General features: G+C 36.3%; 12 protein-coding genes and 1 long non-coding RNA gene across 27 annotated transcripts in view; 4 read left to right on the forward strand and 9 right to left on the reverse strand.

Annotated features, from left to right (window-relative positions):
• Positions 1-2,707: 2,707 nt before the first annotated feature.
• Positions 2,708-3,304, forward strand: LOC125498844 (uncharacterized). Its single transcript, XM_048647140.1, has one exon. It carries the CDS (start codon positions 2,708-2,710, stop codon positions 3,302-3,304), a length of 597 nt encoding a protein of 198 aa, XP_048503097.1.
• Positions 3,305-5,050: 1,746 nt separating this feature from the next.
• LOC104896082 (pentatricopeptide repeat-containing protein At2g06000) lies at positions 5,051-8,985 on the reverse strand. Of its 3 annotated transcripts, XM_019250248.3 has the most exons (3): positions 8,631-8,985; positions 6,716-7,733; positions 5,051-5,501 (listed from the first exon to the last, which is right to left on the reverse strand). In XM_019250248.3, exons 1-2 carry the CDS (start codon positions 8,748-8,750, stop codon positions 7,077-7,079), a joined length of 777 nt encoding a protein of 258 aa, XP_019105793.2. In that variant the 5' UTR covers positions 8,751-8,985; the 3' UTR covers positions 5,051-5,501; positions 6,716-7,076. The 3 variants fall into 3 exon arrangements, with proteins under 3 accessions (XP_019105793.2, XP_010681080.2, XP_010681079.2); XM_010682778.4 differs by having other exon boundaries at positions 5,051-5,461; positions 6,716-8,985; XM_010682777.4 differs by having other exon boundaries at positions 6,716-8,985.
• Positions 8,986-11,832: 2,847 nt separating this feature from the next.
• Positions 11,833-16,718, reverse strand: LOC104896083 (F-box/kelch-repeat protein SKIP6). Of its 10 annotated transcripts, none has more exons than XR_007274930.2 (4): positions 15,414-16,718; positions 12,624-12,718; positions 12,527-12,582; positions 11,833-11,993 (listed from the first exon to the last, which is right to left on the reverse strand). XR_007274930.2 is itself a non-coding variant. In XM_048645759.2 (2 exons), the coding sequence occupies exon 1, from the start codon at positions 16,563-16,565 to the stop codon at positions 15,417-15,419; it is 1,149 nt and encodes a 382-aa protein (XP_048501716.1). In that variant the 5' UTR covers positions 16,566-16,718; the 3' UTR covers positions 11,834-11,993; positions 15,414-15,416. The 10 variants fall into 10 exon arrangements, 6 of the variants coding, with proteins under 6 accessions (XP_048501716.1, XP_048501715.1, XP_048501714.1 ...); XR_008969844.1 differs by having other exon boundaries at positions 15,390-16,717; XR_007274929.2 differs by having other exon boundaries at positions 15,386-16,717.
• A 2,046-nt stretch (positions 16,719-18,764) lies between these two features.
• LOC104896084 (hypothetical protein) lies at positions 18,765-32,295 on the forward strand. The gene is made up of 10 exons (XM_010682784.4): positions 18,765-19,082; positions 20,376-20,471; positions 20,553-20,627; positions 20,985-21,053; positions 22,141-22,217; positions 22,378-22,466; positions 22,840-22,969; positions 31,543-31,633; positions 31,728-31,793; positions 31,868-32,295. The coding sequence occupies exons 1-10, from the start codon at positions 18,867-18,869 to the stop codon at positions 31,982-31,984; spliced, it is 1,026 nt and encodes a 341-aa protein (XP_010681086.2). The 5' UTR covers positions 18,765-18,866; the 3' UTR covers positions 31,985-32,295.
• A 59-nt stretch (positions 32,296-32,354) lies between these two features.
• LOC104896086 (4-alpha-glucanotransferase, chloroplastic/amyloplastic) lies at positions 32,355-40,643 on the reverse strand. 2 transcript variants are annotated; one of them, XM_048645756.2, is made up of 16 exons: positions 40,180-40,643; positions 40,020-40,082; positions 38,966-39,054; positions 38,807-38,867; positions 37,237-37,315; positions 36,619-36,755; positions 36,374-36,532; positions 36,205-36,284; positions 35,135-35,274; positions 35,025-35,056; positions 34,865-34,939; positions 34,475-34,547; positions 34,204-34,292; positions 34,019-34,063; positions 33,731-33,883; positions 32,355-32,836 (listed from the first exon to the last, which is right to left on the reverse strand). In XM_048645756.2, the coding sequence occupies exons 1-16, from the start codon at positions 40,531-40,533 to the stop codon at positions 32,732-32,734; spliced, it is 1,734 nt and encodes a 577-aa protein (XP_048501713.1). In that variant the 5' UTR covers positions 40,534-40,643; the 3' UTR covers positions 32,355-32,731. The 2 variants fall into 2 exon arrangements, with proteins under 2 accessions (XP_048501713.1, XP_010681087.2); XM_010682785.4 differs by having other exon boundaries at positions 36,205-36,281; positions 40,180-40,642.
• A 16,903-nt stretch (positions 40,644-57,546) lies between these two features.
• Positions 57,547-61,368, reverse strand: LOC104896087 (stress enhanced protein 2, chloroplastic). Its single transcript, XM_010682786.4, has 2 exons — positions 60,757-61,368; positions 57,547-58,161 (listed from the first exon to the last, which is right to left on the reverse strand). Exons 1-2 carry the CDS (start codon positions 61,078-61,080, stop codon positions 57,886-57,888), a joined length of 600 nt encoding a protein of 199 aa, XP_010681088.2. The 5' UTR covers positions 61,081-61,368; the 3' UTR covers positions 57,547-57,885.
• A 12,778-nt stretch (positions 61,369-74,146) lies between these two features.
• LOC104907874 (uncharacterized) lies at positions 74,147-75,589 on the forward strand. The gene is made up of 2 exons (XM_048645753.2): positions 74,147-74,205; positions 74,936-75,589. Exon 2 carries the CDS (start codon positions 74,936-74,938, stop codon positions 75,587-75,589), a length of 654 nt encoding a protein of 217 aa, XP_048501710.2. The 5' UTR covers positions 74,147-74,205.
• Positions 75,590-77,529: 1,940 nt separating this feature from the next.
• On the reverse strand, positions 77,530-79,732 carry LOC125498843 (uncharacterized). The gene is made up of 3 exons (XM_048647139.2): positions 78,377-79,732; positions 78,227-78,271; positions 77,530-78,146 (listed from the first exon to the last, which is right to left on the reverse strand). Exons 1-3 carry the CDS (start codon positions 78,933-78,935, stop codon positions 77,530-77,532), a joined length of 1,221 nt encoding a protein of 406 aa, XP_048503096.2. The 5' UTR covers positions 78,936-79,732.
• On the reverse strand, positions 79,695-81,890 carry LOC130591780 (uncharacterized). Its single transcript, XM_057395692.1, has 2 exons — positions 81,572-81,890; positions 79,695-80,330 (listed from the first exon to the last, which is right to left on the reverse strand). The coding sequence occupies exons 1-2, from the start codon at positions 81,581-81,583 to the stop codon at positions 79,695-79,697; spliced, it is 648 nt and encodes a 215-aa protein (XP_057251675.1). The 5' UTR covers positions 81,584-81,890.
• Positions 81,891-83,519: 1,629 nt separating this feature from the next.
• Positions 83,520-84,453, reverse strand: LOC104896088 (protein MIZU-KUSSEI 1). The gene has a single exon (XM_010682787.4). It carries the CDS (start codon positions 84,265-84,267, stop codon positions 83,521-83,523), a length of 747 nt encoding a protein of 248 aa, XP_010681089.1. The 5' UTR covers positions 84,268-84,453; the 3' UTR covers position 83,520.
• Positions 84,454-108,656: 24,203 nt separating this feature from the next.
• Positions 108,657-112,228, reverse strand: LOC104896089 (uncharacterized). 2 transcript variants are annotated; one of them, XM_010682790.4, is made up of 2 exons: positions 111,699-112,228; positions 108,657-109,518 (listed from the first exon to the last, which is right to left on the reverse strand). In XM_010682790.4, the coding sequence occupies exons 1-2, from the start codon at positions 111,894-111,896 to the stop codon at positions 109,273-109,275; spliced, it is 444 nt and encodes a 147-aa protein (XP_010681092.2). In that variant the 5' UTR covers positions 111,897-112,228; the 3' UTR covers positions 108,657-109,272. The 2 variants fall into 2 exon arrangements, with proteins under 2 accessions (XP_010681092.2, XP_010681091.2); XM_010682789.4 differs by having other exon boundaries at positions 111,651-112,208.
• A 25,172-nt stretch (positions 112,229-137,400) lies between these two features.
• On the forward strand, positions 137,401-139,415 carry LOC104896090 (uncharacterized). Its single transcript, XR_790394.3, has 2 exons — positions 137,401-137,877; positions 139,139-139,415. It is a non-coding gene; the product is annotated as an uncharacterized LOC104896090 (long non-coding RNA).
• A 3,151-nt stretch (positions 139,416-142,566) lies between these two features.
• The window catches only part of LOC104896091 (uncharacterized), a 7,645-nt gene continuing 6,032 nt past the window's right edge, over positions 142,567-144,179 (reverse strand). Inside the window, exon 5 of one of the 2 annotated variants that reach the window (XM_019250249.3) lies at positions 142,567-142,788. In XM_019250249.3, coding sequence (XP_019105794.2) covers positions 142,769-142,788 — 20 coding nt within the window. In that variant the 3' untranslated portion in view covers positions 142,567-142,768. Of the gene's footprint in view, positions 142,789-143,125 lie in introns of those variants that run through there. The other variant, XM_048645752.2, reaches the window with a different exon arrangement.

The following is a 144,179-nucleotide window of genomic DNA, read 5'->3' on the forward strand; positions in this document are numbered from 1 at the left end:
GTGGAATCATGATGAATTCGGGAACATTGACACGAACATCAAAAAGATTGAAGAAGAAATTCAGAGGTTGGATGGAATCCACAATCATAGAGATCTTGATGATCAAGAATTGGAGAGAAGGAAAAAGGCACAAGCTGAATTGTGGATGTGGATCAAAAGGAAAGAGGTATATTGGGCTCAGAATTCGAGGGTATCATGGCTCAAAGAAGGTGATTGAAACACAAAGTTCTTTCATGCTATCGCCTCTAACAAAAGGCGAAAAAATTCCATAGCAAGCATTCAAGTAGACGGGCAGATTGTTGACGAACCGTCTCGAATAAAATTTGAAGCTACTGCCTTCTTCAAGAGCATCTTCAAGGAAGAGCATCAGACAAGGCTAGTATTTGAAAACTTGAACTTCAAGCATGTGTCGCATGAACAAGCTGCACAACTCACTCTTCCCTTCTCATGTGAGGAAATTGATAATGATGTGGCGTCATGTAGTGCCGACAAGGCCCCGAGGCCGGATGGTTTTAACTTTAAATTCATCAAGAGTGCTTGGGACATAGTTAAACAAGACATATACGAGATAGTTCACAACTTCTGGGCATCATCTCATCTTCCTAAGGGATGTAACACCGCCTACATAGCTCTCATCCCGAAAATTGAGAACCCTATGAGCCTCAAGGATTTCAGACCGATAAGCATGATGGGGAGTATATACAAAATAATAGCAAAGTTGTTGGCGAGAAGGCTCCAAAAGGTGGTAAACTCGCTTATCGGACCCCTTCAATCCTCATATATTGAAGGGCGGCAAATTCTTGATGGAGCACTAGTGGCGAGGGAGGTAATAGATTCATGTAAGAAAAGTGGCAATGAGGCTATTCTCTTCAAAGCTCGATTTCCACAAAGCATATGATAGTGTCTCTTGGGGATTCCTCAAGTGGACTTTGGAGCAAATGAAATTTCCACCTAAATGGTGTGAATGGATAATGACATGTGTAACATCGGCATTGGCTTCCATATTAATCAATGGTTCACCTTGCACTCCATTCAAGCTCAAAAGGGGCTTGAGGCAAGGAGATCCACTATCTCCCTTCCTATTTGTACTCATTGGAGAAGTCTTGAATCAAGTGATAGCAAAAGCAATTCGCATGGGGTTATGGAGTGGTGTAGAAGTTTGTAAAAAGGGGCTCAAAGTGACTCATCTACAATATGCCGATGACACTCTCATATTTAGCGAAGCAAAAATGGAATCTCTAAAGAACATCAAGAAGGCTCTTATTCTTTTCCACCTAGCCTCGGGGCTCCAAGTAAACTTTCATAAAAGCTCAATCATAGGGATGAACACATCTAAGGAGTCGCTTCAAGAAGTCGCGGATTCCTTACTTTGCAAAATAGGCAACATTCCTTTCACTTATTTGGGATTGCCTATCGGTGGAAATCTCTCTAGACTTCAAGCATGGGCGCCAATTATTGATAAAATCACGAAGAAACTTGCAACGTGGAAAGGCAAAATGCTCTCGATTGGCGATAGACTAACCTTGATCAAATCTTCTTTGGCCAATCTACCATTATATTACATGTCGCTCTTTCACATTCCTAAAGGAGTGGTTGGCAGATAAACAAAATAACAAGGCAATTCCTGTGGTCGGGCAGCATGGAAAAAAGATCCCCCCTTGTATCATGGAGCATAGTTCAACTGCCGAAAGCTTTGGGTGGACTAAGCATTGGTAATGTAATACACATAAACATTGCCATGCTATCCAAATGGCTTTGGAGGTTCCTTCAAGACCCATCTCCTTTTTGGTGCAAAGTGATTCGCGAGAAATACAGGTATCCACCCAGTTTGTCGATCCTGGACCTTGATGTACCAAAATCTGGCGGCCCATGGAGGCATATATGTGCAGCCATTTTTCACAATTCAAATGCCAAGTCAATATTGTGCAATGGCATACGCAAGAATATCGGAAATGGATCCCAAACCCGGTTTTGGCACGACCCTTGGCTATCATCATCTCCTTTAAAAAGCGATTTCCCGAAATTATTCGCACTGTCAATTGAGTCCAATGCTGCAGTGGCCTCTTTCGGTTTTTGGGAAGGTCTCAATTGGGTCTGGAGTTTCACATGGAGACGTGCATTTAGGCCACAGGACCGAGCAGAAAAAACGAGGCTCGATCAAATGTTGCAACAAGCCCACCCATCACAAGAAGCCCTAGATCATTTAATATGGGACCATACCAAGTCAGGTACATTCTCCACCAAATCCCTTTCACTAGAACTGGATAAGCTACTCCCCCCAGTGCATCATGATGCAGTTAAAGGAGTCTGGAAGGGACTCGTGCCACATAGAGTAGAAGTATTTGTATGGCTTGTATTAATGGGGAGAATAAATACACGCAGTAAACTAGCAGCCCACGGAATCATTCCAATGGATCAGATCGTATGCCCATTTTGCTCGCTTGAACCGGAGACGAATGAGCACCTTCTCCTCCACTGCTCTTTCTCATCTCAGTTATGGTCATGGTGGTTGGAGTTATGGCACATGTGTTAGGTATTTCCGCTAAATCTGAGAGAAGCTTTTATTCAATGGCAATGGCCAAAAAAATCGTCATTCTTCAAGAAGGTATGGGCAGCCGTCTTCTTCATCATGTTGTGGTCCATTTGGAAAGAGAGGAATAAGCGTATCTTCAGTAACACCTCCTCATCCATCAAAGATATGAAAGATATGGTGTTACTCAGATTGGGTTGGTGGATATTGGGGTGGAAAGACGAGTTCCCATACTCTCCGAATGACATAGTGCGTAATCCATCGAGCCTTCAATGGCGAGGAAATCAGATTCATGAAGCGAGGAAACTCACCTCAAAGAGTGCAGTAATATGGTTCCCCCCAGCAAATCATGTCATCAAGTGGAATGTGGACGCTTCCGTCCAACCTATTCACTCGCGTTCTGCAATTGGAGGAGTTCTAAGGGATCACAATGGAAAATTTATATGTCTGTTTTCTTCTCCCATCCCGTTCATGGAAATAAATAGTGCGGAGATTATTGCAATTCACAGGGCTATCAAGATCTCTCTAACAAGGGATATGTGTAAAGGAGCAAAAATAATTCTTGAATCCGATTCTGCTAATGCAGTCCGATGGAGCAATGGCGAAGAGGGAGGGCCATGTAACCTAAACTTTCAGTTAAACTTCATTAGAAATGCCAAGAGAAATGGTCTTGATATTTCAATTGTGCACATGGGACGTAGCGCAAATTTTGTTGCAGACTCCTTAGCGAAACAAGGAATTCATCGCCAATCTGATTTTATTGCGTGGCTATAGGCCCAAAAGCTGCTGCGTGATTATTCGGGCTAGGTGTGAATCCTCAAGATGGTTCATCAGTACTCACTGGCAGTCAACTTTCAAGATGTAAATTATTTTTTTTCTTTCTTTTTTTCATTGTTCAATCAGCAGTGTTTATTTCATTGCAGATGATAATACTCTCATGTATGTGATAAGGATGTAAGTTTATATGGAAGAGGACTCCTCTCTTTAGGGTGTGCTAATGCACTATTAAAAAGTTGCCCACCTAGTGGGGGAATGCCCTACTTTGAGTTAGAGGCCTCCTCCATTTTTTTTGATTATGATTAATAAAATAAAGAAGAGTAATTATCAAAAAAAACTCTGTATTTTTATAATTATTTACTAAATAACTTTTATCTAACTTTTCTATCAATAATTGTTTAAGTATTGTAGTTAAACATATATTTTTGCAATCTAACTTAACTCCTCTATTTGATAATCAATACCATTTACCACCTCTAGAAAGTCGTTGAGGAGTTTAAAAACAATTTCTATAAATGGTTACTCATATATTATGTCGAATGATAAATAGTTTATTTGCTCTAGAAAGTCTTATTATGGTGACCTTATATTAGACAATACTTCCCTCATTCTTATTTAGATGCAATATTCGTTTTTTTTTTCCGCGTTTTTCACTACACATTTTACTATAAGAACAATCCCTATAAAAGTTAATGAAATAGTACCATGTAGAAAATATTTAAGACCACAAGGTCACCACATGAATTTTAAAAAAAGATTCTTTACAGTTTGAGATTTCCAAAAACAATTACCATGTAAAATTTTTCTAATTAAAAACTAATTCAAGAGAACACACTCTTAGATTGTCATTTTCTTGTTTGAAGTTTAGATTATCAGGTTACTTTAGCTTCTTAATTAGAGGTGGTAAAAATTGAACCCGGCCCAATAATTAGCGAGTTTGGGTTGAAGTTTTCAACCCGTTTAAATAAGTGAGTTGACCATACACGACTCATTTACTAAACGGGTTGGGTTAGAGTTGAATATTTTAACCCGAATCAAACATGACAACCCATTTAACTACTATCCTACCAGAAATATTATTAGTTGAGCTTGAAATAATTTTAATATCTTTTACAGATATATGAGATTTATTCTTTGCATTGGTTATTCGATTTGGTTTATTTAGGTAAGATAATAGTGTATAAAATGTGGATTAAGAAATATATAACGTATATATGTTTAATTTATGTATATATGCACGTTTAATAAACGGATCAGGTAACCCATTTAATAAACGGACACGGTTAGAATTGAATGTTATTGTTCCGTTTAATAAACATGTCGAATAAGGATTAAGAGTGTTCAATCCATTTACCGATGATCCCAACACGAATTTGACACATCACAACCCATTTACTAGCTCTATTCTTAATTAACAATACTTCCAAGATATAAATGGTTTGCCACAAGGCAGAACTCAACTAGATTGACGGGTCACATCTCAAATTTTATTAACCAAAATAATAGTAGTGGCTTTTGGAAAACTTTTAAAATCATATTGATGGTGTAACTACAAGGAAAAAATATCATTCCAAATTAGATACGCAATACAATGGCCAGGATCAAGCACTTGATATCATTGTAAGGAGAGAAGACAAGAAATGGTCTATCTTTGATCATCATTCATCACCGATCCTGTTATTTAGGTCCCATTTGCCCGAATATGGCATTTCAAAGGTGTCAGCTAAAACATGAAACAAGGGGTAAGAAGAAATAAATCTGAGAACACAAAATTCATATGTACAACCTCATTGGCAATGGCCAAACTATACTTGTGTTTACTGCATAAGACGCAGAGAGCAAACGATGAATCAAGACAGTAACATAAGCAATCTGGATTTCTAGCCACTTCTTAACCAAAAATGGAAGAATTGTGAGAACAATGCACCCTCATCAGAATAACTTCCTGTGTCATCTAAGTAAACCCGTCGTTTCTAGCAAATGTTGAAATAGCTGCTGTCTAGTGCAAGTTAGTGAGTTACCCTGCCTCTTATTGCAGTCATGCAACTTCATTGGCATTGTTGGCAAAGACCGGCGAATAAGCTCCACCAACCGAGAGTTGCATGTGTCTCTCACACGATCTCCATTGTTCCATTAGTATGGGCATTAGCTGTTCTGCACAAGGAGCAGCCTTCACTACATAAACTGCTACAGGCTGAGCATAGAACAGTAATGGAAAACAATTGATTCAGTAGGCATTCAAAAAGTCGAACCACGTAATCAGAATGATTTATCTCTCTCCCTTCCACTATTATTAATTACAATCACTGGCTCATTATCATTCTTCCAACAAACTGTTCCACATCGTGCTTCCTTTTATCAAAATTGCAAAATTGCATAAGCTTTCCCATCTTTGCTTGCACAAGTAAAAAGAATAGGAGGCTTGAGCTGGTTCAGAAAGTTATCTTCTTCTACCAATATGATTCAAGATCAAGGTGAAGGTAGGTTATAATCACTTTGATATTCGTTAGCCTTGTTTTATTTATAAGATTAGCTTAACCTAGTTCAATCCTGTTTTCGTCAACCACCAAATTGGTGGTTAATGATTAGACAAACTAAGGTGAACTTGTGACAAAATACTACCTCCATTCCGTATTATCCCAACTTAAACTTCTTTCATTTCATATTAACTTGACATTTTCAAAAATCAATGAACTATAATTTATAATTTCTTTGTTTGAAATACCAAGATTTCTAAGTCTTAAAAACAAATGCCATGACTATTGTGCATTATCTTAATCGACAATTATTCCGGAATGAAGAGAGCATTTACTAATCTAATCTACCTTTGAGAGACTGCTACCTATCTTTCACCTATTGATTATAACTAATCACTTCAAACAGAAGTTCACAGAGGATCTATTCTACGATTTGACCCCTAAACTGTGATATATTCAAGATGCAAGCTAGTTGCTGAGTAGCTAAACTAGCAGAGACCACTTTCCAACAAGAAGCTAAGTACAGGAAAGCTAAAGGAACTACATCTTTAGTTATATAGTTTATATGTCGGTGCGAGACTCCGGAACCCCTGTTACCTAAATTCTTAGTCTGAAGGTTTTCAAGTCCATAAATTGTTGTTTAAGTACAAGAGCTTAACAGTACAGCTATGACTCCTGATACAGAAAAAAGTATGAAGACACTGACCTTTGCCTTAAAAGTTCTTTAGTGCATGCAACGCAACAGTGAGAAAGAAAACTGTTAGAAGACTTGAATAAACTATAAATTTATGTTTCAGATAACACACTTTAAAACCAACCAAAATGACAGCTGCCCCCTACCCGACAAAAGACAAAGAAACAGATGATCAAGACATGAGAACAAACAAAAAAAATTGTGTGAACATGGAGATTGATGAATGTAAGTGCTAACCTCCTCATTCAAGACCACAGGAAGCCGGTTACGACAAAAGACATGCCAAAACTTTGTCAAGATTTCTCCTCAGAAACATAATGTATGCCTTGGGGAATTGGAAGCAGTGGATGTCCAATAATGCAAGCACGAGGCACTCACCAAAGGCACTACAAAGTTAGTGGAGGTCCGAGCGAGGAAGCACTAGAAACTAGAAAGTAGGCACTCAACAAACTCCAAAGGCCCAACTCTTTGTTTGCAACAAGTTCGATTGTAATAGCCAAATCAGCACGCACACGAGTGCTTAGTCTTGTGCATCAGACAATAGTACTGATATGCATCCAACAGCTATAAATCAATGCACTCAAATGATCCTTTCCAGTTATGCCGCCACTTGAATATCCATATTTTTCCTGGCTGGCAAATTTCTTCCGCAAGATGGCAAGCTTAGTTCCACCTTCCCTAATGCAATGTGTTTCTTTATCTGTGAGGCCTCATATGGCATTCCAGCTTTTACCAAGCATGACAGCAAAGATTTTACAGTAATGTCATCTGGGGTACACTTAACTGATAGCATCCTATTAAATATCTCAATTGCTTCCAGCATTCTTCCCTTCATACAGTGGCCGATGATAAGAATGGTAAATGTATACTTATCATGCTTGCAATTCCTCTCCTCCATTTCAGACACAACTAAATTGGCCTCATCAACCTTTCCAGATTTGCAGAGTCCATCGATGACAGGATTGTACATAAAAGGTACGGGGGAAATATCATTCCTCAACTTCAACTGCCTCAAGAGATCACAAGCCTCGTTGAGTCTATTCTCCTTGCATAAAGCTATAATAAGAATAGAGAATGTATATTTATTTGGGAGCAACTTCCATTTAACCATTTCCCACCAAAGCTTCAAAGCCTCATCCACTTGCCGTTTCCGACAATAGCCATCAATGTGAGATGTGAAGGTAACAACATCTGGCTGACAACCGAGAGAAAGCATTTTCTCATACATAGCTGACACAGAGGCCATGTCGCCAACCTTGCCAAAGCCATCAATGATAATGTTAAAAGTTATAAGTGTAGGTCTAACTCCATTACTAGTCATTTCTTGGAAAAGAAAAGATGCCTCATCCATCATTCTCAGCTTGCAATAACCGGATATGATGGATGTATAAGTTACAACATCAGGAGAAACACCATCTCTTGACCTAACTTCCGAAAGCAATTCTCGCGCTTTATCTACCTGGTTAAACCTACACAACCCATCTATCATGGTATTATAGGTAATAACATCCGGGGACAAACAAAAATTTACCATCTCCTCAAAAAATTTGTAAGCCTTATCAACTTGCCCCACCTTGCACAGGCCTCTAATGAGTATATTAAGGGTACATGCATCTAAGCAGGATTTTGGTATCATCTGCTCGTTAAAGAAAAGAACAGCCTCATCCACTCTATTTTGTCTAACCAAGCAACTCAAAAACTTATTATATACAAAAGGATTCCCTTCCATCTCTCCACATTTAGTTTGCACCAGCAATTTGCGGGCAATGTCAAATCTTCCTGAATCCGAAAACAAACCGACCAAAAAACTTGAACCCGAAGAATCTAAGGAATGCCCATCAAGCATCATCCAATCAAGAACCAAACTAGCAGAATCATGAAGACCCATTTGACAAAGTGACCTTAAAATGTAATTAAAAGCCCCAAAAGTATGAATCAATTTAAAATTAACCCTACAAAACTGGAAAAAACTCAAAGCCAAACAAGGGTTTTTATGATTATCATCCAATCTTCTAACAACTTGAAAAGCAATGAATGGGGTTAAACCTTTAGCAAGATAATCTGAGTGCAAACCCAGAAGATGGGACTGAAAACAAAAGAGAGTACAAATGATTTTAGCAAACCAAGGTTCAGAAGGAGAGATTTGAATTACCTCACGACAATGATGAATAGGAGAAGATCGAGGAACAAGAGAGAGAGAGTTAAAATGGGCAAAAGAGGCAAGCTTTGAGGCTAGGACCTTGTGATGAGAGAGAAACAACGGAAATATCATGGGATTTGGGTTATCGTTTCTGCTGTTTTGCCCCAAGATTTTAATGGGTATTTTGAATTCTGTCACATTTGAAGTGTGTTGATGATGCCGGAGATGGTGGTGACCCCGGCGGCGAAGAAAGAGAGAGAATTTGAGTATGTTTGTGCCAACTTTGGAAGGGAAGAACTCATTAACAGGTGAAAGTTTGTGAATGGGTTTGGGTTTGAATGAGTTTTGGCCTTTTGGGTAATAATCTTTCATGGGTTGAGAGTTGAGAATTTGAGATGAGGGAAAGTGTACCACACTTGGATATGGCTCTCTCCATGGCACCAGGCCCGGATGATGGCAAGTGCAACCTTTTCGATGTAAAAAAAAAAAATTCCTATTGATTTGTTATGCTTGTTTAATTCACGTAATTGCACAATATCATGAGCTATGTTTAGCTAATATGAGTTATAATCGAAATATCATATTCATTAGAGGCTTGTTACAATAGGTAGGTTTGATTAATGTTACTCGATTAAGTTAGGTTATGTTTCGTTTTTCTTTAATATCAATTGTAATTGTTGTATGATTTTCACTTAATGAAATTTATATTTTCCCTTCAGAAAACAAAAAAGTGAAATGCTAACTATTCACGCACCTTTTCACTCCTTTACCCGAAAAAGAAAGAAATATTCGTGAAAATACTCGTATGATATAATTTCGTATTTAATATAGAGAACGTATTGTGTCGGACTCGTCCGACCATAATCTTTGGTCGGACGACTTTCAGGTGGTTCCAATTTTTTTTTCAGTTAGTCTTAATTTTTTTTCAGGTAGTCTTCATTTTTTTTCAGGTAGTCTTCATTTTTTTTCAGTTAGTCCATTATTTCTTTCAGTTGGCCCATTATTTCTTTCAGTTAGTCCATTTTTTGTTTCAGTTGGTCCATTATTTGTTTCAGTTGGTATACATATTACGAAACAAAGTCCAACTGAAAGAAAACAAAGTCCAACTGAAACAAAACAAAGTCCAACTGAAACAAAACCAAGTCCAACTGAAACAAAACAAAGTCCAACTGAAACAAAACAAAGTCTAACTGAAAAACAAAACACTAACCTCTGCTTTCCTCTCACTTTCTCCTTCTTCTTCATTCCTCTTAGCTGATTTCTTTCTTCTTTGTTAGATCAATAAAGAATGGATACTGAGATTAAGAATTTCATGAAAAATAGGATTTATGAAAGAACTTAAGAATTTCATGAAAATCTTCCAAGTCTTATCTTCATTAAGAATTTCATGAAAAATCTTCCAATTACAGTCAGATGCACACTGCGCATTATTGAAACAAACTAGACCACCAACTTATACTTTAGAGTTTGGGGAATAACGATATACTAAGGTAAAGTTATGGTTAACGAATACTTTAGAGTTTGCGCATTAATGGTTAAGGTAAACTTATACTTTAGACTTTAGAGTTCAGGACTTTCAGTTGTGGAGAGGAGTAGTTACTGGGTTCTTATGATTACTCTGTTTGTGTTATGATGTGCTTGTATGTGAGCATTGAAGACGGACACATTATGGTGACCTAATACGTTCTCGCAGAGAGATGTATTGGGCTCAACCCGTCTGACAGTAAACAGTACGTCAGACGGTCTGACCCAATACTTTCACTTTAATATATGTGTTAGGAAACTCACCCACCGACAAATTACAAACTTTTTTTCTTTCAAATTTTGAGTTCGAATGATTGAAGTTTGTTTAATTTATTTGTTGGCGAGGAATTCTAAAATCAGGATAAAAGAATCTAATCCGGAGAGTTTTTAATAATCCAGCATGTGAGTTTTAATCTCAAAACCACCGATAGAAACAAAAGGGGAAATTTCCAATGTTAGGCTACTATACTTGAGAATTCCCTATGACAGATTCAACTTCTTCTTTTTTTTCATTGTTTTCCCAATTTAACCAAAAATATCATTTATGAGGCTTAAACGTTAAATTTCATATTTAGTTTTAATAATTCTGTTAAGTTTTGCCTAATCCCTAACCATGATTTATTTAAGTCTGCTAAACTCCTAACAGACTAAAAAAATATATTCATAACTCTATATAGATGGTAGTTAAAAGTCATGGAATTATATATAACTACTATATTAATAGTGTAAATTGAATCGTGATAGCCATAAATCTATAAGGTTCATAGTTGACAAAGAAAGAAGATCTAATTTTTTTCTTTTACATATGCTTTTATAAGTGAGTGAATAGCTCAAGAATAAATATAGTAATCACAACAGTTTCTGTAATTTGATAGTTCTAGAATGATTAAATATAGTTTAAGCGTTGATCCTGGAATATGATTTAAGGGCTTCATATAATCACATCCTTATGCATAATGAAACTTTGAGTCCTAATCTGTGACAAAAAAACGAACTCACATCATTAGAAACTCGTAGAAAGTGCAAAATTGTGGAGGTCATTGGGAGGATTTGAGATCCAATTTGCCGATTGTTAGGAGTCTAAAACTAAATAAACTATGATTAGTAGAGATTAGACAAAACCTAACAGAAATATTAAAACTAAACATGAAATTAACATTTTTTTTTTTGAAAGGAAACATCAATTAATATTTAAGCCTCACTAATGCTACTTTTGGGTAAATTAGGAAAACTTAAGCTCAACAATGGGAAAAAAGGATTTGAATCTACCATTGGAAAATCTCCAAAATAGAAGCCTACTATTGAAAATTTCCCAACAAAAGAAAAACACAAGAATTTAACCGACTCAGATACCTTGGTAAAATATGGAGAAAATGTAATATTAGTTTGGCAGACTTGAATAAAAGTGTGTAAATTAATATTATTGTAAATAATCCTCACACAATAATAATATTTATACTAATATATTAAAAGACGTGCGTAAACGGTGCCACGTGGCGCTCTCCCTAGGGAGTTTTAGTTTATGTAATCCATGTACAATAAAAAAATTACAAATTGCATAGTATAGGTTTTGATCCCATGACCTCAAGTTCATATACTAAAGTTTTAACCACTAGACCAAGTTTTATTTAATGTTATCATATCAAAGTACAATATTAATAAATGAAAATTTTTCTTACCTGGGGCATCGTCCGGACCTAATAACTAGTTTTATATTACATAATGAGAGAAAGTAAGATGAACCAAACAGTAATATTAAGAATTTTATAAACATGTAAATTGACAATCAACTGTTCACAAGTCAACAGGTAGAGATTTCTCCACCTCTCTATCAACTTTTTATCACTTCTCCTGTAACCAAAATAAAATAAAATAAAAAATATAAGAGCTTGTTTGATTAATCTTCAAAATGTATGGGAAATTATAATTCCTAGAAAGTAAATATGTGTTGTTGTTTGGTTGGCAAAAACATGGGAAGTTGAACTTCCTAGAAAGTTCTATTTCCTACAAAATGGAGGAAATAACTTACCTAGACCCCTTTTCCCATGTTCAACCAAACAAAAAAAAATGTACTTCCTAGGAAATAAAATTTCACGGATAATACAAATTCATGGAAAGTTATACTTCCTAATTTCAACCAAACAAGCCATAAGTTTTAAATGGAATTTATGAGTGAAGCTATGATGTTTTATTTATATATATAAGTTAATAGAAATGAAATGACTTATTGCTAAAAAGGTTAGAAAAGAACCCCGGGGCAATAGTTAAAATTTTATAAGTTGATGCTGATCATGCCATCCTATATGTTGCGCATTAACATACATATGAATATTGGTTATATGGGGCTAGCAGTAGCATCCTTCATTATAGCTCAATTTACTTACAATATCAAACATAGAGCTTTCAAGACCGTATAACACCATAGACTTTCCTCGTCCAACTTCAGTGTACAAAAGAGGAAGAGAAGAAATCGCCCTGAACCTGACGGTGAGTTGCTACATGGAAAAGAGGCTATAACACTGAGCGACCCTGGCAAAAGGTGCTATCACTTTGCTTGCTAACACTCGTGAACAAACCTGAAAAGAAGGAACTACTTGCTGATCCAAATTCTAAACATACTTCTTCAGGAATGTTATACAAGATAAAAGCGACGCATGACTATCACCAAAGCATGATAAACCCAAAAGAGCATAATCCCAGTGCAAGGGTTAAGGTAATGCAGAAATTAACTTGGCAGAAGAATATGTGGGAATATCTACAAGTACCCACTAGGGCTATTCAACAAGGCTGTCACTGAACAAAGCATGTTCCATACTTTCATTAATACTTCAATTATTTGACCTCTATGAGATGTGCCTGTTTTCTAGTTCTTAAAAGTTTTAAACTGCTTCCTGAGCCAATTCCTGGTTGTCAATCTAAAGATAAAAAGGTAAGGCTTCATTCTGTTCATTTAAAAAAAACCTGTATCTGAACTTATCATTCTTGTTTGAATTTATCGGGCTCTAACACGACCAATTTCTAGCTATAAAATAACTTGCATAATCCTTGTATGAATTATCGACTCTTATCTAACTTATTTTTCCAAGACCTTTGATCAAGGTGAAAAGAACAAAGCCTAGATAGCTATTCTCAACCAACACGTCATTTCATTGCAATAAGGCAGGAGGCTCCATCCTCCTTGCTACAACCTCACTAATATGGTCTTTGTCAGCATTGAAGTAAAAAAAGGGCACAATTTTAATAAACAACCAGAGAGGAAACGTGCTTTGTATGACTATTATTAGCAGATAAAGGGTAATTGTTGAAATTAAGGCTCCGTTTGGTAGGGCGTAAAACGTTTTCCCGGAAAACTGTTTTCCTCTATTTTCAGTTTTACATTGTTTGGTTGGCAAAAGAGTGTAAAACCATTTTCCCTTGGGGTAAATTACTCTCCAAGGATGGAAAACCATTTTCCTTTCAAAATGAAGGGAAAACTATTTTCCTTCTCTCTCTTGTACACTCCTCTCACTACCTCCTTACTTTCCTTTCATTTTCCTTTATTCATCATTTTTTTTTACATCGAACCAACAACGGAAAACTAATTTTGGAATTGTGTTTTCCATTGTAAATTGTTTTCCATGAAAATCATTTTACACTGAAAATATTTTACGCCCTACCAAACGGAGCCTAAGAAACCCATCTTAAGCACAAGTAATGTGCTGTGAACTGACATAGCTAAGGCATATTAAAGAAGATAATGCTAACTGGACCACCTCATACGAATCAGAAATGAACCTGAATTTTTGAATGATAATATGGAAATTACATAAACTGGAGATAGTTTTTAAGCATTCAAGAGGAGTGAATCCCTCCCAGAAAAGCTAAATAAAACTAAAGGTTCTCTCAACAATATTCAACCTAAAATCTCTCCTCTAATCTTCTCTATTTATAACATTTCTCCTCTAACTAACTCCCCAACTTATTCTTCAAGCTACTAATAACTAGGAGTAACTTATAAAGATACTGCCTAGAGTGCCCCTCCCCCTTATATCAATTATTGCATAATGAAGGTAGTCCTAAATTCATCGACAGCAAATGCCCGATAGACTCAGATATATGATGTGCTGAATGTTGATAATGTGCTTGATTTAGTTCGCCAGAAAAGAAAAAATAAAAGATCTTGGAAAGTGTGGAAGGGCATGGAAACAATGGCTTTCAAAGAAAGGGAACTATTAACAACTAAAAAGTGGGTCTCACAACTAAACTTCCAAGATTAGCTCATCAAAGAAAACATTCATTAACAATTCTAGATTACGCGTCATGGTGAGAAAAAAAAAATCCAGCCATTCAACAAAGCACCTGTTCAATAAAGTCAATTTCAGGTGAAATATTAAGGTTAGTAGTCCCACAAAAAAAAAATTAAGGTTAGTAAGCAGATCATCCAGGAAACAAATGCCAATCATACTAACCCATGCGCTCATAAGAAGGTATTATTTTCTTAATCTACAAGATCTGATATGGCGAATTGGCGATGCCCTTAGCTTATTCAGAAGAGGAACCTTTGATTTGATGGTTTAGCTAAAGTCACTATAGAAAAAAATAAAAGCATGATACTAGCTTACAAAAGCTCTTCATAGCTCAGTGGGCAAGAAGCATCTCACCAGCTACAAACTAATTATAAGCAGTAAAGCCTCTTCAAAACTGATCAGAACAGATATCAATCTCAATAGAAACAGTATATTTTTCAAAAAGTTCAATATTGTGTCACCTTCCTTGAAGGCATTGGGTTATCATTAACCAACAACATTATATTCCTCGGAGCCTCAACTATAAAAGGGTTAAAGTTGAAGAAAAGCTGCTAAGCTGAAACTTTTAGGTTTACTACATGGCTGCCATCACCAACAATGACATTTTGAACATCTTAATTGCCCAGCATCTCATCTTTCATACGCAGAAGAAACTTACAATTTAATTCATTTACTGTAAGAATGACCCCGCAAGCTCATTCACCATTTGATATCACCGTATCAGTAACCATTTTGATAAAATGGTAATGAATTCAGTGTGCGATCTGGTTTGAAATGTTCCACATTGATGTTCAAGGTAATGCAGCTTTACTAGAAAGTGTAGCAACATGACAGAATAAAACATTTACATGACGAAGTATACAACAAGAAATGATTGCCAAAAAGACAAAAAATACAACATGAAATCAACAACAATTAACAGAAGCTGAATTCAAAAGCTCAAGGACGAACGCATACATACTGATATTGCAGCAGAAAAATTCACAAGTCACAAATGAACATCCAAGCAATGCACCACAGATGAACCCTTAGGAATAACAATGATGACATCCGACCACACAATCGACCCCCACAATTCACCAGAAGCATCCTTGATAACCAACATCTCAGCACAAAACACCTCTATTTCCTTCCTATTGGCTTTCCCTTCCCAAACCACAAACAAACTTCCACCCACATTAGCCATAGTAGCACCACACAAGAACTTGGGCAAACTCTTCTCTAACCCTTTCAACTCCTTCCACACATTCTCCCCAAAATCAAAACCTCTTATCTTCCCCAAATAATCATAACAATACAGCACACCATCCACCACCGCAGCCCGCCCCCTCCACCCCATATCAAGCTCCGTTGACACTGGCCCCCACTCCCCCAATCCCGGGTCGAAAACCACCCCACCCCTATCAGCCATTGCATATACCCTCCCTTCCACCACTGCACTGGCATGCATCCACTTATCCCTCACCTCAATTGGGCTCGGGACGGGTGCCCACGACCCACTAACCGGGTCAAATACCTCAGCCCAGTTAATAGACCTAGCCCAATTATCCACAACACAACCCCCCAACACATAAATTTTGCCATCAACCACCCCAGAAGCAGCAAATTCCCTCCCAACCCTCATTTTGGGTCCCATTTCCCACTTATTAGTCAAACAATCAAACACCCAGAAATTAGATGATGGAATATCATTAACAGAGCCACCAATTACATACAAATGACGACCCAATGAGACGAAAGAAGCCCCAATTGGGTGGTACGGAGAGGGGTTGATTGGAATTAGGGTTGTTGATTTGTGGGTAAATTGGGTGTTTTTGGGGAAGATAGTAGAAGGGTCTAGAGAGTACCATTTGAAGGAAAAGGTGGAATCTTTAGGGTTGTAAAGGCGTAGGTTGAGGAAGAGGAATGATTGGGTGGAATTGAGTGCACGGCGGGTGGCGTAGAAGAGAGGAGAATTGAGAGTGGATCTCCATGATTTGCAGACCAGAGAGAGGAATGGATGATGGAAACGAGGGGTTCGAGCTAGGCACTCAAGTGCTACGTCTTTTGGGAGGTTTGGGATCAGCGATTGCTCATGCTCATGCTCATGCTCATGTTTGCTTTCAATGGGATCAGAACATGAAGGTTGATCGGACATGTCCGTATGATCGTTAAGACTTGAGACTGTTGTTGAGGTTGGACTTTAGAGGTGGTTGTGCCTTGTGAGTTGTGCCTGTATACGCCCATTTAAGCTTATCCTTTAACCATGTCAAACTCTGTTCGCTGAGCGCATTTTGCTCATGTAAAAAGATTTCAAACTAGTAATGTACAACAAAATAGTCTTCGAGTGACTTGAAATATTCTCAAGGTGCATTTAGAAATTAGGTGTATGTTAAGATTTACTTTATTATATACCACAACTTATGATCTTACATGACTTGGTTCACTTATAGACTTATAGTTATAGTTATAGTCACTTGCATAGCTTAGTGTATAAATTGCGATATTTAATGTCAAACTTGAGAATTAATAAGTGACTTTGACGAAGAAAGATGTCTGAATGTGTAAGGTGCATATAATTCTTAGTTATGTCATTCTCTCACAAACTTTTGATTTGATTTATGCATTATTGTGTGATTTGGATAAAGCATTATTTACAAATCTATTTTACTTGAGTTTACAAATATACCCTTATTTAGTTGTCCAATTAGGACATCTTGGCCAACTTTTTTAGTATAAGCAATAGTAATTTAGCTGAATTTAATCAAAATTAATTTGGTATATATAATATGTTACCCCAGTGAATAGTACGTTACTTGAATAACATAACCGTAATATAATAATTTTATAACATCTCATTGACATTATATAATTAATATAAAATATTTGCATTATAATAAGAGTATAATATCATAACAGTTATGTGTCTATGTTCATTTCATAATCCATGCATTGCACAAAGTGACTTATATTAGAATAAATCTACAACTTCAATCATACACCCATATATACATGAGTATCATACATTTAAAGCTATTCATTTTTGCTAATTGCTCATTCGAAATTCTCCAAATGAACAATATAAAAATAAAAGGTATAGTTTGTCTTTAGATGAGCAAATGAGCAAACATGTTACATTGGTATATGATGAATGTGCTCGAATGAATCACCTACAACAACTAATGTGTAATCTCCAAAACTCTCCAAAACTTAAGGTGTGTCTTTTTAACTGCATTATCTCAAAATTTTCAATTTAGCTTATTAAAATCTACTAATTGAACAGCAGGTTATACTCTAGTGATGTTGGCATCACGTCTAATCCCAAAGATTTTGGGATTGAGTCTCACCCTATACAAGGAAAAATTCTCAACCTACCCCCTACTTGCAACTTGCAAAGGAGCTCATCTTATCTTGAAAAAAAAAAATTAAGTAAACCTAATAAGCATTAATTCTGTTTCACCCCTAAATTAGTACATACACATGTCTGTAGGATGAACATTATACGCACGATGAACATCATACACACGATGAACATCATATACTAGATTATGAACATTAAGACCAATGCCAATAAACATGTAGTAAAAGAAATGTACATATGTTCATTTGACTTATTAACTAGATATATGTGTTCATTTGACTTATTAGCCATGTACATGTGTTCATTTAACTTATTATTAATGTAATTTGACTTATTAGTCATGTACATATATGTATCATTCTTAACATACAAGGGTGTGTACCATTTAGGTAGGAATGGCAACGGGTCGGACTTGGACCGGATTATGCATAATCCGACTCCGACCCTACAGAAAGTCGGATTTTAAATCCGAGTCCGACTCCGAGATCCGACTTTGAAAATCCGAATCCGACCCGACCTAAAATCCGAACATCCGACTCCGAGATCCGACCCGACTTAAAATCCGGACATCCGACTTAAAATCCGAACATCCGACTCCGAACCTGATCCGACTTATTTTTCTTCCAATTGTTTAATCATTTTTTCTGTGGAAAAAACCTATATAATACAACTGGCTGAAAGTCGAAGTCAGATTATACATAAATAATACATTACATAAATAAGAAAAAAGGATTGATTGACTCAAAGTCGGAGTCGGATTCGGATGTCGGATTATTTTATGAGATCCGACTCCGACCCTCCTCCGACTCGGAGTCGGATTTTTTAAACGGAGTCGGAGTCGGATTACTTTTTTGTCGGAGTCAACTCGGATTTTTTCCTTCGGATCGGAGCGGACTAGGGTCGGATTCGGATTGGATTGCCATCCCTACATTTTGGCGTTGTATTTTACCTCATGTTTACATTAAACTTAATCTCGTTACACCTCATAAAGTTTTCTCGCTGGTACTGGTGGCGCCAAAAGAGAACCTTATCTGAAGACTCTAAAGACTGAAGATTGGAGGGTCAAAACTGAAAATTGTGGACTGACACTGTGAAGCGATGTCAGCTGTTGCAGTGAGCGGCGTTGCATCTTTGAGCAACCCACATCGCATTCGCACCAATTTTCTCCTCTTTGATATCACCAGTCAATTCAATCCCACTATCACTACTACTACTCGTTGCAAGAAACGCCTAACTATCATCACTTCCTCCTCTTCTACTGCTAATGCTTTACCTGCTGTTGATTTTAACCCTCTTCAATCTGCTCTTGAAAAGGTTTACTTTTTCTCTCACTCTCTCTTCTATACCTCAATTCTCAAAGTAAATGTTTAGAATCAATTCCAGAATTGCCTAGTACCGGAAACTGTTGATCATTATGTGGGTGTTCTTTCTAAACTTGATGGGTATCTTTAATTTGGTTCCAATTTTGCCTGCTTTAATACTAGCCACATTGTCTCCTCTATATCTCATTCTAAATGTTGTGTCTTATGTGTAATATGTGATTTTACATCGTATTCCATCAACATCCAATCTTTGAAGTGGTATTCTATGTGGAATTGAGCCTGTTGCTCCTTGTAGTACTGCAATTTGATAATTTAAAAAGTTTGGAAGGTGATCATTGAGGATTGTTGCTGGCAATAATTACTTTTTGGGAAGTTGCTATAGGCTGTAATGCTCAGCTCATAGGTGTTTAAAGTAGGATCTGTGAAGGGAAGTCCTGAATAAATTGAAGGCCAAGATGTTAGTAGGTTATGGAATTCTCAAGTTTCGGATTGTCGTGATAGTTGATGCTCTAAGCATGATCTCTCGAACGTGTTGGAAGTGGTAATGGACTAGATTTTAGCAAGGCCAAAACTTTTTTTTGTGTGTGTGTGTGTGGGGGGGGGGGGGGGGTTGTTACCTAGGGTAAAACATCATACCTTTTGTATAAACTTCAATCCTGATTCCTAGAGTACATTACTATGATTCAAAGTCGCAGTAGGAAGAGTGGTAGCCCTCTCTATCCTATTCTTTGATTGATTGTTAGTTCTAATAAAGGGATCGGATGTCCCAATCACTCGCCACTCGCCAGCTTTACTCAGCAGTTGAACGAGCACTGTAGAAATTCCGATATTTACCAGGAATTCTACCGCGAGTTCCTTTTTATGCTAGTGAATTAATTTGTTAGCAAGAAGCATCCAAGTATGATTAATTGTTGCAAGAATAATATTGATGGATTACAAATATCAATCCCCTTGGGCACAAACATCAATACATCATGGCTGTTTGGCATAAATTAGACTTTCTGATCTTAAGACAGGGTTAGTATCTGTTTGAGCTGAATAAAGGTCCCCTGCTGCATGTATATGTTAATCTTTGTTTAGGAATGGTTTTTTTTTTTGTCTGTAAGTTCGTATCAAGTTTTGTGAACGGAAGATAGGGAGGGTTCATAAGCATATAGACTTCAATCCTAGTCTAAAGATTCATACCATAGTATCAACTAAGTATTTCTCTTGCTTACATGTTGAAGTTGTTATGCTTGTCAAAGGTCATGCTTAATGATTCTTCCTGAACAATCTGAGTCTGCAGAAAGACAGTGATGCGGTCAAGGAGGCTCTTGATCAATTAAGAGAAGCTGGTTGGGCCAAAAGGTGGACCTCCCAGCCATATGTGTCTCGTCGTACAGTAAGTTTCAATTGCTAGCATGTATCTGTCAGACCTTCAGTTTCTTGAAGAAAAGTCATTCTGTGCGCGTTTAACATACAGACATCACTTAGGGAGCTGACAACTCTCGGAATCAAGAATGCTGAGAATCTTGCTATACCAAGTGTCAGAAATGATGTAAGTATATTAGTTCAGTTGTGGTCTGTGGATCATATATAAGCAGAAGTTCATTCACCCATGCCTTTAGGATAGTATTTTTGGGTTCATATCTGAAGTTTGGAATTTGAGCAGAAAGAATTCAGATTTCGGAAATATCTTTGGGGTACTTGAACATCATATTACAAATATTGCTTGTCTTCATTGGCTAGATCCTGATCTTAGCTTAAAGCTTATTGTCATTGTTAGCTACGCACACTATGATGTATGATTGGAGGTCATTCAAAAAAAATTGAATGAACCCTGTGTCTGGGATTTCAAATTATGCTATGGAGACTCCGCCAACATTCATCAACATGATCATTTTCAGTCATGCAGGCGGCTTTTCTATTCACGGTGGTCGGCTCAACAGGATTTTTGGGTCTTCTTGCCGGACAACTTCCAGGGGTAAATTACATCCTCTTATTCTCCATTACTTACGCAGTCGGCTTATTTTTCACTCAAATGTGTTGCAAGATTGTATTGAATGCAAGATTCGGCAAAGTTAAGCAGCTTCTTTTTTGTCAAATAGCTGTACTCCTTTTATCCACAAACAATTTTACAAAATTTCTGTCTCACATTTTTGTGTCACAAATGCCGAAGGTGGATGATTTTGCGGATAAAAGAGTATAAGGTACTTTGTGTCATTAGTAAAAATTTGAAAATTTTGGTCCAAGCTTAGCATGTTGATGCAGGTTCTTCTTTCCATATTGATGTTTGATTGCAAACTTAAGTTAGTTTCAACTTTTGTATTATTGGAGGAAACTACACCTAGGCGGTTAGTCATGAATCACACAACCTTAGTATTGTAAGATTGCTTCAACAGGAGAAGGATTCAAACACAGGTTTTCTGATTTGCAGAAGAGTAACAAGAGGGTGATCAGAGGATACATTATGAATTTTTCAAAAACCACATTAAAGGCTACACTTCCGTTACTAGTGTTGACAACCACCTAAGATAAGCAATATCATATTTGCAACAGTGATTTTCCCCCTTCCTCTTGATCGGACTTTGTGATGTCTGATTGCCTATGGTGTACTGTTGCCTAATAAGATGAGCTCGTGTGCTGATCTCAAGACAGCTCTGTAGAAGGATTTTTCATTCTTGTTTTAGAGTTTATGTTAGGCATTATGCAAGAGAAAGGGTGTACTTCAGGACCTGAGGAACATTTTTGGATTAAGTGGAAGTTCTCTCTAGCATTCATATCTGATGTTTCTCGGGGACTGGAGGCTAAATTCTGATGATTCCATGTAGGGAAATAGAGTTAGGGGTATTTACTATTGTGGTCAGAATATAGCTGAGCAATCTTTGTGCTGTGTGGATTTATTCTTCTTCATTCTGTCCTCAATTCCACTTTGAGTTGCATATGACATATACAGCTAATATAATGTGGAGATAACTTGTAAATTCAGGAATTTCACCCTGAAACAGAATTATTGTGGTTGTTTCCATTGTTTCTAACTTTTGAGACTTTTAACCATATTTTTTATGAAGGACTGGGGATTCTTTGTGCCATACCTGATAGGAAGCATCTCTTTAGTGGTTTTGGCTGTGGGAAGTACTGCACCTGGGTAAGTATTATCTTAGATACATGTCCATGCAGATTTTCCTATCCCCATCTCTTTTTTAAATATAATATTGGAGGGCGAGTTATCTTCTATACATGAGGCAATCCTTGCAAGAATCAATTTCACCCTAAGTTGATGCTCTAAATTGCAACTGTCGTGGCAGACTTCTCCAGGCAGCCATTGGTGGATTCTCAGTGGTTTTTCCTGATTATCAAGAGCGGATTTCCAGCCATGAAGCGGCTCATTTTCTAGGTAATATATATGTCTGCACTAGGGTCACACTTTGGTTTTACATATCAGTAATTATATCGTAAACAATGACATGGGATGCAGTTGCATCTGATGGTATTATCAGTGAAAGCTGCATTTACGAATTTTATACTGGCCCCTTTTGTGTTCCTATTCTTTTGGGGGCTGGGGGAATGAACTTCAGGGGTAGAGTTTTACCTCACATATCATAATAAACGGTCATCAACATGTGCTACGTTGGATCTATAATACTATAGTAGTTTATTGGTAATTTTTCTATCCTAGAAATACACTCTCTATTGTCAAATGTCAATCAGCTTTAATGCTAGAGAGTGCTCTTTCGATTATGATATGACATTGTATCTGTTCTTCACAGTTGCCTATTTGCTTGGCCTGCCAATTCTGGACTACTCCTTGGATATTGGAAAAGAACATGTAAATCTTATCAGTGACAAGTTGGAGAAGCTTATATACAGTGGTCAGCTTGATTCCAAGGAACTTGACAGGTAAAATTAAGTTGATAGCGTTCTTTGATGGTTCAAAATCATAGTTTCTCGAGGTTAGTTGTGTAGTTCCATTTACATACTGATTAGGTTCAAAATACCTCTGAACGTATTTTCAGTCAAGTAACACTTATAGGTGAGCGAAACCTATTTTACTCGGACTCGAGTACTTTTTCCGCACACGGATACATGTCTGACTTGCCTTTTCTTTTTTTGGAAAATTGTCTGTGATTTTCTCCTAAAGTGAGCGTTGAGGATCTTTCACATGTACTCGAGGTAAGATGAAGAATCGAGTAACAAAATCTGAAATGCACTCTCTGTAGGAATTTATAAGTACTATAAAGCGGAATTTCATGAATCAAATTCATAAGCACTTAAATCAGGATCACATGCATATATAATTAAGGATCACATACAAGTTTAGAAATAACCTTTGTAGCGTGATTTCCACAAAGCTTGAAGAACCCGGATTGAGAATCTCAGATGTGATTCCTCTACTTAGTCCACCAACCCAGATCAACACTCCACCAATGCTAGTTGGAAAGGAAGAAAACTTCTTCTTTGGTTTCTTGGAGTATAACGTGACTTTTAAGAGAGAGAATAGGAGAGAGAAAATAATAAGAGAATAAACTGACTATTTCTTTTCTGCCTAACCCAAATATATAAAAGTATTTAGGTCAGATTTCTCTCCCCTTTTCCTATCTCTTGGCCGGCCACCCTAGGGCCCTCTTGGGCTCTAGGTTTCTTTTGTTGATCCAAGTTTAATGTGTGACCTTGTAGGATCCGTTACATTGGGCTTCGGGTTTATTTATTTACTAATCCGAAGTTCTATAGCTTTCTCTAGCAAGACGTATAGACGACCCAATATAACGAACTTATTATCTCTATAATACGATCCATTATATATTAGTAATTGCATTTAAGTCGAGGACATAAATCCTTCAATCTCCCACTTGTCCGAGACGAGTGTGCAATGTTTTTATTCCTCAAGTCTCTTAATGTCTTAATTTGATAGTATGATCATATTTCTATATCATCCATACTAGCTTTCAAATTATTCCTTGAAATCCGAGTTCAAATTGTCAACAAATGATCATCGAATGATCCATTTGAGCACGGCCATGCATTTTCAATTTTTCACTCTTCAAGGGGCCAAGACACCTATCCTATCTCATATAGGAGGACTTTTCCAATCTTGTAGTAACCAATACTCCCACTCAACTTTTAGCACAACCTGAATGCTGCCTTTATAGTCCCCTTTTACGGCATGACGTTTGACAGTATCAAAGCTATACTAATCATTGGGCTAAGTAATGTTCTACTCATTCTCAGGAATCTACTAATATAATTTCGAAGTTATAAAACTTCTAAGTAGGTCAAGTTCGACTATGTATCAACTATACATATCCATATGATTGATTAAACATCTCTATGTTTCCATAGCCCATGAAACGGCGCTATCAATCAATCTTATATGCTAATCCCTTTAATAAGTCATTTATGTCCAGTTTAATGACTTAGATTAGGAACTTTAATATTCTATGAATTCTGTTCACTTATGGTGTTTCATTCATCAAATCACATATTTGACAAAACCATAGAATTCAAGATATATTTTGGACATTTTATTTAATACCAAACCAAAATTAAATAAGACAAAATTTATTATCATAAACATAAATAGCAAAACCATGTCTTTACATTGTAATAAGTTTCTCTAAACCTAGTACAATCTAAAGCCACTCTAACATTTGCTTCAAGCCTATAGCCCTAGCGTGACACTCATGCTTGGGTTGAGGTAGCGGTTTAGTTAGCGGATCAGCCACGTTCTCATCCGTATGAACTTTGCAGATTCTGACATCCTTCCTGTCAACTATCTCTCGAATGAGGTGATACTTCCTCATCACATGCTTGGACTTGTTATGTGACCTTGGCTCTTTTGCTTGCGCAATAGCACCATTGTTGTCACAAAACAACTCAATTCCTTCCAGAACACTAGGTACGATATCCAGCTCTGTCAAGAATTTCTTTATCCAAACTGCTTCCTTAGCTGCTTCAACTGCTGCTAAATATTCTGATTCTGTCGTAGAGTCTGCTACAGTGCTTTGCTTTGAGCTCTTCCAGCTCACTGCTCCTCCATTCAGACGAAAGACATACCCTGACTGAGAGCGGTAGTCATCTCTGTCGGTTTGGAAGCTTGCATCCGTGTAACCTTCAACAACCAACTCACTTTGTCCCCCATATACTAAGAACATGCCTTTAGTCCTCCTTAAGTACTTAAGGATGCTCTTAGCTGCAGTCCAGTGTGCTTCTCCTGGATTTGCTTGGAACCTGCTCACATGCTCAAGGCATATGCAACATCAGGTCGAGTACTTATCATGGCATACATATAGACCCTATAGCCGAAGCATAAGGAATGCTACTCATTCGCTTTAACTCATCAGGCTCAGTCGGGCACTGACTCTTGCTAAGCGATATGCCATGTGACATGGGAACGAAACCTCTCTTCGAGTTTTCCATGTTGAACCTTGTAAGAACCTTATCAATATAAGTTTCTTGACTTAGCCCAATCATCCTTCGAGACCTATCTCTATGGATTTTGATTCCCAGTATGTACTCAGCTTCTCCAAGGTCCTTCATAGAGAAACAACTTTTAACCATTCCTTGACTGACTCAAGCATTGGTATGTCGTTTCCCATGATTAGTATGTCATCTACATACAGAACCAAGAAGACTAAGCTGCTCCCACTAAACTTCTTGTAAACACAAGACTCTTCTTCGCTTTTGATGAAACCAAATTGTTTGATTGCCTCATCAAACCGAAGATTCCAGCTCCGAGATGCCTGCTTCAATCCATAAATGGATCTCTGAAGCTTGCAAACCCTTTTAGGATTTTCTGGATCTTCAAAACCTTCAGGTTGTGTCATGTACACATCCTCATTCAAGAACCCATTCAAGAATGCGGTTTTGACATCCATCTGCCAAATTTCGTAATCAAAAAATGCAGCAATCGCTAAAAGTATCCGAATTGATTTAAGCATTGCTACTGGAGAAAAGGTCTCATCATAGTCTATACCATGAACTTGTCTGAATCCTTTTGCAACCAGTCTTGCTTTGTAGACATAGACATTTCCATCTTTGTCTGTTTTCAATTTGAACACCCACTTGCATCCAATAGGGTTAACCCCAGCAGGCAAGTCAACTAGTGTCCAAACTTTATTCTCAGACATGGAGTCTAACTCGGATTTCATGGCCTCAAGCCATTTCTCAGAGTCTGGGCTCGTCAAAGCTTGTTTGTAGGTAGTAGGTTCTGAATTTTCCAAAATCATAATTTCAGAATTCTTCAGTCATTAGGAAATCAACCAACCTTTTGTTTGGAATCCTTGGTCTACTAGACCTAGCGGGGTCTGAGCATCAAGAGAAACGTTCTCTTCAACAGTTTGAAGATTTTCGCTTGATTCAACTTCGAATGGGACGGTAGGAGGTTCATGCGTTGAATACATTAGCTCCTCAACATGATTTCGTCTTGTTGGGCCGTCTCTGACATGGTGTGAGCCACGTCCAGTTGTTGCTCATCTCGAATTTCTTCGAGTGTTATTTTACTCCCACTTGTCTTTCTAGAAACAAATTCCTTTTCAAGAAAGACACCATCACGAGCAACAAACACTTTGTTCTCTTGACGGTTATAGAAGTAATAACCCCTTGTCTCTTTTGGATACCCCACAAAGAGACATTTATCTGACTTGGGTGCGAGTTTGTCTGATAGTAACCGCTTTACATAGACCTCGCATCCCCAGATTTTAGAAAAGACAAGTTTGGAGGTTTTCCATTCCATAACTCATATGGAGTCTTTTCTACAGCCTTTGACGGGCTCCTATTTAGTGTGTGTGCAGCAGTTTCGAGAGCGTATCCCCAAAAAGAAATCGGTAAGATCAGCAAGACTCATCATAGATCGAACCATATCTAGTAATGTTCGATTCCTCCTTTCAGATACACCATTTAACTGTGGTGTTCCTGGTGGAGTTAATTGTGAAAGAATTCCACAATCCTTTAGATGATCATCAAACTCTTGGCTCAAATATTCACCACCACGATCGGATCGTAGTGCTTTTATTGTCTTACCAAGTTGATTCTGTACTTCATTTTGGAACTCTTTGAATCTATCAAAAGATTCCGACTTATGTTTCATTAAGTAAATATAGCCATATCTACTCAAATCATCAGTGAAGGTGATGAAGTAATTAAACCCTCCCTTGCCTTTGTAAGACCACATACATCTGTATGTATGAGTCCTAAAAGATCGCTGGCCCTTTCACCTTTTCCAGTAAATGGTGATTTTGTCATCTTACCCATTAAGCATGATTCACATACATCAAATGATTCGAAATAAATGATGGAATTATACCGTCCTTTTGTAACTTGTGAATGCGCTTTTGGTTTATATGACCCATTCGGCAATGCCAAATATAGGTTAGGTTAGAATCATTTGATTTCTTTTTCTTGCTATCTATGTTATAGACTTGTAATGATTTATCAAGCACATATAAACCATTTATCAAATTAGCTCTGGCATAGAACATATTATTGTAAGAAATGGAACAACATTTGTTCTTTATTTCAAAGCAAAAACCTTCAGAATCCAAAACTGAAACCGAAATTATGTTCTTAGTTATTGTAGGAACGAAATAACAATTATTTAATTCTAAAATAAGCCCAGATGGCAAGTGTAGACTATAGCTCCCGACGGCAAGTGCAGCAACTCGTGCTCCATTTCCAACGCGTAGCTCTACCTCGCCTTTTGCCAACTTCCTACTTCTTTTTAGTCCCTGCACATCATTAACTATGTGAGAACCACAACCGGTATCAAATACCCATAAAGAAGTAGAAGTCAAATTGATTTCTATAACATATATACCTGAAGTAGAGCCCCAGACTTCTTTATTTCCTCCAAGTATATCGGGCAGTTCCTCTTCCAGTGTCCAATCTTGTGACAGTGGAAGCACTTGCTTTCCGCAGCAACCTTGGCTTGGCGGTTGGCTTAGGTTTTTCAGCGACAGTGGCAACTTGCTTGCCTTTGTCCTTCTTTCCTGCCCATTTCTTTTTGAAACCCTTTCCCTTTTGAACCAACAGAACCTCTTTCTTTGGTTCAACCTTAGGGATGTTCCTTTCAGCATTGACCAACAATCCATGCAGCTCTTGCAAAGTCTTTTCAGACTCATTCATATTGTAGGTCATTCTGAACTGATTAAAACTTTCAGGTAGTGAGTGGAGAATGATGTCAGTAGCCAACTCGAGCCTATAAGGGAACCCAAGTCTTTCCATGTTTTCGAAAAGACCCATCATTTCGAACACATGGGGGCCAACAGCTTGACCCGGCTTCAAGTGACATTCAAGGATCTCCCTGTTAGTCTCATACCGCTCAACTCGGGCCTGAGTTTTAAACATGGCCCGCAGCTCTTGCATGATCGTGTAGGCATCCTTGGTTTCGAACCTCTTTTGGAGGTTCGGCTCCATGGCTGCTACCATCAAACAAGTGATTGGTATAGACTTATCACTAGCCTGTTTTGCACGACGTTTTTCAGCGTCAGTTGATTCATCAGTTATTACAGGAAGCGGGGTATCTAAGACGTCCTCTCGACCCTCAAACCTCAGAACGAGTCTTAAGGTCCTTTCCCAATTAAGGAAATTTTCACCATTCAGTCTGTCCTTTTCCAGAAAAGGACGAATGTTGAAACCGGAGTTGTTGTGTTGTTGTTATTAGACATGATATCTACAGACAGAAAAATAAGGCAAAGTTCAATTTTATGTTTATAAAGCAACCTAAAACATGTAAAGGTTTCTAGGTTGACCACCTATTCAAAATTAAAGTCCCCTATGAATAAGTGTTTTACAAGATCCTATCAACATGTAACACTAAGCAGACGGAGGCCTTATCATAACGTTACATTATCAAGGTAAGTAAACTCTTTTACTAATTATAACACTTTATAACTCTTGTTTAGATGGATAAACATCGCATGTTTAACTATCTCTTGCTTCAAAATTCAAAACGCTTTTGATAATTTTGTTAAGGACAACCAAACTAAGTTGTAAAATTCGCAATTTTACCTTATTATCCCAAAATTAATGATAACACCCTGCGGAGGCATGACCTATTACTATTAATTAAGGGTTTTATAAGTACTTTATGTTTGGAAAAGCAAACCTTAATATTTACGGGGCCTAAGTTTATTATGTTGTTATGAATTAGTGAACTCTAGCGCATCAATAACCAACATACAATAAACTTATAAGCATTTTAAAGAATAATAAAATGCGAAAATAAAATGATCTAGTATGGCCCCTAATCCTAAGAACTAAGCATCAATGGCTCCTTCTTGGACTCTTCATGGATCTCCATCCACCTTTTCCATGGGCCTTCTCTTGATGGACTCTTCTTTGGATTACATAAGTATCAAAAATAATTTAATAATAACTAAATTAAATAAATTACAAAAATACTTAACGATACGCAGATCGTATTTAAAATTACAAGAATACATTACGATACGCAGATCGTATTTTCTATCTTAATTTGGGCCATACTAGTCATACATAGCAAATATATCATATATAAAAGCCACATAATAATATCACATATTATACTTGCCAATCAATTAAAATATCAAATATTCTTAATTAAAGCAAGAAGATAAAATTTTAAGTAATATCTAATCACCTAAAGATTCTATCCCTTAAAACTAGCCTAATTAATTTTAATTAGATTAAAAAATCAGATTATGGATTGAAATTTATGACCAAGTCAATAATTAACATAATTGAAATTCATCTTTCTCAATATTCTGATTTTCAAAATAAAACTTCCAAAATAAAACAAAACAAAAAAAAAAAACTGCTGCCCAGTTTTTAGGCACGTTTCTTAAAAGGATTTTTTTTTTTTTTTTTGTTTTGGAAAACGTGAAGACCAACAGCAAGCTGCCAGCCTTCACGCAACCCAGAAACGGCCACCTTTTCAGGTGATCTCGCCGGCAACTCGCCGGTTTCATTACCCGTGAGCCGACACCGGCAGCAGAGCCACCAGCGCCAGCCCACAACGCCGAACCGCAGCCCCACGATACACGCGTGGTTGCTGTCAAAGTTTCAGTCGCCGACGTCGACTGCGCGCCGACGTCGACTGCTCGCCGGCAGTTTGCGACCCCTCCCCCGGCTTCTTGCCGGCCGACCACCGGAGTAGCCACGATGGCTGCTCCTCTTCCTCCTTCAATTATTTTTTTTTTTTTTTTAATTGAAGAAATTAAATTTACAACCTATTGTAAAATTAATTTAGTGATCTTGTTTAAATTAAACATAACTCTTTATGCTTAATACAGAAAATTAAATTTAAAATCTCTATTTTAATTAATTTTCAGATTATTCATATAATTAATACTAATTCATACAAAACACCTTTTATTGAATTTATCTTCATACATAAACGATTTTAAGCATGAAAATTATTAATAATATGAATTTATTTTCGAAATTTAGAGATCTAAAATCAGAATTTTATAAATTTCGAAAATTAGGGTTTAGGAGGTTAAAAAATCGGCTATTAAATATTGAGAAAGAAAGTAATTAAAACTCTTTTTAACAAATTTCAATTAATTATTCAATCCATAATTTAATTCCTCCCCTTAATCAAATTAAAATTAATCATACATAAACTAAACTTTATGACCAAAATTCTATATGCAAGAGGCTAAAACTGATACCACTGTAGGAATTTATAAGTACTATAAAGCGGAATTTCATGAATCAAATTCATAAGCACTTAAATCAGGATCACATGCATATATAATTAAGGATCACATACAAGTTTAGAAATAACCTTTGTAGCGTGATTTCCACAAAGCTTGAAGAACCCGGATTGAGAATCTCAGATGTGATTCCTCTACTTAGTCCACCAACCCAGATCAACACTCCACCAATGCTAGTTGGAAAGGAAGAAAACTTCTTCTTTGTTTCTTGGAGTATAACGTGACTTTTAAGAGAGAGAATAGGAGAGAGAAAATAATAAGAGAATAAACTGACTTTTCTTTTCTGCCTAACCCAAATATATAAAAGTATTTAGGTCAGATTTCTCTCCCTTTTCCTATCTCTTGGCCGGCCACCCTAGGGCCCTCTTGGGCTCTAGGTTTCTTTTGTTGATCCAAGTTTAATGTGTGACCTTGTAGGATCCGTTACATTGGGCTTCGGGTTTATTTATTTACTAATCCGAAGTTCTATAGCTTTCTCTAGCAAGACGTATAGACGACCCAATATAACGAACTTATTATCTCTATAATACGATCCATTATATATTAGTAATTGCATTTAAGTCGAGGACATAAATCCTTCACTCTCACAATGGATTTTTGGATAGTTTATGATGCCTTGAAAAACTAAGGACTCATTTTGGGAAGGAAGAAGGGATGAAAGTGAACTCTTGAATCCACTCTCAGTCTCTCAGAGAAGGGGTCAATCCTGTCTCCGGTTATAGAAGCATCTCTATTGACTGTGGTATAATGGCCTAGATAATATGCCTCGTTGTTGCTTAGGTTGGCGGTTGTATCAATGGCCGGGCTGGCTGCCGAAGGGCTCAAGTACGACAAGGTTATTGGTCAATCTGCAGATCTTTTCAGCTTACAGGTCTGTTCTTTTGTTTTTCTTTTTATTCTTGGCTCAGTTGAATTTGAGCCAATAGCTTCTTACAGTTTCCTTTGTTTTTTCAACTCTTCTACAGAGGTTTATAAATAGGAGTACACCACAACTCAGCAAGGACCAACAACAGAACCTCACTAGATGGGCGGTAAGTTTAAGCTCCACCATCTTCTTTACCTCTTACACAAAATGCCTGATACATCATGCAATATTTTTGTCCAGGCTTTGTTTGCAGCATCTCTCCTAAAAAACAATAAGACGGTTCATGAAGCTCTAATGGCTGAAATGTCAAAGAAGGCAACTGTACTCGAATGCATCAAAGCTATAGAAATGGCCTGATGAATGAAGTAATGAGTAAAAGAAAAGGTCTTCACACAATAGTTATCTCATATCTTTAGTGTAAAGGTTACAGCTTCCTGCTTAAGTCATTATATGAAGTAAATAGTTAAATTTATAATTGTACTTGTAATTCTCTACATTAAAGGACATCCACGAGCAGATGGATAATTGATTTGCTTCTGTATTGCTAATGAACCCAAAGTTTATATCCGTAGCTGAAATAAGTCAACTTGTAATTGTGCTCTACCAATTTTTCAAATCAATTGGAAGGTCAAATGATCTATACAGAAATTTTACTGATTTCTCGGTCAGCTACACCATTATTGCTCAACTTGTTTGTACCTGAATTGACTCTTATTGGAGGGAAAAGAGTGTTAGTAACATTTTTCTCATCCAAAAGAAAGAATGCCCACATATTCTTCTCAATTTGCTTGCCTTTCTTTTGTCTCATCTATCCTCTCATCTCCAATTTCATTTTTCTTACCAGGAACCAAATGGAAAACTATGTTACAATTGTACCTCTTCTTGGAAAATGTTTAGTATCCAACCAAACCAACCCTAAAAGCTATAAACTGGAGTAGTAGTAAGACCAATTTTTATTTTGCATTTACTATATTTATATTTCCTCTAGAGGAGATACAAGTTCCCTTCTGGCCCAGCGTACAGAATAATAGTCTGCGGAAATTGGTGCAAAACTGCAGAAGAGCTTACAAAACATCATCTGACTCACGCATCAACATCCACAGGCTAAAGCCGACCATACATTGACAGCAAGTCTCGCAATTTTGTTGCCTCGGTGTCTAAGTTCTCAAAATTCAGAGAAGTGGGTATTCTCCAGCTCCAGTTCCCAAACTGTGTCACACCATAAGAATTAGAAGAAAGCAAGAAAGTACAAGGAAAAGAAACAAGAGACAATCCCAATGACGATGCACGGGGTCGGCTCACTCATGGTGAGAACCACATTTCTATCAGATACATGGTACGGACTTTCACTTATTGAGCATGGCTCCAGCCAAACTTATACTGTAACCTGATAGGCAAATATTGTATGTGGTAAACTTGCCATACCTCATTGTGAGCTATGTTACCCGTACTCCGACATGAGTATCTATAGATAGTTAATACTCCCTACACTTCATTTACGGTCAAACTATGATTGTTTTTTTCATTTATTAGTCAAGTTTCATTAATCTCCCTACACTCATTTTCGGTCAAACTATGTACCTATGTCTGCGACACGAGTAGCACAAGTCCAATTGCGAAACACGGCAAATGTTTTTGTTTATTCTAGGGGGTCCCTGTTATGTCTTTGGTTGACCTCACCTAAGATTTTCTAAGACTAAAAAGACTGTAATAGTCCAATTGTGAGACACGGGTGAATTTTGATTCCAGGGGTGCCTTGTTACTTATTTGACCGACCTCACATAAGATTTAGTAAGCTTCATACGATAATAATCTACATCCTTGATACTTCCTCCGTAACAATATAGATGTTACACTTTGAAAATCGCACTATTCACCTACTACATTTGACCACGCATTTTTTAGTTTTAGACAAAATCAACCGTTACTATATGATATGTTGTTGGATTCGTTTTGATGTGTAATTTCATAATATTAACTTCATATGATTTTTACTAATACAAAATTAAAGTTATTACTGGTCAAAGTACTGCATCGACAAGCGTGAAAGTCAAAGTGTAACATCTATTTTGTTACGTAGGAAGTATAACGAATGCCAATCACCTGAGTAGCTGGAATATTCATCCTCGCAGAATTCCCAAGTTGAAGAACATCTTGCATAGGTACAATTGCTGTTTTAGCTACTGAAGACAATGCCCCTTTGATAAGTCCCCATGAGATATCATTTCCTTTGTCGAGGGAAAGGTATCTTAGCACCTGTATCAATAACAGGGTAGAACTGAAACACAAGCTGGAAAAAGAATAGCTACATACCACACAATATAGAATTATCTGAAAAAGCAGCTATTCCACTGCCCTAATTGGTGCCTAGTTATTCTAAAGAAAACTTACATGATGTTTCTCTTCTTCCTTCAAGTTCTCCCACCAGCCTACGACCTACCAAAAATGAGGACATCTATTAGAAAAGGGGATACAGGAAACACGACTGTATATAAAGGGCAGCATGGGTCTTTGGAGCCATATGCGTAAAAAGAACCATGCATCACTACGATAGTATAATCAAGCAGGAAATTTACCGTGTCATTATCATGAGTGCCAGTATATACCACTTGATTCCTTTCATGGTTATGAGGAAGATGGGGGTTTTCTGCATCACTTCCAAAACCTGCACCAAGATGCATTAACCACTTAAATGCATTGGATCATCCAAACCACTCAGCATAAGAGAAACACACAATTTGCTAACCGATATCCACAAGGAATAAAGAGGAAACTAGGGAAGGGAAGGAAGGGAAAAAAGGAGAGTGTAAGGAGGGAGGGGATCAGAAGGCTAAATATGATGAATACCAAATTGCAGGACGGCCATCCCAGGTGCTTCAATGGATTCCCTCAGCTGAACTACGTCCTCTGTGATTACACCCTGTTATAAATAGACTATAGCTTAGCGAAGGCAATATAATTCTTTACGATACTTATGGAGTCTTTAATATACCCTCATTTGCATGTATCGCATATCAACACAGACAATGAATAGGGACACTTGGCAAATCCTTTCGGACCAAAACAAGCAAAAATTTAATATGAACGAGACCTATTCATCAGGACTAGTTGTTGTACTAGCTTTTAGCAGTTGTAGTAGCTGTTAGAGATTAGCTACTAAACTGTCCACCAACTTATATATAAATCAGTTGGTCATGAAGAAAAAGAAAACTGTCCAAAATCTTAAAATATACATACCAGGTCTTCGGCAATAATGTCAATTTTCCCAACAGCTTTAAAGATTGCATCAAACAAGGACTTCCCAGGCCCAGCCTACTGTCGTCAACCAGCATAAGAGATAAGTAAATCATGTACGGAACTCATAGCTTGAGGTCATAAAGTAAACTCGGAATCTGACCTTCCATCGCCCAACTGTTGCAATCTTTGCTTCTGTAAAACAACAGAGCCCATGGTTATGGAATATGACAGCTGGAACCTGCCATAAAGCTAGTTATGTACATCACATACCTGACGGAACAGCCCAAAATCCAGCAAAACCTCGGAAATGGTCAATTCTGAACTCATCATAAAGATCCATTGCTCGTCGAATTCGACGTATCCACCAAGAATATCCATCTCTCTCCATTGCTTCCCAATCATATAGAGGGCTTCAAACAAACCGACAAGCATTAGCTAGTTCACAACTATATATCATGAAATAACTAGAAGATATTACAGCCCATTAAAATGACGTACGCTCTCCTAAAGTAAACCAAGTTAACATCTACTTTCTGTACGAAGGTGAAGGAAAGTGAAGAAGTACAGAGCAAAAGTGGGTGGTTCATGGTTGAGTGTGAGGCTCCAACTACATTAAAAAGTAGGAAGGACAAAAGTACTATAAATGGGATATTAGCTACTTTGTGAGACATCCCAAGATGAAAGATATTAGTACTTTCTTTAAGGACAAAGAATTATATTCATAACAGAAAATAATTATATAAAAGAACAACACTAGCGCATTGCTATTTCCTAGAGACCAAGTAGGCTAGTAATATGCAGAAACGACATACTTCAAAATTTTATCAACAAGGATGGCAACCAGGAAGATCATCCTGGCTATATAGTATTGGGGCTTTACCAAGATAGGGCGAGTTTATTACTCAAGTGGGCGGTAGGTGAAGCAAAATCACCTAAAAAACAATGTCTAATGTATGAATCACCACTTTAAGCTGACCCATAAAACAAAGAAAAAGAGGAAGACCATGAATTAGACATCCTCAACAGCATTCCAATTTCCAAGCATCGGAAGAGGGTGATCAATCCACTAATACTTCCTCCACTTGTATGTATTTGCACCATCCATTTTGGGAAATTGCATATTACTTGCAACGTTCAATTTCGGCAATATATTCTCTCTTTATCTCTCCTGGTACGTGGGGTCCCGTTTTTATCTCTCTCCTCTCCTAATTTCACGTGCCAACATCCAATTGTGCAAGTAAGAAAAAAAAAGGAAGTATAAAGATTTCAAAATGAATAAGAAAGACATGGTAAGGAAATTAAGATGCCGAAGCTCATGTGCAGACTGCAGAGTCACCAACCTGTCCCACAATTGACCAGTTTCACTGAATGCATCAGGCGGAACACCACTGACTAACAGAGGATAACCCTTCCTGTTCTGCTGGAAAAACAGACATCAACACCAAATGCAGAAACACAAATTTCATATCATACTGCAGAAACATCACAGGTTATAAAAGTGGGACGCACCAGCAAAAAATGTTTTTTGTTAGCCCAAACATCAGCACTGTGATAACCTACATAAATTGGCATATCCCCCATGATCTTGATGCCCTTCAGTTGTGCATAATTACGAACTTTCTTCCATTGTCTTTGGAATAGAAACTGCTGGGCGATGAATAAGTCAATCTGTCCAACTGAAAGTATGAGTATTTTATCAATAAATGACTTGTTACAGACATACTATTCAAGAATATAAGCTAGTCAAGTCTTACAAAGTGTTTTTCGCTCTGATGTATTTTCACCAGTGCGGAAAGATGTCGATTTTTTAATGGTTCAGGCCAATCATACCAAGAGAATGTATTACAAATATTGTCAATTGCAGCAAAATATGCTGCATCCTCAAGCCAGCCTGCATAGTATAGGGAAGAGTGAGCATTGTCAACTGATGTATTTCAAAATTTAGCATTCCACTCTCTGTATCCAGCATCTTGGACAGAGAGAACTATATTCACTAATTCCAAAAATTTCCAACTCTCTCAATTGACCTTGCAAATGACTTTGCCGGATCACCACTGCCATAAAAAATATTATTGTTCATGGGTAGCATATACTGCCCTGCCATTGCTTCCTCTTATAGCCCCGATAATTATCTTATTTACATTGTATTAAGATTAATATTTCTTATAGAAGAAAAAAACTAGCTTTCTCCTATTTGGAAGTGAGGCATTCACAATTGCAGCATGATATAGCCATTCCCAACTCCAAAGATCTCATGGAGCTCCAAGTGATTTTTTTAAAGAAATTAAAAAATTGACTGAATCATGATTCATCTTACATATTTAGGATACAACAAGACTCATAAGTTATGCAAATCAGAGAAAGCAACTGACTTGATATCTCAGGATCCCTTTGGAATTCTTGAAGCTGGCTTCTGAGTTCCCCATCACTCATAATAAGGCGCTCTGCAGCCTAGCAAATAATGTGCTGTTAACAAATATCAATCTCAAGTTGAAACACAAAATTTGTAAACCTGGAAACAGGGTAGAGTTAACATATACCACATTTAATTTAAAATAAAGAATAGGACAAGTTCTAACATATACATACTAGCTTCCCTTCATTGCACTAGGGAAATTAGGATGCCTGCTCCCCCATACTTATGCAAGAAATAATTTTATCTTACTTGCGAAGCTTTAGTGCCATTGCCCACGGTATATTAAGCACGGAAGCAAATTTCCACAATAGTTTCTAGATAATGATAAAATTTCCTCTTCCCCTGAATAATGTATCACTATGCTTAATTGCTTATGACTTGGATAAAACCGTATCCATTTAACAAGAATGTACCTTTCCAGGAAGTGCACAGTTGCTCATACAATAAGCATGTACAGATACACTACTTCAGCCAATCAATAATGGAAGGGGAACACTTTTAGATATTCAGAATACGTGTCCCTTATACTAATAGTTATTCCTAAGTCACCCCTTCTCACATCACCAAAATGATACACGCCAAACCCTCAACAGGGAGAACACGAAACCTGTGCTGCTCCCTTTAAGTCTACCCTTTGCATAGCAACTTATATCTTTCAGAATATTGCCATGTTCTCTTAACCTAAAATAAGGTGATCAAGCTTGGATTTGCTAAGGTTCGGTTTGCTCTGGTCTAATCGGGTCAGGTTTGGATATTTCTGGTCTGATTTTCCTAGTGTGACTAAACTTTGACCGCTTTTGTACGTGAACATATAAGAGAAAGAAGATGTAGGATGTTGTTAGATTAGAACTAGATGTGTTTCCAAAATATCAACTTTCCATAATATTGTATACATAATAAAGATATTGATGGAGATCAGTTATCTTGTCTGAATATTTGTGGTCTGAATTTTGATGATTTGGTCTTTTATAGTCTCATTTCAACAAGAATATGTAATAAAATCTGTAATATGGTGAAGGAAACATAGTCTTATTAAGGAGTATATCTTAAACCTAATTCAAAGAATTAAAAATACTAGGAGAAACGGCTAGATCATGTAACATAAACTTCTTGCACGTTCAAGTGATAATGGGAAACTATTATGGTTAGGTATTCGGTAGAAGACAAAATCACTATGAGAAAAAAAAGTTCATCATCTTTGCTGAAAATGGGGAGATACTGGGAATGAGGTCAGCAACAAATTTCAACATGAATATCAGATAACCAACCATCACGCTCTACCACATTTGGCTTACAAGAACTTCCTAACTTGGCCTCTAGCATATATAAAGTGACCATTTGTCCCTGATGTAAATGGTGATGGTGGTTGAAATATAACCACAGTATCAAGCATTATGTCAGATAGTCATAGTAGCATATTAATCAAAGAAGAGTAAAGGATGAGGATGATGAAATCCTCTCTCTCTCAAACAACAAAAGCAACACATAGAAAAGGTAGAAACAGAATTAAAAGATAGGAAGTTTACCTTTGCCACCAAAGGATCCTTCATCTGGGCGACAGTTTCAAAATTCACCCTCTCTGCATCTCTAAGATACGAGATTTCAGTTAAATACATAAAGATATAAGTATATTAAGTGCCGCTAATAGATGACCACAGATTCACGAGTGAAGTCACGATACTTACATAGGTTGAGGGAGTTCCTTGTCGTACAATAAGCCATCCTTTACCAGTTCTTCAAGAGAAATTAAAAGTGTGTTTCCGCAATTGGCATCCTGAATTCACGCACATTCAGTATTAGATATATCACTTCTCCTAAGAAGAAAGTTATACATTATCAGTAATCAGTTGTTACGAAACATGCAATACCCCTGCTTAGCAATGATGGAGTCTTATAGTTGTAACAATCCAACAAAAAGGTATACAAAGTTGAGGGTCTGATAGTGTCTAGTAAAAAGCTTCCCCAACAGAAATGATAAAATTGACGAGAAGAACACTACACAATGCAATGGTGAGCCTGGTATACAAGCGCAGATATTCACACTGATTGCGGATAAGGACTATAAAAACAAGAGGAATGGTTTATACAAACAAATAAGCAGGTTTGCAAATGATCAAACAAGTCACATTCTTCTTCACCCCCTTGAAGAAGGCAAATTTCTTAAAGTAACACAAAGTTAAAAACATTGTAGTCTTTAATATGAAGTAGAACAAGAGTTAAGCTACTCCAACACAATCTTATAACAGTTGGCTGGTGGTATATTTAGAATAACCCATTAAGGCTTCGTTTGATAGGGCGTAATACGTTTTCCCGAAAAACTTTTCCTCCATTTTTAGTTTTACATTATTTGGTTGGCAAAAGAGTGTAAAACCATTTTCCCTTGGGGTAAAATTACTCTCCCAATGATGGAAAACCATTTTCCTTTCAAAATGAAGGGAAAATTGTTTTCCTTATCTCTCTTGTACACTTTTCTCACTACCTCCTTACTTTCCCTTTCATTTTCCTTTCATTTCATCATTTTCTTTACATGAAACCAAACAACGGAAAACTAATTTTGGAATTGTGTTTCCTATTGTAAATTGTTTTCCATAAAAATTATTTTACACCGAAAATGTTTTACACCCTCACCCTACCAAACGGAGCCTAAGCAATCAAATAGTTTATACTTGGAGAATTGCATTGTCACGTGGCGTAACCTCTAAATAGTAAATATAGTGTAGGAAGAAAGAAAAAATAAACCTGGCCGGAATAAGGCGAGCCTTCTTCATTAGCCTTTCTGCCAGGTGGAACCAGAGGAAGAACCTGCCATTCATTTCCATTTCCAACTTGGTATTCAATTAGTATTATTAATAGAAAATAAAACAAGAATTGTGAAATTGAATTGGAGGAGAGAAAGAACCTGCCAAACAGAACAGCCAGCAGAATGAAGCCAATCGATAAAGCTAAAAGATTGGGGGCCAAGATCACCAATGCCGTGAGGTCCAGGCAATGACGTCGGATGCAGTAAAATTCCAGCTCTCCGGCGATCTGAAGGACATTTTTCCGGCAAATACTCGTCGTAATTCACGGGTAAATCTTCACCGACGGCGGTGGAGGTGACGGCGATGGCGGCGACGGAAAAGGCTGTGGAACGAGGTTGGGACGAGGAGGAGAGAGAAAGTGAAGGAGAGTAAAGGAGGTTGAATTTGGTAGGGAGGAGTGAAGTCGTGAGAGATGAGGGGAAGAGAGACGCCATTGACATTGACATTGCCATCTTCAATTTGATTTTCAAGATTGAGGAGACAGGGACGGAAGTTGTATGTGTAATCACTTCACTCTCAGTCTCAGTCCACTCACTACTCACTATACTAATAAAAGTCGGTCCTTGAAAATTGAAATTGATGAGAATTTGATCGATGTGAATCTCCTCGTTTTGGGCTTTTGGCACTTCTACCTAGGGTCTAAGGGAGAATAATTTTTTTTTTTTGTTTGAAAAATTAACAGAAATAGAGGTGCGTTCTCTTCTAATTTATTGGCCTTGAACTTATTAAACCTGAACTAAATTTATTGGACCTTATTAAATCTGATTGGACCTGATTCAACTTATTGGAACTTATTGTACCTGATTGAAACTTATTAACCTTAGCTTATTGAAACTTAGGGTGCGCTCTATTCAACTTATTGACCCTGAACTTATTGGACTTTATCTGAACTGAACTTATTGAACCTGAACTGAACTTATTGGAACTTATTAAACCTAATTAGACCAGATTCAACTTATTGGACCTGATTGAACCTGATTGAAACTTATTGGCCCTGATTGAAACTTAGAGCACCCATAATAGCAAGCTACAACTACTTGTAGCTTTGTATGCCACATCAGCTTTTCAAACTACAACATTCCCAAACTACAACCTCTTCCATTGGAAAACTACAACTACTTGTAGTTTTTGTATGTCCCACATGTATTGAAAAGTAAAATATGAAAGAGAAAAATGAAAGTGGGGCCCACAAAAAATTGACAAAGCAAGTAGCTTTGTGGAGCTACTTGGCTTCACAAAGCAACAAGCTAAATTTCTCTCCAATAATAAAGCTACTAGCTCTAACTTTTGGAAAATTGCAAGCTAGGACCTCCAAGCAACCATTGGAGTTGCTCTTATTAGACTTTATTGGACCTGATTGAAACTTATTAGACCTTATTGGACCTGATTGAAACTTATCTGACTTTATTAGACAAAAACATTGATCATGAATAACATAAATATTACCACTAACATAAATACTACCCCTCAAAATTTTTTATGGAGTAATAATTATTTTAATTCGTCCTTTAAAAAATAATGATTATTAATTATCTCTTATGATAATTAATTTAACAAAAAAATTTACTATTTATATATTTGCCTATACATAACTTTCACCACTAATATATCTAATAGTCTTGTTTTGATTTTATAAAACACTAGTAGAAAATCAAAAATTAATTAACATTTATTGCTAATAAGTTAAAATTGGCACAAAAAAAATTCTCACTTCACTTTCATTAATGTGAAGGTAAGTAGATAGCATTAACTCCTTCCTTCATTTCTTATCCTTTCTTTTCCTTTCATTTATGTGAATGCACTAGAAGATAAAAAGAAAACAAAAAGAAAGAGAAAAAAATGGTCAAAATCACCGTAGCTTTGCATGACATTGCTTCATTCATTCCTTCTCCTTTCTTCTCCTTTCTTCCTTCTGTTTTTTCTTTTTTTTTTTTTGCTTTTCTCCAATACTCCATTAGAGACACAAACACGAAGTCACCAATCATAATCACCCATTAGATCAATTTTGCTGATTTAAATTTGACTGACAAGACGAAAATAAAAAATATGGAGATAACTCGGGCGAAAATTGCAGATGAAATATGGTTGGATGTTGGTGAAGAAAACTTATTGATTGAAGAGGATGACGTAGAAGATGAAGAAAGATAATCCGATGAAGAAAGATACTCCAGTGATGATAATAAAGCAATCAATTGATAACATTTATATCTTTCATTGTTATTAGTAATGAAAACATGTTATCTCTAGTTATTTAAAGACGAATTGCAAAATATTTTAATTATTATTATTATTATTATTATTATTATTATTGTTAACCTTAATTATTTGACCATGATTATAATATTATTTAATAACAATATGTATAATCAAATAATAGACAATAATACAAGTATAATACTATAGATTGTGGTACTTTAATAAAAAATTCTGATAATAACATAATCAACTAATAGTAATATGAATAATAAAATAATAGACATAATACAAATAAATAATAAAATAATAGACATAATACAAATAAATAATAAAACAATAGACATAATACAAATAAATAATAAAATAATAGACATAATACAAATAAATAATAAAATAATAGACATAATACAAATAAATAATAAAATAATAGACACTAATACGAGTATAATACTATATAATCATTGTGGTACTTTAATTAAAATTCTAATAATAAAATAATCAGCTAATTGTGATATGAAATTATGAATAACAAAATAATGGACAATAATACAAATGTTTATTAAACATTGACTATTTGGACCTTATTGGACCTTATTAGACCTGATTGGAACTTATTAGACCTTATTAGACCTGATTGGAACTTATTGTACCTAATTGGAACTTATTGCACTTGATTGGAACTTATTGGACCTTATTAGACCTGATTGGAACTTATTGCACCTGATTGGAACTTATTGCAACTTATCTGAACTTATCTGAACTTATTTGACCTGAAACTTAATTTTTTAAGTTGAACAGAACGCACCCTTATTAGACCTTATTGACCCTGATTGAAACTTATTAGACCTTATTGGACCTGATTGAAACTTATTAGACCTTATTGGACCTGATTGAAACTTATTTGGCCTTATTAGACAAAAAAAATTGACCATTAATAACATAAATATTACCTTTAACATAAATACTACCCCTCAAAATTTATTATGAAGTAATAATTAATAAAATTCGTTCTTTAAAAAAATAATTATTATTAATTATCTTTTATGATAATTAATTTAACAAAAAAAATTTACTATTTATATATTTGCCTATACATAACTTTCACCACTAATATATCTGAATTTTTTCCTTGGATAATGCAAAATTGGGTTTTAATTCCCAAAATATGCCTAAAAAAACTAAAATTCCCTGCGTACCGTCCACGTAGGACGGCACGCGAGAATTTTTTTTTTAGTAAAACCGCTACTTGCAGTAGCGGTTTACAAGTGTCGAGAATTTTTTTTTCTTCAACTTAGGTAAAACCGCTACTCGGAGTAGCGGTTTACAAAAAAAAAAAAAATTTTTTTTTTTTTTTTTTTTGTAAACCGCTACTCCGAGTAGCGGTTTATTATGAAAACTGATATCTGCTTACCATATTTTGCGCAGGTAAAACGCTACTCAGAGTAGCGGTTTATTTTAAAATTAAACCGCTACTTTTAGTAGCGGTTTCCGTGGGTTAAAACAAAAAAAAAAAAATTTTCTCGGCGTGCTGTCCTACGTGGACGGTACGCAGGGAATTTTAATTTTTTTGGGCATATTTTGGGAATTAAAACCCACTTTTGCATTATTTAAGGAAAAAATTCTAATATATCTAATAGTCTTGTTTTGATTTTATAAGGCACTAGTAGAAAATCAAAAGTTGATTAACATTTATTGTTAACAAGTTTAAATTGACACATATGAAAAATTCTCACTCCACTTTCATTTACTTGAAGGTAGTAGAATGCATTAACTCCTTATCTCTCACTCTACTTTCATCTCTCACTTGTTACTAGGGATGACAACGGGTCGGACTTGGATCGGATTATGCATAATCCGACTCCGACCCTACAAGAAGTCGGATTTTAAATCTGAGTCCGACTCCGACATCAAACTCTGAGAATCCGACTCTGACCCGACTCAAAATCCTGACATCCGACTCCGAATCCGAGCCGACTTGAAATCCGTTTTTAAAATCCGACTTAAAATCCGAACATCCGACACCGAATCCGATCCGACTTATTTTTTGCCCCTTTTTTTATAATAGAATAGTCTTCTATAATACAATAATCTAATCATTACAATTTATTCTAATAATCATATGAAAATCTTATATAGTACAAATAATCTAAACATTATTATAATTTTTAACAATCATTTCTTCAATGGGAAAATCATATATAATATAATTAGCTTAAAGTGAAGTCAGTTTATACATAAATAATACATTAACATAAATAAGAAAAAAGGATTTATTGACTCAAAGTCGGAGTCGGAGTCGGATTCGGATGTCGAATTATTTTATGAGATCCGACTCCGACCCTTCTCCGACTCGAAGTTGGACTTTTCAAACGGAGTCGGATTACTTTTTTGTCGGAGTCAACTCGAATTTTTTCCTTTAGATCGAAGCGGGCTAGGGTCGGATCCGGACTGGATTGCCATCCCTACTTGTTACTTGTACCCAATTACATATTATGCATTATTATAAAGGGGGGAGAATATAAAAAGAAAAAAAAGAAAGAGAAAAAAATTCTCGTATTTCACCGTAGCCAAATATGAATAATTGGCACATATGAATAATCAAATAATAGACAATAATACAAGTATAACACTATATATTGTGGTAATTTAATAAAAAAAATTCTAATATAATCAGCTAATAGTAATATGAATAATAAAATACTACCTTCGTTTCCTAAAGATCTTTCTTTCCATTTAAGTGCGTTTCCAAAAGATCTTCCCTCTTGTACTTTATTCCTTATTTGGAATTTCTTTTTCATTTTTTACCCTCTCATGTCCCTATCATATGGTCCACCATTACATTATTAATTCAATTTTACTCCCTTTCTCTCTCCTACTTTAACTATTTTTTATTTGTTTATTTATTTTAACCCCTTTCTCTCTCCTACTTTACCCAACCCACACCCCACATAATAGATCCTCCTTGGTATCTATAGGAACAGTAACAAGGAAGATCTTTAAGAAACGGAGGTAAAGACAATAATACAAATATTTAATAAAATAATACACTAATACAAGTATAATAGTATATAATCATTGTGGTACTTTCATTAAAATTATAATAATGACATAATCAACTAATAGTGATATGAAATTATGAATAATAAAATAATAGACAATAATACAAATGTTTATTGAACATTGACTATTTGGACCTGATTGGAACTTATTAGACCTTATTAGACCTGATTGGAACTTATTGGACCTTATTAGATCTGATGGGAACTTATTATCCTGATTGGACCTTATTACAATTTATCTGAACTTATTGGACCTGAAACTTAATTTTGTAAGTTGAGGAGAACACACCCTAAGTTCATTTTTTGTGCGTCTTCTTAAATTAAGTTATACTTTAGATTAATTAACAATAACTAAATGTCGAACCTACTTGAACTTTTGTTAAGTTGGAAATAAATGTAACCTGCAACAATATGTAGGAGCATGTAAACGCTAACGTGGCAACGACAGTTACTCTTGTTCTTTTTTTTAAAAAAACTTTTTTTTGCCTCTTAAAAAGGAAGGACCATCTTCCATTCTCTAACCTCTTTCCTTTCCATTCTTCGACATTGTTGTTGTGTTTTGAATCTTTTTTTTATTTTTAGTTTTGAAAAATTAATCATGTCTGAAAGAAAAAGAGCTCAAGTTATTCTGCGAATTCATGGAGAATTTCTCATCCTAAAGTGAAGTGTAAGTGTGGGAATTAAGCGGTTGTGAGGACAGTGAAGAATGGGTCAAACGTTGGTTTAAAGTTTTATGTTTATGGCCTGTAAGATCTCTTTGTTGTCTAAATTTTTTAAATTCCTAATTTCATTATTCGATGGATATATTAATGCCCTTGCATTGTGATAATGATTTGTAGGATACAAAGTGTGAAATGTTTAAGTCGATTGATGTGACTAATGCCCTAGAAGACCTTCAGTTTCAACTGTTAGAGAAAGATACCACCATATGTGAGATGGAGGTACTACAAAAGAACAAAGAAGACAAAAGTAAGAAGCTGCAGATGAAAAAGGGGATTTAGAAGTAGATGGGTAGAAATTGAGGAAAGAGCTCTACCAAATACGAATTGAGTATACAAAGTCTACAACAAATGAGAAGAACTTGTTGTTTGCTCTATTTATGTATTGGTTTGTCTTTATAATTGTGTATTGGCTTAAGTAGTTGGGTTAAGCTGTTTGAATGATTTTTTCTTAACTCAATTAGTTTTAGCATATATATGATGTTGTAATTTCTTGTTATTTTGGTGATGGCAGTAATATGAAGAATATGTTGGAGGCTTAATTATTTTGTTCCATAATGTATTGAACGAACTCAAACAACACAACATGCCATTGAAACTGCTCTCATGCTGATAATGTTGATCCAAAATACATGATGCACTAGAAGTTGAGAATTGTTCCTAACATTAAAGAGTTTACATTAACTCATACAAACTTAATTGCAATCAATACTTCAAAAAATTGCTTTCATGTTTAACTTCACAAAAAATTGCTCTCATGTTTAACTTGACAAAAAACTGAACATATGTTTAAGATTCTAGAATTAGGTGTAAAATACACAGGTCCTCTATGTGTAGCTTGTTACTGAATTGGCAGCATAACACTTAAGGCTTGGCTTGATTGTGTGCATGGAGTAAGCATCTTTGCGCCCCTAGATCCACCAGACAACTGTATTTAAACAAGCTACAGAGTGAGACTCAAACTTGTTAAACACTATGAGAAAAAAAATATGCCTTTACAATGTACATACATTTGGTCATGGGAGTTCTATTATTTCCAAAGTATACACCAAGCCCAATAGGCACTTGTGTACACAAAAAATACAGTTGTTCGTATTTATGTAGCTTAAAAAAAGATCTGAACATATAGTTTGAAATTTGGCATACCTGATTACTGCTCCTACCCCTACCCTACCCCTACCCCTACCCCTACCCCTACCCCTACCCCTTCCTCGACCTCTGCTTGTGCTTCCCCTAGCATTCCACCACCTCTGCCAGGTGCTCTTCCACCATCTGAACCACCCCTGCCATTTTACCTTCCAGCTGGTGGCCCATTCCATCTTCTAGTGCTTCTGCCCCTTGCTCCAACCCCACCCAAAATCGTCCTCCCACCCTGACAAGCTGAGTGAGTTGAGCATATGTTGAATGGTGGCTAGTTGATGTAGGAATAGGTGCCTCTAACTGGTTAGGTTGGGAAACATCTTTCCTAGGCCTTCCCCTAGCTTTCTTATGTTGAGGTTCAAGTGGAACAACAATATCCTTTTGTGGACAACACCTTTTGTTGTGTCCCTTCTCCTTGCACAAGGAACATGTCATTTTCATGCAATGTCTTATGAGTGTTCTTGGTTTTTTGGGTCCTCAAATGGATCTTTGATCCTATTTTTCCTACGCCTACCAGGTCCTACTTTAATTGGAGGGGTATAACTTGCATTATACCCTTGGCCAATGCCTTTCTCCCACACAAGGTGGTATGGAACCTACATAGGCCTGTAAATAGGTTTCCCTCCTAAACCATTCATCCACAAAAGTTTCAACCTCTCTATTTTGAAAATAGATATAAATATGCTATAGTATGACAGCAAGGAACACCCAACATCTCCTATTTCCTACAAGTGCATGTCCTATTTCCTAAGTCAACATTGAGTTGATCTAGATTTTTCTTAACATTGAAAATATCATCTGAATAAGGGATGACATCACAGTATACAACCTTAGCCTTCTCCTTTTCTAAGATGGCTTGAATGATAGGGCAAACGTTTGAAGTATGCTTTTCAATCTTTTGTCTTTTTGTAACTAATCTCTGCATTAATGCCACCCTAATATCCTCCATCATAAAAATCAAATGCTTAGTCCTAGTGTAGTAGTACTATACTAGAAGATTTTAATAATTAAGCTTTAATGACGGAAAAGGTTTTTAAACACTTTTAAGAAGGGTTTAAAGTATTTAATTATTACTGGAAATTTATAAAGTATTGATTGTGGATTCTATTGGTTATTTTAGGCAGAGAATTCTCTTTAGGCAACTTTTAAGGTTGTGAAAATGACCTCTGGATTTGTCTACACAAGGTACGTACATACTTATGTGTTGATTGGACTAGTACCATGTTCCAAGGATGAGAATTATGTAGTATCATGTATAGGGAACTATTTTTAGTTCATATTTGAATCTATTAGATTGGATTCGTATGTTTATGCCGTTGTGTGAATCATGTAGGTTATGATGTTGATATTATGTTTGTATGGAAGATTGATGCAAGCATATAGGATTCGGAAAATTTATTTTATTAATACATGACAGATTAATATTTATGTTGGTATTGGATCATGATTTAATCATGGTGTTCCCTTTGGATTATTTAATTACTTTATGAGGACCGATAGCGTTATTCTGTAAGTTGATTGTTATACCTATGAAAGGTTGGTTGGTTGTTGACTTGGTTCAACAAATAAAGGAAGGTTGTGGATTAAATAATGGAATTAATCTTGGGTTGTTAAGTTGATCACCTTATCTAATCCTAACATAAAAATTAAAGTCTATGATTGTTTGATGATTATATTATTTGTCTTACTTGTGAGTCATAACAAGTGAATGAATATTAATCACATAAAGTGAAACGTGGATATCAATAGCTTTAGAGTTGTGCACGTTTCAAGTGTTGGACAAGCATGAGTTGGAGTACATGGTGGTAGCCGATGACATTTATTGGGACTGGATTGATCATCGTGTCCTATTTTTATTTTCAAGATTCCTCGATATCGTAGGTCAGGGTGAATACGAAGTCGCGCACATATTTTGTCTTCTAGATTGAAGTCTGGTTTTGGTTTAGACAACTCGTTCAATTGACTATTCCATCTAAATTAATTAATCTATTAATTGTTGAGTTTAGTTCAGCAAAAGTAGTCTGCGATGTTGTTATATTATTATTTATCCCTGATTGATATTTATTAGTATCATGTTAGGATTGTTTATTTATTTATTATGTAGTACTCAGCATTGCTGATTACATGCTTTGTGTGTATTTGTTGATCATGGTTATGCCTTATTGATCATGTTATGACCCATTTGGTGAGCAGTTTCTAGGGATCAATAGTGTATCGTCCATTATATGTTCGAAGATGATGCATCATGGGTTCGGGAGTTGGAGAGTTGTGTTGACTTTACCCTTTTTCATTGTTGACTTTGACTATTGACGTTGACTTTGACATTTGAGGTTGACTTTTGTTGGTTTGACTTTTAGAGTTGATTTTTGGTTGACTAAGTTTTATTTTCAAAGTTTATTTATTTATTACTTCTGCTACAAAATTCTAAATAAGCTGATACGTTATCACACGGGAGATAATACTTTGATAATTCTCTAAGTTTTATATTGAAAAGAGTATTTTGGTAAATAGGAAATTGTCGGGGTGTTACATTCAGCTGCATTCTTCTTTAGCATGGTTTCCAACAAGAAGATAATACCGGGGGTATACGAATCACTCCATCATCGAAGCTGACGAACTGACCAAGGGTTGCCTATCCCTCGATACTTCCAACACAAGGTATTCATAATGCTTGACGTGGTTGACTCTTACCAACCCCGCCTCAACAGTGGAGTTTAGAATAACTTGTAGAGCTCGGGTTAGTTTGCTTCGTAGCATCAACAAGTTTGTCCACCCTCCATAACATCAATATTCTCGAGTGGTCTCTTCTTTGAAGAATCATCAATATCCATTTTCATATCTTGGGGAGTTTCAAGAGCCTTTGAAGATACCCTCACCACCCTCTTCCAACTTCGATTTTTCCCCTGGACCTCCTTCTTACTTGAAAAAAATACAATCAGGCTGGAGATGAGCCGTCTGGGCCATGGATTTGAGAGCCAGATAGAGTTGTGAAGGTGACTCTAGAAAGAGACTAAGTAGTAGATGGCTGGTAATGATAGTGTGTGTGGGCTAAAATGGTGGGTCTGAAGGTGTCACTATTTGTTGGGCCATATGAGGTTTAGGTGGAACGAGGTGGGTAGGAACATATAGAGTAAGGGCATGAGTTGTAAAAGGAAGTTGGGCCGAGTGAGAAATTGGGTTCAGGCTTTCTAGTTGTGTTTGCAGGTTTTGTGTGATCATGTGGGGGAGGTTCTTTGGTTTCAATGAGTGTGATGGAGGGAATTTGGGTGTGGGGCATAGGCATAATGGCATTTATGGAAGGTGGGGAACTAATCTCATGGGTTTGAGCTGAGTCAACTAGTAAATGTGAGGACGAGTGCTCGATCGATTATGGTAGTAGGTTCAATAGCTTTGGTGATTCATGAGCAAACAAAACTTTCTTACTCATCTTGAATTTCCCCTCTTCCTCCACTTCCTTCCAGGCATGGCTTTCAAATTAATTCCCCCATCCAAGCCTTTCTTGCTTCTCCTTTTCGAGCACAAGATGACAATTATGCCCCGAACTCCCCATAATACCACAAGCAAAGCAAAAAAAAAGGGAAATATTTCATAAGCAAAATCCACTTTTATTTCCCTTCCTTTTTTGTCTTTCAATTTCCGAAATCTACGTAAGAGTTTAATTACATCAAGTAATACTTTAGCTCTATGATATCTTCCATCCTTAAAACATCTTCTTCCAACACCAAAACCTCACCCATATTACCAATCAAAGCCTTAGTTACCTCATTAGAACAATTAAAGGGAATATTATTAATGCGAACCTAAAAGGGAGATTGAATGATAAATACTTGATCAGGTTGTTCATCACTATTAGCTTCTTTGAGAAGTATCAACATGTTACCAAAGCACCAAGGACGTCCTTCCATAACCTTCATCATGTCCCGCCAATGAAAAAATTGAAAGGCATAAAGATTAGAGCTGAGGGTTTTGATGACTAAACCATGCAGGGCCCAAAACACCAGTGATTGTACACTTAAATGCGTCAACATTATACGGTCTTTCCGACAAAAGTCTGCCAATAAAAACCAGCGACAAATTCGAGTTCTCCGTATTAGGGTTTAAAGAATCCATATCTAAAACTGCTTCTTCCTCATCGTCAATAGAAGGTTTCGAAACTATATTTGAGATCTCTTCAGCCATAACCAAAGAGAGGCACCATCGCAGGGGAGAACCGACCTAATAGGGTGGAGATTCTCTATCGGGTAGAGAGCTTATCTTGTCTTTCAAGGGAGGGTTACGTTAAATATTAACGTACATTAGTTACCGGGGAGAATAACTACTTTACTTCTTTCCTTCCATCTAAATTTGCAATCGTATACAATAATATATTTGTTTTTCATGTATATTTTTAAAATATCAACTTTCATTTGTCAATGGTCAAAGTGTAAAGTGTGAATAATTTCAAATATGGGAGTATAACACAACTCCTAATTTTTTGTAATGACAAGATGGATCCATATTCAGGAACCAACACGTGCCTTTTGCATGCATGTCAAAAAACCCAATATAATAATTGTAACCCTTTAAAAGTATATTGAAAAAGATAGAATAACTTCATCGTAAATAGTCTAACATAGTTTAATCTTACAATGGATTGGCATTGCATACGTCATAAACTCTTTACATATAGCCAATAAAAAACCAACTTTTACCACAGCTCCCTAACTATAAAAATTTAGTCACTCCATATCCAAATATAAATGCACGCTATGACATATTGCATTGTATAGTCAAACTAACTCTAGTTTCTATATATACTTACATGTATACTACGACTGTTCATAAAAACCGAAACCGAAAACCGTCCCGAAAAACCGGACTAAACGGGAGGTAACCGAACAAGTAAAATTTGTTCGTAACGGTTCGGTTACCGAACCGGTAAAATTAGCGGTTAAACGGATCGGTTACGGTTACAAATGTTGGATAAACGGTTTACCGAAAAAACCGATAAGTTTTAACATTAATTTATTTTTAATAATAATTTTTATTTTAAAAAAATAATTTTAAGAATGGGATCAGTAAGACACTTATTACTGATTACGGTATACTAAATAACTGAACTGTTGGGCAAATAAGTGAATAAGCACTACTCACATCCACATATGGCCATATGGCCCAACCAAAGCCCAATATACTTATCCCAAATTTTTCACTTCTGAAGAACTCATCCACTCAGGCACTCACCATTCATTCATCACGAAGTAAAGCTCAAGCTAGCCGCAAGCCGCTAGGTCATCTTCTTCTCCAAAGTTTCTCACTTTTTCTTTCATCAAGTTTCAACTTTGAACCAAAACCCAAACAAATTCAGATCTATAGAGTTTCCCTTTCAAACTCTAACATCGAAACTCAAAAGGCAAGGTTATCTCACTCTTTTTATTACACGTCCTTCTCCTCTCTGTCTCACTTTCGCATAATCAGTAATTTGATGTTTAATACTGCAGTGTATGTGTGAATATGTTGAGTATGTCTTCATTCTGTACCTGAAATTCTCTTGGAAGTGTGTTGCAAAAGCAAGGAAAAAGAGCATGAAGTATAGCAATTAGATTGACAACTGAGTTATATATGGGCAGCATGAAGTAGTAGCAATTAGATAGATACCTGAATTATAAATAATAGACAACATGAAGTAGTAGCAGAACTCATGATATAATTGAGTTTTATTCTCAAATAACCTACTTTCCAATTTACATTTTCATATACAGTGAATCAACGAAAATATTTGGCATTTGAGGAAGTAATTTGCTATTGTAAAATAGGTACAGGTAAAATCTTTTTGAAATATTTAGATGGAAAATGGGAGTAGAGTACCTAATTGCGATATGTCCATATAGTCTGAAATGATGAATAGCATTCAATAGTGTCAACTTTGTTTTTATAATCCAATGTTCATTTTTATAATCCAACTTTGTCTTCCCTCTGTAACTAATCATAATCCAATGTTCATTTTTTTATTTATTATCTGCTTTAAAATTTTATAAATCTTGCAATAAGATAGTTACAGAGTATGAGACTATGAGTTATGAAATGGGGTTTGCTTGTAAGTTGTAACTTTGTTTCATATTTCACAGATGGATTCTAGCAGTGGAAATTTTAACTTCGACCCAACACCAGGATATCCTATCGAATCATCGGATGGTGATCTTGATAGCTCTGAAGACGAGGTAGAAGTTCTTCCCAAGGGATTTAATTTTACTACAAGTAACAAGAAGAAGGGGAAAAAGCGTAAGAGCTCTGTTGTAAGTGATGTTACCCCTACTGCTTTTAGGAAGAAAACTTCAATATATTGGGGTCATTATAATAAAACCAATGAACCTAATTCCGTTGAATGCAAATATTGTAAGACTCACATTGCTGCTAGCTCTGCAAATGGCACTAGCGGTATGAAAAATCACACATTAAGGTGCAAGAAGTTCCCTGCTAGGTTAGATAAGAAACAAAGAATGCTTGATTTTGAATCTCAAAGAATTGTGAATGAACATGGAATTGCTGAAACTGTTAGTGTTCCAAAGTTATGGATATGGGATAAAGTAGTCTCAAGGAACTATCTTGCTAGGATGATCGTTGTGGATGAGTTACCTTTTAGTCATGTTGAACATGAAGGTTTTCGTGACTTTTGCAAATCTATGAATCCTGATTTTATTGTCCCTTCACGTTCCACAGTGACGAGAGATTGTTATAAGTTGTATGTTGAGGAGAGAAAGAATTTAAAATTGGTTTTGAATAGCTTGACCTCTAGAGTTTGTCTCACTACTGATACGTGGACGTCGGGTCAAAACCTGAGTTATATGTGCCTTACTTGCCACTTTATTGACAATGATTGGAAGTTACAGAAACGTATTATAAATTTTTGTCCCATTAGTGGTCATAGTGGTGAGCTCATTGGTAAGCATGTTGAGAAGTGTCTTCTTGAGTGGAATTTGAAAAATATCTTGACTTTGACAGTTGATAATGCAAGCTCAAATGATTTGGCAATTCAATACTTGAAAAGGAGAGTTAATCATCGGGGTGGAAGTATATTAGATAGTAAGTATTTACATATGCGTTGTGCTGCCCATATTTTAAATTTGGTTGTTAAGGATGGATTGAGTGAAGTTAATCATTCTGTGTTAAGAATACGTAATGCAGTGAAGTATGTTAGGTCATCTCTCGCTAGGCTTAACCAATTTAAAGCTTGTATAATTGAAGAGGGAATGGAAAGCAAAAGTCTTGTTTGTTTAGATGTTGATACGAGATGGAATTCTACCTTTTTGATGCTTGAAAGTGCATTGAAGTTCAGGTTAGCATTTGAGAATTTGCGATCTAAAGGTGGGCAATACATTAAGGAGTTTAGGAAATTTGGTGGCCCACCTGAAGATAATGATTGGAATAATGTTGTTGGTTTGGTTCCTTTTTTAAGGATTTTTTATAATGCTACTTTAAAAATGTCCGGTAGTCTTTATGTCACTGGAAATTGTTATGTGCCTGAGATATACGGTGTTGGATTCTTAATTTCTGATCATTGCGATAACATTGACGCTAACATTCGGAATATGGCAAAAAAGATGAAAGTAAAGTACGACAAATATTGGGCAAATGTTGACAACATTAATATCTTTTTGTTTGTTGCCTTGATCTTGGATCCAAGGCATAAATGGGATTATGTGGAATGGGTAATTATGAATTTCTATGATCTCGAAAATGCCAAGTTGTTGTGTTCAAAGATTAAAGTTGATCTACGTGATTTATTTGAATCATATAGCTCTACTTTACATCAACCAAAAAAGAAAACACCTAGTCATTCCTCCAATGCATCTACTAGCCATGAGAGGGGAACACTTGACCCTGAACAACTAATGAATATGAGATACAAGAGGGACAAGGGAGATGTGGGAGACATTGAGAAAAAAAATGAACTACAAAAGTATTTAAATGATGAATGTGAACCAAGTGACACTAGTTTGGATATTTTGGGGTGGTGGAGGGATCAAACAAGGAGGTATCCCATTCTATGTAAAATGGCTAGAGAAATGCTTGCTATCCCAGTTTCCACAGTCGCATCGGAGTCTGCGTTTAGCACAGGAGGCCGTGTATTAGATTCTTTTCGCACTTCTTTGACGCCAAGAATGGTGGAAGCATTAGTTTGTGCGCAAGAGTGGTTGAGGACTACTCGTTCTCCACTTTCAACAGAGGAAAGCATACTTGCATTAGAGGATTTGGAAGCCGGTAAGTGCTTTTGTTTGTACCTTATTTATATGCCTTCTTGTTGTCCTTTTCTTATTTTCATTTTTATAACAATTTTATTATTTTATATATATGTAGATATGGTGGATCTAACAATAGACCATCCCTCAATAATTGTCGAGGAGTCACTTCTGATGACTGATGATTGATGGAGGTTTGATTTGAAGCTTTGGAGTTGTATTACATACTGCCAATTGAACCTTTGTATTGCTGTTGCCTTTGTATTTGCTACCATACAGCCATACTGCTTATGTATTGCTGCTGGACTGTTAACCGCATTAGTGTATTGCTGCTGGACTGTTAACCGCATTAGTGTATTGCTGCTATAGTGTATTGCTGCTGGACTGTTAACCACATTAGTGTAATTTGCCTTTTTTTTGTAGTAATGCTAGTGTAATTTGAATTGCTGCTACAGTGTATTGCTGCCTTGTAATTTGTATTATTGCTATAGTGTGCAATTTTGCATTGTGGTTGTTCCAGGACCTTTAAGTATCAATTAAAGTTGTATTTTGACATTCAACAATTAATTGTATTTAGGGATTTATTGCTCTAATTTACTATTTTTGAATACGTTACGGTTACGGTTAACCGCATTACCGTACCGAATTAAGTGGTAACCGCTTCGGCGGTAACCGGTTTAAACAGTACGGTTACGGTTCTTGAAAATGGCGTACCGACACTTTCGGTTACCGTACCGAAATTTCTTAACGGTACGGTAACCGTACCGTGAACACCTCATGTGGTTTTGTATTTGCAGGTTTTGTGTGATCATGTGGGGGAGGTTCTTTGGTTTCAATGAGTGTGATGGAGGGAATTTGGGTGTGGGGCATAGGCATAATGGCATTTATGGAAGGTGGGGAACTAATCTCATGGGTTTGAGCTGAGTCAACTAGTAAATGTGAGGATGAGTGCTCGATCGATTATGGTAGTAGGTTCAATAGCTTTGGTGATTCATGAGCAAACAAAATTTTCTTACTCATCTTGAATTTCCCCTCTTCCTCCACTTCCTTCCAGGCATGGCTTTCAAATTAATTCCCCCATCCAAGCCTTTCTTGCTTCTCCTTTTCGAGCACAAGATGACAATTATGCCCGAACTCCCCATAATACCACAAGCAAAGCAAAAAAAAAGGGAAATATTTCATAAGCAAAATCCACTTTTATTTCCCTTCCTTTTTTGTCTTTCAATTTCCGAAATCTACGTAAGAGTTTAATTACATCAAGTAATACTTTAGCTCTATGATATCTTCCATCCTTAAAACATCTTCTTCCAACACCAAAACCTCACCCATATTACCAATCAAAGCCTTAGTTACCTCATTAGAACAATTAAAGGGAATATTATTAATGCGAACCTAAAAGGGAGATTGAATGATAAATACTTGATCAGGTTGTTCATCACTATTAGCTTCTTTGAGAAGTATCAACATGTTACCAAAGCACCAAGGACGTCCTTCCATAACCTTCATCATGTCCCGCCAATGAAAAAATTGAAAGGCATAAAGATTAGAGCTGAGGGTTTTGATGACTAAACCATGCAGGGCCCAAAACACCAGTGATTGTACACTTAAATGCGTCAACATTATACGGTCTTTCCGACAAAAGTCTGCCAATAAAAACCAGCGACAAATTCGAGTTCTCCGTATTAGGGTTTAAAGAATCCATATCTAAAACTGCTTCTTCCTCATCGTCAATAGAAGGTTTCGAAACTATATTTGAGATCTCTTCAGCCATAACCAAAGAGAGGCACCATCGCAGGGGAGAACCGACCTAATAGGGTGGAGATTCTCTATCGGGTAGAGAGCTTATCTTGTCTTTCAAGGGAGGGTTACGTTAAATATTAACGTACATTAGTTACCGGGGAGAATAACTACTTTACTTCTTTCCTTCCATCTAAATTTGCAATCGTATACAATAATATATTTGTTTTTCATGTATATTTTTAAAATATCAACTTTCATTTGTCAATGGTCAAAGTGTAAAGTGTGAATAATTTCGGGAGTATAACACAACTCCTAATTTTTTGTAATGACAAGATGGATCCATATTCAGGAACCAACATGTGCCTTTTGCATGCATGTCAAAAAACCCAATATAATAATTGTAACCCTTTAAAAGTATATTGAAAAAGATAGAATAACTTCATCGTAAATAGTCTAACATAGTTTAATCTTACAATGGATTGGCATTGCATACGTCATAAACTCTTTACATATAGCCAATAAAAAACCAACTTTTACCACAGCTCCCTAACTATAAAAATTTAGTCACTCCATATCCAAATATAAATGCACGCTATGACATATTGCATTGTATAGTCAAACTAACTCTAGTTTCTATATATACATACATGTATACTACATAGTCCTCTATACACAAGGCTGAATTTCTATTATACGAGAGTAAATCTCAGTATAGTAGATTAAGTTTTGATTCATAGATTGTTGTCGTTGGATTGATCATCTTCTTCATTCTCATAAAACAAGCCATCAACGATGTTATCGATGAGGGTATCAATGAAGGCGTTGCAACTGACGGTGAAGATACGACCTACTTTCTTCCGTGCACTGGAAGAATAAGCAAAAGCCGTCGCCGCAGTGATTGCCGCCAAACACGCCCCTAAGCCTTCACTTATCCCTTGCACGTCCATTTTTTTGAACACGGAATTGCCTGTCGTTAATTCCACACCAATTGTCGCAGCAAACACTATCTACAAAACAGAACATTAAGAATATTCACTGACCATCGTTCTTTACTTACATAAGCCTCTAATTTCGGATATATGATGTCATTTTTTATTTACAATCATTGGCAAAATTATTATCTCTAGCATGCATGAGAATTATATAGTCAACGATCATATACATCCAAGTTTGTCACGTCTTAGTTACATGTGTTAAAAGAGATATAGTTGAGACTTGAGAGTACAAATTATGTGTCTACAATAAACAATAAGTTGATAATAGTATACCCAGGTATGTTCATTTTTATCACTATATATACAAGTTTTAGTTATTAGTTAGTAGTTACTAGCATTTTTTGCACGCGATGCTTGCTTGGATTTTTTTCAAGTCAGAAACTCGGTTTTCTTTGACATCAGTAAAAGTCAAAATCTGAACGTTAGACATACGAAGTATAATTGTTTTTAGTTGCAAAATTTGATTGGTTTAGTCTCTGTCAATTAAGTTTCTCACCAGTCTTTTTTTTTACTTCTTAAAGTTAAATTCTATGAACAAAATAGAAATTTTATTGAATTTATTAAGGATTTCTAATATTATAATTTTTTAGTTGATTTTTGAATTAAGTACACTACTTCATATATAGATAGTGAAGAAAGTGGACACTTAGATTTCAAGTAAAATTTTTGTGGATGTGTTTGTGAGTATGTATTGACGTTGTAATGGATTGGTTGTAGATTGTAAGATAATTTTTTTTTTAGTTTTTGTAAAGTTTCCTAATTTGAGTAATTTGTATAATTTAAATTATGCAAGTTATGAATTTAGTTGACTTGTGAGTGATTGTTAATTATAATTTTATTTTCGGTATTTTTGTTTGAAGGCCCCCCTTTGGTTTGTAAATGAATTTGTAATTTAAAAAGGCAAAAGGAGTAAAATAGTCTTTTCATTCAGGGACACCGTAGCTTCCCCTTCCCTTATATTAATAGAGATTAGTTATTTATTAAAAAACAATAACCAGATATGACATATCACACATATTAATCTCTATTCGAAAGTATTGTCGTCTTCATTATTTGTGAAAATTCTCTTAATCTAAGCGAAATAAATTTTTCTATAGCAAAAATTCATCCATCGAATGTACCAACTATCAAGAATAAATCCTAATTTCCAAGCGTCTCAATTTCGAAAAGTAAAAGATATTTTCTTGAAATCATCCTTATCTACTAGACTACCACCTTTGAATGTCATTTCGTCGTCTTCATTGGACCACGTGCCCACCTACAATAAGCCAATAATATTATACGCAAGTATGTTTTTTTGTTGATTACCTATCAAATTTTTTTCGTGAATTGCTCAACTTTTTCTATGTTTTTAAACGACAACTATCAAGTATCAAATTGGAAGTCACCCTTTTTGTATAAAAAGCACCCAATCCCGGTCCCCTGTATTGTTTCCAAAATTGCCTAATCTTTGGCCTCCTTGACACACACTACAATCTCCTATGAGTCCTATTATCTACTTAATATGCAACACCACCTTATAATTTATAAATACAGTAAATTGGTAAACACCAAAGTAATTTTATAGTTTTCCTAATAACTTATTTTTGTCGAAGATTCCAAAAGTATTTTAAGACGAATATGATGAAAGGACATTTTGTTTTTGGTTATATAAAAAGCCAAAGGAATTTGATATAGATGTCATTTGGTCTCATCCCTCAAATCTTCATACCATCCAAAACTTCACAAAATAAACTAATTAGTAATTAGCATCAACCTAATAAAATAATACTCCTATCTAGTACACTTTGTTTTCCATCTATATATACTTCCTCCGTTTCTTTTGAAGTGACACATTTCTTGTTTTCACGTTTGTCAATGCATTATTTTAACCATTAATATCTTCAATTATTAATAAGTAAAAATTATACAAAGTTGATATTAAAAAAATTCACATTCAGACGAAACTAACAAGATCCCACATGACTATGTTTTTCCTAAATGTAAATCATCAAAGCTAATTAAAGTTTAAACTATGAATAGTAAACACTATGCAAATGTGTCACTTAAAAAGAAACGGAGGAAGTATATACTAATATACTCCCTCCTTATGTCCCCTTTAGAATTTTTATATACTAATATATCCCCTCCCTATGTCCCCTTTAGAATTTTTCATTTACTTTTTGCATAGTGTTAAACAAACATTCTTAATCATGGATATTTGTAGCTACCTAATAATAAAAACTATGAAAGCTGATAGTCTGAACTTCAAATCGACATGAAAAAGTATCTAACAATCGAGATCTCAGGTAGCTCTAATGGTGAGATTTTTTGGTTAGAGTTTGTAAGATTTGTCTTCGAAAAAGAGATCTGAAAGTTCAGAAAAGGGGTTAGACGGAATATTTTTTAAAGCGTAACATTCTCTTATAAGAAAGAGAAGATCAAACAGTACTGCTACATGCTATTTTCCTAATCTATGCAACATATTTTAAATTCAGCCAATATCTCGAAGAATCTTCATTGGATTGTTGTTCATCTCAAAATGATGTAGAAATTGATGTAAAGCATGCAGTAAGATACTAAGATCTAGGTAAAAATTAAAGGGATCGGAGTTGGAGGGAAAAGTACCATAGCAAGGCGACCAGTGATGATCTCAAAGTCCTGGCTCTTCTTACTACTTTCTATATACTCATACAAATTCACCAAAAACGGTGACAACAACTCCTCCTCATCAGTACCATCATCAACACCACTACTACTGTCCTTTGATTTGGTGATGATCATCGTCTTGATTACCCCGTTTCCACGATCCGAAGCGTATGATCTGAGCGTGCACAGCCGTGGCTGTAGGATGATCTTCACCTGACCTGAGCTGCTCGACGAGTCAGCCGCCACCCTCGGCGTCTGCCTAGGTGGTAGCAGCTCGCAGTACACAGCATGTGCCGCCGCCATTGAACCTAAAATTGATTATTACAAGTAGCCCGGAGATGAAGCAAATGAAAAGACTAACAAGAATCTTTCTTAATAGACACTAGTGAAGTTTGGATTTTTTCTTTGTTTGTTTTAGGGTAATATTAAGGAATTTTAGGAGGAATGGAAAGAGTACACGTAAGGGTAAGGAGTTTGAGGGGTTAAGATTGGCTACGTGCTTACTTTTATTGGGGTTATGAGGTTGCTTTCAAGCGTTGTGGAACATATAGTTGTGGTGGGACGTTATACTTTGAAGGGAAGGGAAGGAAGATAAAGGTAGGTTTTGAGTGTGCTCAAAATTTATAGTATTGTCTTGACCTTTTGTGAATTATATTGTAGTACGTAGTACTATAGACTTTAATTTGTGAGGAGGAAGGTGTCTTGGTTAGATTGGTAGAAGCTTCAATGAGTGGTTGCTAGGCAATATTATTTTTATTACCGCTACCTATTTTTATAGGAAAATGTTACACTTAGTTATTGATGGTTTTCTAATTAACGAAAATCCGAGTTAATAGTGATAATAGATACTTCCTCCGTAATTAAAAAATGCAACATTTGCTATATTTGAAGTAGCACAAAAAATGCAATAATTTAAAACTTGCGTCTTTTAGTAAAGTTTTTTCAACAAGATTACAAAATTGTCATTACATAAGAAAATAATAATCTAACTATAACATCCTAATTTTCATTCCATTTTAACACAAACACATTAATATATATTAATGATTCCACACATCACAACCCCCCACTCATCATCACCACCCATCTTGTTTTCACCACCACCACCACCACCTATCTCGTTTTCATCATTTCCACACATCACCACTACCACTACCTATCTCGTTATCATCATTTCCACGCTAGTACAAAACCATCGATTTGCGTCGGACCTGAGACCATCATTTGTGTCGGACAACAGTCCGACGACACATGTCTTGACGCAAATCGGGAGACATAATGTGCGTCAGATGAGGAAACGACGTAGATACAGAGCTATTTGCGTCGAACTTACCCGATGTCCGACACACATGACCCGTGAGCCCCAACCATTTTTTAAGCTATTTGCGTCACATGTAGCACGATGTGAGACACAAAGCATGTTTTTTTATTTTAAAAAAAAAAGAATCTGCGTCACATGTATCATTATGTGCGACGCAAATCATGTATTTTTTGTTAAAAAAAAAAATGAATCTACGTTGCATCTATCACTATGTACGACACAAATCATGCCTTTTTTATTAAAAAAATGTATCTGCATCCTTAGCAAACATCATGATCCCAAACAAATGAAAAACTTAAATTTACAGAATGTATTGCAAAATCTGCGTCGTTTCCAAACACAAATTGTATTGCAAAAAAAATCCAAACATGATATGTTTGCAAAAAAAGACATGATTTACAGAAAATTAAAAAGAGAAAATTACTGAAAATTACTAAAATCGTAAAAGAGAAAATTACAAAATTACAAATATTACTTAAAATCAACTTGTAACTGTGTATAGTTGAATTACAGAAAATCAAAAAGAGAAAATGAAGATAAGTTGAATTTCAACTCAAAACGTTATGTCTTCTTCTTCCTATTTGGCTATCGCATTAGCTAGTCCATTCCTTCCCCTTCCTTTGAACTCCACCCGAGTTTCTGTAGAAGTTGAAGTTTATTACAGAAAATAAAAAAGAACACAAAGAAAAAAAAATAGAAAAAACAACAAGAACCTTGGGATCTGGTTCCGAGAGAGGTTGTGACTTTGCGATCTGGTTCGAAGCACCAAAAAGAAGGTCTCACCGACTCATGTCTCCTTCCTCTCACCGGAAAATTGCTGCTCGTTAATACTCCGTAGAATTGACTCGGTCGCTGCTTGATAAGAGGCGAACCAGTGAGAGAGATGAGAGTTAACTTGATAATGGTGAGAAAGATGAGGCAAATCGGGTTGAGAGAGATGAGGGAGATATAGGTTTAGAGATGGAAACGGCTGAGAGGCAAAGTGAGAGTTAAAGTGGGCTTTTTATGTTGTGAGGCAATCTGCATCGCACATCCAGCCCATTCGATGCAGTTTTATTTTTTTGGTTATTTAATCATTATTTTCCCAATTCATCTACGTCGGATAGGCCCTACGTCCGACGCAAATCGCCTAATACAAGGAAATGCATCGCATAATAAGCGCACAATCGATAATCTGCTTTATTCATGTGCGTCGGATGTCTATGGTCACGCAACACAAATCCTCTTGCCATTCATTTGCTGGGGGTATTTGCGTCGAACATTGAATATAATTCAACACAAATTGTTTGTTCTTGACCATTTGCGTCAGTTCGTCACGCATACGACGCAAATCCGACGCACATCACCACCACCCCACTCTTCACAACCACAACTCGACCGCCAATCACCGTCGAATCATCACATGACCACCAAACCTATAATTTAACTATGAAGAGGAGCAACGAAGAGAGAAGATGGCGAAAAAGAGCGACGAAACATAGAGAAGATTGGGTTTTGGGGGTCGATCCATTGTAATTTGGGTTTGGAGTTTTGGAGGGGTCGAATCTGGGTTTGGGGTTTCAAAATTGGGGTTTTGGGATCAGAATTTGGGTTTGGGGTTTCAAAATTGGGGTTTGGGGGTCGAAATTTGGTTTGGGGTCTCGAATTCAGGATTTTTGGGTTTCAGATTTGGTGTTTTAGTTCGAAATTCTGGATTTTTGGTCAAATAGAGAGAAGGCAGTGATGGGTGGTGGTGGTTGGTGCTGAGTGGGTGGTGGGTAGTGGTTGTTGGTTGTGGTTTTTGTGAAGGCGGTGGTAGGTGGGATGGATGCTGGTGACTGTGGTGGTTGTTGGTGGTGAAGGTGGTGAAGGTGATGCTTAGTGCGGTGGTCAATGATTAAAGTGGAGTTTGATTATTTAATCTTCTCTCGCATCCTTTTCCCCTAATACATCTTATTTCATTATGAAGGAAGTATATGAATTATGAATAAGAGTTTGGAGTATTGAGTTATAACGAAGATACCATTAATGCATGAGGTTTTAGATAAGCATAAATGAGCACACTGATATAATGTACTCTCTCCGATCTTATTAGGTTACCCATTTCTTTTGCATAAAGTTTTAGGAGAAACAATGTTGTGGGATATAGAAGGAAAGAAAAACTATTATTTTATGTTAAAGTTGAATGTATGTGTGATGGAAAGTTAGTGGTCTCATTCCAAAAATAGAAACAAAAGAAATGGGTATCTGCGTCGCACATCCAGATCATTCGATGCAATTTCAGTCTTTTTGGTTATTTAATCATTATTCGCCCAACTCATCTGCGTCGGATGGACCTCTACGTTCGACGCAAATCGCCTGATACAAGGATTTGCATCGCATAATAAGCGCGTTCGACGCAAATCTGCTTTAATCATGTGTGTCAGATGTCTATGGTCACGCAACGCAAATCCTCTTGCCATTCATTTGCTGGGGTATTTGTGTCGGGCATTGAATATAATCCTACACATATTGTTTGCTCATGACCATTTGCGTCAGTTCTTCACGCATACAACGCAAATCCGATGCACATCACCACCACCACACTCTTAATTCACAACCAGAACTAGACCGCCAATCACAGTCGAATCATCACATGACCACCAACCCCATAATTCAACAATGAAGAGAGAAGATGGCAAAAAAGAGCAACAAAACATAGAGAAGATTGGGTTTTGGGGGTCAATCCGTTGCAATTTGGGTTTGGGGTTTGAGTTTTGTGGGTTTGGGGTTTTGGAGGGGGGTCGAAATCTGGGTTTGGGGTTTCAAAATTGGGATTTCGGGGTCAGAATATGGGTTTGGGGTTTCGAATTTGGGATTTTGGGGGTCAAAATTTGGGTTTGGGGTTTCGAATTCGGGATTTTGGGGTCGAAATATGGATTTCGGGTTTCATATTTGGCGTTTTGGTTCGAAATTCTGGATTTTTGGTCAAATAGAGAGAAGGCGATGGTGGGTGGTGGTTAAGCTGATTGGGTGTGGTGGGTAGTGGTTGTTAGTGGTGGTTTTTGTGAAGGCGGTGGTTGGTGGGATGGATGTTGGTGACTGTGGTGGTTGTTGGTGGTGAAGGTGATGCTTAGTGCGGTGGTCAATGATAATGAAAGTGGAGTTTGATTATTTAATCTTCTCTCGCCTCCTTTTCCCCTAATATATACATCTTATTTCATTACGAAGGAAGTATATGAATTATGAATAAGAGTTTGGAGTATTGAGTTATAACAGAGATACCATTAATGCATGATAGATAAGCATAAATGAGCACACTGATATAATGTACTCCCTCCGGTCTTTATTAGTTTACCTAATTCTTTTGCATAAAGTTTTAGGAGAAACAATGTTGTGGGATATAGAAGGAAAGAAAAACTATTATTTTATGTTAAAGTTGAATGTATGTGTGATAGAAAGTTGGTCTCATTCCAAAAATAGAAACAAAAGAAATGGGTAAACTAATAGGGGACATCCCAAAAAGGAATACAGATAAACTAATAAAGACCGGAGATAGTATATTATAAGCATACGTGCAACATATCATACAGTAAATGAAGAGAGAGAAATGCTCTCACCTTGTTAGGAATAGAAACCTTCTTTCTGTCCCGTCCAAAATTCACCTAACGCAGCATCATGATACTCACACCCATAGGCACCATAGCTGTAGCTAGCTCACTAATTTCAAACTCAAACTCCATTGTTATGCCACGTCCAACCTTCTCAACCACTTTTCCCAATTATCTCGACACCTGCATCTCTATTCGGAGACCTATTGCCCCCAAATTCCTTCAAATTTTCAATTTCCCAACTCAAAATGGAGTTCAAAAGGGCGAATTCTATCGGACTCGAGTCGGTTTGACCCAGATGGAGCGAACACAATCCGAAGTTTCAACGCGCGGATCTCAAATAGATGTTCTATCCCAAAAAACGCAACGGGATCCGAAAAATTTCTTTGCTTTTATGAATCAAGTAATGGATATCCATCATCAAACGACAATACAGATACGTTTTCCAATCCTCGCTCCTAATTTACTTTTAATTATGATAAATTGCTTATTACTGTGTAACGTGGCGAATTATGAGCCAGGATTAGTGTCCCTCTTCACTGAGCTTTGTTGTGTTGTCACCTGTAGACTGTCTCTCTTCATGTATAATGCTAAGTTCTGCATATTTGAATTGTGGCTAGGTTTTTCTCTACTTAATGGTGGGTATATAAATTGGGGAATACTGAAGCTAACATATCACATAAGCCTTCTAATCTTTCTTCCTTCTCCACCATTTACTTTTGAACTACCATTGTATATGTCTTCTGCAAATCAATCAGAAAAAAACTCAAACTATGCGGATATTGTCCGATCCTTTCCACGTTCCAATTTACCTATGCACTCCTCATCACCAGATGGTGAGATTGGAAATTCCAATGCATCTCGAAATCATAGCTCAACCCAAGTACCAAGCTCATCCTCTAAACACCATACCGAATCAGGCTCAAATGTGGGACCTGACAATCTCAATACTGCTGCCCATCACTCACCTGAACATACTAATGCCCCTATCCATAATTCTCCTCCAACTGACCCTTCTAAACTTCCCATGAACGATGGGATGGCTGGAAGCCCTCATCCTCCCCCTAACCCTGAACCTGATCCTTCTCTCTTAAATGATCTAGCAGCTTCTTGCCTTCTAGGTAAGCCTTTTGGTGACTCCATCCCAGTCTCTGTTGTAACAGCAAAACTACGTCGTCAATGGAACATGATTAAAGGTCATGTGACGTTTGTGGATATGGGAAATGGATGGATTATGTTCAAGTTTGCTAACAATGAAGATAAATTAGCAATATGGAATAATAGGCCCTGGTATGTCCAAGGATTAATCCTAGCCCTTTTTGCTTGGCAACCTGCTTTCAACCCGTTCACATTCCAAATTCACATACTCGCAATATGGGTACGTCTTAATCTTTTGCCTCTTGAATTCTGGTCTAATCAGTGCCTTTCATACATGCTTAAATCAGTTGGTCCTATTATTAGGATTGATGACTTCACACTATCACGAACTAGAGCTCGATATGCTCGGGTTTGTGTAGATGTTAAGGTATTACAAACTGTCCCTGGTTCTTTGCTAGTGAATCTTCATGGTGTTACTAGAGAAATCTTTCTTACATATGAAGGCATGTTAGAGGTATACCCCTTGTGTGGATCTGAGGAGCATACCTTAGACTCTTGCAAGGAAAAAACAAATCATACTCTTCAGCTTGTGGTGGACAAATTACAGGCTAGCACTATTAACCCATCAACCAAGCCATGCCCTTCAAACCAAGCAGATTCTGACTCATGGGAGTCCAGTGGCAGATGGATTAAGGTGGTTCCTAAGCGGAAAAGTCGTACCCCTGCTACCATAAAGAATTCAAAGGCAAAATCTTCCTTTTTTAAACCACCTCCTACTGAAACCACAAAAGCTACTGCTCCAGATAGTAAGGAGGCTAACCTCCCAGTTGAAACTCAAACCATCCCTCCTGAACGAAAGGCAGATATTGTTCCTAAACCTAATAAGAATCCTAGTCCCACGCAATTGTTAACTGATAAGGAGGTGGACTCTCTCTTAGCAACGGAAACAATAGATGAAGCAGATCCTCATGTTGCTGAGGTCCTACAGATGCTGGAAACTACTATCCTCCCATCAAGTTCCCTCCTATGTTAAATGAATATGGATCTAATATCCACCAGGTTAGCCCTTCGGCATCAGATTTAGCACTTGCTCGTGAACTGTCAGAGGCAGATAAATTATTTATCGAAGCCTTAGGCCCCCACAAATAAATGTCAATCTCCTCTGACTCATCCAAGAGACGCCGAACTGAAGATGAGGCTGACTCAGCATCATCTAAGCAAATTAAGAAAAAATAATGAAGAAACAATGATAAATAGCTTTTGTAAGTCTTTTTTGGATGCCTTCACAGACCCCTTTTTGCCTACTGAAGTTGTCAACTTAGATTTAGGTAATTCTACTATACTAACGAATCATGTAGTAGAACTATATGCTAAAGTATGCAATGACTATCCTGTTATAATAAAAAATGAAGTTGTATGGTACAATATGGAAGGACTTATATATATATGTTCTAAAATGTTTAGCCTTTGGTTAATCCCCTGTATATGTCAATATTCACCTGTGCTAAAAGGCTATGTGTTGGACATACTCTATCCTTACATTGCATTATATTGTGATACAAGGTGGTTCAGCTCAGATTTTCATAGTATTATTCAAGAGCATACTAGCAGCCGAATTACAATGAACACCATACACCTAAGAGGCTGGTCCTCCCCAATTGACACAATTCATGGTTGTCAAATACAAGAAATTATTCTGTTTTGGGTAAGGAAAAAGTATATATATATTCATCCTTGCAAATATTTACTCCCAGTAGGAACAAGGACACTAAATAGGCTGCAAGTGGTAGAACATCTACACTTACAACTTAAGCACTTATCAATTCAATGTAAAATTTCTTGCATCTGTAACTCCGGACAAGTAAGTTGGCCCAAATTCTGTCTTGAAAGAGAATGGTACTTTATAAGACTATCTTTACTTTATTATGTTTATTTAAGGAAAACCAAAAATAGTACATTGCGTTTAAATATTAGATATACATCTCATTGCATATATCTTTGGTGCAGAACTATTGGCTGGATATGGAATGACAAAAATCGGGATTGGCTTACGCCTTGCCCAGCATCCTACGATGCCTGCCATAGACTACTATGTCTTTGCCAAATGTTACTTTCGACAAACTTATGGTTGAAAAGTTATTATGCACAACTTCACCGAACAAATAATGACCATGAAACAATTGGTTCATTCTGGTTTCTGCTAGAATGTGTAATTCTCAAAAAGATTAAATACTGGAATTCGATAATTATGAATCTCCAATTGACTCACCAATATGTATATATGTATATTCTTTCTCTTGAGAATCTGAAAGCTTTAGCAAAAAATGTTCAGTTCAATTATCAACATGTGCGCTCGTCGAGAATTGCAATTGTCCATAAAGGTACATATCACTATTGGAAGAGAAATAATAGAACCACAAGCATCCTAAACAACAGGATGATCACAGAATTAAGTACATGGAAAAGAATAGTTCTCTTCACTGCATATAAAAATACCAGACAAGTTATAAATATAAATGAGGCACTATTAGCAAATAAAATTGACAAACAATGCATAAAATTACAACACTAACCATATCATGAAATTTGTTAGTTGGAATATTCAAGGCGCAAAAAAACGCAATGCCCTAAGTGAACTACTTTTTCTAAAGCGGAAATACAATCCTGATATCTTACTCATTCTAGAAACAATGAGCTCGAGAATAAATAAACATAAAATTATGACCACATTAGGATTTGATAATATCAACATTATAGACCCAATAGAACACAGTGGTGGTATTTGGGTATTATGGAAAAATGATTCTTATATAATTACACCACAACCATCAACATCCCGATTGGCACATTTCTTTATTCAGCAAAAAAAACTTGCAATTTTCATTTTGGCTTACTGGTATATATGGCCCCGCCCAACACATTGACAAAAGACAATTTTGGGCAGAGATGACTGAATTCTTCACAATCTTCCACCTACCATGGTGCCTAATTGGATTTTTTAATGAGCTCCTTAACATAAGTGATAAGAAAGGTGGGGTATGTGCCACCCCCTTACGGTGCCAAATTCTTTCTGACTTCATCACATCTTGTCAGGCGCATGATATTCCCAGTCATCCAAACACGTTCTCTTGGAAAAAGCGAATCAATAATCATTATATATATGAAAAACTTGATCGATGTATAACCTCTCCTATGTGGGCAACATATTATCCAAATGCTTTTGTCCACAATGATGCCTACACTTGTTCAGACCATGCTCCCATGATATTAGATACATTACAAATAAGGCAACAAAAGCAACCCAGATTTAGATTCCAAAATGCTTGGACTAATGACCCAAATACACAAAAAATTATTAACAAGCACTGGCACCGGAAACATTCACATTCGCAATATTATAATATAACCAGAAACCTTCAGTTCATTAAACAAGATCTTAAAATCTGGGCAAAGAAAAACTACAGTCACATTCACCAAAAGCTAGACCAAAATCACTATCGACTGAAAAATGTCCAACAACAACTACTACAGTTCCCTAGCCATCCTCACATTGAACAACACTTAGACCGCCTAGTAAGACAACGAGAACGTCTCCTAGCATTCACCCAAAACTATTGGGGAAAATACTCGAGAAAACAATGGCTATCAAAAGGCGATAGAAACACTTCGTTTTTCCATTCCAAAATAAAAACAAGGATCCAACGACAACAAATTTTACGTATAAGAAACCAATTCAATGAATGGGTTGATTCCCCATATGAAATTAAAAACGCATTCCTAAATGAATTTCAAGAACGATTCAAATCCGCCCATCAAAACCCTCGCTCCATATCCTTGCCTCATCTTTGTACGCAATATCTGACTCTGAAAACACCAATTAATTGCACCTATAACAGACAAAGAAATTAGAGATGCTATATTCAGCATAGACCCAAATAAATCACCGGGATCCGATGGATTTGGAGCTAAATTTTTCCAAAGGTACTGGGACATTCTAGGAACAGAAATTTGTAAAGCGATTCATGATTTTTTCAAACACGGCTTCCTTCTGCGTAGTATTAATCATACGTTAATAACATTGATCCCGAAAGTTGCTACTCCTGAAAAACCAAATCAATTTAGGCCTATTAGCTTATGTACCACTTTATATAAAATTATATCAAAAATTTTAGTTGAACGTCTGCGACCACTTCTGGTTAAAATTATTAGTCCCTACCCAAATGCGTTCACTCCTGGAAGACTCATCCATGATAATGTCCTCATCGTCCAAGAAATTCTAAATATCTTTAATAAATCAAAAAGCAAAAGAGGATGGTTCGCGCTTAAACTAGATATGGAAAAAGCCTACGACCGAATAGAATGGAATTTTTAAAACAGGTCCTCCAAAGTTATGGTTTTCATAACCAATGGATCAAATGGGTTATGCAATGCATTTCCACAGTCTCTTATTCACTAGTCATAAATCAAGAGTCTACTTCTATTTTCAAACCGACTCGAGGCATTCGACAGGGAGACCCATTATCGCCTTATCTTTTTATCCTATGTATGGATGCTCTATGCAGACAACTAGACACTGAATCAAAATCAAGAAAATCAGGAATCGAAATTAAACTTGCTCCACGAGCCCAAATTATCCCCGGACTATTTTTCGCTGATGATGGTCTATTATTTTGTAAAGCAAATATGAATTCTGCCCACCGCCTAAAAAACATAATCGAAACTTTCTGTAATAATTCTGGACAATTGGTGAATTTTCACAAATCATCAATCATGTTTTCAAAACAAATACCCAACGCACGACAAAGAGCAATTGCTGGTATTTTTAATATGACACCAAAGGCTGTATTGGGAAGATATTTGGGTGTTATTTTCTCAAGCTATAAACCAATGACCACTGATTTCCATCACTTAGCTCAAAAAATTGATAACAAAATAAACAATTGGCACAATCATTGTCTCTCGAAAGCAGGAAAATCAGTGCTTATCCAAAGCCACCTAGAATCTACCCCAGCTTATCTTATGGCCACCACTCAAATTCCTAAGAAAATTTGCAAAACAATTGATAATATTAACCGCAAGTTTTTTTGGCGTTCATCGTCCAACACCTTAGGACTACCATTACTGGCATGGTCAAAAATTTGTAGACCTAAAAAGTATGGGGGCCTAAATTTCAGAAAGATGACTCATACTAATGAAGCATACTTAGCCAAGATGGGGTGGAGAATCCTTTACGACCAACAATCCCTCTGGGCCAACATTATGCGTCAAAAATATCTCCGAAATACTTCCTTTTTTGAGTATAAAGCAAAACCAAATGACTCGCAAATTTGGAAGAGTATCCTCCGATCACGAGAATTAATAAGAAAAGGTATACGTTGGAGAGTTGGAACTGGTGAAAATATTTACTTCTGGATAGATAACTGGTGTGCAAATCAGAGTATAATTCAACTTTTAGACCTTAGAATAGATTCGATTGCTAATGTAGAACTCACCGTTAATTATGTCATACTCCCTACAAATCAATGGAATATTCCGCTCCTAAACGAATTAGTCCCCCCACATATTGTACACATGATCCTAGGAATTCCAATCCCCACTTCCCCCACCCCAGATAGACCTTGTTGGGGGTTGACTAGTTCTAGTAAATTTTCTGTAAAAACGGCTACCTGGTTAGCACATGGCATTACACCTGATACTATTCCATGGCAATACAATTGGATATGGAAAATTGATATTGCTCCAAAAATCCAGATCTTCCTATGGCAATGCCTGCAAAACGAGCTTCCAATTAAATCCAACCTAAGACACCGACAAATCACGACTGATATCATCTGCCCAATTTGTCGCACCAACTCTGAAACTATTGAACATTTATTCTTCCAATGCCCTACAATTTATCAATATTGGAATTCTCAGCTAATACAACAGAAAATTCGAAATATAGTGCCCCAAGATCTTTCTCAATGCCTTATAAACCTACGACAATACCCAAAAGCATTACAATTATTTTGTTATAATCTCTGGAGTATTTGGAAAGAACGAAATTTACTAGTATTTGAAAATAGTACTCTTAATCCTAATCGAACTTATTACAGAGCTTGGCACCTATATTTGGAATGGAAAACAAGAACTATGATGGATTTTTCTTTTACTATTTCTTCTCTTCCATCTTACAGGGCCCAAAGAACAGTCACAGTCAGATGGCTTCCACCTCCAGTTGGTTATTATAAGTTAAACTTTGATGGGTCAGTAAATGGCTCTTTGGCTGCTGCTGGAGCGATTATTAGAGATTCTACTGGGAAAATTGTGGCTGCTCAAACTTATCGGTTTGTTCAAACCTCAGCTCTTGTTGCGGAAGCATGGGGATTAAGAAATGGCATTCTACTAGCCATCCACCACCAAATTCAAGACTTATACATTGAAGGAGATAACCAAGTTGTTATCAGAATTTTACAAGGGAAATATGATTGCCCCTGGGGCATACAGACTCTCATTGAAGACATACGACAACTTCTTATCATTTCAGATTCTATACCATTAAACATATATTTTCCGGGAAGCTAATCGGTAGCGGACGATCTTCTATCAAAAAAAGATCACATTAGTTCAGCTATCACAGCTGACATTGATCCGTCCACTGACCCTACCCTTCAAAAATATGTAATCCTTGATTCGTTAGGGTACTCCCTTGAGAGAAGGGTGTCCTAACTCTACTCATGTACCAAAAAAAAAAAAAAAAGTTGGATTTTCAAACTAAATACCTTAATATTAATTTCGGTGTTTCTTTAATTTATGGTTTTATAGGCCTTTCTGATGACTACAAATTACTTATGTTCGTTTTTGCAACTTGTTTTTATTAGAGATCCTTTTATATTATCTATTTCATTGGTCCCTGCTACAAAATTTCCCAAAGAGAAACAAAGAATCTCTACGGTTGACATGGTCGACGACATATATAGTATCTTACGTTACAAAATACTCATTGACAAACAGTATTATTATAGTAGTTACAATAATGTTTGATTTTGCTGGTAGGACGTCAGGACGTGAATCAATCTTGGAGTTTGTTTACTCATTTGCTAAACACCGCCCTGATATTTCCTATTTACGCCCTGTATAAAAAAAAAATGTATGTATTTGAGTATTTTTATACTCCCACTCTCCCACTCTCCCACTCTCATCACCTTCTCACTCTCTTGACCCTCCCTCACTTCTCACTCTCTCTCCACTCTCTTACTCCATCTCTCTCATCAACACCAAGAAGAAAACATCCGGCGAGTTTTTCCGGCGAGAAGAGAAATTTCCGGCGAGGACTATTGCGGGCGGCGAGCAGATTTCCGGCTAGGCGAGCAAATTTCCGGCTAGGCGAGGATTCCGGCGAGGTTGCGGCGGCGACAAGATCCTCCGGCAACAAAACTTCGAATTTCCGGCGACATAAAGGTTAGTTAATTTGAAATTTTAATTTTTTTAAAAAAATCGTATTTGTAGAATTTGATATATCGCATGTGTTTGAAACCCTTTAAAATTGAAAGTATGGTAGTTTAGAGGATTAAAATTTCTTGGTGTTTGATTAAAATCTTCCAGTATTTGATAATTTCTTGGTAGTTTAGAGTATTTAGAGGCTTGAAATCATCGCAAAAGGAATGAAATCTGGTAAAATTGAGGCTGGCGCCTTGAATAGGCGCCTGAACCACTGGAAAGGCGCCTAATTTAGGCGTCTAACCAATGGAGGAAGCGCCTTTGTTGGGCGCCTGATCAGTGGTACAGGCGCCTTATTTAGGCGCCCCACCATTGGTGCAGGCGCCTCAATTAGGCGCCCCACCAATGGTACAGGCGCCTAATTTAGGCGCCCCACCAATGGTACAGGCGCCTTATTTAGGCGCCTCACCAATGGCGCAGGCGCCTAATTTAGGCGCCTGTACCACTGGTTGGGAGTTTAATTTACGGGCCTGAATTGCTGTTAATTTTTATTTTTTTTATAGAAAATAATTACAAAATTATATTAATTATGGTGTATTAAAATTGGAAAATGTATTATTGCGAAAAATGAATTAAATAATAGAAAATATAGTTAATGAAGCGTAGAAATATATTTATATTAGAACAATTTTAATTATTGAATGTAATTGATTATTCATATTTTAATTAAATGTTATACGTTTAATCAAAGATGAGTGGGCGAGACAAAGGCAAAGCAAAGTGTTTGCCTACAGATTCGGGTCATCGTCATCCTCATGATAGAGGGGTGACAATCTCATCGAGGAAGGCTAGAGAGTTGCTTTTCAGGAGCACTCAGTCTTCATCAGGTGCAGAAACGGAGGAAGTACCAGAGATTCTTCCTTTGTCTGTTGCATTGCCTACTAGTATTATGGACATTGAGCCGTGGAGACCTCACTCACCATGGAGAGGCAACCCGATGGCGGGGGACGATCAGGATGCGGGTGCTTATTACGATAGTCAGCCGGAGCATCCATCAACGGACGCAGAGGAAGGTCGTCCGTCTCGGGGATGCAAACCACGTACCTCTCGTGGTCGTTTTGCACGTTCTTCAGATGGAGCATCGTGCAATGCTCCGGGATCCGGGAGTAGTAGGCCGGGCAAGAGGAAGGGGGCGGAGGAGGACACTTCATGGCTAGTACGTGACGCTAGGCCAGGTGGGCCGTTGGACGGTAGTGTCATACCTAGTTTTGGAGGCCACATAGCGGCACGCGTTTGGGCTGGGGAGGATGAGAGGACTATGTTGAAGTGTCATAACCGGGAGAGGACGTGCAGTAAGCTTCAGGCGTGGTACGCTAGCATGACACCCGAGGTTCAGGGATGGTAGATGCTACTGGATTGAGGCACTTGCCTGAGATCATGTTTGAGCATTTGGATCAGCCGTTGATCTGTGCGTTTGTCGAGAGGTGGCAGCCCGATACGAACTCTTTCCACCTCCCTTTTGGAGAGATTAGTATCTTGCTACACGATGTCAGTTCTATCCTCCATATCCCATCAGATGGATGGATTACAGGTGACTTTGGTTCATGGGATGACGTGAAGAGTTCATGTGCAGAGCTATTTGGGATGGAGAGAAGCGCCTTTTTGAAGGCGCATTGGTCCGGTGGTGGTGTATTCATTGATTCTTTGATAGAGAGATGTTTGCTCCGGATCGGAGCCGACCCACCAGTTTCGAGGATATATGCTGACCCTCCTTGGTGCCACTCTATTCGTTGATAAGGTGGTAACCGAGTCCGTCCTTGGCCACTGTCGTTTTTGTCTTGTAGCCCACAGGATGTGAGCCGGTATTCTTGGGGTGCGGCTACACTAGCCTATTTATACAGGCAGCTTGCATAGCTAGTCGTGCTGATTCAGCCCAGATTTGTGTTGCCTCAACGCTATTGCAGGCATGGATTTACGAGTATTTCCCATGTTTCGGCCTAACCGCACTAGGAGGATGAACCTATAGGATCTGCTTCGGCACTGAGTTGGGAGGTTCGGCATGAGAACAGGGGGATTGACCGACTACTGAGTATTCGACAGGCATTGGATCAGACGAACGACATGCAGCCTGATTGGTTACCTTATGGTATATGTCCGGTATCTGCTTATCCTCGTAGCACGTACTACGGGTGGCTGCGATACTTGGATATCGTGAGCCGTATATGCCAGATCGTACTTTAACGCCAGCTTGGATTCATTCAGGAGGTTCCCCATCATTTTGGAGCCGGAGTCTTGCTATAGGCCTTCTGCTGGGGAATAGGTAAGGGTAGACTTCTCATTTACGCACAGCGACAGACATGGGATTTATTTCCACGTGCTCACAGCTTATGTTGGGTGGTCTGCAAAAGGCCCCATTCCTTCGATGGCGACAGATGCTTACATGCAGTGGTATGATGCGTACTCCCATCGTTTCATCATTAACCGCGACTGAGTTGCCAGATGGTGGAGCGGATCAAATTATGTTGAGGGTTTGGTTCCAGATCAGGTATCTTTTAATGTATTACTTATTAAAATTAAGTGTTAATAAAATTATATTTTGAATACTAACTTTGTTATATACTACTATATGCAGGTATTAGCTTCGATCTTCGGTATGATGGACCCGTTTATTGAACGGGACACCAGTGATCTGCCCGATGATATTCGAGCATTATTTGATGGACTGTTTGGATGGTATGAGGCATGGAACCGTACCCGTGGTGTGGATCGACGTCGGAGAACGTAGTCATATTTTGTATTTTTATTTGAACTAATTATCGATTTAATGAGATTTGTATTTTTATTTGTATTTTGATATGTTTTAAGTGATTATTTTTTTATATGTATTTTAACATTGATTAGTAATCTTATTGTATGAGGTTGACGTCTTTTATTCTAAATCTATTTTGACTCTAGTGTATATTTTTTTATATATATTGTTTCTATCCATTTGAATGTAATTTCATGACTTTATGATATTTCATGTAACTACTTAGTGCTTCATTTGCATCTTATATCAATATAATTATCTATTATTTGTACAATTTTTATGATTATATAACTGTGTATAATTTGTTTATGATTAAAATCTATTTACTTCTACGCAAAATAATCTCAAACATGATTTTAATAAACTGTCCTTTCATTTAATAGTAGGTATGTACAATGTTAATTACAATAATATGAACTTACAACTAACTCTAATATATATTACAATAACAATTACATTTGAACTAACTCTAATATTCAATTACAATAATAATATCGACTTTAATGCTATGATGAACATTCCATAAATTAATCCGGCTAGCATAATAAGTCTCCCATCCAACTACCAGTTTCATCTCTCAAATCAAACCATTGTACTGCAATTGGAGGCATCGGGAAATTAGGAGCCATGAATAAGCGGATGTAGTGTTGATTACGTGCTCCAAGGTGTACCATAACAAACTCATAACATGGTCGTGTGACCTCGACTGGTGCAGTCAATGGTAGAATAGTGCAGCAACCCCACAAAGTACCTGATTCCCCCACTGTAAAGTACATCACAACGCAATTGTACAAGGTAGCAACAGCATACAAATCAGCAATAGACTCCATCCAATGTGCCCGACGAGCAGGACCTCTGGTGTGCATGATACGAATTCTCGCTCTATCGACGTACTCTCGTCCTCCATAAACATCCTCGTAAATTTTTTTCATTGAAATTTCGTTGTAAAGGTGTTGACGAGCGTGTGGCCAACGATCTTCTCCACCATTGAAAGCATCAGCAACACACCTGAATCCGCAGTTCCCATCACCTAAGACGTCATTCCACCCAACTATAAAAGGGATGATGATATCGGGTACGTTATCTGCGTAAGGAAATGGATCTGCTCTTCTTTCAAATCTCTCCGGTTCAAATGTTCTTGTCGCATTTGAATCTGTTACATAATAAGAGTTACGAGTATTTTTGTATATCAAATTGATAAATAACATAACAAATCAGTTCATATATGTGTACCTCTATCTCCACTAGTACGAGTCGATGGATTTGCTGCACTTGAATCTGTTATATAATAATACGAGTTAGACAATTAACACAGTAAATATGATTGATTAAAAACGTATTAAATAAGTCATCAAAGAAGTTAATTGCAGTAAATATGTGTACCTCCATCTCTAGTAGATCGGGTCGTCGTAGTTGTACGAGTACGACTACGAGACCTTGATCTATCCCGGAATTCGTGCTGGGCATGTTCGAAACCACTCGGGTCACGTCTAGTAGATGTTGAACCAGGAGGCCTACCTCTCGTAGAAGTAACTACATGAGGCTCTTGAACTCCCTCGTCCTCTGGGTGTAACTGCCGACGAATAAGGGCTGCTATACCCCTCCTAATCGCAGGATCAACCTCAGAAAGTTCATCAAGTAATCCCTGAAGATATTCAACATCCTGATCACATTGACTAGCGTAATCCGATGCATTTACACCATCTCCGATCACCAAACTCTTGAAGAAAAGATGAATATCATCAAGATACAATCCCCCGTTTTCGTTAATAGCAAGTTGTATGGCACATGCACATGGGATACCAAAAGAAGACACAAGCACACAACCACAATAATCAAACACTTCCCTACCCATGGTTAGGCGTTTAGTGTTTTCCATTTTCAGCATATTGAGACAGTAATGGGAGACATGACCAACCAAATGACGAAAAGGATCTATCATATGTTGTCTTCCAATTCTGCCCTAGATTTCTCTAAGCTATCCCTGATCTTGATCATCTGGCTATCTATGAACAAATTAACACGTGCGAAGAGCGTATCCAAGGCACAAGTGGAAGTTTGTAGCCACGCTTTCAGAGCTGCATGTGCACTCTCCACCCTACATGTGGTTGTGTTCCCAAAATGAAGCACGTTGTTGGTCCATGCTTTAGCAAACTTGGTCTTATGTGGATTCAACCACGTTGTCTCAACATAATTAATAACGGAGGGCTTCCATGCCCAAGCAGACTTCAAATTTCCCAATGCAACCTCATAATTATGTTCTGTGTTTGCATTTACTACACTCCACCAATGACCAACACGAAATCGCTCTCCAAATTCCGCCCCCCACATAATCTACTAACTCGTGCCTCCACATCTTTGTTAATATGCCATGTACAAAGAAGATGAGTAGCAGCTGGAAAAACTTCCCTAATAGGTCTAATCAAACCCAATTCTCGATCTGTAAATATGACACTCGGGCTCACATCATCGCCAATTAGAATACGCAGACACTGCAACACCCACTGGTAACTGTATGCACTCTCATCCCTCACTATGGCATAGGCGATAAGGAAGTTCATATTTGTCGGTGCCACCCCTATCATCTCAATGCAAGGCATACCATAGCGATTCGTTTTATATGTTGAATCGATGCCAACTACCCATGGATAGGTACGAAATGCGTTCGTACCACCAGGATGAGACATGAATGCATGAGTGATCACTCCATCATCATCCCGTAATGACCAATACACATAGTTTTTCGAAGAGCAAGGTACAGAAAATTTTCAGCTGAAGTCCGTTCTTCACGCCCTTCCATCTTGTAAAAATACCTCTCGTTGTATATATGCTTTATCGTTTGGTGAAGATGGGGGAATGCCTCATTTACAGCAGCTTGAATGTTTCTGGGTGCGGTCTCGGCATCAGTCATCTGTCTAACCATCCGCCTAGCATCATCATTGAGCCCACTAGTCCGTCTGTGACCCTCCGCATATACTATGAATGCGTGGTTGTGGAAAGCATAATCACTATTCGGAATAGACACATGCCATTTGTCCCCCAAAACCAACCTAATCATAAAATTACATCCACAAAACTTTGTCGATGTATTAGGTCGCACCATAATATTCGGATCTACCTTATTTCCCGAGTATCTCGCCCCCCTAAAACATTTCAAATAGCAACGCAGTGGACCAGTCGGATTCTGCTTATACGAATCAATAACCAATTCGAACCCTATGGAAATTGCAATTTCATTAAGATGGTTAACCGCATCATTAACCGTTGAGAATGCATCAGTTATCTGAAATCTACCGTGATAATTAACCCCGTCCCCATCATTGCTCGAATATGGAACCTAGTAAATACCATAGAAGTAATAGAAACTATTTAATAAATTATATATCTAAATCACATAGTTAAATTACATATCTAAATACAAGTCAGCAGTGGTGATTAGGCGCCTGAATCAGATGAGAGGCGTCCAATAAAGGCGTCTGCACCAAGGTGAGGCGTCTAATCAAGGCGCCTGTACGCAAGGTGAGTCGTCTAATCAAGGCGCCTGCACCATACGTCAGGCGTCTAAACGAGGCGTCTGACCAATGGTGCAGGCGCCTAGATTAGACGTCTCACCATTGGTACAGGCGCCTAGAGAAGACGCTTGACCTATGGTGCAGGCGCCTTGATTAGACGCCTCACCTTTGGTACAGGCGCCTAATTAGGACGCCTGTAAGCAATTCATAGCCAAAAAAAATACTGCTTCATATTTCATGTTTTTTATAATTTAGGATGAACTTTTAACCTAGTATAATATGCAAAATATTATAATTTAAATAATTTATGTCTACTATATTATAACTACTCTAACATGTTAAAAATAAAAATATAACTATTATAATATTATTTAATTCTACATATATCACTTTATGTAAATTCTACATCTAATATGTTAAAAATTATATATAACTCTTATTATAGGTATAAATCTAAATGTAATTGAACATTTATTATGTTAAATCCAAATGAGAAATTTAAATATAACTACTCTAATATATGCTAAAAATCTACATATAAGACATTCATTGCTGAAAATATAAGTATAAGTATTATAATATGCTAAAAATCTACATATATTCATGTAAATTCTACATTTAAGCTCAAAAACATAGTAAATTTTTACAAATATTCTACCATGTAAAGATATTATTGTTTTACATATTCTAAACGGATATTTTAAGCACATGTAAATTCTACATCATGCTTTGACTTAACTCTAAACAAGTTAGGCGCCTAAAATTGTCAACCCATATGGACTGGTGAAGCGCCTAATTTAGGCGTCTAACCATATGGTCAGGCGTCTAAATTTGGCGCCTCACCATATGGTTGGGCGTCTAAATTAGGCGCCTCACCATATGGTTGGGCGTCTAAGTTAGGCGCCTCACCATACCGTTGGACGCCTAACTTAGGCGCCTGACCATATGGTGAGACGCTTAAATTAGGCGCCTGACCATATGGTAAGACGTCTAAATTAGGCGCCTGACCCTATGGTCAGACGCCTAAATTAGGCGCCTGACCAGTTTCGTGGTCTAAAAAACTCACATTGTTTGCCATTACGCCGGAGGAAATTTTTCTTGATTGGTCAACGCTGCTCAATGTTGGTCAACGCCGGTCAATGTTGGTCAACGCCTCCAAATACCTTGGTCAATGCCGGAAATTTCTTGAAAAAGAAAGCCAATAAACAAAGTTTGGAAAGTGAAAGTGAAATGTGTGGAAAACATGGGAAATGTGGGGGTTTAAATAAAGAAAGGGAAAGAGGAAAGGAGAAAGGGAAAGAGGAAAGGATGTCATGTATTAAAAAAAAATACCATGTATTTTTGTACTAAAATACAGGGCGTAAATAGGAAATATCAGGGCGGTGTTTAGCAAAGCCCTTTGTTTATTTAGACTGGCATTCTTGGTATTAACTATTGCGTACGTAAAGAGTCGTATAAAACTATAAGCCCCAACACTAAAGGGCTCAAGAGTGACATCAGTTATCAACCAAATTCTTGCCTAATCCTCGCTGATGAAGTCATCTATATCTATTACCACAAGTACATTCTCTCGTTCGGTCGTTCCACATGCTTTTTGTAATATCTTACCCTGTCTTAGCTAATTAAGAATCAAGAAATTGTGGTTACGGTTGATGAAAGATTAAGAAGCCGAATGATTGGCAATTTTTTTAGTGGGCATAAACTGTAGCCATACTGTTAGCATGTGAACCCCCATCCCAGCTAATAAGGCTAAACCCCCTTTCGTCCTCATCCATCCTTGTTAGCATGTGAACCCCATCCCGTCAAATTGAGGTGTGTAGGTTAATTTGAAATGGAGGTAGTATATTTCTAAAAAAATAAAAATAGATAAACTTTATATTTAAAAAAAATAAATCATCTAAGCAAGTGTTTTGTAGTTTTTACAAAGATCAAACTCAATCCAAACAACAAATTGTGGTTTGCTTGAAATCACAAACCAATCCACAATTTTGAAATTGCAAACCAACCCAAGGCGTTGAAAACGGGTTGGATTACAATTGGATGCGGTCCAGAAACACATTCTGAATAGCCCTAGTAGCAATGTCTCCAATAAGCCTATTTAAGAGAGTGTGCTTATACACATATTATATCCCTTATCTTAGGAGATAAAATTTTGTGAAATCCATTATCTTTTAGTTATATTGCCCAAACCTCCCAATATTAAGATGCTTTATTATGTAAAAATTAAACTTTCAAGGACTGTCTTATAAAGGAAATATATATTCCCTCCGTCCCAATTTATTTGCTACATTTTGCCATTTAGGTGTGTCCCAATTTATTTGTTACATTTACAAATATTTCTAACTCCTTCCTTGTTTTTGTAAATATTTCCATATATAGTACATAGGTCCCACAATTTACCTATTTGTTTTTTTGTTAATTCTTATTATGGCAATGGTCTTCACTCCCTCTTTGGTCTTTGTGATAAAGCAAATGTAGCAAATAAATTGGGACGCAGGGAGTAATTAGTACCAAAAGGCTTCGAAAATTTCAAGACGACACTTATGTTTAAGGAGGCAATCGAACTGAAGTCAAATCATTTATAATTTTACTTCAAGATATCATATTATCCACTTTAACTTTTTAGCTTTTTGGCCAAGTATTCTTTGCACCTAACAAAAAGAAATCTATAAATATTCATATTTTTCGTTTGTGCTGTTAGTTTGGAGAACAAAGAAAGCAACATATTTCATGTTTAAATAAGAATAATTGTCTTTTGATTCCCTCATAGATCACCCAAATGGCATTACAATTGATCATCTAGAGAAAACTTTTATTACGTGAATCTCTAAGTTTCTAAAATCTACCCACCATAACCAGATTTTTACGCATCGAATCACCCACCCTAGTTACTCACGCATCAACAAGGTAATCTGCTAAAATTATCTGACATATATGAGTCCATATATGAATTCACAAGAAGATATTAATTAAGATGATCATCTTAAATTACCAACTAATTTTGCAATTACAAGATTATATTCTTACAAAGAATACACTAAGTTCAGGAACATTACTCCCTTCAGGACACAACATATATAATGTCTCAGAATCCTTGGACCCAACAACATGATCGAAATTTGCACGGGTATAGGCCAACTCGTCGTCGGGATCGTCGGCATCGTTGAATTCAGCGGACGGCAAAACTCCGACTCCCATTGTAATGACCTTAAGAAGCTCCATAATGCTTAAATCCATCTCATCAGCCTCCCTCTTGACCGCATATCCTAACTTTTTGCCGTTACAAAACATGTCCCATACTGACTCTTCTAATAATGCCTTCTTTTCCTTTTCATCCCTTTTTTCACATTCAAGGGCAATTCGTACCATTCCTTGGCTCATTTCTTTTTGTAGAACATGGGTTTGTATTGGTAAATCTAACACCAATGTGGGTAAACTCTTGGACGTTTGTTGTATGGAAAAACTCATTTTCCCCTTCTTGTACCCATATAACGTACCCGTTACCCGGGTACTTGGACTACTGCTCCGAAAGTTTATCTCCGGAAACTTGCAAGGTTTCGGAGCTATAATCGGGAATGACCGGATTATGGATCGGATAACCCGAATTGTTTTCGTTTTTTTATGGAGTTTGTTCTTCCTAGGAGATGGTTCTACTAGGGAAACAGATGTTTGTTTTTCTGGTAAAGGGGGTGATTTTTTTGAATCTTCTTCTTCTATATCTTTAAATGTGTTTATATCTATAGATTGTTTTTGTTTACCCATCAAGAAATGCTTTAAGATGGATTTTTTGTTTTTCTGGTGGCGAAATTAATTTGCAATGAAAAGCTTGTACTTCCATACAAACACAATGCCACAATGGTGAAACTCTGGGGGTACGAGGAAAGTAACTAATTAGTTTGCTAATTATGGATTGGGAGATTTCGCAAGGTTGTTTTTGTAAAGCTATAATACAACTCATGCAATTTTAATTTTGCATTTTCAAGCAAAATATATTAGTAGATCTATTTAGCCTTTAAAACTTTTAGGTAGGTTTAGCTGACACGTACATAATTTAATTGTTTCAAGTTAAACGATATTTTTTGGCTTTTTAGTTGAACTATTTTTTGATGATTTTATCTGTTGTATCTTGTCCTTTCCTGTTTCCAACTGTAATTGAAAGTATGTAGAAACAACATAAATTACATGGTGTTTGATAAACATGTCATAGCTCTATATATTTCCTTTGTTTTAAAATAGTTACATCATTTTCTTTTTCACGTTTATCGAGACACTTTTTTAAACGTTAATATCTCTAATTGTGTTTTAAGTAAAAATTATAAAAAGTTGATATTTGAAATCATCGTATTGGAATGAATTTAACAAGATCCCACTTGGTTATGTTTTTTCTTACATAATACTTGTCAAAATTGGTTGATGAATAGTAACCAAATGTCAAATGGTGCAACTATTTTAAAACGCAGGAAATATCACGTAGGTCGTAGGCAAATGATGATTATCTAAATTAGGGAGATAAGGATGCTGCTAATTAAAGTAGTAATGGGCAATGGCAATATGGCATACACCTAATTGAGGCATGGTTTAGTAATTACAGGATAATGTTTCATAAAGATTAAAGTGTATTATCGGATTATTTTAAAATGAATTTTAATCATTGCCTCCTCAATGTTGAGTTAAGTACATAATCAGGTACTAAACTTTACCAAAAGTATCAATTTGGGTACTCAATTTTAAAATGTTTCAGTTTGGGTACTCAAATCAAACTTTTGTTACTTTTACAATTAATCCCAATTAAATAATAATAAAAAGTACTTTTGCAAATAATTTTTTCATTTCTCATCCTAAAAATAATTATTATGCATTTCTTTTTCCTTCCCTTAAAATCAGATCCACCACTTTACCTTCTCCCCTATCTCCCCCTAGTTTTTCTCTCTCCTATGGCCCTGCTTCTACAGCTCCTCCGCCTTCCTCTCCTCTCCAGCAACCAAAACTACGTCAAGATGCTGCATTTCACAAGCAACACTCAACATTTCTGAGATATATCCCAAAAATTGCAGAGAGAAGTTTCCATTGAAACAAAACAAAATACAGAGAAAAATTAAAGAAAAACAAGAAAAAACTTCAAATTCTTCAATGTCAAAACAATCCATGGTATCAATCTCTACACAACAAGATTTGTGCAACTGGGAATTCGTCAATCGATTTGATATTGAAATTGATGATGAAAGCATTTACGAAATTCAATGCGTCGATCTCGTTGAATCCATTGGTTATCTATCCTCTTCATCAGATGAAGATAACGATGTAAAGGAACTGCCCACAAATTATGTCAATGCGCATGATAATGATCAATCATCACCATGATCATGTTGATGTGAAGTGTGTTAGGGTTCTTGATTTGGGGAAAAATCATGAGTGTTTTGATGGTGATCTGAGCAGTAATGGTGATGATTCTTATACAATTGATGGGGTTATAGGTAGTTTGATGGGTCGAGTTTACATGTACATGGGCATGACAATTATGATGGTGGGTACATCAAACGGTGAAATCACAATCTCATCCTCAGTATCATAACATCGTTTGGTTTTCTGGTTCTTGCACCATGGAAGAGAGGAAGGCGGAGGAGCGGAAGAGAGAGAAAAACTAGGGGGGATACAGTGGACTGGTGGGTGGGCGGAGGTGGAGTGGTGGGTGGGAGGGGGTGGATTTGGTGTTTATGGGAGAGGAAAGAGAAAGAGATATTAAATTTTTTTAGGAAGAGAAATGAATTCTTTTTGCAAAAGTATTTTTTATTATTATCTAATTGGAGTTAACGAAAAAGTAACAGAAGTTTGGTTTGAGTACCCAAACTGAAACTTTTGGCAAAGTTTAGTATCCAATTGTATACTTAACTCCTCAAAGTTAGAATATTTTGATTTAATTTTAATAAGATTATACACCAAATTTATAATGTGTAATCTTGTGACATTTATCGCTATCTAATATTATAAAGGATGAATTCACAAAAATAATCCAAAATATGGGTGGTCTTCACAAGGTTATAATAGGCCCAATTGTGCATTATTCTATAATAAAGTCAACTATTAGAGTTACCTTCCCAAAATCATCTCAAGCGACCAGTAAAATATTTAATTAGTTGTTTTGTTTGTTTATTTTTTTCCGATTTCATCACTCCAATCCTCTCTCATGTTACCTACGTTTGTCAAGCTGACTAGACTTTTTTTTTTTAAAAAAGAAACTTTCATTAATTGAAGACCAAACTGCATATACTATAAGTATTAAAGAAAAATAAGATACAGGCAGACAATATCAAATCAAATACGTCTTCAAAAAACTACAATGACACAAAGTGAGAAATATAGCACAATCGCCTTTGTATTTCCTGAATTAAGCAGTTATTTATGTGGAGGTCTATCATTCTGACATAGTTTGGAGAAAAAACATTCTTGATCTAACCATGTTGAGTGTATTCGTGTTTCCGACACCTTTGTGTTGATAGTCTTGAATTTCCACCTATAAGAACCATTTTCCATACCATTTTTTAAACTTCCACGTGGAAATATAGTAAAATAAAACTCCAAAGGATTTTGTCCTCGATCAAGTGTAACAAACTAAATGTATATGTATAAATTATGGAGGTAAAATATTCAATAATATTGGGTGACTGCGATATTTTGCTCGAAGCTAATTGCGGTTTAATTGGGCGAATATGATTGGGCCAACTACAAATATACATAATCATATTAATGGGTTTGGTGGTTTTTTTAAATGGGTGGGATAAGATGTAACTCATGAGTTTATTAGGCTCACAATGTGTGACATTATGAGGCTAATAACACCTCATGAAACACCTCTATGTAACCTCCTTATATGGAGATATAGGGGTTACAAAGTAGTACAACTTTTACATCATCTTTAGAGAGGAAAAATTCTGATTTTCTCCTTGCTTTTCCTTTCCACATTCAACCACCATACACACCAAAAGCAAGAGAGTTTTTCTCTCTTCCGTACTAGCATATGTGGTGATCCAAGAGTTTTTCGTGGACCAACATTAGAGGAACGACGTTTGAGGTTCTAACGGATCTTCACTAGAAGGCTTGAGGTGTAAGAGGAATTCACGCATCAAGAGGTATAATTCTATGCTCATTTTAGATTCATGTTAATTTATGCAAAGTTCTTGGGGTTAGATGTTTGGGTAATTGATACTATTTTTCCGCATTAAGCATCTAAAGTCCTACAGTTATATCAGTTAGTCTATTGCATAGATTAATATGATCATGTTGATACATGTTTTTCTTAATTATTCAATTCATTTGGGGGAGGTTGTTAGCATGAAGATATTTTTTGCATGATTAAAATAGGATTTTAATCTAGTGCAAGTATAAAAGTTGTTTATACATATCATTTTTTCAATACATGTATATATAGAATTGTTATATTATTTCATGTTTCACTATCTTCAGACCTAACACTAAGGAACCCCTTCACCCCACTCGCAAGAGTCACAACAACCCTTCCTCCCTCTTTCCTACACATCTGCAACCTCCTCCTCCTCTCTCTCTCTCTCTCTCTCTCTCTCTCAATTATGCTCTCCACTTCCACCACACACTTAAACGCCATCAACACCACCAGATTCTTCCAGAACTGCACACTTAAACGCCATCAACCTCTTTCTTCTAGACCACCGGTGTTCATCAATCGAAGGCATGAAGGTCGAAGTTGAAGAGGAAGGGGAAGCAATGGTCAAGGAGTCTGAAGATGAAGATGAAGGGGAAGCATCGATCAAGGAGTATGAAGATGAAGATGAAGGGGAGTTGGGTTTTGCGGTGGGGGAAGGATGTGGAAGGGGTTTTTGAGGTGGTTTCAGTGGTGGTGGATTGCTAGGAGGCGATAGTTTCGGTTGGTGGCTGGAGGATAAGGGGGTGACGGTTACATGGTGGGGGTAGTTGGAGTGGAGGTTACGTTGTGGGGGTGGGGGCTAGTGAGGGTTATGTGGTGGCAGCGGGAGGGGAAGGGGATGGTTGGTCTGTGGTGGGACTAGGGTGGCAGGCAGGGGGTAACTAGCAGTGGAGGGGTGGGGAACTGAGGGTAGGGTGTCATTATTTTTTTTCTTTTTCTGAAGTTAATTAACAATGTTTTTTACATAGAATTAAAAGTTTAATCAATAATTTAAGTTAAAAATATATTTAATTAGTTTTAATTAAGTAATTAGGGCAGTTTACCTGTATTCATAGTTCACCAACACATAAAGGCTCATTTTGGAAAGATGATATCAAAGGTGGGATTATTGCCGGATTATCAAAAGGCGGGAAAAATCTAGAAAGACTGGGCAAAGGTGGGATTATTCCCATCAATTTTTTCTAATTTTATGCTTAATATGATTATGTATAAATTTGTGGCATGAATTCTTGAATTTGAGGCCAAGTATGATTCATTTATGCATAAAAATGTCTTAATGTATAAAGAAAATCATGCGTTTATCGATTAAAATTACCTAAATTGAGATCGAAAAACAGAATCAAAGGGCTTCGCGCGGATCGCGAGCGGGTCTCTGGCCGCAACGACTCGTTATCTTCAATGGATTAAAACGTTGAATGTGTTTATTCCTTAATGCATATTAAGTAGCTTTTATGCTTGGTATCCTATACTAATACTTAAATGAATTAAAATTATGTTGGGTGTTTAATTTTATGATATTAATTTTATATTAGGTTGCTAGTTTTAATAAATTTATTAATTCTTTCATGCTAGCTAGTATATGTGATTAAATATCATGCTATATTTATATTTTAATGTAATTAAAATATATGTGGTGCCTATAGCTAGGTGCTTAAGTATTGTTCTTTAAATTTAATAGTTTTTTAAAATTATTAGATCAATATTTTAAAAGCCCTTGAGAGATAATCCTAATAACCATTTCATTGAATATGAAATTAAATCTATATGGTGTTATTATGTTTTAAAGTTTTTAAAGCATGATAATTAATTTTAATAGTTGATCATGTTATATATATATATGATATTATGAATGCATGCGGTGATTACTATGGCCCAAAAATTGGATAGAAAATATGAGCTACGTATATTTTTTGTATTTTTGTAATTTAAATACGATCTACGTATCATTGGTAATTTTGTAATATTAGTTTAAGTTTAAAAAATTATTCAAGCAGAAGGGTTTCAAGGATGGAGATCCGACCTTTCATTTCAATGGAGCACAAGTATGGAGATCCGAGGTGGTTCGAAGATGGATGCCTTAAAGAGTAGTCTTTAGAGTTAGGGACCATACTAGATCACTTTCTAATTTTGCATTTAAATATTTTCTTTTAAATGCTTTTTAAGTTTATTATGCTTGTGATTTAATCATGTTAAATGTTCACTAGTAATGAAATAAACATAATAATTTACTTAGGTCCCTTAAAATATAATATTTGGTTTTTGCTATTCCAAATAAATACCTAATAAAAATTGATCGTTAATAATAGGTTCTGCCAAAGCAGAGTGTTATTTCCAATCTTGGGATAAGTAGAGTAAATTAACGAAATTTGCATGTTTAGTTTGGTTTGGCCCAATTAAATCATCAAAACGGTTTTGGATTTTGTAGCAAAGGATTGGGTTTTGTGTTGGGGTCACAAACTTTGTCTAGGATTAGGAAGGCTCTCCCCAACGTTGTGGGTAACTTCCTTACGTGGGAGCTATAATCACCTTGGCAATCACCCATCAACTAAGAATTACAATTGTTGTAATTAGTAAAAGAGTTCACTTACCTTATCTTTAATTACATACTAGTAAAAATTGTGAAAGTTTGATTTTCCAAATATATACAATGAGACGAATCAAACAAGACCACACATGACTATGTTTTATTTTAGATATTGGAAATTATTTTAAGGATTTTCGTTACCTATAAATAGTGTCCAATGGCTGATTAGCAAAGATTATACCTCCATCCATATTTTAACTGACTCTTCTGAGGTGGTTCGCGTCCTCCTCACTCAGGGCGTGAGGAATATCTCTCTCAAATAGACAATTCAAAGAATTCTGTCATTAGGAAGTTCTTTGTCTTTGTGTTGTAGTTCTAAAATCCCTCGTCTTCAAGTTCCGCAAGCTCATGTTTTAGCTAATAGTTTTAGTTGTAGTTTGTAGCTTTGTTTGCTTAGTTTAGATGTAGTTATTGTCAAAAAAATTAAAATATGTAGTGTCCAAATTAGAAATGGAAAATCTATTAATAAACGATGAGCGTATATTATTGTGATTAGAAAGTCTCAATATCACTCCCGAACAACTGAAATTGCAATTGCTAAGTGAAGCTTTTTGTTATACCAAGACGACAAAGCCGGATAATATCTTCATCCTTCAAATTATATGCTCTTAAGTTGAGGGCATCCATGTGTCAACTGTCAAGGCATAACCCCATCGTGGTTCTTTATTGGCTCCTTGTTGTTTTTGTTCGCAAGTCATAACGTTGTAGTTCCATGGACTTATGCCGCACATCATTCTTGGGCATCCCTATGATCACCTTCACGTCTATATTGGCATTATTGTTGTAGTTAACCTTACATTGAGGAAGTAGTTCCTCTTCTTTTGTCAAAATTAGAGTGAAGAAATTAGGGTATCTTTCTCTCAAGAATGTGCCCTACTTAATCTTAATCAAATATAATAAGAGATCTCACTATCTCAAAATAGTACATATTTGTTGTGACCTAAAGAGAGATTCGAGAAAGGTGCGTGTATCGACGTCCAAAGGCACAATTTTTAATGAATTCTTTTGCAAGCCCGTATCCTTCTTATGTTGTCCAAAATTTAGAGGAGGGGTATTAAGCATAGTATTAGCATCTTCTATCCCTCTTTGTAACCACTAAAAGGTGAAGAGCCATCCCCCCATTAACCCATCTTAATGCAATTAAATCTTTGCTTAATGATATGATCAATCACATTATTTTGCTGCACCAAAAAAAAACCTCCTCTCACGCCAGCCTTAGAGAGAATGAGAGAGTCTTTCTCCCTTCTCGCATTTTTAGGCCATTTCTGCACACCCATCTTGTTTGCCCCATATCTCCTTCGTCTCTTATCGAAATTCAACGTATGAGTAGTCGAAATTCATTTATTCGGAGAGATATTGCTTTTGGTGTCATCAATTTTTGAAGATACTGGAAGAATTGGTCGCTGTTTTTGTTTCAAACAGACGAGTCATCCGATTTTCTTGGAGTCTTCGGGAGCCATGTTATTCTCTTCTTTCTCCGCCGTTCTAGTATTATTTTTCAACTAAAATTCAGGTAACTAACGGAGAACCTAGCACGATTAGAATTCGTTTAGGAATTATTTAGCTCTTAATATCTATGTTTTGTTAAATTTTATGCTAAGATTTGTGGGTGGGTAAAGTTTCATATTGTTGGTGTTATATTGGACAATTCATGAATGCTTGAAAGGTGGTATTGATATTGCTGGAAGTATGTTCAAGGGGCTGAAATTTTTGTTATGGCTTGAAAAATAATTCAAGTCATTGGTTAGTAAGTCTGATAGTCATGTTTGTATGCACCTGTGGTGGTGGAAGATTGATCTATATCATGTTTTTTTTTTGGAGATTTGTGATCATGTATAGTGTTCAGTAATTTTCAGTTGAGGAAGCTTAATGTTTGTCACTTTCATGATTGAGTTACAGTATATAAGCATGACCGTGCCAATGTTTGCCTCGTTGTGTGAAGTGTTATGGCATGTTTATATGATCATAAGTATTACTGTGAGTTTCATTGTTTTCTTTCTTTCGTGAAGACGTGAACAAGCAAATTATGTTTTGTATCGTTGCTATTATAAGTATATAGATATGTGCAAGTACCTAGTTGGTAGGATAGTTTAGTCTTATTGTTGTATAGTGTAACCATGTATGTAGGTGTGATGATTACTCTAACTATTATATACATGTTTACATAAGCTGAGTTGTTTTTTGATTTTATTTTATTTATTATTATTATTATTATTTGCTTTTATTTTTAACATATATTTATTTTTATTATGAGTGTTTTGATTACATTATGATGGTATTGTTTTTTTTGTATTATATGTATAGATGTGCCCTATGGGTATAAGTAGCAACTAGCAGATGTAAATTTGTAATGATTATGTATTACTATGCTTATATGCCTACGTCAGTTGAATGCTATATTACTCATAATATATTGTCTTACATATATTATGATGGTATTATTGTTGGTAATTATATTGAGAGTATAATAATGTTGTACTTCTATAAATTAATATCTAAGTTGTCGATGTTACAATACTCGAGGGAGAATAATACTGTCTTTAGTACCGTTTCGCCAAGAGTTATGTACCGGGAGTATTATAACTAACGTTGTAATTAACCTTGTACCCAAACTCAGGCAACGAGAGTGTAGTAGTTGGGGTATTTGACTATACTGTGTTTTTGGTGTATAAGTATTGTTTTAATGTTGGATTATTCTTTTTAGTTGAGTGAAATGATTTTTATAAGTATTTTAACTTCTATTACTTTGGGAAGAATAAATATTGTTGAATTGAGACTCTTGGATTACGATCCTAGTTTATGCTGATTTTAGGTGTAAGGCCTGAAGGGCATCCTTATTATTTATATCTGATGAATAAATTGTTATATTTAGTAGTGGAAATATTTTATTGAGATTAAGATATTCGGTGGGATAGATGTAGTCCCCGGTGAAGAACATGCCAACCACCTAGGTTGCGATTTAGGAGTATTACCTTGGTTAATTATTGTCGTCCGAGAAGTTGGGAAGTACTGAGCTGGTACTTTCCTGCATTAGGAGTTTGGCCATTCTTAGACACAGGCAGTAGGGAACGTAAGCCCATAGGCTGTCTGGAGATTTCGATCTAACAAACCTTAGGAAGTGGGTTGCGATCCACTAACGTTCTGCTCTGCTATTTATATTATTTTGTTATATTATTATGGATGTTATTGATCTTGTATGCTTACATTAAATTTACTATTTATGATTTACCTTATTTAAGCATGTTAAATTGTCAGCTGTCTTTTGGTTGTTACTTGGTTCAATTTGATATTTTATGTTGATTAAGACTTATTTATTAATTAATGCTTGATAACTCCTGTGTGGATCCTAATTGAGCTAGGAGAGCTGTTAGTTACTCCCCACTGATTGTGGATGTTTGTTGTATATTCTTTTGCAGGATATGTTGATGATAATCTTATTTGGTTTTGGGCTCGGGTTGAGATGTGAGCTTTAAAATGTTAGATTAATTTAAGAGTTAGTTTTCTCTTTTGGTTATCAATCTAATTAATTTAATCTATTTATATGATTTATTTAAGTTTTTTTATCACTTAGTTATTTAAAAGCATTTCTTGTAGTAGTGACATTCCCAGAAGACGATGTTTCCATCATCGTCCTATAATACTATTATTACTTCTTTCTTTCCCTCTTTGATATTCTGGGTGTTACACGTCCCATAGATGAGTCAAACATCCAAAATAATCGACCAAAGGTTCCGTATTTTGCTGCTTGCAATCACTAATATGAGATTTGAGTTGGCAAATTCTAGTGCCATTAGAAACGCAATAACGTTCCTTCAGATGAGACCACAATTTATGAGCAGTTTCATAGAACGAAACTGAATTGTGAATGGTCGGAGAGATCGTGTTTAAGAGCCACGAAAGAAGCATGGAATGTACCGTGCTCCAGTCTGCCAATTTTTCGGCGTAGTAGGCTTGGTGATAGTATCATCCAAGAAGCCAAGTTCACGTTTTGCATTTAAAGACATGCGAATCGCGCGTGACCATTCATCAAAATTGTCATTTTTCAACTGAATCGGAGTGATTAAGTTGCCCGGATTATCATTAGCTCCTAAAATGTAGGCTGTGTTAGGTTTAGAGATGTTGGTTTCGGAAGTTTCAATCATTATGACTCGCCTAGCACCACGAGAATAGGTGCGGATAGGGGAAGCAATGATGAAGAATCAAAAATTCGAATCTGGGAAGAAACGAATCAAGGGATCAAGTTCGAGGCTAAAAAAAAATCGAGTCTTTTGGTTCGGTTTTTTCATGTTTGGGTGGAGAGAAATTTTTCAATCTTAGGCTCTTGATACATGTTAAGTTAGGTTAATATTCCGTCCTCCTTCTCATTCATCAATAGCATATATTTATACATCTACTTCATCAACGGTTAGAAATAACACACCTATTCCTGATCCTATTAGGAATAACACACCTATTCCTAATATATATCCTAAATAGAGTCCTAACATTATGTCTTTTAAGGAGTCTTCATAATTTACAAAGGTCCCTAGATGGAGAGGATTATGATAATGTTATGAGCTTGTTGATATGTGCTACTTTATTATATGCTATCTTTTGCTTAGTTTTGCAATCTCATCTTTATTAGTCTCTTTTTCATTGAATCGTGATGGAAACCACTGGTTCACTCAATTCTACATGTTAAACAATTGTTTTTGGCTCCATAAGTTTCCAGTTTTCTCCTCCCTTTACACTTAAAATTTTGCGTGGGAATAGTTACATATATACTAGTAATTAGTGATTCCTGAACCTTACCTGTATAGTTGCTAGAGGCTTTCCTAACTAGTGTTTTTCTCTTGTCCTTTCACAACCAACTAGTCCTGCAAAGTTCTGTGAAGAATGCGGGTCTCCTTACTCGAAGGCAACTACCAAATACTGCTCCCAATGTGGTGCAAAGAAGTCTGGGATATGACTTGAGTTGCTCTGAAATCTGAATACACTATTCATCAACATCTATCATAGCGATGTCACTATTGCCAAGATAATCTTTCAAATGGAACTTTTTGCCTCTAATATTGAAGATCAACAAGGACGATTATCGATCCCTGAAAAGCAACTTCTTGCTTCGTTTTTGACACATAAAGAGTATGTGGGGTCTTCAACACAAGGATGATCACAACAAGAATGCCAAGATTCGCGTGAAGGTAATCACAGGAAACTCTAAGTATGATCTAGTCCTAAGTCGATGGAACTACAAAGGTAAGGACAACGGCAAAGACAATAAGGACCCCGGATTCCGATATGCGCTGAAACATGGATGGACTAAACTTGTGGATATTATAACCTGAAGAAAGGTCAGATGATTCGCCTTGTGTCGTTCCGCTCCAACAACCAGCTTCATATTGTTATTCAAAGACGCAGAATCTTGAGGTTGTTCGGGACTGATATCGAAGTTTTTGATTGATCTCTAGATCATATAAAACTAATTAAGTACTTAGCTAGGCATATATATTAAAGTATTAGTATAATATACAATTTGTTTGTTTTATTTGAGATTTATCATCTCCTTATGCTGTTTGGTACCATGATAGTTAAGAGTAGGTTAGGTCGAAACTCAAAAGTTATTAATTAGCTATAAGTTGCATAAGTTGCATAATTTCCTACTTTTCTATATGTTTTAATTGTTGGCAAAGATGAGATTACAATATGAACTATATATGAAGTTGTTGATGGTCAACATAATACCTTCACTCATTACTATTGATCCAATTCTATTGGTGAGAATGTAATAACCTATATGAAGTGGTTGATTAGTAGCTAGGGTCATTGATTTTTGCTAAGAGTTACTCCACCCTATTTCACTGTTAATATGAAATTATACGAAGTACATTCATCGAAGATTTATGGTAAGCTTTGTTTATCTTCAATATTTTTGCCTCATCCAATTAGCTAAGTTGCTTAAGTTGAGGGGTTCTTGCCTGTGAACTCGTGCTTCAATTTTCAATGAAATGCTCATCTTTTTCATTAATATTTAACTTGTTTGTTTAGTTACATGAGTTTAGTTATTTAATTTCCTGCTTTTATATATGTCTTCATTGTTGGCAAAGTTTAGATTACAGTATGAACTATAAATGAAGTTGTTGATGCTCAACATAATATACTTCACTCCTTAATATTGATCCAATTCCATCGGTAAGAAAATAATAATCTATATATATGTTGTTGATTAGTAGCTAGAAACATATATATTTCTTTATTGAGGGCGGTTTTACATTTTCAGATGACTTAGTACAGACCCTCAAAATCCTTTTGTTACTTGATCCTCAGTTATTGAATTGGAGAAAAATGTGTTCCTTTTATATTGTGTATTTGGAAATTTGTTAAAGAAAAAAAAAATTCCTTTCCATAATTTTGGAGTGTTTCTCCATAGGTCTTGTTTTTAAATCACTAAATTGTAAAAATTTGGAGATTGGCCTATGTTGTATCAATGAAGAGGATGTTGGATAGCCCGGATTATCAAAGAAAAGACCTTCCACAAGGAAGTCCATATGAGAATTCTTTGTCCCTAAAGAAAGCCTTCTACTTCTTTTGCTAAAAGATACAATTTGCTACTCAAATTCCATAACACTTAACTTTAAACACCATATATCCTTAAAAAAAGCCATATATTCGAAGCATAAAATATGCTAATTTTCAAACAGAGTAGTAGTTTTATCAAACACATGGTCATTCATAGTCACAATCGTCAAACATAGAAGATAACCTTCGATGATTCAATTCATGGATACAATTTCTTACATAAACCCGAAATAGAAACATGCTATAGTACTTCAACCAATTAGCTGCAACCCCAAAAACCAATCAAATTGATCGATCAAAAGATGAAAATGTGAAGTGAGAACAACACAAAAATTAGGCCTTTCTTTATAGAAAAATTTTATTCTTTCGTCAAAGAAACCAAATTTAGATATGATGTGTATGATTCATGAGCTATTAAAAGAATTCTTTTTGAGGAAAAAGCTAATAAAACAATTTTGTCTTTAATTTCATCAAGTATAAACCTCTGTACAACTCTTCCGTCCCTTGATAAATTGTTCATTTCTCTAATGCATATTTGCTAATACATGTTTTGTATCGTTAATATCTTTAATTACATAGAGTTCAAGTTAGGGTTTGAGAAAATTACTCGTTTCTATTTATTTATTGAAAAACAGTATCATAAGATTGAATGCATCGAATTTCTAAAATCACGTTTTGCAATTTAGGAATGATTGAAATTTAATTAGGTGATCAACTTGTACATGGAACTAAATGTAACATAATTTCACTAAATCACGAATTTTTCATATTAAATATTGATTGAATCAATCCCTAAATTCAATTTTTGCAATTTAAGAATGATTGAGATTTACGTGATCAACTTGTACATGATTTAAGATTGTAATTGATTAACATAAGCATGATTCAAGGAGGGTTAAAAATTTTCGGCCAAAAAATGTGTGAATTGAGTGAAATATGGCGTGTTTCTTACTTGGACAATGTTTTAAAACTGACATGTAGGATTCAATTGATTGAGATTCTCAAAATTGACCGCCAAATGGAGAGAGCAATTTTATAGCTGATGCATAGGATGAAATTATCCAGCTTTATTAGTATATATAGAGAGAAGATAGATAGACAGAAAATATTATCAAATAAAGAAATACAAAAATAAATATAAAACTTTCAAACCAAGAAAACATTACAATTAAAAAAGCACTGAGATTATACATAAGTTAGCCTTTTCTTCTTGTGTGTAATTTTTTTTTTCTTTTTTTGACAACAGGTTAAGAAATTAAAACATTTTAGCTATTCTTCCGAGCCCTATTTGCCAAGGTATGTGATATTTGGACTTCTTGTCTTGAAGCTTTTGTGCATTTGAAATGTTGGAAGGTCCTTGCTATATTCTTTATTTCCTTGATTATTGAGCAGATGTCCTTGTTGCAATGTTTGAAATTCTTGAGGGAGTGGATTAATTCTACGCAATCTGTTTTGATATGAATGTCTGCACATCTCCATTGTAGGTCTTTTGCCACTTGTAGAATTGCCTTTACTCTGCTTGTAGAGGTGATATGGCGAAAAAAATTTCACTATGGTACTCACTTGGATTCTCTGCATGTGTTATCCAAGCTATCGCAGCCTACCATTCATTCTTTTTGTATATGGCTTTCCATGAACCATCAACAAGTATTATCTGTGACGCCTGTTGAGTGATGTTACCACTAGTCCATTCCTCTGCTTCTTATGGTTTGTACTCTGTAGCTGTTGGAATGTCCCATTTTTTTTGTTGTCCTTATGTGTCTATCTTTTCTCTCTTTGAAATTTCCAGAACTCTTGAAGGGTTTGGTTTTTCGTTTCGACGAATCCAAATTCCCCATAATGATTCTATGAAGTCCCTTCTTAGTTCTATGAAATCTTCATCTTTCCTCTTCTTAAACAGATTTAGGAAATTTCTAATCCAGTCCTTGATTGGTATGATAAGAGAACTATCCGGCCGAATTCCCATAGTTGATGTCCAAATTCTTTGAGCGAATTCACAGTTTTTGAAAAGGTAATCTTGGTCTTCCAAGGCTTGATTGCAGAATGTACACTTGGAGTCGACGATAATTTTTCTCTTGGCAAGATTTGACGCGGTTGCTATCGCCTGTACTAGTATTTTTCATAGAAAGTGTTTCCACTTAGGGAAAATGTCAGAATTCTAGATGACTTTCTAGAATTGTTTTTCTATTTGGTTGATTGGTAATATATAAGTTTAAAAACCAATAACCTGATTTCACTGTGTAAGGATCTGTTTTCTAAACTTCCATTCATTTTCATCTTGTACCTACTCCCTAGGAATGTGTGTAGCCAGAATCTTCATAGCATCCCCCCTAGAAAACGAATTCCAGACTATGTTTGTTTTCCAATTTTTGTTTTCGTCAATAAGGTCAGCTACCTTGGATAAGTTGTGATAGTTTGTAGTTGGGATGGTACGGTCGTTTGTGTTACAAGCTTTGGTAAAGATGTTGATGCTTTTACCATTTCCCGACTTTTTTCTTAAGCCTTGTTTGAAGCTTGAAGTAGCATTTAGTAGACTTTTGAAAGCATATGAGCAGTTCTTCGGAAGGGTATTATCTAAAGAAAGACTCATAGGATCTTTCTTGTATTTGGCTACGTAGAGCTTATGGATTAGTGAGTCAGTGCTTTTGTGAATTCTCCAAGCTTGATTGAAAAGGAGAGCTTTATTGATGTGTTGGAAGTTGCATAGTCCCAAGCCTCCATCTAATTTGTGTTTCTCAAGAACTTTTTTTTCGCTAATATATTGGAGTTTTGTCGAAGGAACTAGACCACAAGTATTTAAGGAAGATGGAGGACAATTTTTTTGTGATGTTCTTTGGGAGGAGATAAATGGAAAGAATGTGGGAAGCTAAGGCAGTTAGGATCGTGTTTAGGAAAATAAGTTTGCCTGCTGACGAGATGTTTGAGAACTTCCATGACAGGATTTTGTTTATGGTTTTAGAGATAATGGATTTGAACTGAGAGGTTGTTCTACCATCTACCACCATAGGACAACCTAGATAGGTTCCTATTTGATCTTTATTTGTGACCCCAAGTGGATTATTTCTCATCAATCTAATGAAGGTTGAAGGGGTGTTGGGGCTGAATATCACATGGGATTTGTCAAAGTTTACCATTTCTCCTGATTTTTGGTTAAACTCTTGGATGATGTTTTTTATTATCCAACAATTACTAGGTTTGGCTTTAAATAAGAGTAAAACCATCATCCGCAAAGAATAGGTGAGAAATAGTTGGGGATGATCTAGCAATTTCTAGGCCTTCAAGCTCTTTTTGGCGTTGCAATTTGGAGAGGTTTCTAGAAAGAACTTCCATACACAAAATAAACACATATGATGAAAGTGGATCACCTTGAGGGAGGCCCGCTTTAGGCTTAAAAGTCTCATAAGGTTCGCCATTGATTATGATTGCATATGATACAGTTGTAATGCATTGCATAATCTAATGAACCCACCTTGCTGGAAATTTTCATCTTGTTGAGGATTGCATCCACGAAGTCCCAGCGAATTCTATCATACGCTTTACTCAGATCAATCTTTAGGATACCTGCATAGTTCTTCCCTTTTTTTTCTTTTTCTCACCGAATTGACAATTTCATGTGAGATGAAGCAGTTATCCATCATTTGCCTTCCTAAGACAAACGCGTTTCTGAAGTCATCAACCAAATCCCCTAAGGTAGCTTTGAGTCTATTGACCAGGGTTTTCGATATTATTTTGTAGGAGGTATTGCATAAGTTGATTGGTCTAAAATCTTTGACTTGTTGTGGGCAGTCTGTTTTTGGAATTAGGGTAATGAATGTTTGGTTTTGTTCTCTCAATAGGTGACTGATAGGTTGTCGTACACCCGTCAAAAATAATTCCTGCAAAACCTTCTAACAATGTCGTAGGGTAGGTAGGGTCGAATCCACAGAGAGATGGTCGTTTTAATCTAGTTTATAAGGTATAGAGAAAATAAACAATATCACAAATATCTGAATTAAAGTTCTAAACTAATCAAACTACGAAAATCAAACTAAAAAGATCTAGGGCAATGGTTCACCATGTTTATACTTATAAACTATCAAAATATTATCACAGTTCAATTAATCATATATCTAGGCACAGGTTTACCTTGGTCAGGCACTAACGCTCTCAAATCAACATATGCTAGTACGGTCGCTCAACATAATCAGATTTGCTAATTGTAGGTAAGCCTCTAAAGAGTACTATCTCTCGATCTATGACTCGATATTAGCAATATTTAATCAAACAATTGATCAATTGCAAATTAACAAAAAACACTAATCAATTAGAGAAATCAATAACTAATCAAACCATGAATAAATCAATCAAATCATATATAAACATGGATTCCCAAACCCTAGAAAATAAAAACTACTCTATCATGAAATAAATAATGAAATCTAAATCTACAAAGAAAACATAATCAAAGAAATCAAGGAAAGAAACTAAAAGAAATCATGAATTAATGAAAAGAATAAAAACTAGGGTTTACAACTAAAAACTAGAGAGAAAGAGAGGAGAGAAAACTATACTAAACCTAGGAAATAAGAAAATAACGTGAAAGGGGAGGAGAGAGAAAAAGAATCAAAATTAATCTAAATAATATCTTTTAACCTAATATGACTAGGAAAGTAATTTACAAGATAAGGAAAGTCTTAAATAAATCATTAATAGGCGGATTAGTGATCGCGCGTACGCGTGGCAGATTCCAGCAGAAACAGTGCAATCTTCCGAAAGACATAACTCCTTGACTAGAAGTCTCCTCGGGGCGTGCCACCTCTCGTTGGAAAGCTCTTCAAGTCTAGTTTCCAAATCTGCTGGAATTACTCGATTTTAAGGAGCACGTCAAATGGTATGATCAGAAGAGTAGACGTGATTCTTTTTTCACATTTCTTCTAATGATTTTTTGCTTCGTTTTTGCTTAAACTCGTACTATGACATATCCATACGATCCTTATTCATTGTAACTCCTTTCCAAGTGCTCCTAATCCTCAAGTTTAGCTAATCATACTCCAAATACGTCTTCGATGCCTGAAATTCATCAAAAACAAGAAAACATAACGAATAGAAATAGAAAAACATAACTTAAGAATATAATGCAATAATGAACCTAAATATGAAACTAAATGCTCTAAAATGCAACTTAAATGCACCTAAAAACTATATATTAAAATGACTTATCAGTGACCTTCCGAGAGGAAGGAGTTAACACTTGCAATGACATCACTTTTCACATCCATCCAATTCTTTTGATAGAAAATTGGTGGCATACCATCTGGACCTGGGGATTTAAGAGGATGGGGACCAAAAGTAGCATCGTGAATCTCCTTTTTCGTAAAAGGAAGAGATAAAAACTGGATATGTTCTTGGGTGAGGTCTGGTAAACTGTCCAAGAGATGTTCATCTGGAAAAATATGACTATCTTCAGGGTTTGGGCCTTTGAAAAGATCTTTGAAATTTGTAACAAAAGGTCTTGATCTCTTTTTTATTGGTGGACCAATTACCATCATTATCTTTTATAGCTTTGATGTCATTTCTAGCGTTTCTACCTTTGACACTCTTGTAGAAGAAGCTTGAAGTTTGGTCTCCTAATGCATCCCATCTAGATTTTGCACATTGTTTCCAGTAAGTTGTTTTCTCTTCTAGGCCTTCAATTATACTCTATTTCATCTTGTGGTCCCAACCTTATTGCGAAATTGAAACGATCCCTTTTTTTTAGCTTCAGTAAGGTTGTTGTTAATCAATCCCCAATCTATTTTTTTTCCTTTTGTAGTTTAGACACCAAGACCTTATATTCCTAAGTGTGTTTTGTAGTTTTCTTTGAAGTATATATGAAGGCTTATGAGTCTGCTAAAAAGGTATTCCACTCTTGTTATATGATTTTCTTGATGTCTTCATGATCTAAGCACCATGCTTCTAGTCTGTAGGGCCTTAACTTTTTTTAAGGAGGGGTGTTCATGAATTTGGAGAATAATTGGACTGTGATCTGATAGCAAGATTGGAAGATTCCATATTGAAGCTTCTGGAAATTGATTTTTCCACTCCTCATTGCTGAAAGCTTTGTCTATTCTTTCATATATAGTTTCCTTGTTTATTCCGTTGTTTGTCCAAGTCTAGTTGACACCATGGAAAGGTATATCCAATAGTTTATTATGGAGTTTCCAGTCAAGGAAGATCCCAGCTCCTTTGGTAGAGCTATAGCCTCCCAATTTGTGTTCCTTGTTTTCCACTTGATTAAAATCACCTATTAGTACCCATTTTCCTTGGTACTCTGCTAGTAATGAGTTTAAGTTGTTCCATACTTGTCTATCAGATAGGTTAGGCAAACCGTAGACAAAGGCAACATAGTAGGAATTACTAGCCATATTCGAAGTTTTACAGCATATTACATTCTTTGTAGTAGCTAGAATGGAAACGACTACCCGCCGACTCCAACAGAGGAACAAACCTCCACTGTTATTGTCGGCATCAACCCCCGTACAACTAGGAAACCCGAGCTTATAAAAATTGGTTCAAGCTTGAAACCTCACTCTTAGTTCACCAAGAAAATAAAATCTACATTACTAATACTAGAGAAGAAACTAATAACTTGGGCATCCAAGTTATTTAGTCCCCTACACTTCCAGCTTAGCATAGTCATTCTTATCAAAGAGGTTGTGGGTCAGCGGCACCTGAGGTGGTTAAGGTAGTGGCAGAAACGACCTTGTTTTGGTTAACATCCTGAAAAAGGTCTTTCCTCTTCGTCGCTGAGGCCGAATTTCAGGATTGCTTTCCCATTGATTGGTTTCCTTTTGAATTTTCAGTCGCTTGGCTTTTACAACGAACTCCTCGTTTTCTTCTTCCATAGGGGTGATGTTTAGATCGAATTTCTGCATCTCACACACATTTCGGACTGATTTTAATTTTCCTATAATATTCTGATCTAAGAACCCCGTTGATTTTCAGGTTCTAATCCTTCTTTGCTAGATTTTTGGTGTTTATTTGGGGCTAGGATAAAAGGGGGCGTAAGGATCTAAGTCTTGGTCGTTGGTATTTTTTGGAGAGAGTATTTTGGGTGGTGAAGGAGGGAGATTAAGGTTGAAATCCATATCCAGATTAACAAAGTCACACTCTTCTAGTGGGAATTCTGAAACTGCAGAGTAAGAAGTTTGAGACAAAGGCGAATCGGGGTGGGGGGGGTTGATTATGGTAAATGAGTCTTCAGAGGAAGCTTGTGAGAAGGGAGCAATCACACGGTTCTCTTGTTTTTGAAATGGGCCTGAAGTGGGAGTTTCCTGAAGTGGGCCTTAAGTGTGGAAGATGACAATTTAACCGAGTTCATCCCAATCTTCAAATGAAAGGCTTTTGAAGTGTTGATTCTTTTGTTGGGATTTTTCGAATCTTTTCTTAAGTGGTTGATGGGTAGGACAGGTGTGGCTTTTCTTTTTTCAGATTTTGGGAATGGGTGGAATTTAGGCCTAGATTTGAGTCATACTCTGACTTGTAAGTTTCAATAGGAATTTTTTGTACTCCTTTGGTCGATATTGGTTGGGCTTTGAAAATGCATATTTTCCAACTGTCCTTGGAAAAATTCTAATGGGTCAAACCTGTTTTGACAAGTCACTAGAGAATTACTCGAAGGGGAGTTTGACGGGTTTTTGTAGAAAGGTTCTTCATTAATAGGTGAATGATGTTCTGAAGCTGAAGATATTGTTACGATCAAGGTAGCTTAGAGAGCCAAATGGGATGAAAGGGTCATTCAGGGGGGTCCCTTGGAATGTATATACGATCTTTCTCGTTAAGAGTGACGTTGAGAAAGAGATTTGTTAGGTTGAATTCCTCATAAGGAGGGAAGAAGACAACTTGGTAGTCCATTGATCTTGATTCTTGGAGTATGTCCGGGTTTAAAGGGGTAGGATGAGCGAATGGAGACATGTGGGAAGTTTTACTTTTTTTGGTGGTGGGGGAAGAGTTTTGTGATGTCTTTTTAGAGGAGGTGTAGTATAAATAGGCGTGTAACAGGAGTGGAAATGAAGTGGAGTTTTTGTCAGGTAAATCCTTATTTTGGATGATACTGTAAGAGGATTATTATTAGGAGTAATTTTTGACTGAAAAAGGTAGCTCATGAGAGGAAAGAGGATATAACAAATGACCTTCTTAACCTTTTGTGTGAGAAAGGGGCGTTTTTGTAACTTCTTATAATCCAAAATAAGACTCAGAGGAAAGAAATCATACATGTAGAAGTGTATTAGTCTGGTAGAGTGCTTTGAAGTTTTTCTTCTTCCGAACTAAATGAGGTAGACTTGTGCCAACCTATAACCCAGTGCAATGAATGCTCCTTTAATGTATTGTTTGAGTGAGCTTTGAGGTAGTTAGGAAGGTTGTTGAAATGTGAATTTTTTCGATGATGGAGCTTTTTCTTTTTCCTCTTATAGATTCCATCTTGTGGTCCGGTGAACTTCCTGCCAACTTTTCTTTTAAGACCTCGAATTTTAGAATTAGATGAACCTCTGGAACTAGAGTTGAACGTAAAAATGGGTGGGGCTAAGGGGGTAGAGCTTGCTTCGTCACCAAGTGTGGGCCTTTTAGAGAATTGTTTTTGATTGTGGGCTTTTTCCATGTGTCTTAAAAAGATTTTCTTTTTTATGGGTCGTGTGTTTTTTTTTTTACTAAAATGGGATGGTGGCAAGGAGGAATGATTTGGGACAAGGAAGGTAGTATTAGAAAGCTTTTGGATTTGTTTGAGGAGTTTTGGTTCAGACTTTCTTCATGAGCTCTCTTTGTTCCACGAGGAGTACTTTGACTTCTACTTCTTAAATTGTCGTTTTGTCCTAATCCTTCTTGAATATTATTGGTATCCATGTTGTTATCATCATTTCATGAGCTATGCGAGTCACGTGAGGATGGAGAGTTACCATCATTGTTATTATTGTTGTTGTTGTTTCCAGTATGATCTTCGTTTTGACTAGAAGGGTAAGCTCCGACTGATTGTCTGCTTCCTCATCCCTTTTCCATGAATAGTTCACCAAGTTGATGCAAGTGGATCGATTTCTTTCAACTCTTTTGAAACCCATAAGTTTGTTTGTGAATAGAGGGTGGAACGTTTGGGCTGTGTATGGGGGTTTCTATTATGCGTCCCATATTCTCCATAACTATCTTGAAATTTTTTTGTGCTACTTCAATGGGCATTCTACATTTAGGTTTTCTATGACCAATCCTCCCGCATTTGCTACAATAGACAAAAACCCTTCACATCTAAAGTGTATCCAATCAGGTTCTCTACTATGGTAGTCTAGGTAAACCCCTAGAATTAGGGGATTGTTGACTGAAATGACGACCTTGGCTCTTAGGAAATCTTTGAACCCGGTGGAAATAGAGGGATTATCAAAGTAAAGCACTTTTCCTATTTTTTCTAGGACTCTTCTGGCTACTTGGGGTTTATTATAGATGAGTGGTGGACCTTCTACTCTTATCCAGATTGGGGATTGGATGAAGGTGAAAGATTGGAATGAGGTCCTTGGTCTGCATTTTGTGAAGAGAAATAAAGCACCGTCATAGCTCGCTGCCCCTAGGGTGTCTAGGTTGTCTCTATCTCTAACGTCCAAGCAAAAAAAAAAGAAGAATTTAGCTATCTTTTTGATTGAGATCTCGTTGTGTGTGATTCATTTTAGGTAGACCCAGTCTTGTATGTTCCTTTCTTTGAAATCTCGAATGTCTTTTGCTTTTTCTACTATCGCATTTAACAGTAAACTATCGTCTGGCAGTATGTCACCTTCTAAGGATCTAATTATATGATCCATTCTTCTCATTGTTTTTTTATTTTCATTGGTGAGATTGATGGTGGGGAGAACGAATTTATTTGATTTTTGGTGGGTTTGGTTTAGGAGTAAAGGTTGAAGATTGGACAGAGTGGTGGTATTTAAGAAGATTTCACTCTCTCAAGTTTAAGTGAGAGATACTCTCTGCTGGTGAGAGAAAGAGCTTGATATTCTTGTGCGTGAATTACATTGTTGTATTCCCTTTCCCTTACAAAACAATTCACAGTTGTTTTGCGGCTTTGTGCCTGTATAGCTAACATTGAATTTGGTGCCAACCCACGTGGATAAGCAAAGCATAATTAGAAGTAACTCAATCTTTACGAATATGCTTATACTCATTCATGGTTGGTTGGTTGGTTATTTTTAAATAAATAATTGCGAGGAAATTGACATTCGTCCTTGAAATGACTATTGTCCTTATTATTAATGAGTCTCTTAGAGCATCTCCAATGGAGGTGCTCGAAAAGGTTTGTGCAATCAAAGCACCAAGATCGGTAGTGTAAAAATGACTATTGTCATTATTAAATTACTGGTTATTTTGTAATCTAATTAATATTGATTATTGTCATTTGTGACTTGAAATTTGAAAGTGACATAAGATTGATTTTGAATATACATATTTTTCAATCTATAAATGGTTTTGATATGATTCAAATTGAAGGAGATAGATTGTTCCAAGAGCTTTAGAACGACATTATATGTCCAATTTCGCTGAGAAACGAGAAAGTTATGACTATTTTACGAATAGCGGATGAAACAAGAATTTTGTCCTGCTCCCGACCGAACGGGTCTTGGCAGCAGCGCTCGATCGGACGACGCGTTTTTTACGGGTTAATATATTGTTTTTAACCCTAAATTTTTAAGCCGTCATTAGAGTTATACTAGGAGTCTATTATAGGTTTTATTTGGGTTTCTTTATGTTATAAAGGTATCCGGCCTATTGGTGATCATTGTTGATACCTACTTTAAGCCATTAAGATTTTAGGACTCCTTGTGTATTTTTTTTGTTTTCCTCCATTATAGTTAAAAATCTCTCGAATCTCCCACCTGTGGATGTAGGTCTAATTTGACCGAACCACGTAAATTCTTGTGTTCTTCTTGTTTATTTTTTTTATTGTTTTCTCATTTTTATTATTTTATTGACTTGTCCGCATTAATCAAACGCTACACCACCCATTTCCTAACCATTATAGTTTTCTATATTATTATGGTAATGCACTAGTGCAAGATTTTAGTGAGTACAACAAATGAGTCGAGTCATTCAAGTTTTAGCATGTTCAAGCCAAATTTCATAATAAACTTTATACTTTGGGCCTGTTCTCCCCTACTTATTTTCATTTCAATTCAATTCAGTTTTGAAGAGAACAAGCCCTTTGTCTTTCTTACATTATTTTCACTTATATCAAATTATAGTATTTTACATAAGTTAAGTTTCGTGCAATAACTTTGTTATTTTTAGTCATATTAATTTAAGTGTAAAGTCACAAATTAGTTTATATATGTTAAGGGCCACGAAGACCCTACACAAATTCAATAAATTATAACTTGCTAATTAATACACAACTAGTTAGTTGGTCCGGGTTACGCCCCGGGTAAGGAAAATTTTCATTTATTAGTATTATAATTGAAGATGATAACACTAATTATTATTTGGTCTAGTGGTTAAGACTTTAGTGTATGTTCTTGAGGTTCCGGGATCAAATCTTACACTATGCAATTTCTAATTTTTTTTTATTGTTGTGGATTGCATGGAGTAAAACTCTCTTGGGGAGAGCGCCACGTTACACCGTTTCTGGCTTGGACACACCTTTTAATATATTAGTATAGATAAGGAGAAATCAAACAAGATCCTACTTGCTCATGTATAATCTTTAATTGTATAGAAAAGACATGGTCGAACCGTCGAAGTCAAATAGTCAATATACTCTAACCTTCAAAAAGTACATGTAGCTACTAATTTACGACAGAAAGACTATATTCTACTAAATTATTCAAGGAAAGGAAAAAAAATTGGTCCATCTTTTTCAACACAGTATATATAGCCATATAGGACTATCATCTCAAATAGAAGTGCAGAAAATTACAAGAGTACAACACCTCATGCAGATCTGGGAAGAATCCGAAGAAAAAATTCAGTAACCTCGATCAGAAGGCGGAAATACAAAACGGGTAAGAATCACTGACAGTGTTCACAAGATCAGACATTAGATATTAACAATTATCAACGTTCACACTTCATTTACCACAGAAGAAGATACTAATCTGAATCAATTCTTTGTATAATTACAAAATCATTCATATGAGGCTGGCCAGATGACAAAAATGATAAGACCATTGCCTCGAAATTACACTGGCATTTTCCCACTTAATGCAGTTCTGAATCTCATTCTATCGCAAACCTCCTGTGTCCTTGTCAAGGAATAAGTTCTAAAAAGATGTCAAGACACCAATTTTATACACATGCCTTCAATTTCATATTCCTAGTTGCTTTGTCCCTCCAATCCGTACATGTACAGTTATGTTACTATGCAAAGGGGTGCTTTCTACCAGAACAATTGCAATTGTAAAATATGTTACCCTGATTTTTATCTAAAATATAATGGAGAAAGTGAGACTAGTTGGCGGATTCACATACATCAATCTTCATGTTCATGTTCTTCGTCATTACAGTTGTGCGATCCTGAACCCAGACCTAAACATTTGAGGAAAGCTTGTCTTGCAAGATCAAGGTAACGGCATGGGTGGAAGAATCTTTCTGCAACAGGAGAAGGAGCTATGTCCTTTATGGAGGAGCCATCCCTTTCTGAATTGTTCTCTAAACGCCTCAACCTGTTGCTAGCTGTGGTAGCTATTTCTTCCCTAGCATCATGGTTTACAGTTGCCTGTTAAAATAACCTTAACGTCTTAAAATTTTACACCACTTTGTCTAATGTCTATGTAACAATAGTAATCGCAATAGAATTTACACAGATTTAGAAATCGAAATCAAACAGCAAACTTTTACTCAATAAATTTTCAGTAGCTTAATAGATTTAAATCGTATATCTTTAATTTTCCTTCCTAATTATCCTCCATGGAGGAACTACAGTAATCTAGGTCTCTACCTATCTATATACTTGTGTTAATCAGCCCTCATTTGAACTTTTCCAAATTTATCGGAACTTATATGAACTTAATTTATCTAGATACTAACGTATAGCTCAAATTTCATCACATAACATAGAAAACCCCGAATTTGGTGATAGAGTATAAATCTATTCTTGGGACTCCAAATATCAGCTTAAGTTTTTGGTTGAGTTGAATAGATTTATACTCTATCACTTGCTTCATAATGGTCACTACCAAATAATCAGAACTGTCATATAATCACCCTAACGCCTCTATAAAGGGTACCCAACTAGGGCATAGTAAGGAAGATCTTTTCAATTGCATGCGACCTAATTCATATATTCGCAAAGAGTCTTTAGATTAACCTTATAATTATAAATATGTTTCCTTAGGGCCGTCAATTCCAAAGGCCACTATTTAGTAATTTACACAAATACATGGAAGACGGATTAAAGAGATCAGATGTGGACTGTTGAATCAGAGCTCCTAATTTAAGGGATGCTATCTGCTTTGTTGAAAATGGCTGGAGATAGACTGCAACTTAAAATGGTTTTAAGAATCCAGGCTAAGTGAAAGAGAAATGATTGGCCTGGCATGATCATTTATTCAGTAAACAGCTCACTTTCAAGGGACCACATCACTGATCAACATTCTGGATACTTCCAAGGAACTTTAATAAAAAAATAGTCGTTAATAACATAGCTGTAGCTGGAGAATTTGGCTCCCCAAAGCAACCAGGTCATTAATTTACATCGAAGAGCACCATTGAGCTTCATCACAACTAAGAAACTTCAGCCTATTTGATTGTAAGGGGAAATGTAACATTGAGGATTAGATTTAAGTTATGATAATCATGGATGATTTTAGGACACTTGATGTCAGAAAAAGTATAAAACTATTTTGACCATTATCAAGCTCGCGAAAACTAATTCCATATAAAGGCTTGGTTTTCAGGGTTCCTCGTTCCTTCTCTTGGCTTCCTTGACCCCAGCAATTCTCTCACTTAGCCGCTCTTCCAAGAGTCAGAAACATAAGGGAAACTTTCCTCACTGTCGGAATTGCACATTTCTAGCAGTTTACATCAACACAGTAACTTTTAGTTCTTGCATACAGTATATATATATCTAGTTTCGTTAGGAATTGTGTCAACAGCACTAGACATTAGTATTTTAGTCATCCTAGGAGCTTGATAGACGGCAAAAGGATCATTGCCATGATAAATTTCCCTAGGTTCGTTCTCATAATCTCCAGCATAATTTTGTGATCATTTGCTGATATGATAATTATATATTGTTCTTGATACCCAAGGCCCAAGGGTGGCAATAGAAGGAAAGAAATAACTTCGGATTCTTGGCAAGTCAGGATTATCTGGAAGTCCTAGAATATACTCCACTATTCAATCTATTTTTAGCTGTAACAATGTAAAATTCGAGCAACCTGAAAATTATGTTTTCTATTTGATGCCTTCTATATATACACAATTTATATGCTTATCTATTTCATGTCCTAAAGGATAGATCATAATACAATTAGACCATACCAATCTCCATTCAAGATCAAATCAAGGAATCCCACATTGAATACCTTCATCCCATTTCACAACAAAAGTAACTTTCAGCAAAGACCCAATCTAAATTATTCTAACAAATGGGCCAATCAGAATGATTACTTGAAATTATCCCTGATTTTTTTCACAAAAGAAAAACACCTAATTAATCACAATGAACATATTTGGTGATGAGTCAACCCAGAAAACAATGTAGAAAATCATTAAAAAAAATAAGCATATATATGTATACCCTCAAATTAACTCTAATTGGAGCTAATTAACATTCTCAAAACTAACAAAAAACTCATTCAAGATCAAAAATTGAAGCATTGAAAAGCTAATCGCACTAATCCGAACCTGGGTACTCGGAGAAGAAGAAACAAAGAATGCAGGTGAAATCCGCACCTGGGTACTTGGAGAACAGCTGTGAGAAATCTTCAAATTAGGAGAAATAGTAGTATGAGAATTAGTGGTTAAAGAAGAATCAAGAACAATAAAACCAAAGTAACAGAAAAGAATAATGAGGGTTAAAAGAAACATGATAAAAATTTGAATCCAAATAAGCCAAGGTATTCTAAAGTTGTCTAGTATAATATCAAACATTTTTCTTCAAATCCAAGAAATTATTTGGGACTTGGGAGAAAGATCGGATTTTGAAGGGAAGAAAGAAATTATGGCTGTCTGGTGTTTTGGTGGGTGAGAAATGAGGAGAGAGAAAATGTAATTAGTGGGCTTTAGAGGATTATTTTGTGATTAGTGGGGTTTTTCACCCATAAAAAAGTAATTATAGGGGTTAAGAGGATTGGTTTGTGAAGTCAGAAAACAGAAATTATTATCTGGGTTGCTGATCTGGATGATGAAGTGATGATGATGGTTTATTTATATATGAGCTTGTTCTACAACTCTCAAGTCTCGATGGTAGTCCAACTCATTCAAGTACGATTCACGGCTAAATTTCTCAAGTATGCTCTTTTTAAATTTTAATAGGCATTTAGGCAAACATATATAGTACCCTCTTTTTTTTTTTTCTTTTGGGTGAGCAACGGTAACCGAGTAAGACCAAGTTACAAATTAGAAGATAAGAAAAGTTGAATAATAATCAAATAGGCAAAATTAGTGATCTGCGGCGCGAAACGCTAGCAGATTCCAATAGAAATAGTGCGAGCTTTCGAAAGACATAACTCATTGATTAGAAGTTTCCTCGAGCCATATCACGTATACTTAGACAACTCTAAGTCTATTTTTCCAATCCATTGAAATTATTCGATTACCAGAAACACATCAATGGTATGGTCAAAAAAGTAGACGTGGCTCTTTTTCTACATTTAATCTAATGATTTTCCGTTTTGTTTTCGCTCAAACTCGTACTATAAAATATCCATAACAATCCATACGCAATGTTCCTCTTCCAAATGCTAAAACTTAGCTAGTTATTATACTCCAAATATGTGCTCAAGCTGGATGTGGGCCCCAGTGAATGATTGGGCGTCATGCTGATAGTCTCATGATCCATTTTGACGATTGAGCTCCCGCAATCTTATTTGCAATCATGGTTGAGAGCAACTTTTTTAAAAGTTGGGGCCATGATTTTTTTTAAAGATCGTTGTCAAGGATGCTCTTAGGGAGCTTGTTGATAGCCTTCCATCACAATGAGAGCCGATAAAACTTTAGTATACTGAATTACAACTTTTCTTTGTGAATACACGTTAAGAGGGATTTTGTGTAAATCTTGGGAAGTAAGGCAAGCATCTGATAAGCGAAGCGCTCCTAAGATAGTGTCTAACACAACACAATGATTTTCCTTCTAATATGAATCCACTAACCTGCATCATACCCTTACACAATGTTCTTATTTCCTACATTAGTCTCCATTATGGAGTGTAGATCAATTAGCAAACACTCATTAAGTAATCTCCTTGCTCGCATTTCGTCCCTTCACTCACCATCTTCAGAAGAATTGGAGAAAGCTTGATTTATCATTAACCAATATAGGAGTATTTATACAATCCTAAGCATACAAAATATCTATGTATAACAATAATAGAGAAGATTAAGGGTCTGTTCTTCCCGGCTTATTTTCAGTTCAGTTCAGTTGCAATCAATTAAGTTCAGTTCTGTTCAGTTGCAATCAGTTCAATTCAGTTCAGTTCAGTCATTTAATTCTCTGATAATAAAACAATGATAATTATTACCAATGTTATTAGGATCGAGATCCTACTTTGGATCGTAGGGGTTGGTAGGATCGAATCGGTGAGATCAGATCGTAGGATCGTAAGATCCTACAATTCCGTAAAATAGAGAAAATGATGCTAGAATATAGTGAGAAACTCGTGTTAAAAATTTATAGAAATTAATAATGACTTATTTCATTAACAAATGGTGATAGTTTGTCAATACTATAAGATTGAAGTAACATGCAACCAAAATCTAATTGGAGAAATATAATATGTAAAAATACTTTATGATTTTTTTACTACGATAGCATCAGATAGTAGAGTCATAGGATCGTCGAATTATATTAAGATCCTACCATGTGATTTTTTGTGTTTGGCTAGGATCAAAAGATCCTACGAAATCAAGATCCTACATAGGATCGGGATCGGTGAGATTGTTCCGAATCGTGGAATCGTAGGATCGTAAGATCCGGATCGAGATTTTAACAACAATGATTATTATTATTATTATTATTATTATTATTATTATTATTATTATTATTATTATTATTATTATTACTACTACTACAACTACTACTATTACTATTACTATTATAAATATTAATATCATGATTACAATTATTATTATGATATTATTATATTATTATTATATTATTATTGGTATATTATTGTTGTTATTAATACTCCTATTACTATTGCTTTTAAAAATAATGTGTGTCTATTTATATATATTGGTGAAAGAAAAAAAATAACCTAATACTTATTCGATTAGCATTATTTTTCCGATTCCCAAATCTCAACTAAAATAAAGCGTAAAGGCGCATAATTGTAGAAAAATCAAAATCTATCACAATCAAAACAGTCGATCAACGACAAACAAAAAAAGATCTAAAAAAGAGGAAAGATTTTGAGCTCTTTGCAAAATTACAGTAAAAAAACATGGAAAATAATGTAAACATCCTATTAAATGTGTGACATTCTTTTTAATCATTGGGTGATAAAGTATATTATATATTTCGATATTCTAATTTTGTTCGTCAAGTTATTAGTTTATCTGTTTATTACGAACTAATCCATCTACCTCACAATAATTTATTACAATTTAATAATTTTATTATAATTTAATAATTTATTATTATTTTATTTAATAATTTATTATTATTAATAATTCATTATTATGAATTTATTATTAATTAGATAATATTATATTATATTATTATCACTACTATTAGTTATAATTCAATTCAGTTCAGTATAGTTCAGCTGTTTTATGCCGAAAAGAACAGGCCCTAAGCTGCAATATTACAAAATATAAAAGATGACTCTTCTAGCTACAACGAACTAGGAAAGAGTATAACAAACTTATTACCTATAATAATTTCCTCGAATCCATCATAGGGACGATGAAGAGAAAGCAAGGTTGGTGAGGTCATTGGTGACATGGTGTGAAGCACCAGAGTCAAGGAGCTAGGAGGGTGTGGGGTTTGGGGGGAGAGCGGCGACATTACCTTGAGGAGAAGGCGTGGAGTGGGGAAGAGTAGGTCGGGCTTGGGGAAATTTTCTTGAAAAATAGTGCAACGATAAAGAGAATGGCTATAAGCATGACACCACTGACAGTTCCCTTGATAGCCTTGGGGTTTGGAGGTGGGGGATTTTTTGTTAGAGGATTGAGGAGATTTGGAGTAGGTGTTGCGGTGGGAGGATGAGGAGGTGTGAGGTGGGCGAGACTTGGAGAGGGGTTGGGAAGTGTGGATATGGGAAGCAGCATAGTGATAGTGGCGGGTAGGGATGTAGGGGTGGGAGTAGGCGTGGTGGTGATGTAACCTTTACAAATAAAGAGTTTTTTGTCAAGTTCGTCAAAGGTGATTAGGGGTGTCACAGTCATTAAATGCATCAACAACGCAGGTAAAGTTGGAGTCGTGGAGTCCTTTATGGACTCGCTCAATGAGATCCTCGGGATTAACATGTTCACCAAGGATGGCAAGATGATCCCACAAACAAAAATCACATTCATATACTCGAGGATGGTGAGGGCATCTTTGGTTATTTGGCGGAATTTGGCTTTGAGAAGTTTGGCATGACTGCGAGAGTTGTGGGCAAAGGTATGTGCTAGGATATCCCATGTTTCCTTGGCCGTGGAAGCACGAGAGACAAGAGGAACAATGGAAGCATCAAGGGTACCTGTAACAACCCTGAATTTCCACTTTCTTAGAAAACATATTAGAGTGCAAAACATGGATAATTCAAGAGCTGTTATGCCGCGGTACGGTTATTAAACATTTAATAACAGCAAGGCGAAAGGTACTACTACTAATACATAAATTAATTATTAACTATTACAACTAAAAGAAAATTTAATTAATTAATACACCCCTATAACAAACCATAATTCTAAACTATTGCAGCAGAAGTCTTAACATTAATAAATCTACATCTAGATGAAGTCAACGCTCTCACCCCAATATAAGCTAATCACCATCAAGCCCTGGACATTGAAGCATGTAATATCAGCCAAAAGGCTGAGCAAGATTTCATACCAATAACAACTTTGAAGTATCTAATGTGCAGGTGGAATACATATATAGTATTCCACAAAAATCATTTCACTTGTACAACATTCAACTTGAATATAATAGACAACCTTCAATAATTCAAATCCACTTTACTTTCTTTTTAAACCATTATGTAAAACTTTCAAATATAACTCCTTTGAAATCTGTGAGTAGGAAGTAATAAAAATCCAATGAGCTAGCTAGACTCACTAGATAAGGTAAACATCAAAGTCCCTAGTATGCATACCCCTAACTTGATAACGTATCAAGAAGGAAGACGAATGGCAAGAGTATTGATCAATATACTCCCAACTACTATAATAAACTGTTGAGACACTGTTAACTCAACATAATTCCATACTCGAGGAATACCACTTACCGGCAACCCCACAATTTATACAAACTTAATAATAATGAGTAACTTCCTCCTTTTTAATAATTTCAAACTTGTCTCACGAGGAACTTCCTCCTTTTAATAATATCTTAAATAATCTCATGAATTATTTTGATATAAACATCGTCAAAATAATTAAAAGCTCCATAAATAGCATCATAAAAACGATTCCAAACTCTAGCATAAATCACAAATCAATATGAAATACTTTTTGTAATAATCTGTACAAGCTTAGTATGAAATCTTACTTTATTAGCAAATCTCTGTCAACCAATCTCAATTACAAGTCAAAAGGGTTCTTCTACGAACCGGCGATCTACAATATAATATAATATGATATAAATCACTTGACTATATTTTACATAGTTTACTTATAAACGACATAACCTAGTTAATGAGCCTTAACTACCTTTAAAAATAACTCACTTTAAACTTAATCCAAAAAGAATACACCAAAGTCAACAAAAGTCAAACAGTAAATACTACTAACTACATGAAAATAACATGCATCATATTTAATTTCAGCAGAAACTTAAATAAAGGATAACTTTCCCCTATGAAGTCCAAATGAAACATTTCTTGAGCCTATCTTGGGTGAAATTTCGATACAAACAACTTTTGGGAAGTACTATTTTGGCTAAAACGCCCATAAGCTGACGAAAAATACAAATTACGAATCTGACCTATAATTCCTACGAGTTACAGTTCTTGTTGATAAACTTATTACTAATAAGCAAAATTTCTTTCAATCAAGCTACACCAACACTCATAATAAAAAACCCCCGATTCGATTTAACTCAAGAACCCTAAACTAACAAAACTCCAATTCGAAATGAAGCCAAAACTGAAATCAAAACATGACAAAGAATCTTACTTGATTAGGGGAAGTAATGAGAGCAAAATTACACTATAAGAGAACCCCAAAAATCTCCACTCCGATCCGATTTATGACCCGAAAACCGCAAGTCCATGAACAATTTTATACCCTTTGAAAAACCAAGAAAAACCGAGAACTATTGAAGATGGATGAATCACGGTTGGTGTATGATGATAGTTGATGGAAGTTCTTGTAGCTTTATTGATACTTGTTACTAGGAGTTGAAGATTGAAAAAAAAAAAAACCAAGATGAAGTACAGAGGAAAAAGGTGTCGTGGGTTTGATGCTTGGCAACTAGGATTAGGTAACAGTAGTACTCCTCCCTTTCCTTTACTTTCCTTTCTTTTCTTTTCTTTTCTTTTTTTTTCCTCCCTCTTTATAATATTTAATTAACATAATTAGTAGTTGGGTACTTAAACCTAGGAAATTTAGGAATTAGTTTTTTTGACTCCTTTTAAGGTAAAGTTAACTTGAGGGAAATAAAATATATTTACTAAAAGAGTATTTTAAATTATTTTTTTTATAAACTAAAATAATATAAGTACTGATTAAACAAGGGTGTTACGGTACCAGTAATGGCACCAAACAAAGCTTGTCTTGGCGAATCCATGTGGTATAGGCCAGATTAGAGGTTGAAGTGGTGGAGGTGGATGATGTGGCGGCAAGGGTGGGAGATGGTTGTGGGTGGGTGCTAACGGTGAATTTGAAAAGGCTTAGCAAACAAGAGTGGCTTCAAGTTGTAACTTCTAGGATAAATAATTGGTGGTGGTAAGCTTAATTATGTTGGTAAGGGTGACAACAAGTAACAGAGAGGTAGGTTGAGCATCGTCAGGGATAGTGGGGATTGTTGTGGAGTCGGATGAAGGAGGATGGAGGTTCGAAAAAAATTGAGGGGAAGGAAAGTTACTACACTACTACCATGAAGGACTTGAGAAAGCTCGATTTATCATTAAGTAGTAAAGGAGTATTTATACAATCCTAAGCATACAAAATATCTATGTATAGCAATTGTTGAGTAAGGCATGGTTACTCAAGGAAGAAGAAAGTAAGCAAGAGAGAATTGCGGCGCATTCAGGTTGATTTCATTAAATGTAATATATCCCCCCTAGACAATAGCACACCTATTATTCATATAGTGGTATCATCAGCAATCCCTAGGATGATTCACACTAGAGGACAAAAGATAAAAGGCTTACAAACTAGCGGTTAATAATCAACATCTGGACTGACTAAGATATTTGGGCTAGACCAAATAAACTAGGCTATAATTGGGCCATATTTCATCATTCCCCCTCAAGCTGAGAGTGAGAGGATAGAACTCACAGCTTGGACATTATAGCCTGGTGCTTGTCTACAGGTATGCTCTTGGTGAGTATGTCTGCTAGTTGATGATGTGTCGAGACATAAACAAGTTTGATGCATCCTTGATTCACCTTGTCTCACACATAGTGACAATCCACTTCCACATGCTTTGTTCTCTCATGGTGAACGGGATTCACAACAATAGCTAAGGCAGCTTGATTGTCACATTTACAGTTACAAGTGTAAGAGATGACAGGCCAAGATCCTTGAGGAGATGTGTTAGCCAGGATACTTCACAAATAGTCAGAGTCATGGCTCTGTATTAAGCTTCAACACTGGATCTTGCAACTACCTGTTGTTTTTTAGTTTTCCAGGAGACAAGTGAATCACCAAGTAAAATACAAAAGCCAGTGGTGGATATTCTAGAGATTGGACATCCAGCCCAATCACTGTCAGTATAAGCTGTGAGGTGAGCAGAAGATCTTGCAGCTAGCATAATGCCTTGTCCAGGGCTACCTAGGAGGTATCTTAAGACTCTCTTTGCAACCTGCATATGAACTGAAGTGGGCCTTTGCATGAATTGGCTCAGAGTGTGTACTGCAAAGATTATGTCTGGTCTTGTGATGGTCAAGTAGATTACCTACTTGATGTTGGTAGTCAGTAGGCTGTGAGAGATAGGGCCCCATGTCATGAGTAAGTTTCATGTGAGGGTCTATAAGAAGCTTCAAAGGTTTGCTACCACTCAGGTGATATTCCTTGATCAGATCTAGGACATATTTCCTTTGGGACAAGAAGAATCCATCATGGGACCTATATACTTCAATTCCCAGGATGTAATTGAGAGGACCAAGGTCCTTCATGTGAAATTGAGATGCAAGAAAGCCTTTGGCCTCACTTATGAGTTGTGAGTTGTTTCCTGCAATTAACAGGTCATCTACATAGCACAACACCGTGACAACTTGAGTGTGTTGTCTCTTGATGAAGAAAGAATAATCTGCCTTGGATTGTACAAAGCCAAAATTGATGAGAGCAACAAATAGCTTTGCAAACCACTGCCTAGGTGCCTGCTTGAGTCCATACAGTGACTTTTGCAGTTTGCACACTTTTGTGGGGCGAGTTTCTACAAAGACTTTCTCCCCCTGTCCAATCACAATGGGTATATTAGGATCCGAGTACCCAGGAGGTACCTTCATGAACACATCTTCCAATAAATCTCCATGAAGAAAAGCATTCTTTACATCCATTTGGCGCACACACCAATCTTCTATTGCAGCTACTGCCAATAGGGATCTCACAATGGTCATTTTTGCCATTGGAGCAAAAGACTCGGCATTAGTCTATGCCTTCTCTTTGTCTACATCCCAGCACCACCAATCTAGCTTTGTGCCTTTCTACACTCCCATCTAGCGTCCGATTTTCAGCTTTAGCGTCCGATTTCAGTCGGACGCTAATTAGCTTCCGACGAAAATCGGACGCTAAAGCTAAAGAAATTTCGGACGCTAAACTTTTAGCGTCCGCTAAGCGGACGGTAATTGGACAATTAGAGACCAGGGGTTTTGCATCAGCCTTTTAGCGTCCGATGACGGACGCTAATCTCGTTAGCGTCCGATACCGCATTTTTAGCGTCCGATTTTGACGGACCAAAAAAAGTGACATTCTTGTTGTGTTGAATCAATTCTTATTTCAGCCATGTTGGCAACATGAGTAGTTGACTCAGTTGTTGCATCTCCACTCTTTAGGTTAGTTGTGTAATCATCAAGCCATGTTGGTGGTTTGGTTTGTCTACTAGATCTTCTCAAAGTTGGTTCATGAATTACAGGCTGTGCAGGTGATGGTGGTTGTTGTGGTTCAGGTCATTATCACCAGGTTCAGTAGGTGGTGGGTGTATAGTGTTTGGTTCAAGATTAGACTCAGGTTCAAGGTTTATTTTTGTTTTAGTGTATGTGTTGTTTTTAATGGCTGAGCTATCTGATGGCATAAGGAGATAGGTTATGGTTGTATGTAGTGTGTTTGGGCTTGATTGTGTTTGTTACATGGGAAGATATGCTCATAGAATTTCACATGTCTGGTGATGAAAGTTTGGTTGGTTGTAAGATTCAACAGCTTGTAACCTCTCTGATTACTAGGGTATCCTAGAAATACACAAGGAATTCCCCTTGCTTGCAGTTTGTCTCTAGTTCTAGTTGGGTTCCTGACCATGGCTAAGCACCCAAAAGCCTTAAGATGGTCATATGTAGGCTTTTTGTCAAATAATTTCTCAAAAGGAGTGACATTACCAAGCACTTAATTTGGCAATCTGTTTATAATATGCACTGCAGTCAATACACAATCACCCAGTAGGAGAGAGGTAACCCAGCTTGCATTCTCAAAGCTCTAGCCATTTCAAGCATATTCATGTGCTTTCTCTACTCTTCCATTCTGTTGTGGGGTGTCCTCACAAGAAGTTTGGTGTACACTTCCTTGATCACCAAAAAATTCCTTGCATTCTCCTTCTTTAAATTCTAAGGCATTGTCTGACCTTATAATCTTTATGGACACACCAAATTGATTCTTAACAAATTTATCAAACAACTTTATCACACTCAATGCATCAGACTTCAATGCTAGCAGATACACCGATGTTGCTCTTAAATAACCATCTACTAATGTCAGAAAGTACCTGTATCTTTCTCTAGTACAGACCTTATAAGGCCCCCAGATGTCAATATGAACAAGGCTAAAAGGTGAGAAAGCAATTGATTCACTCAAAGAGTAAGGCAACTTTGTGAATCTAGCCATTGGACAGGTTAGACAAACATCATTAGATTTAACACAAGCATCTGCAATACATTAAATTAACTTTAACTTGTTCATTGGTGCATGTCCTAATCTGTTATGCCACAAGACATAATCATTTCTGTTACTAATTACATGATTTACATTTAAGATCTGCTCTTCTTTTTCTGTAATCATGTTAACTTCTACTTTATTCTCATCTTCTTTCCCTGCCTCTACTAAGGAAGAAGCTAACTTCTTGAGTTCACCATATACCTTCTTCAGTGGAGTATTCACCAGGTAGTACAACCCTCCTAAGCTGAGTCCTGGATGATACAAAATGCATGATAAAATATCACTCTACATCTGTCCTGCTGCACACGCTTGTTCACAGACAACAGTTTGTACTTAAACTCAGGAACACACAACACATTCTGTAATTTCATATTGTTTTCCAGCCTCACAGCACCAGTATGTGTGATGATAGTAGTCTTTCCATTTGGCAGGTTTATTTTTGTTTTCTTCAAACTCAGATTACAAGCTCAGATCACAAGTCATGTGATCTGAAGCTCCAGAATCAATAATCCATGCATTCATGTTACTAGAAGCTGAATAACATGATAGTATAGTATATAGTTCTTCCTCAATTTCTAAACCAGATTTGGTAGTCTTTGAGATTGAAGGGAGCAATTTCAAGAGCTGTTCAAGCTAATGTTGGCTGATTACAGCAGGTCCAGCTTCATTCTGGCTTTGAACATTAGCCACCATCTTGTTGGTTTTAGGCTTGCTCCACCTTCTACTTGCTCTTGAGGATGTTTCTTCTTTGTTGTTGTATTTGTTTTGCTTCTTGTTCTTAGGATGTCCTTTAGGAAATCCAATGACATGTCAGCAAGCTTCATCATTGTGATATTTTCCACCACATACAGAGCATCCTCCTTCATGACTTGCACCTTTGTTGTACATTGCAGATGTTTCAATGTTGAGTTTGGATATGTTCGGGATCTCTCTCTAAGACTATTCTTGCTGCAGAGATGAACAAGTTGTTTCTACAGAAGGCAAGGGGGATTGCATAAGCAGCTAAGACCTTTGAGCTCCAAAATCTTCATCCAACCCATTTAGGAATTGAAACAGATGTTGCTCTTCTTTGTGAGTTTGCAGAGCCTCAACAAAGGCAGTGATTTCAGTTGTTACACTGGTTATAGCTGGCAGTTGATTTAAGGATTCAAGTTCTTCCCACATTCCTTTCATCTTGGTGTAATAGTCATTCACAGATCCACCATTTTGTTTTGTTTCATATAAACCTTTATTAAGTCTATATTTGGTAGACCCATTTGTCTGACAGAACCTTCTCTCCAAGTGTAGCCGTATTTCTCTAGCTGTATCAAGATACAAGATGGATTTTTTAATTTGTTTAGAGACAGAACCATGAATCCAGGTAATGACAATGTGGTTGCAAGTGTCCCATTGTTCTTAGCTTTCTTTTGAGTATCTTCTTTATCTCTTGTAACCAACCTAGTTACAAACCCCCAACTTCCTCTTAGATGCAAGACTGATCTCCATAGACCTTCTCCATGGTCTGTAGTCAGCTGAACCTTGTAATTTTTCTATAGAGACTGAGTTAGGGCCATCAGATGGCTGGATATAGAGTGGATGTAGGATATCTGAAAGGCTAATTTTTTCTTTTCCACCAGCCATTTCAGCCCGGTTCAAATTTTGAGTTTTTTTTTTTGGAAGAAAAGATTGAAGAATAACAACTAAACACGAGAAAGGTTTCCTACAATTTCTCTCTTGTTACTGGACGAACCAGTAACTGATACCATGTTGAGTAAGGCATGGTTACTCAAGGAAGAAGAAAGTAAGCAAGAGAGAATCACGGCGCATTCAGGTTGATTTCATTCAATGTAATATATCCCCCCCCCCTCCCCCGACAACAGCACACCTACTATTTATATAGTGATATCATCAGCAATCCCTAGGATGATTCATACTAGAGGACAAAAGATAAAAGGCTTACAAACTAGCAGTTAATAATCAACATCTAGATTGACTAAGATATTTGGGCTAGACCAAATAAACTAGGCTATAATTGGGCCACATTTCATCAGCAATAATAAAGAAGATTAACTTACAAGATTACAAAATATAAAAGACGACTCTTGTATAACAAACTAGGAAAGAGTATAACAAACTAGAAGAGGATAGGGTTAGACTATGTCAACTCTTATATCCAAAATTTTCCACATATATGGGGTACACATTTATCTGGGAAACCATTTAGGAATGGTAATTCCCGACAGACTTTTTCAAATAGAGCTAGTTATTAGGGGGAGTGCAAGTCAATTAATGTACGAGTAGCAAGTCGGACTATACTATATCAACTTATTATTGCAAGTTCATAGTAGGTATGGCGATGTGAGTTGCGGGGTTATTAGTAGGTTGATAAAGGACTAGCTAATATAAGCAGTAAGAATATAAGGAATAATAATGACAGTAAAAAGCCCACCCAAAAAATTCACATACATAATTTTATTTGTTCCACACACACACACACACACACACACACACACACACACACACACACACACACACACACACACACACACACACACACACACACACACACACACACACACATATAATATATATATATATATATATATATATATATATATATATATATAGATTATAAGCTTAGTTCTGAAGTACATTTCTATAAAAATAATGCTTAGTTTTTAGTATGAGAAACCAAACCAGGTGAGGAGAGAAATATTGGAGTTAAACCCTTCTTCCCTGCTTTATTTATTCCATTATGAGTAAGTTAGCTATTTAATTAATTATTAATTTACTAGATGGGGTAACAAATAGATAAAAGTAAACTGATGGATCCCGACTATTTTTAGTATGGAAAATCTTTCGAAGAAATGTCAAATAGAAAAACTAGGCAAACATGACTACTTGAGAGGGTGAAAATATGTAATTTATTTTTTAAAAAAATGATTCTTAGCACCTTAAAAGAAATTTGTTTTATGCATTATCACTTTTTAATCTTTCTTTTCAAATGTACCACCTTAAAGTGCTTGACTCACTAAAAATCACCATATAAATCGTGCTCAAACCAAGATTCTAGCCATGTGAGGCCCACATAACGGATTAGGAAATATTCTCCCTTTTTTTACTCTCTCCTCACCGATTTATATTTCTTCATTAGGAGATTAGAAAGCGGAGAGGACTTGGTTAGTTTTCTAGGTCGAAAGAGTGAAGTTTTCTAATCTCCAAACTCCCAATCCCTCATACCAAACGCCCCGTCAATGCTTTGCACTTGACCTTCAATGTATCATTTTCATTAAGCAAAAATCCTCTTTTGCCCAGACAAATCATAAACTTCATTCTTGTGTGCATTAGCTTCAGTTTGCATCAATTTCTTGTCGAAGACCAATTGGTTGATCACTTCTCTCTGTCACTTTGTCTTATTATCCTCAATCCACCTAAAGTAACCAAAGCCCCTTCTATTTGTTTCTCATTCCCATAGCTTGCAAGTGATGAATCTTCATCCTGGGTAGTCAGTTCTCCATAATTTTCAATCTTGCAATAGGAGTGCCACAATTGCGTACTTTAGGTGGTGTGGGAAGAAAAATGAGATATTATTGTGCCTATGATAATAAAGAGGAATGAGAATTGAAGTAATTATTATACTAAAGAACACCATAGATGCCGCAATTACCAGAAATTCTATATACAAGAATTCCCAAAATCAAGCCATAAACCTAAGCCCTAACCTAAAAAATGGATGCAGAGATCATACCTTTAGCAACTTAGGAGTCGGCACTTGTCCTCTTATTGAGGTCAAGTATATCAAAATTTATAAGGTCTAACCTGATTTAGTTTTCATGAAAGAATATTAGGTTTTTAGGTGGGTTGAAAGTGATAGTTGGGGATTTTATGAAGAGGCCGGCACTAGTAGAATAAATAATATTTGCTGTGGTGGTATTGCTGTGGTTTTACTCATACGCAGCAATATAGCACGTGAAAAGAAAAGATAAATATAAAGAAAATATATTGCTGCGGTTTTGGCCTAAAACCGCAGCAATATAGTATCTACTTGAAAAAAAATTTAAAAAAAGTTGACTATTTGACCGAAATTTTGCTGCGGTTTTGGTAAAAAACCGCAGCAATATAATAAAATAATATTAAAAAATAACTTTTCATTATATTGCTACGATTTTTTTAAAGAACCGCAACAACATTATTTAAAAATATTAAAAAACAGTATAAAAGACGCGTGGTGAGCCTCATACTTAGGGTTTTTTGTTTTCCTCACCAGTCACCACACGCCTCTCTCTAAACTCTCACCCTCTCTCACTCTGCTATCAACCTCTCATCTCTCTCACTCCTATATTTTCTCATCTCTCCTCTATAATCTCTCTCACTCCTCTCTCTCTCTCTCCTAATCTGTCGTCATTATTCTCCGGCGAGCTTCATCACTCGTTCCTCACTCTCCGATCCAACACCGGTCGTCGCAACATCGGCGCTTCGCTTCGTCAGTCGTGTGCACTCGTGTTCGTTCCTCACTCCGGTTCGTACGCTCGTGTTCGTCACTGTCAACACCGGTCGGAATTTAGATCCGCTTTTTTATTCCTTTTTTTTTCGTTATTTTTGTTTTTTTAGATATGTAGATTTTTGTGTTCACAATTTCGAATTTCTGTTCAATAGGTTTTATAATTTAGATATGTAAATCTTCATTCGTAGTTTGCATCTGAATGTCGTTGGTTTAAATCTCCATTTTTTAATGTCTATTTTTTAATGTCGTTGGTTTTCGTCACTGTCAACACCGGTCGGAATTTAGATCCGCTTTTTTTTTTCCTTTTTTTTCGTTATTTTTGTTTTTTTTAGATATGTAAATTTTTGTGTTCATAATTTCGAATTTATATTCAATAGGTTTTATAATTTAGATCTGTAAATCTTCATTCGTAGTTTGCATCTGTCGTTGGTTTAAATTTCGTTTCTGTTCAATAGGTTTTCTCCTTGGAACTTAGATCTGTAAATAGGTTATCTGCCGGTTGTTTTTTTATTTTAGTTCGTTTTTTTTTTAACAGATCTGTTTATTGTTATGTTTAGATTTTTTTTGTTGCCTTTTCATTTTATTGTTTTTGTAATATTGATGTAATTAGATTTTTCATTATTATATATTAATGAGATTCATGTCATTTCATCTGTAGTTTGTATGCGAATTTAGTGAATAGTGAATGTGTTAGTTGTCTGATTTTAATATTTCAAATTTAATGGGCAAATGCAAAAAAAAAAAAAAAAAAAAAAAAAAAAATTTACCAATATTAGGGTATATTGCTGCGGTTTTGGCTTAAAACCGCAGCCATATACTTGATTTTTTTGATATAAAATAATAATATTGCTGCGGTTTTGCCTAGAAACCGCAGCAATATATTGGATTTTTCTGATATAAATTAATAATATTGTTGCGGTTTATGCTATAAACCGCAGCAATATGTTGAAATATTGCTGCGGTTTTTAACCGCGACAATATATTATTTACCTATTGCTGCCCTCTTCATTGCTGCGCTCCCAAAACCGCAGCAATAGGGTACTTTTTAACCGCAGCAAATAGCATTTATTCTACTAGGAAATGATTGGGGCGTAAAAAGGGAAAACTAAACTTAAAACAGTTATGTGAGCGCCATATGATCGAACTTTTCAACTGATGTGTTGAGTCAAGGTGGTGACTTTTAGCGAGCTAGTATGAACTTTAATGTGGTAAAGTTTGAAAAAAATGAAGTGTGTGTGTGTGTATATATATATATATATATATATATATATATATATATATATAAGGATAATTGATCCTTAAATCAAATAGAAAAAAAAAACATATACAATATGGTACGAAATTTCACATGAAGTATTTTAAAACTGAAGATGACTAATTAATACTTACTAGGAATACTGATTTACTAATTAGTCCTCCCTCTAAACCATTTTAATTGACAAAAGTATATTTTTTAGCAAGTATAAAAATAGTTGTCACGTTTTTGTAATATCCTAAAATCTTAAACGTGTTTAAGATAATAATTAATTATAATAATGTAGTTAAAATATATTTTATTTTATCGTTTTACGAATTAAGCAACGTATAATAAAATGATTACAGAATTTCAACATAAATGTTTACCAACTTAAATTGTGATGATAATTTAGTTAAACAAGAAGGTTAGTTCTTGTTGTTAATTCACTAAAGCAAACATATCAAAGTTTCACCAAAATTTTACTAAGCCACATTCAGAGTGAAAAGTAATGTAATTTTCTGATTTTTAGATTACAAAACAAAAAGGAAAAAGAGAAAAAGGCCATGGTCAACTACTCCATTGATTTTGCCTTTTTCTTCACCCTTCCATGGCCACTTGGCAAGCATGCCATCACACTCCCTCCTTCTTCCTCTGCCAAAAATTCTATCACCAATCCCTATTCTTAGCTTCTTCAAGTCAAAAATTCAGAATAGTTACTTCAATCTTCTTCCTTCCAACCATTGATTTTGTGTTCTTAATTTCACTATAAATAGCCATGAAAATGTCTCACCAAGAACACCATCAACAACAACTCTCATCCTCTCACTTCACCACCACCTACGAACCACCTTGCAAACACCACAATTTTAAGTCAACAACTCACCGGAAAACGCGACCCAAAGAAACCCAAAAAGAAAACCCCAATTTTCTCTCTTTCTACTCTGTTTCGGGCTTCAAACACCACCACCACCGGCTGTCGCCGCCTCGCGCGACACCTGCACCGCGCTCAGTCACACGCCCCCATGCCTCGCCTGTCGCTCGCCGGCGGTTCCGCCGGCCACCTGCACCGCGTGTCCTCTCTCTCTTTTGTCGCACTCTCTCTCTTGCTCCTCTTCCTTGCACTCTTCTCCCTCGTCGTCATCTTCGTCGCGCCCAGCTGTGCGCAGCACCGACGACTTCCGCTCCTCATCGTCTCGCTGTCGCACCGCGCGCCATCGTCGCTGTCGCTGCCGTTCGCCGGAATTCCCCTGCTTGGATTTTCGTTGCCTTTCCTGCTCTTAGTAGCAGAGGTAATGAACATTATTTTCTTTTAAATTCTGATTTTTTAAGTTTAATAATTCAAGCCCGAGTTAAATTCCCTTGTTAGTGTATACTAGTTTGGACCTAGGAGACTATAATAGAACATAAAATTAGGTTTATAAATCTGATTTATTATGTGTTGGATTAAAAGACAATTTGAGCTTATTCCATGGACTTGTTATGCTTATTTATGGACCGATTTAGTTCTTTTATTAAACCACTTAGCTTATTTCCTAAAAACTATGTTTGGGCTATATTTCATGACTACTAAACTAGTTGAGTTGCTAAAACTAATCCAATAAGCTTGTTACTTGTAATATGAATTTAAGTTAGTAATACCTTCACTAATACTTAAGTTTTTTTTTTAGCTCAATAAGTGAGGATCAATTCATTTCAAAAACATCAATTACAGATACCAAAGTCTATCTACATACTTTCATACATCTCTGCCTCACCCATTCTTTGTCTATTCTAGACATTTTCCTAGGCAGACTACAATAAAATTTATCAATAACAGTTCTCTATATAATATGTACAGATTTATCAACATGAACAATCTTATGATCCCACAGCGCCACATTTCTCACCTGCCAAATCTGGTATACTAAAGTTGCCATCACTGCATACTTTATCTTTTTCTGTAATTGAGTGCATCTGTTACTTCTGATCAGTGGAATTAACTCAGGGATAGTCAGACCACTATCTTCCATTTGTATCCATTTTCTGATGATCACCAAAATCTGCTTACTATAGCTACAAGAGAAAAATAGATGATCCTGCTTTTCAGCCTCCAGACCACAAATCACTAATACTTAAGTTTACTTATAATAACACTTGATTAGAGGTCGGGGAGTTAAAGGTTGGTATCAGAGCAACGGTTCTCGGTACCTCAAGTAAAATCTTAAAGGTTTTACTTAAATTAGTAAATAAAATGGTAAAGTAATCTTGTAAAATGAGAGTCGTCACCATAAGTTACAAGATTTATATAATATAATAATATGAATAATAAATAATGTAGTTAATAAGTGCTTAAAAATGAAAATGAGTATGAGTGTTAAGATCGGGGAAGGGAATGTTTTTATATGATTTTTATGATGATAGTGATGCCTCGTTTAACATGTTATGCACATGGAATGTGTGATGTTTTAGAATATGGCAACAAGTGAAAGTGGACCTACCAACGAAGGAAATGGAACTCATGGGTCTGAAGTCACACTTGAAGAAATGAGGGCAAGGCTAGATACTTTGCGAAGTGACCCTGTTTTCGAAGAAACGTCTGAAAAATGCTAATGGAAATTAATCAGGTGGATATAATGAAGCTGATGATGAAATTCTTACAAGGAAACCGACCAAGGGCCAAAACAGAGCAGGAAGAATGATCCAACATGTTCAAAAGGTTTTATTCCCATAAGCCGCCAGCTTATGATGGAAAACCTGACCCCACCGAGTTCGAGGAATGGTTGAATGGCATGGAGAAACTCTTTGATGCCACCTAGTGCCCAGACAAGTGGAAAGTTAACTTCGATGTGTTCTACTTAAAAGGGCAAGCTGATCTGTGGTGGAAGACTGCTAGAGAGATGCAGAATCAACCTGTATTTGGATGGGAAGGCCTAAAGGAGACTATGAGAAACCAGTTTTACCCCCAGTCTCTGCAGCTCCAGATGAAATATGAATTTATCCTTCTGAGGCAAAGGGGTATGTCAGTTCTGGAATATGTTGTAAAATTCATTGAGTTAGCTCGATTTTCTCCTTATCTGGTGTCTACGGATCGTCAAAGGATGAATCGATTTGAAGGAGGTTTGAATCTGGATCTTCAAGAAAGGTTTGCTGCAAACATGAGTAAGTCTTATCAAGAGCTATATGACCGAGCGATCAATGTTGAAAAGAAAGTGAAGCTGCGTAAGGATGTGTATGAGGGGGGAAAAAGAAAAGCTAAATCTCATGATGGCCACTCTAGCAACAACTTCAACAAAAAGTCGAACAATTGCAGAAGACAAGGCCACATGGCAAATGAATGTCATAAGGGAAGTGATTAGTGTTATCGATGTGGTAAACCAGGTCATGTGATTAAGAATTGTCTGACTCCTGATTGGCGAAGTGGAAATGTCGTTGACCGTAGTCAAAGAAACAGTCAAAACTCTGGTTATGATGGGAATGCAAGCAATGGAAACAAGAACCTTCCACGTGGACCTCCGCAGGCTGGAAGAGTCTTTATGATACGGCGTGAAGAAGCGGAAGCAGATGATACTGTCATTACTGGTACTTTTCCTGTCAACTTTGTACCTGCTTATGTTCTTTTCGATTCTGGAGCTTCCCATTCGTTTATATCTACTGCATTTTCTAGAAGCTTGAATGCAAAACCATGCTCTGAATTCTCTGCCATGACTGTCACTATCCCTAATGGTGAATCCATCTTATGTGATGTCATGTATAGAAATTGTCCTATCCTTATTGGAGGATGTGAATTTCAAGTGGACCTCGTTCAATTTGAATTAACCGACTTTGATGTCATATTGGGAATGAATTGGTTATCAAAGTACAAAGCCGACATAAATTGCCTTAATTATGAAATAACCCTCAGAAAACCAGATGGGTGTAAGGTTTCTTATCGAAGAAGAAAAGCCAACCCAAACCAGAAATCATCTCAACCTTGAAAGCCTTCAAGTTACTTTCCAAAGGTTATTATGTTACCTCTATAATGTGATAGACCTGACCAAAACTGAACCCTCGTTATCCGATATTCCCATAGTGTGTGAGTACCCTGATGTATTCCCGGAAGAGATACCTGGCATGCCACCAGAAAGAGAAATAGATTTCAGCATTGACCTTGTTCTTGGATCTGCTCCTATTTCCAAGGCACCTTATCGAATGGAACCTGCCGAGTTACAAGAATTGAAAAAGCAACTAGATGAATTACTCGAGAAGGGATATATTCGACCTAGTGTACCACCATGGGGTGCACCAGTTTTGGTTTTTCAAGAAGAAAGATGAAAGCATGAGGTTATGCATTGATTATCGGGAGTTGAACAAGATCACCATCAAGAATAAATATACATTACCCGGTATTGATGATCTCTTTGATCAACTTCGAGCTGCAACCATCTTCTCCAAGATAGATTTGAGATCTAGATATCATCAACTCCGCATTAAGCTAGAAGATATTTCAAAAACTACTTTCAGGACCCGGTATGGTCATTATGAATTTATAGTAATGCCGTTTGGGTTAACCAATGCCCCTGTTGTCTTCATGGATCTGGTGAACCGAGTATTTAAATCCCACCTTGATAAGTTTGTTGTTATATTTATCGATGACATTTTTGTGTTTTCAAGAAACTCAATTGAGCATGAAGAACATTTGAGAAAGGTGTTGGAAGTGTTGAAAGAAAGGAAGTTGTATGCAAAGTTGAAGAAATGTGAGTTTTGGTTGAAAGAAGTTTCCATTCTAGGGCACATCATTTCAGATACTAGAGTCTTTGTTGATCCACAAAAGATAAAAGCTATCATGGAATGGCCTAGACCCACTAATGTTCCTGAAGTTCAGGGTTTTATGGGTTTAGCTGGATATTGCAGAAGATTTGTCCAAGATTTCTCCAAGATAGCCATGCATATAACTCGATTGGTAAAGAAGACGGTTAAGTTTGTATGGAGTGATGAATGTGAAGCAGCTTTTCAAGAGTTGAAGAAGCGTCTTACAACTGCTCCTGTCCTTACTCTCCGTTCTGGTGCAGATGGATTTGTTGTGTACAGTGATGCCTCTAAGCATGGATTAGGGTGTGTGTTGATGTAGAATGATAAAGTTATAGCATACGCTTCCCGTCAACACAAGCCTCATGAACAAAACTACCCAACTCATGACCTTGAATTAGCCGCAGTTGTGTTTGCTCTCAAAATATAGAGACACTATCTCTATGGTGTTCCATGTAAGATCTTCACCGACCACAAAAGCCTTAAATACATTTTTACCCAAAAAGAATTGAACCTGAGGCAACGTAGATGGCTTGAACTCTTAAAGGATTATGATGTTGATATCCTATATCACCCTGACAAAGCTAATGTTGTAGCTAATGCTCTAAGCCGAAAATCCTACCTAAATACAACCTTAACCTTGCCGAAAGAAATCAATGATGATTTGATGAAGATGAAAGTGGACATTATGCAGCAAAAGATAGAAGCACGGTTGTATGCAATGGAGTTGAGGCCGACTTTGTTGGAAGAAATAAAAGAGGCGCAAAATGAAGACTTGGAGTTGCAAAAGATGATCCAAGATGATGGCACGCTGAGATTTCAAGGTAGAATATGTGTTCTTGATAAGGAAACATTGAAAAACAGAATTCTAGAAGAAGCTCACAACAGTTCTTTTTCTGTTCACCCTGGAGGAAACAAGTTGTACAAGGATTTAAAGCAGACTTTCTGGTGGAGCAATATGAAGCGAGAAGTTGCAGAATTTGTGTCGAGATGTTTGACTTGTCAAAGGATAAAGATCGAACATCAGAGACCTGCAGGATTGTTGCAACCATTAGATGTTCCTGCATGGAAATGGGATTCAATTTCGATGGATTTTATTATGGGATTGCCACCGTCATTTTAAGGAATGAATTCTATTTGGGTCATTGTGGATAGATTGACAAAATCCGCACATTTCTTAGCCATTAGAAATAATTGGAGTTTGGATAAGCTAGCTGAGTTACATATGAGCACATTTGTTAGATTGCATGGAGTGCCACGTTCTATTGTGTCATATCGTGATTCGAGGTTCCAAGCAAAGTTTTGGAAGGAATTGCAAAAGGCACTTGGTACGAGACTGGATTTTAGTACCGCTTTCCATCTAGCAACAGATGGTCATATGGAAAGGACCATTCAGACTCTTGAAGATATGTTGAGAGCATGTATTTTGGATTTTCAAGGAAGTTGGGAGAAATACTTGACATTGGTTGAATTTTCTTACAACAACAACTATCAAGCTAGCATCCAAATGGCACCATATGAAGCACTTTATGGAAGAAGATATAGAACACCCTTGTGTTGGAGTGACATTGATGAAGCTCGAATGATTGGACCTGACTTGATACAAGAAACGACGGAAAAAGTACGATTAATTCAAGCCAGAATGAAAGCTGCACATAATAGACAAAAGAGCTACCCGGATCGTCGAAGGAAACCATTGGAATTCGAAGTAGGTGATCATCTTTTCTTGAAAGTTTCACCAACTAAGGGTATTATGAGATTTGGTCAAACTAGTAAGCTATGTCCGAGGTATATTGGTCCATATGAGATTCTGGAACGAGTCCACGAAGTAGCTTATCGATTGGCATTACCGACAGACTTGGATAAAGTTCATAATATTTTCCACGTGTCAATGTTACGGAAGTATATACTAGACCCTAGCCATGTGATCAGACACGAGCCTTTGCAGCTAAGGAAGGGTTTGACTTATGAAGAGAAACCGATTGAAATTCTTCAGGGAAAAGCAAATTAGAAGCAAAGTAATTCCTATGGTTAATATTTTATGGGCTAATCACACGTCATCGGAAGCAACTTGGGAAGTAGAGGATCAGATGAGAACAAAATACCCTCACTTGTTTGAATAGATGACTTTGATGTGTTTATGTGAGTCTGAAATCTTATGTATGAATGTTCAAGTTTATGAATGCATGATGTTATTCTTTTGACAATGCTATGTAAGTTTCGAGGATGAAACTTTTTCTACAGGGGTAAGGATGTAATATCCTAAAATCTTAATTAAACGTGTTTAAGTTAATAATTAATTATAATAATGTAGTTAAAATATACTTCCTTCGTTTCTAAATAAGTGCAATATTTGCATAGCGTTTACTATTCACAGTTTAAACTTTAATTAGCTTTGGGGATTTACATTTTAGTAAAAACATAGTCATGTGGAATCTTGTTAGATTCGTCTGAATGTGAATTTTTTTAATATCAACTTTTTATAATTCCAGTGAAGAGAAGATATTCCCAGCTCAGCCTATTGCAGTTTCAGGGTAATCCCTTGCTTGTTCGCTGCAACAAAGGAGATACCTCAGGGAAACGCCTGACTCTATTCCAGACTTTATGCAAGGCCCGGGTATCGCTACATGGGCTAATAGGCCAAACCAACCATGGGGAGGCAAAGCAACCAGACTTCAGGAGCTAACAGGCAATTACGGGAAATCCGTCATCCCCCTCCTACTCCGCTCTTCTCAATTACTTTAGATAGGAAGCCCAGGCAAAAGGCCTGAGGGCAGCTAGGAGCACAGAGAATGGAGGACGCTTTCGGACATCAACAAAGGTGGGCGAGAAGGTGGAGCAACCGATGCCATACTTCCACTAATACTCATTCTGTCTATTGGTACTGGGTGGAAACAGACTTAGAGTCAATACCAGTGACAGCGATCTCCTTTCCTTCTGCCTTTGCTACCGACGGGGTCTTTCTTTTTTCCCTTATAGAGAATTTCACCCTGGATAGCTTTTAGGCTTAAGTTAGTGAAGTGTTTTCCCCTTGTTTGAGAGCAGTTCAATACCACATTAGCAATGGTAGCAGGAGAAAATCCACATTGATAATTGAAGATATTAATGGTTAAAATAATGCATTGGCAAACGTGAAAACAAGAAGTGTTGCACTTATTTAGAAACGGAGGAAGTATTTTATTTGATCGTTTCACTAATTAAACAACGTATAATAAAATGAATACAGAATTTCAACACAAAGTTTACCAACTTAAATTGTGACGATAATTTATATTTTATGATTTCATGAGTTAAACAAGAAAGTTAGTTCTTGTTGTTAATTCACTAAAGCAAAAATATTCAAGTTTCACCAAAATTTTACTAAGCCACGTTTAGAGTGAAAAGTAGTGTAATTTTCTGATTTTTGGATTACAAAACAAAAAGGAAAAAGAGAAAAAGGCCATGGTCAACTACTCCATTGCTTTTGCCTTCTTCTTCACCCTTCCATGGCCACTTGGCAAGCATGCCATCACACTCCCTCCTTCTTCCTCTGCCAAAAATTCTGTCGCCAATCCCTTTTCTTAGCTTCTTCAAGTTAAAAATTCAGAATAGTTACTTCTATCTTCTTCCTTCCAACCACTGATTTTGTGTTCTTAATTTCACTATAAATAGCCATGAAAATCTCTCACCAAGAACACCATCAACAACAACTCTCATCCTCTCACTTCTCACTTCACCACCACCTACAAACCACCTTGCAAACACCACAATTTTCAGTCAACAACTCGCCGGAAAACGCGACCCAAAGAAACCCAAAAAGAAAACCCTAATTTTCTCTCTCTCTCACCGGCTGCCACCGGCTCGCGCGACACCTGCATCGCGCTCGGTCGCGCCCCCCTGCCTCGGTCGTCGCTCGCTGGAGCTCCACCGGCCACCTGCTGCACCGCGCGTCCTCTCTCTCTTTCGTCGCACTCTCTTTCTCGCTCTCCTTCCTCGCACTCTTCTCCCTCGTCGTCCTCTTCGTCGCGCCCAGCTGTGCGCAGCACCGACGACCTCCGCCCCTCATCGTCCCGCCGTCGCACCGCGCGCCTTCGTCGTCGTCACTGCCGTTCGCCGGAATTCCCCTGCTTGGATTTTCATTGCCTTCCTTGCTCTTAGTAGCAGAGATAATGAACATTCTTTTCTTTTAAATTCTGATTTCTTAAGTTTAATAATTCAAGCTCAAGTTAAATTCTCTTGTTAGTATATACTAGTTTGGGCCTAGGAGACTATAATAGAACATAGAGTTAGGTTTATAAATCTGTTTTATTATGTGTTGGGCTAAAAGATAGTTTGAGCTTATTCCATGGACTTGTTGTGTTTATTTATGGACTGATTTAGTTAGTTTTATTAAACCACTTAGCTTATTTCCTAAAAACTATGTTTGGGCTATATGTCATAACTACTAAACTAGTTGAGTTGTTAAAACTAATCCAATAAGCTTGTTACTTGTGATATGAGTTTAAGTTAGTAATACCTTCACTAATACTTCAGTTTACTTATAATAACACTTGATTAGAGGTCGGGGCGTTACAGGTTTCCATTATTAAACAACAAGAACATTCAATGTGTCACTAAACTCAATTTTTATTGGATTGGTTAAAAGTAATATAGAATATGAAAAACACAACAATAAATAATATATCTTTATTTTTTTTTTATATTTCTGAAATATGACAATTAAATTGAAAAGATGGAGTACTATCTACCCGAGCTTGTCTAGGCCACTCATCGTGAGAGGTCAAAAGGGGCATGCTTGACATTTCACGCAAAAAGACAAAAAGCAGACGTTCAACTTTGGTACCAACTTATACCAAAGTTCAGCGAAATTGATATGGATACCAAAATAACTCTTATTTTGATACCTAGTATAAGTGAACTTTGGCATCAAATTTGAGTTTTGGTACCAATTATACGTACGTTGGCACCAATAATACTTACTTTGGTATCAACTTTGAATTTTGATATCACTAATACCCGCTTTAGTATAGTAATTTGATATCAACTTTAAATTTTGATATTACTAATATTTCATTTGGTACAGTAAGTATATATGAGAGACTATTTTAACCTCTCGTGATGAGAGCCAGGTGTTTATCTACCTGGGAAGGTTTTATTTTATGGACAAATGGAGTAGTGTCTGGTAATTACCATTTCACCAACCGTGGATTGTACATGTGCATCACACCGACTTTAATAATACTGCTCAAGCCTCAAGCTAAGCTGAGTTGATAAGATCCTTGTACTTTACCCCTTCAGGATTGTTGAAAATGACCGTTTCAAATTTGCATGATGATCTCTGAACATCATCTCCTTTAAAGTGATTGTATAATAAAGACTAAAGTGAAAGTATTCCCCAAAATTATTCATAATATTGAATATTGATTTTATACGGGATTTTGACAAAAGTGCAAAAAAGATTTAAAAGACTGAAGGGTATACGTAGAAAGTGTCATATTAGATTAGAATCTCGTACAAATTAATATAGTCCAACTTATCTAACATTATAGAAGGTACATACTGTATAACATCAGATATTCAGATGACCACGTATAAAATAAGCATGTAGAAGTATGAAAATAATATTGATAATAATCATACATACAGTAACATATTTTCAATATAACCTTTTCATATGGGAAAAAGGCAGACAACTGCGTCAGCTCCAGCGACCCGAGCTTATGTAATAACCATAAAAAAAAACTTTAGTTGGACATAACATAATTATGAGAAGCACCAAAAACCAGAAGAAAAGTGAAGATAATTAAGAAAAATATAAACTTGATATGGTACCGTACCACCTCTAAGAAAGAAATATGAAAATCTACAATTCTCTTCAACAGACTATGAAGCCTTTACTTAAGTTTCTTGAGTTCGGTTGTTTCTCATCATCAACGACAACCAGTACTAAGAATGCAAGCACAGACAGAGATATCAAGATAAAGATGACTACTGTAAGTATATATTATACTTCTCTTACTAAGTTTTTTTTTTTTATTCATATCCATGATTATATGCTTTTCTTTTTCTTTTCTTTCTCTCTTTTTTTATTAATATGAGAAAAAGAGCATATAAGCTCGATACACCAGAAGATATTTCCATTTTCGGAGGCGGCGTAGCTTCAAAATTCCCTTCAAAGACACACCTTTGATAAGAAATATAGTACTTCTTCCGTTCTGAAATAGATGAGACACTTCTAACTTCTCTCAATAAGCTTTTACATAAAAAAGAGAAGCGTTTCATTCACGAAGAAAGTATTAAAATACTATATTGCTCCATATATACTTCCTCCTTCAATAATCCTTGTTTTTCCACTTGTTTTTGAGCAGTCAAAGTTCATTCGTTTTGATCATGAATTTTTACGATAATAAATACGATTATCAAGTAGGATCCTGTCACTTTCTTGTCATTAAAAAGATAAAGTATGATTAAAAATACTAATGGTTGATAACATATCGTGTATACGGAAATAAGGCAATTAACAGGACATAAATTGGATTGAAAAGAGTAACATCATAGTGTAAGAACTATGATAGCCTAATAGAATGTTCAAAGTGAACCTCTATTCACGGCTTCAAAAGTTTCAGAACATTCAAATTCTTTCACAAGATCTAGTTATCTTTGATTCATTGAATCATTTAATTGAGAAAATTAGCACTAACGGCCCGTTTGGTAGTCGTTAATAAATTACGGTAATGGGAATGGATTTTAAGTGTAATTTTATTAGGGAAAAACCCTTATAATCTCTATGGGGAGGTATTTTTTCTCCATGGGCAAGCAATCTCACCCCTAAACTTGTGTTTTTGTCTCCAAAGGGAAGCAATTTTCATTACCACTCATTATCACCTATAAGGTGGTATTGGATGAGAATGAAAATTCAAGAAGGAAAGTGGACACTTTATGATAAATTAACATTACCATGGGAATGGACAATGATATTTTTCACAAATTTACACACAAATTCATTCTTATTACCATCATTTATGACCAACTACCAAATGGGCCGTAAATACATTATGTTATATACTGTATTATTTTCAAAGTGCGTTTTTAGTTTCTTATTTTTGTGAGTCTAACGCTACTATTTGTGCTACATGTCACCGTTGCTATTTTGTGCTTCATATCAGCATTATACTCTAGAATGAATTGTCAGTTTGTCACTTACTAGAAACTAAAGTTTATATTTGTGTAATTATGTTTTTGGATGTTTCACAGAGAAAGATTGCAAGGAACATCAGAGGAATAAGGTCATTGGGTCGAATAAAAAAGCCACCAAAGCCACCAGTTAGTACGGGAAGAGGTGGACAAATTCACTCTACTTGATCATTCTATAATAGATCTTCTTTCTTCCTCCTGTGTAGTTATATTTTGGCTGTTTGCAGTTTTTTGGTGGTTTGTGTGGAGCAGATGATTAAGTTAATAATGTTGATAACTGTGTTTTTCTTTTACTGTCTAAGATATGCAAGGAGCCACGTGAGTATTTAGCCTTGAATGAGAATTACCTTTATATATAAGAAATGTTCAGATAAATCATTTTCAAAATGAATAATCCCTCTCCTCAGTTGATATCTTCTAGGTGACATACTCCTAAGGAATGTCTGATATATAGAGGGTAAATCCGTTTCTTCAGATATGAGAACTCTGCTTGTAAGTTTGAATCAGTTGTTTAGGAAATTACCTTGTAGGTTGTAACCTTGAGGTCACAAGGTTAAAATTTCTCCATTGTGGTGCTTGGAGATAGAAATTCCTTTACCCTTCCGACACAATATCAAGTGTTTGGCTCGTGATTGGACCAAGAAATCGTAACGGTTGAGGTTTAGTAAGGGTCTTTAACCTTATCGACTAATAAAACTAATGTGGCATCAACCTCGTTATTTCTCTATTTATACACTTCTTTCCCATTATACGTGGCGTAAACTCTTAACTAGTCTCTATATTTAGTCACTTTTTTATTTATACTTTTGTCCTTAAAGTTGTTGAGCAGGCTGTAATACTCCGTATTTTAGTAGTAATTTCGTATTAATTAAGAAAAAAAAATAAAGAATTAATAAAAAAGGTATCTTAATTTATTTACAAATTAATAGGAAATTGTTAGGCATTTTCGGAGTTTTAAAAGAGTAACCTAATCTTCACTTGACCTAGGGTTACTACCTTTTGAAGGGAGTATAAAAAGAAAAGGAGAGGGAATTTCAGAAAACCCTAAACCCTTTCTTCTCCCTCTCCTCAGCCGACCTTCTTCTCCCTCTCTCTCTCCTTAGCCGATCTCCCTTTCTTTCTTCTCTCTCTCTCAAATTGTTCTCCCTCTCTCAGATCTCTCTCTCGGATTCTCTCTCAAACTCTCGCTGACTTTCCTCTCGCCTCCTCCCTCTCGTCGCCGGTGGTTGGACGAGTTCAGACGAGGGCTTTGTGCGATATTTAAATTAGCGCGAAAGCAGTGTTCGAGGGTTTGGTGCGAAAGGTGTGCGAGGTGTGCGCTGTTGGGGTTCGAGTGCTGCGACGAGGGTCGCGGTGTTCGAGGGTTGTGCGCAAGGCTGCGGTGAGGGTGCGCGAAGAGTCGGGGTCGTGCGAGTGTAGCTGCGCGACAGATCTGAGGTTGTGCGAGTGCTGGGCGGTGTTCGAGTGGTGCGGAAAAGTCGAGGGTGCTGTGCGAACCAGCGAGGCTGGTGTGTGGGTTTGGGCGACGGAGACCGCACGGGTGCGTCGTGCGAAGCAGTAGCGCGAGCGTGCGTGGCAGCAAGGGTCGCCGGAATTCGTCGCCAGTGTTTATCGCCGGCAAATTTAGCGGTATACCCTATTATGTACCTAAAATATTATATCAGTTTTATTACTTATATTCACTGTTTTCGTAATTAAGTAAGGTCTGTAATTGATAATTAGTAATTAGAGTGTTTAGTAAATTATTAGATTGTTTAACTAGTTAAGTTATTATTCTGTTGTTAAGTTAAAACTATGGTTAGGTTTGTAATTGGAATAAGATAAAAGTAGGAGACGTGTGTATTATTATTAGTTACAATTATTATCGTTTCATGGGTGACTTGTTTCACGGAACCTGACTTTGGGACTTATGACTTTCCTTTTTGGACATGGAACTTACTTTTGGACATGGAACTTACTTTTGGACATGGAACTTACTTTTTGGACATGGAACTTACCTTTTGGACATATGACTTACTTTTGGACATATGACTTAACTTCTGGACATAAGACAGGTTGGACTTATGACCCTTTTGGATTGGTAAAATAGTGGACTAATATTACTAACTAACTTAGTTACTCACTAACTCTGACTTCTAAAAGACGTTGAATTCACTAGATCAGAATTATAACGAAAGTTCTGGAATAAGGTTTTAACTATTGTTTAATTCGAATCGTTAGATCGTTATGGTCTTAGTACGTAGTAGTTGATAGTGTTATCAAGGACGTAACACTAAAGCTTTGTTTTAACGATTTAGGTCCCAATTTCATAAGCGGCTCGTTCTATTAAGTCAGCGAAAATTCTCCGCTACAAGGTACGTACGCGTACCAGTTTACTTTCAAAGCTTAGTATCATGATTAGGTTGCAGTTCATGTTATTGGAACCTAGTACCATGATAGGGAACATTTGATTGTGATTGTTTGGTTAGACGTTTATAACGTGAAATCAATATATACATTGAAATATGTTGCATTGAAATGCGAAGTTCTATCTAGTGTAACATCAGCATTATTAATCTGATCTATAGAGTAACAAGAGTGTTACCAGAATGAGATTGAGTTTGGTAATTAGACATGTAAATGACTCCTTAAAGTTATAAAAAGAATGGTTGTAGTAAAAGAAGATTATGGCGATACTTGTAGTTGGATTCCCTACAAGTATAGAACAATGGGGGAGTGTGGGACTTGTCCTACACTCCTACGTAGGCCTACTGTGACGACAGTAGTGTCCTTATATTTTGATAACTCAAGTAGGCGGAAGTTCCGTTCGATCTTGGGGTATGCATACTAAGGTGATGGGTGTGAGACGGAACAAAACCGTATTTGCATTTCATCTAATAGACCAAGTTGTCATTAAGGATTCAGTAGCCCGTATGATTCTAGTAAGATGACGGTGCCCGTTCGATGCCAAATAATGAAAGATTAAGGATGTGAGATAACGTAGGTTCATATAGCAGTTGTAATGTATGCATCATTTATGTTCATATAGTTTCAATGGTTCATTACGTACTCAGCATAGCTGACTCTGTGTTATTATGTGTTTGTTGTCCTGTGATGAACTATTGACACTTCAATGGGGAGCAGACTAGGTGAGCTGGTGCTGCTGCATGATATCAAGCATAAAGGGGGCTAGTCTGTAGTTTGAAGTTAAACTTTTGGTTTAAGTATTACTGGATTTTATAGTACATTGTTACATGGTTTGAGTTTGAATAAAGAGGGGTCAACTATGATTCCCGAGTTGTATTTACATTTTCTATTCCGCTGCAATTTGGTTTTGAGACAATGAATTTGAGTTACCGTATTTCTAATTATGCCTTGCGTTCCATCGCGGCGGTAACACTCTCAAAGTCGATGCGACGTAGCATTAGACGTGTATGGATTTTGGGGGTGTTACACAGGCGATTTAGTCGTATACACCTATCCAAAAATAAATTATTTTTCCTACTCTCTTTTGCAATTTAATGCACAAGGGAAGTACGATTTGTATCCATAGGGAAACAGGGACAAGTTTTATATTTAGCGAGAGTCAATACCTAGATTAATCTAGGTAATACAGGGGATGTTTTGCTTCGGGGCTCCAGTAAAAAAGGTGTCTATCCCGTTCAACCCAAAGTGTCACCCATGAGTCTTCTGTTCCAGCTTTACTAACCACTAAGGATTCTGGAGATAACCTGATAAAAAAGGGTTTTCAAATTAGTTATAAATAAACTAAAATTAATTAGCAAATAAATAAAATGAGAAATCAATAATGGAAAGATCTTGAATCCGATTAACATCCACTTCAATTTAATAATTACCGATTATTGAACCTCGACTTTAATTATTTCCATTATCTATTGTTTAGAATTAATCTCGTATTCTCCTTATTCTTAGCGTTGAATAGCACGATCAGCGTGATTATAAAACCCTAACTAAAGGATAACCTAATACGAGTAGCGACTTAGTTCAATCTAATAGCAACAATAAACACAGACCTGCTAATGTCATACACGCGATAAACATTCATAAGTTGGTTTAATTTCCCCGATAAATAACCAAGATGATATGTATTCAATTTATTCCCTAGTTTGCTACAAATTGATAAAAGAATAAAAAAAACGATTCTATCCTTAAATCTAGCATTAGATTGATTACACAATTAAATTAGTAACGTTCCTAGCATAATTATGATAAAATTATAGAATACAATCATACAAATTAAACCATAATCAAAGGAAATAAATAGAGAATAAAGATCTCACAATAATACCAAGGATGTCTTGGCCTAGTGGTTAAGATTGAGGTACTGTGAACAATAGGTCACAAGTTCGAATCCCCCTCCCCCTTCTTCGTACTTTGTACGTTGTACCGCCTTCGTGACTCATATGGATAAAAAAAAAAAAAAAAGATCTCACAATAATGATTGAAGCTTCCTGTTAATCTTCTTCAATAACAGTTCAAGCTACAATCGGCATAGCATAAGCCCATTCCATAATTGAAATCTTTAAAATTGAACTAGAAAATAAAAAGAGAAGAACGAAGCAGCTCGGTACTTATAACATAAACTCACAAAACTTCGAACTTCCGCTAAGGTTAATATGGTTGCAAAAGACAACAATTACAAATCAAACCCATTAGCAAAATGCGTCCAAAATATCGTAAAAACATCGTATAACTTAGTGTATCAATTGTCCTTTATTCGGAGAATGATGTATTGTGTTAAATAGAACCGAAAACAGAGGGAGTAGTTTAAACAATTATGCTTAAAGCCTTGTTTGGTTAAGCTATTTTAGGACTCGAAAACGGATTCAATAATTTGAATCTATTGCTCCTTGTCTGCTTTAGGTAGTTGGTTAACCATTAACCTTACTTGAGCATAACCCAAACCTTCCAAAATATTACCCCCAAATTAGAGGAATAATAAAATCTTTTTCATTTCTTACAAGTGATCCATCTCCATCATTGAACCAACCAATAAAAGTAACAAATATTACTTTACCTATACTTGATTTTATTTTCTTTCTATTTCTATATTTGAACTAAACGTCTCCTAAATCTTCTCCAGAACTTGCATAAGTGCGAG

The sequence above is a fragment of the Beta vulgaris genome, chromosome 6 (genome assembly GCF_026745355.1).
Source record: "Beta vulgaris subsp. vulgaris cultivar EL10 chromosome 6, EL10.2, whole genome shotgun sequence".
Classification (NCBI taxonomy): domain Eukaryota; kingdom Viridiplantae; phylum Streptophyta; class Magnoliopsida; order Caryophyllales; family Amaranthaceae; genus Beta; species Beta vulgaris.

What these genes read in the sequence shown, in the direction of transcription:
- LOC104896082 (XM_010682778.4), bottom strand. Translation starts at nt 8,750, where the DNA reads ATGATATTTCCGTTGTTTCTCTCTCATCACAAGGTCCTAGCCTCAAAG.
- LOC125498844 (XM_048647140.1), top strand. Translation starts at nt 2,708, where the DNA reads ATGGTGTTACTCAGATTGGGTTGGTGGATATTGGGGTGGAAAGACGAG.
- LOC104907874 (XM_048645753.2), top strand. Translation starts at nt 74,936, where the DNA reads ATGAGTGGGCGAGACAAAGGCAAAGCAAAGTGTTTGCCTACAGATTCG.
- LOC104896088 (XM_010682787.4), bottom strand. Translation starts at nt 84,267, where the DNA reads ATGGGTAAACAAAAACAATCTATAGATATAAACACATTTAAAGATATA.
- LOC104896087 (XM_010682786.4), bottom strand. Translation starts at nt 61,080, where the DNA reads ATGGCGGCGGCACATGCTGTGTACTGCGAGCTGCTACCACCTAGGCAG. An exon ending in TCACTGGTCGCCTTGCTATG is followed by an intron (nt 58,162 to 60,756) that starts GTACTTTTCCCT and finishes TCTGTTTTGTAG; the next exon opens with ATAGTGTTTGCTGCGACAAT.
- LOC104896089 (XM_010682789.4), bottom strand. Translation starts at nt 111,896, where the DNA reads ATGTTTGATATTATACTAGACAACTTTAGAATACCTTGGCTTATTTGG. An exon ending in CTTCTTCTCCGAGTACCCAG is followed by an intron (nt 109,519 to 111,650) that starts GTTCGGATTAGT and finishes TTATTTTAACAG; the next exon opens with GCAACTGTAAACCATGATGC.
- LOC104896086 (XM_048645756.2), bottom strand. Translation starts at nt 40,533, where the DNA reads ATGGCAATGTCAATGTCAATGGCGTCTCTCTTCCCCTCATCTCTCACG. An exon ending in CTGGCTGTTCTGTTTGGCAG is followed by an intron (nt 40,083 to 40,179) that starts GTTCTTTCTCTC and finishes AATGAATGGCAG; the next exon opens with GTTCTTCCTCTGGTTCCACC. An exon ending in CAACAGTTGGGCGATGGAAG is followed by an intron (nt 34,940 to 35,024) that starts GTCAGATTCCGA and finishes TGACGACAGTAG; the next exon opens with GCTGGGCCTGGGAAGTCCTT.
- LOC104896083 (XM_048645759.2), bottom strand. Translation starts at nt 16,565, where the DNA reads ATGTCCGATCAACCTTCATGTTCTGATCCCATTGAAAGCAAACATGAG.
- LOC104896084 (XM_010682784.4), top strand. Translation starts at nt 18,867, where the DNA reads ATGTCAGCTGTTGCAGTGAGCGGCGTTGCATCTTTGAGCAACCCACAT. An exon ending in CATATGTGTCTCGTCGTACA is followed by an intron (nt 20,472 to 20,552) that starts GTAAGTTTCAAT and finishes TTTAACATACAG; the next exon opens with ACATCACTTAGGGAGCTGAC. An exon ending in GTGGGAAGTACTGCACCTGG is followed by an intron (nt 22,218 to 22,377) that starts GTAAGTATTATC and finishes CTGTCGTGGCAG; the next exon opens with ACTTCTCCAGGCAGCCATTG.
- LOC125498843 (XM_048647139.2), bottom strand. Translation starts at nt 78,935, where the DNA reads ATGATAGATCCTTTTCGTCATTTGGTTGGTCATGTCTCCCATTACTGT. An exon ending in CCGATCTACTAGAGATGGAG is followed by an intron (nt 78,272 to 78,376) that starts GTACACATATTT and finishes ATTATATAACAG; the next exon opens with ATTCAAGTGCAGCAAATCCA. An exon ending in TCGTACTAGTGGAGATAGAG is followed by an intron (nt 78,147 to 78,226) that starts GTACACATATAT and finishes ATTATGTAACAG; the next exon opens with ATTCAAATGCGACAAGAACA.